Below are 127,500 nucleotides of genomic sequence, written 5' to 3'. Positions count from 1 at the left end.
ATTATGAAATTAAAATTAATTAGTATTAGTAAATTAATATATTTCAAAATGTAATTTATTCCTGTGATGACAAAGCTGAATTTTTAGTAGCCATTATTCCAGTCTTTAATGTCAGAAATCATTCTAATATGCTAATATGGTGATCAAGAATCATTTCATACTATTATCCATGTTGAAAACACTTAAGTTTAATATTTTTGTAGAAAAGGTGATACATTATTATTATATTTTTTTTCTGGATTTTTTTATGAATAAGAACAGCGTTTATTCAAAACAGAAATCTTATTTACATTATAAATGTCTTTACAGTCACTTTTGACTTGCTGAGTATTAAGCAGTAATTTCATAAATAAATAAATTCCTTCAAACTTTTGAATAGAAATGTATTCATAAACTGGACTAAACTACAAAAGAAAAATCCAACAATCTATGCTATACTCTTTTAAATAACACCATACTGCCTCAAATGTAAGACTGAGATAGTTCTGGCACTATGACTGCAACTGAACTGCCACTGAAGATTAGTACTTGACTTGCTGCCTTTAGCTACTTGTTTATAGTTGTCTCTTGCACAATACATTCATTGTCTTGCATGTCATATTAGAGTCTTGCTGGAGTGTCTTGTGAGTGTAGCAATCTCTCAACTATCTTTTAAATGTGTAAAGACCTAGATTAGGCTGTTTTGATTCAAACTGAACTCACATTTATAAACATCTACAGTAGAAGTGTGATAATTCCAGTCTTTGGGTCATGTGTAGTATGTTATACCTTCTAATCAACCTGATTTTACATGCATTGTGCTCATGTCAGAAGGATTTAACACAGGTCTACCCAACAGAGACCTCTGTTTCGACATGCCTACAATGAAAGACAAGCAATTCATGCTACATCTTTGAAGTAAGTCTCGTGGGTTCACTTTTGTGATAATCTATCACATAATTTGTGACAATCTACTATTACATAATGACTAAAGTATATCAAATTTCAATGCACACAAAAAAGGAAAATGCATCCAAAAAATGTATTCAAAATAACAAGATAAGACAAGACAACACTCAAATATAAGACTCTGCTTGCAGCAGCTTGCAAGATCAGCCAGTCCTTCAAGAAATGTGTGATCATCTATCACCTACTGTACACATTCAACCAGAAGGGGTGGGGATTAAGGGTGCTTTTTGTCTAAAATGTAGCAGATCAAAAAAAAAAAATCATAAATTCTACCAAACACCATCCATATTAAACAAAAAGCAATAATATAGACAAAAATAAAAACGATCATTATTTACTTACTCAGTTACATTCATGTTGTACCAAATCTGTATGCTCTCAAATCAAATACTGGATGACATTTGGTCACAAAACACTTAAAAATAAAAAAGGGAAAAAAAAAAAAAAATCATGACATTGTTGTCAAACCTGCAGGCACCTGTCTGGTAACAATCAATCAATCAATCAATCAATCAATCAATCTATCTATCTATCTATCTATCTATCTATCTATCTATCTATCTATCTATCTATCTATCTATCTATCTATCTATCTATCTATCTATCATCACTGAGAAGTGGTTAGGTTTAGGGTAAAGGTATATTTATAAATATTTGAATTAATATAAATATAAGGATTTGTAAATATTTTCAATCAAATAATTAAATTGAATTTCAAACTGCTTATATAAAAAATCATAACATTATGCTGATTATATGTTGATAATATGCTCAATCTGTGCTCAAAAAAAAAATATATATATATATTATTATTGTCAATGTTGAAAATGCCTGTGTTGCTTAAAAGTTTATGGAGCATTCTTTTTTTCTTCTTTTCTTTCTTTCATTCTTTCTTTCTTAAAATTCTTATTTTATTCAGTAAGAATGCAGTATTTTTTTTGTGAGCACATTTACAATGTTTCAAAAGATTTCTATTTCAAATAGATGCTGTTTTTTTTTTTTTACTTTTTATTGATCAAAGAATCCTGGAGAAAAAAACAAAAACAAACAAACACTGTTTCCACAAAAATATTAATCAGCAAAAACTCTTTCCAACGCTGATAATAATAAGAAACATTATTAATAGTTTATAATAACAGAGCACCAAATCATTTTGCATAAACAAAATAAATAAACATTTTAGATTTTAATATATTTCCCAATATTACTGTTTTTTGTTGTTGTTGTTGTTGTTTTCCTCCGGTTATTGAGCATTAGACCTCTTTCAAGAGTATTTAAAAAACAAAATTATTCCAAACTTTTGATCAGCAGTATATGTTTATATAAAAGAAACTGCGACCGGTAACAAACAATTTCTAAGCTACTTTCTATTTTTATATTCTGTACCTTTAAACTAACAAAAAAGGTCATGGTCTTCTCCTTCTTTAATTATGAATTATGCATACATCAATGTGATATCCAGAAAAAGGCTGCCACAAACCATGTTTTGTTTTGTTTGAGATAAAGGCGGTGTCATTTTTAGCCTGACGCCCCCTCAGGAGAGCACTGTAGATCTGAGACAGACACTCTATTACGCTGCCCTGAAATCGAACTCAGGAGCAGCAGCGAGGTGATATAAGAAAGCCGGGTCACAGCTCTCCCGCTTCCCCTTTCCCCAACATCACCTCCACGGGATCTTCCCTTCTATCCCGCATAGGGAGAGGGATGGGAACGGGCTCTGGGCTTCCTACCTGTTCTTCCTCAGCTGGGAAGAGGGGGGGAGCTTTAAATTCTTCCCTCCCAAGTTCAGAGTCAATTTGTTATCAAATCAAGCGTCGGCCGCCTGGTTCATTGCTATTCAGCACTCTTGCTGATTTATATGCAGAATGTAAAACAGATGCCTCATGCGATACATATTTATGGTGAGCCCTGCTCTCACAAGATTTATTATAGCTTCTTTCATCTGGGTGTGCATGAGCAGCACCATGATGACTTGTATTTCCTCTCAGCTCTCAATGCCAAACTCATTAAAAAGAGGTGTGACTATTAATATACATTGTAATACTGACACCTCCTAATTTATAACCCCTCTGTCGGGGTGGAGAGTATTTTTTCTCCCTTCCCTGCTTGTCTGGGGGGGGATCCTTTTTGAGGTTGAGAGCGTGTGTATATATGTATATGGAGGAGAGACGTAGAGTTTGCATTCCACAGATATATGTATCAGTGTGTCTATACATATCTGCGTGCATGTGTGTGTGTGTTTTCGGGCGGTGTTTCAGGGCATGAGTCTCTCTGAAGGGGGCCCACTGTTCTCCTCTATTGATTTATAGGGTTCTGTTCTTGTGTAGGCTCAGGGTTTTATAGGCCTCAGGCCCAAGCATCTGAATCCCTTCTCAAATGTTCTCAAATCAGTCGGAACAGCACATGAGCTGATCTCCAGATAACGCCACTGTGCAGAATAAAAGAGTGGATGACGTATTGGTCTAAAGCAGTGGTTCTTTTTCAGGCGCCAATATTTTTCGAAGGACAAATCAAATAGTTTTAAGCAGAGTAAAATGCATCATTATTTTACACTCAACAGTATATTTTGAAATACCCTTTCTTACCCAAAAATGTTTTGCTCGTGATCTAATTAGTATCCATATGTACCACTTAAACATACATTTTTGTACGACTGGATATATATTGTACAGTAAATATACAACATGAAACATATTGATAGCATTTCAGCACAGATATTTATATTTTTTTTAGATTTATATTTTTTTTATGTATGCACAAATATTTATATTGATAAATATACCGCTAACCTAAACTTAACCACTTCTCAGAAATAGAATATACATAATAGGAAGATAAATAGCAAATAAATAACTAAATAAATAATTACTTCTTTTGTTAAACACTTAACACACATATATAAACAATGCATATAACAAATACACAATGTATAACTGCAACACTGAAATTAAATTATTTGAGTGAGACAAATAAAACACTTTCACAAATCAACGGTAAAACAATAATTACTTTACAATAATTAAAACAATACTTATTGTTAAGTCGATTAATCAAGAAATTCCACGTTTGTCCTTTTTGTCAATTACAATTATTTTAAGTCAGCTGAATTAAGATAATTAGAAGAAATAAAATAAAATAAAATAAAATAAAATAAAATAAAATAAAATAAAATAAAATAAAATAAAATAAAATAAAGGTTTTGAAAAAGTGTTAGGGACAAAGTTGACTACAAACCACAAAATTAATTAATAAAATTGGCCAATAGTGCAGCATATAATGGAATAGACCTTATTTCACTCTGTAGCCTGAAAGCAATAAAGAACATCACATAAAAGATGATGTTTTTAGACTTCTCCGTGACCGTAGAAGGTTTATATAGTTGTGTCCTGATATAATGGGCTGTGTGTGCTTTGTGGCACCTTCCCCTGCTCAGTCCACTAATTGAGCTTGGGCAATGCGTTTTTGAATCCTGATGTAGGCTAATGATATTTTAACCAGCAGCTCTCCTATTGAGGAGACAGGGTATTCCCTCCACTAAGACTAATGAGAAAAGGTGGGCTGTTCTACTCTGCTGGCAAGCTATTCATGCACTGGGGGAGATGGACACAAAAAAAGAAAGGGTGTTAAAAAAAAGTTTCAGTCCCAAAGGCCTGTGATGGGTGTTTTAGGCCCTGCCATTGTGGCCTAAACCCTTCAAATGAGTGAATATTGGGGTGCTTAACTCAGCCCATCATGGGGGCCTTTATGTGCGGTGGGTGACAGCTAACTGTGAGAGAAACCTCCTAAGTCCATTTCTTTTCTGTTTCTTTCTTTCCTCTTTTCTCATTGGAGTAAAGCCGCCAATAGGGCGATTGGTGAAATCCCCTTCAAAATGAGCTGGTTCCCACCCAGTACGATTAGCTCCTTATAGCGCACTTTCATATCAAGGCATACACGCACGGTATGGATTCACAGACACTTAAAAAAAACTTTTTGTTTGTGTGTGTTTTCCAACTGATTATAATTTTACATTTGCAATGTATAAAAATGTAATCAAATTTTTGAGATATACTGCAATTCATAATTTGAATATAATCAAAATATAAACAAGAGACAGTTCAGAGACTTTATATTGTGGCAGACAAGTATGGAAGCCTGTTTCTGACATGGAATAAAAAAAAATAAAATAAAAAAATAAGGTGGTAATTGTGACTTTTACCTCACAATTCAGACTTTTTATTTTGCTCAATTCCAATATAAAAAAAGTCGGAAGTGTGAGACAAACACAGAATCGTAAAATATAAACTCTTTGATTTTTTTTTTTTTTTATATCTTCCGATTCAGAATTTATATCTCACAATTCTGAAATTTTTTCTCAATCTCTCTTTCTCAATCTCACAACTTTCTTTTTCTTTTTCTTTCTTTCTTTCTAAAAATAGTAGTTTATATCTTAATGTTATAGTTTATATCTAGCTTTTATACAAGTTTATTTCTCAAAATTATTGTCTCCCAAAATCGGCACTTCATATCTCACAATTTTTTTTTTTTTCTCTCTCAGAATTATGAGAAGAAAAAAAAATTGTAATTACCTTTTTTATCCCAAGGCTGAAACTAGCATCCATATGAATAATGGGTTAAGTACACAAGATAACATGTAAATATTTAGTAATAATAATAATAATAATTTTAAGTTATTTCTAAACACGCACTTGCAAAATGGACAATATAACAAGAAATATGGACAATAGCACAACATTTGCATTGTAGTGGAAGTGAGTATTTTAACTCTTCATTCACAAATTGAAATTAAAGCTTGTGAAGCTTCAATCCCACACACAGAACTGGTGATCCAGGAAACAGAGCTTGAAATATGCAAAGTCAAAATATAAAGTGTCATGTAGAGGCCTGTCCTGTCTCCCACATTTCCCCAAGAGAGTCATACCCACATGACGCCGACAGCACTCAACTAGATTTTCATGATTTTTTTTTAAACCCCATTTGGATGTAATCATTTATAATTACATTTCCGTACCACTTTTTTTTTTTTTTTTGACTTCGTCTCAAAGTACATAAAAAAAAAAAAAAAAATGACTGGTGATCTTTGAAAAGTATCCTTTTACTTGCTTTGTGAGCAGCCAAAGCAAAGCAAACAAATGCTTTTTCCTCTGAGAGCCCTTGAGCTGCTTTCTTGCAGCGCATGAAGTTTCCTGCAATTGATAAGAAAGACCTGATTTTGCATTTCCATTTTTTTTTTTTTTTTTTTTTTTTTTGGACATGACCCTCTTCACCCGCAGGGAAAATAATGCTGACAAATTGAGGTTTAATTTAGAGTCATATGTTTGTGTAAGTTAAGACTTGTAAGCTCAAACTATTTGACTTCATTAAAGTTTAGGCAAAGCAAATAAAGGCAAGTAATAAAATAAATATGAATGCTGTACTACAGCCAGTCATAGTTGGATAGATCATAGACATAGTTCATCAAAACAATTTAAAAACTCCTATTATTTACTCACCCTCATGTCATTTCAAACCTAGCAGCAAATCTATCTATCTATCTATCTATCTATCTATCTATCGATCTATCTATCTATCTATCTATCTATCTATCTATCTATCTATCTATCTATCTATCTATCTATCTATCTATCTATCTGTCTGTCTGTCTGTCTGTCTGTCTGTCTAACTTTTTGGACATGGATATATTCAATGACTTTACATAACCTGACTGAATCAAACTGAATAACAACTGACATGTCTTTTCAAAGCTATCATAAACTTGGAATATATTTGTTGTTGCTTTTACCTCTTTTTTGAAGCTTGAAATCTTCAGTCCCTATTTATTGGAGCTGCAATGAAAACAGCTACCAGTACATTATTCAAAGTTTCCCTCTTTGTTCTCCACCGAGGAAAGAAAGTCAAACAGGTTTGGAACGACACGAGAGGGAGTAAATGAGAACGAGAGACTGGATTTTTATTCGTAGGTGAACTCTCCCTTTAACCTCGAAATAGCAGGAGAAAGAGATGGCACTGTGGAAGAGAGAGACGTACACGAGAAGGAGCGAGAGAAACAAGTGGAGGAATGCTTTTAAGTTTTGTACACATTCTCTGTCAAGCCCTGTTCGCTCTCTCAGCCCACACTTTAGACTCTTTTATGTTACACGATCACTTGAATTTGAGCTCAGGAGGAGGCAATAGGTCCCTGGGTGAGAAAGCCCCAAACAAGCTATAGACCAGATGTATGATGTTATATGGTCAAACTGGCAAATACAAAAGGAGCAAAAACAAAAGGCATGAATTAAGGGAGAGGATTTCAAAAGTGTGTTTTCAAAACAGCCCAGCTGAGAGCTCAGATGCATCTCCTCCCTCCTCTCTCTCTCTCTCTCTCTTTCTGCGTCTCTGCTCACGCTCCCTTATATTCTCTCACTACCCCCCGAGACTAAATGCTTAAAAGGGGGAGGGAAAAAAGAACAGAATAGAGACCATTTTTGCTAATTAGTCGAGGACTTAGCAGGCGTAGGATATGCCGGCGTAGTTTTTCATGTGCTGTCCACGGGCCGTCGCCTGGCTTGTGAAGTCGAGCCTGTGTGGTTAAGAGCCGAAGAAAAGGGAAGGCCTTTTACACACAAACGCCTCAGTGGAGCTCCTGAACGGGGGTACTGCCATGGAGCAGAAAATGGAGACTAAGCATTAGGATTTCAGGCTTCAGAAAAAGCCTAAATAAGAAGTGTAAATGGCTCCCACCCCCCACCTCAAGCCCAAGACAAACTCTCACCGGCAATGACGAGGAATGGGTCTAAGTCCAAGATAAACTGGGCCCTTTTATCCAGCAGTCACAGTCAAATGATCACAGACATACCTCTACTCAGGGCTTTATGGTGTGGGAATAGTGCGCCAACAGAGCCAACCGGCCTTACCGTGCCTAAGATGTGCGGGATTGTTAGAAAAAAGAAAAGAAAAATTTTAACCGCAATCACCATTTTATTGTTTTATCAATTTTACTGTTTTAGTTACTGATTTATTGTGTGTGTGTGTGTGTGTATATAAAATATATATATAAAAAATATATAAAATATATATATATATATATATATATATATATATATATATTGTTTTTGAGTGTGTTGTGTGTGTATGCATATATAACTATATATATATATATATTCTCACTATTAATAAACCATAAACTACGACTTTGCCTCAATAAACTTCTTATTTGCTGCTCATTATTAGTAAGTAATGTAGTTGTTAAGTTTAGGTATCGGGTAGGATTATTGATGTAAAATATGGTCATGCAGAATATGTTCTTTATAAGTACTAATAAACAGCTAATATGTTATTAACGAGACAGTACTAGTAACGCTTTAATAAAGTGACCAATTCTCACTATTAACTGGTTGTGTAATATACATATAATTATGAAACTAATTAATTTAATAATTAAAATAGTACTCTTTTAGTGTCACAAGAACAACAACTGTGCAAAATCAGTTAAAGATTAAAGTAAAGAAATGTACTAAAAAAAAACTGTTAAAATGTAAAAACATAATATTACACATTTCTCTGTTTTTACTTCTATAAACTGCTTAGTAAACAAGTTTAGTGTTTTTCTACATTCCTTTTGATAGTTTATTTTAAACTGATTAATAGAAGGTGCATTTTAAATGTGTAAAACAAACTCCAAAAACACAACCCCATGCTTTAAGCCTGAAATGAAACTAAAGAACAAATGTTTTCTGACAATAAATTATCCATCCTACACTTTCCTTTGAACAATCTGTTTATCAGCAAAACAGTTTGTCATTAACAAACATCAGAGATCACACTTTCTGGTTTGATTTCTCTGGTCAAAAGTTCAACTGTGTCTTTGAAAAATAAAAGTAACCATTTATTGCGCCCCTCTAAATCTGTCAACTTTCAACATTACTTTGTTTGTAATAGAATTTGCCTTTTACCCTCTGATGAAAGACCTCTTTTATTTGTTTAACATTTTGGATACATTACATCTGAGCCTAAAATAAAAGGAAACTCCAAAAGATTTGATGAATTTCAGGCCCCGAGTTTGATATCTTGCTCAAACATTATCCATCTGCGGTCATTAAAAACGTGAAGTCATTTTGCAACGCTTTCCCTTCAGAATGTTTTGTATTCTAGAATCATTTAGACTATAATTAAGTCTGCATTCATTTAAACACATATTTGTAAAGATCTGACCTGCTGAATGAGACCATTACAGAAAGAGCTCATAATAAACTCTTTTTCATCTATTTATATTTGTAATCCATTTTACCCTGTTACCAGAAAAAAAGACAGTCCGAAAAAAAAAAAAAGTCCTCAGACTCCCACTCATTCTGAATTCATAAAAAGGGGGAAAGCAAAGTTCAGGGCATTAAATTGATTTATATTTTGGAAACCGTCAGGTCAATTACAAGGCTGTCCTTAAAATATGTGTTAATAATCTCAGTGTGTAATATATGCAGAGAGATGGAAGACAGCATTCCAGTCTAAAACCTCTTAATACTCCTACAGTATTTCATGTCATCTATCAGAGAGACTTAGAAAGGATGTTGAATAGCAGATCTTTAGAGGCCATAGTCTACATAGAGACAGCAGAGCATGAAGCCTTAACAAGCAATCAGTCAAATGTGACACTAGCGAGAGCTTTTCCTGGCAGGAGAAGAGAAAAGAGTGGGAGAGAGGGAAGACAGAGGGGGTGAACGGCCGCAGCGTTGCCTTTAGTTTGGGAAAGTGAGGACAGGAAGTGAGGGGTGAGGAAGAGAGATCATGAAAGCCAAGGTTCAGTGATCACCAGCAAAAAAGGTCACAATGTCTGAAACTACTAACAACAACAACAAGGCTATCTTCATTTTTAGCTCTTGAAAACGGCGTTATCTTGTACCTGGTGTAGTCAACAAAAAAGAAATATATTTAAACTTAAGTAACTTAATACAACTAAATAACTTCATAACTAAATAAAAATAAGTAAAGACTATGACCATTTCTACAAAAGTAAGTCCTTATTTGTATTTTTGTCTAATCATTTGCAAGTCACTATGAACAAAGGTAAAGTTATTTGGAATGTGCATATTGATAATTATGAAAATTATGATATAATTATCATGATTTATTATTATGGAGACTGCTAAATAAAATAATATATATACAATTTAATAATAAAATAAAATAAAATAAAATAAAATTTGTATTTTTCCCCCTAATATTTGTGTAAGTCTATTTGGAGAAAAAAGACTACAAAACAAAACAAAACAAAACAAAACAAAACAAAATAAAATAAAATAAAATAAAATAAAATAATTTGTAAGTCCTTATTTGTGTATCATTTTGGATAAAGGAGCGTGATAAAATAAAATAAAATAAAATAAAATAAAATAAAATAAATAGATAAAAAAAATAATTGTGATTCCTGAGTATCAATAAGAAAAAAAAAAAAAAAAATAAAGTAAAACAATTTAATAAAATAAAATAAAAAAAAAAAATAAAAAAAAAAAAAAAAAAAAAAAAAAAAAATAAAAAAAAATAAAATAAAATAAAATAAAATAAAATAAAATAAAATAAAAAAATAAAAATTTGTAAGTCCTTATTTGTGTATCATTTTGCAAAAAAGAATGCACTAAAACAAAACAAAACAAAATAAAAAGCAAAGCAAAGCAAAGCAAAGCAAAACAAAACAAAAAACAAAACAAAATAAAATAAAATAAAATAAAATAAAATAAAATAAAATAATAAATACTGTTGCTGTATGTTACAGTTATCATTAGAAATGCCATATAAGACACCCTTAAATAAATACATACTAAATATCTTCAGACTTCACAAGAGTTTGGTTTTCTTTCTTTTGTAGTCACTGTATATCAGAGAAGTATGACATCCTTTCTATTAAACCAAGGGCACCAGAAAGATTCCTCACGCTCACTACGGCCCCATAAATGTCCAGGATCAAAATGGAAGCAATGCCATATGTCAGTTATATGGCGCTATAACAGGTTTTAAGAAGTGAAGTAATAGAGCCATTCACCTGATCCTGACAAATGGCAAAGGCGAAAAATCTCACATTTTATTTAGTAATGAAGCCTCTACTATTTTGTTGCGTACGTTTCCCCCACCTAATTTATATACCTGGCCACAGAATGCAAAGAAACGTTTGGGAACAGAAAGGTGTGATGTGTTGTAAGTGAGGGAGGGAGAGAGACAGACGGAGAAAGACAGCGTGAGACGCAGACGGAGACACGCAGTCTTGCCACGTTTCCTTGTTTTTCGTGTTTCCCATGAGATGAGACAAGACAGGAAGCCAGTGAAGAAGTGCCAGGAAATATAGTGGTGCTAAGTCAGCCTCTGATTAAAATTCACACCACTAATGGGCTACAGGATAAAAGATACACGCACTGTGGATCAATTCATGTGCAATTTCTGTTTGCGTTCGAAACATTGCTGACGGCCCCAACGTTCTAAGAACCCGCTTCAAAGTCAGCGGTCTATTACATGCGTTTGCAACGTGTAGCTCTGTCACGTCCCTGAGAACATTCCTCTCACAGACTCATTTGCTAACAGAAGTCCCGCTGCTGTCATCAGGCAGACCCGAGTAGATGAGCGAGTGAAGCGCAGTGCTGTTGAAACAGGTAATCATGCTGCAGATGATGGTTGGAGAGCATAGTTCAGCAGGGCGTCTCTGAGGCAGACTGAGCGACAGAGTGAAAGCGCTGAGTAATCCTGCTGCATTAAAAGCAGACAGGCACCAATATCACACCACATAGAACATGTACAAAAGAGAGAGAAAATTCTAAACCGGCCACTTATGTCATCTCTCTGCAGCTGCCACTCACTACCACACCGAGCAGCCAATCAAATGACAGCTGGCGTGATTGACAGCGAGTAATAGGGACTTAATCCCGATGATGATATTAACAAAGACTACTGTTGTTGTGGTTTGCTCTTGGTTTATTTTCTTTTAAAAGGAGAGCTGATGTTGATACTTCTTGATCATTTCTATTTTTTTTTTTTAATTCGTTCTTCTTATTATTATAATTATTATTGGGTAAATAAAATCATTAAATAATACAAAGTACTGGAATTATGCAGTGACCAAAAATGTTGAACAAATCAATGTTGCGTTGTATTTTAATCCACGCTGTGTCTAGATTACAACTCTGCACTCTCAGCCAATTTCATAAGTTGTGTGTGTGTGTGTGTGTGTGTGTGTGTGTGTGTGTTTAAACAAATGTTTAAAGAGTTTTCATGCATGATGGACACTTTTTGGCTTCCTTTCCTTCACTATCTGGTAAAAACTGCACCACTTAAAATAAATAAATAATTAAAATAATAATAATAATAATAATAATAATAATAATAATAAAAACACTATAATTTTAAATGTGCAATGCATTTATTATTATTGTTGTTGGTGTTGTTAAAATTAACCCTATATGAAAATTAAATATTATTACTACTAAAAAAACATAATAACATACCACAATAATAACATTTTATATATAACCTATACTTATTTTTACTTTAATATAATTCAAATTTTATTAAATTCTTAAAAATCATAAAAATGTTGTTCATATATATATATATATATATATATATATATATATATATATATATACAAAAAATATATATAAAACAAAAAATACAAAAGATTACAAAAAAAAAAAAAAATTACTAAACAAAAATACTAATTTAATAATTAATTTAAAAATACTGAAAATAATGCAATACTATGTGAGGTTGAGCAAGCGTTAAGTGAAAAAGGCTCCACAAAGGGAACAATGAGGGAGACACCAGGAAACCTCAGAGCAGACGGTGTGTGTTCAACATCTAACATCTATTTTCTTTGCTCTCAGATTGTAGCGTACCTCTGAGAACTCTTGATACATGTCACTAAGGAGCATTTTGATACACATCCAGCATAGCAGTATTTATTATTCAAACTATACACAAAATCTGTGCTTCATGGCTCGCAGCCGCTTTCACAGCAGGAAACAATGAGTCTGTGTGCTGTAAAGGTGGACACTGGAACTGCAGTATAACTGCTCCCCCTGGTGTGCACTAATAGTAGCAGTCGGACGAGGGCACAGTTCACAGAGGGGAGTCTGTGAACCCAGCTGGCTCTAAGATGGCTGGGTGAAAGCTGGGAGACACTAATTCTGCTCAATGAATCCAATTAGAGTGTCTCACCCATTTGGAGGAATATGTGTCTGCTCTTCCATTATCCCACGGTTTCACACTGGACGTGCCAAAACGATTTGTTATTGTTCATGCACTGTTATTTTTGTAATATTCTATTCTATTTTTTTAATTAATTAATTTATTTATTTTTTATGACAATGGTGCAAATTATTTGTTGTTTTGACAGGAATATAATCTCTTAAAATCCACACATTTGCATGTGCATCATATTTATTTTAAAAATGTATTAATTTTACAAGCATTAACAATTGCTACCTTTCCGAAATGTGAATATATTCAAGGATTTTTAATTATAGTTTATTATTCTAATTTAAAATCAAATAAATAAATAATGCATTTTTCCCCCCGCTTATCGAATCTTACATGAAACCTATCAGTTACTTCCACTGCATACATGAACAGCAAAGGCGGTGAATCACATAAGACTGCCATTATGAGTCATTAGCGAGCCTTATGCTTTAAACCCCATTCAGGGACTGCAGGGAGGAGACTTAAATATGTCGAGCTGCTCGGTCCCCAAAGGGTTAAATGCACATGTGCGCTCTCCCTCTCTCTCTGTCTCTTTCAAACGCACATACTCACACACGCATGTACACACACCCTGCCATCCTGAAAGCACACCATTCTGGCTGTGCATACAGATGCACTCATCATAATTCATTTAAGCCCATAATTCTCAGCAGGCTAATGCCCCACAAAAGACCCTCAACATCCTTAAAGAGTTAAATCATCACTTTAGGGAAGGAACAGAGGAATGGAGAGGGAGAGAGGTTGTGTGTGTGTGTGTGCGCTGTAATTTTTCAAGGATGACTGGAAGTGCTTGGACCAGTCCCTTCAGTCAAGTATGTTGCCATGCAAGGGATTAGAGTGTGTGAAGCTCCAGGTCTTGACCTGCAAGCCTGGAAGCCAGGCTGTAACCTGACCCCATACCAGGTGTATGCCTTCGGGTCAAGAGGTTGGGAAAGCACGCAACTAAAGACAGCTCCTCCATAAAACCCCATACTGCTCCAATTAAATGTATTCCAACCATTTCAAAACACCAGGCGTGAGCTCTGTAAACTTAAGCTCTATAGTGTAACTGTGCATTAAATGCTTCTATTGCACAAGTGCTCCTAAAACCCCCAAAGGTCATGGATATATGACCGTAAAGGCAAACAGAGAATAAATGAAATGCCAACGTTACACGTTCTCGAAGAAAAGAAGCAAGACTTTGCTTTTACTTTCAAAATAATTTACTGCGCCTTTAAAAAGCTCTGTCATCTGCAGCCAGAGACCCATAACTGTCGCGAGAGTCGATCATTTACCCAGAGATCTCTTAAGTGTTAGGTGCTAATGGGAGGGAGCCGCGCAAAACAGAATGCGATGACTTACAGTACATCTCACACTACATCTTATTTAGAAGTGGAGGTTCAGGGGGGAGGGAAGCCAGTATCATATCATAACACATTAAGCCAACTGCAGCAATTTAATTAAGCGTCCTGTTCTACATGAACAGCAGTGTATGGTGACTGGAGATCTCAAAACACTGAAATACTGCAGGTCACAAATATAAGGCAGCTATTGCACGCTTAAGACAGCAAGAACAATCATGATTAGCTTGAAAAAAAAAGAAAGAAAGAAAAAAAAAGCAACTTGCAGAGATATACCATTATTGGACATGTCTTATAGATATAAATGAATGAATAAATAAATAGATATATTTGGATAATAGTGGATGTGTGTATGATTTATTTATTTACCATTTAAATTATTTGTAATATTTTGATCAAATTTGCTCAATTGATTATTTTAAAGAAATATTACATTATAAAAATGCAAAATATCCTCTAGGTAAGTGGTTCTCAACAAGGGGGCTGAGGCCCACTAGAGGGCAAACCTTTAGAGGGAAACAGGTCTTAAAATAGATTAATTATTTACAAGTTGTTACCTAACTTACACATAATTACATTAAATTAACTAAATAAATTAAATTAACTAACTAAATAAAAATAAAAAAATCAAATAAAACAATAAATGAAGCAATAAAAAATAAAATAAAATAAAATAAAATAAAATAAAATAAAATAAAATTACACATGTATAACATGGGGTGGGGGGTGGGGGGTGGGTGGAATAAATAAAAACATCACCATTGCAGGTCAATAATAGCCATCAGTGAATTAAAAAAAAATAAAAAATAAAATAACTGAATCATTATTAGTAGTAATCAATTTCAGTATTATAAATGCAGCAGGTTAATACAAAATCAGCATGAACGTTTTGTTCTGTTTTGAGATGGCAAAGCCCTCAAAGGAGCCAACATGACTTCAACCGCAAGGACAAAACTACAGTCACACACTTTGCTCTTCGCTCCATGATACGGACACCTTTTGCAGATGCCTTATGACAGCATACAGAGAGCGCCGGTGTCATAATGTAACATACCGCAAGCTAATCTACCCGGCCCTCTCCAGCTACGGAGGGTTAATTGCAGAGGCTTGCCCCCCGTTCACTGTGTTTGGATAGGTGCTTCTCGTTGCAAACAGACAACCCTTTGTGTCGCTTCACTTTAATCTGTGACTTCATTAGGGAAGGAAATGGGAGTAAATACAAAAAGCCATTGTCTTTCTTTAGGGAGGGAGACCACAATGCTAGCTTGAGATGTTGTGTAACTATCTTGTCTGTAATATTCATTACACACCTGGGTCTTGGCCTATTGGTCTCAATTATGCCACGGAGAGCGAGGGAAGAGGAATGCATGCCAGTAAAATACACACTGTCCCAACTTGAGTTGTGCTCTCTAATTTCTCAAGGAATGTCTACTAATATTCCTTTCTGTTTTCAAAGATGTACGTGTCAAAGCTCAGCATAGTCTCAACAATAACCTCATACATGCAGGCTGGGAAGGCCAGTTTTAGAAAAAAACGGGCATGGATTATAAACAAATAGGATACTTTTGTTTCTTGCGTCGGAAAAGCTGTGGCAACACAGTCATAAGAGTTATGCTAACTCAATGTCTTATTGCCAAACTGCCTGTATGGAACAAACTTGTTCTTGTTAATCAAAAATCATGGCATGTTTCAAATACTTATTGAGTGAAAAAGCAAACAGTGAAGTGCACATGGGGACCATTTTGGCCAAACAATTATTATTAACACACTGAAAATGACTTTTGGCAGAGTGCAAAAGTGCCTGAAAGTATGACCAATGATGTTTACTAAGATGATAAATCAGAAATAGCAACAAAATTCAAAATTCAGCCATGTATATTGATTAAAAAGGTTTAACGTGACATCAGGGTTTTGTAAAAGTACAATTGCTGCTATTCAAATCAGTATCTCCTTAATTATGCATAATTCACAGTTATTAGTAAAGTAAATGCATGTAAGTGCAAATTTGAGATATATATATATACATATATATATATATATATATATATATATATATATATATATACACACACACACACTCACTCACACACAGCATATATTTTGAAAATATTTACATGTATTTACAAATATATGTTTATGTTCATATTTATATTATATATACATATATTTAATATACAAACATAACATATTTTTCTTAAATATATGCATTTGTGTGTATTTATATATACATAATACATATACACAGTACACACACATATATTACGTAAACAAAAACTTTTATTCTGGGTGCGATTAATTGTGACTAATTGCTTGACAGCACTAATGAATGTATATATATATGATGTGCACTTGGAGGCAATTTTGGCCAAACACTCCATTTACATAAGCATTTTGGCAGAATGCAAAAGCGTCTAAAAATACTATGGTGATGTGATGTTTACTAAGATAATCCATTAGAAATAGCTGCACAATGATCATTAAACAGCCTAATGCTGCCATGTTTATGGATAAAAAAGGTTAAAAGAGACATCAGGCTGTTGTTGCTATTCAAATTCTTCTTCTCCTTCTTGCTCCATCAATGTCCCTCTCAGTCACCTCCTATTTCCTCTCGTTCGCTCTCCCCTCGCATTCTCTCCTTCTTAGTGAAATGAATTCCGTAGCGCACTTGCCAAATGACCCGTGACCATGGGCGGACAAGGTTACCACTGCTGACTTTTACTGCCTCTCTGGTCTCCTCTCTGCACAAGCCCTCTGCCTGCCTGAAATACAAAGGCAGATACCAATAATAATGAAAAACAGCAAGATGGGGAAAGATGAAGAAAAAAAGAAAGAAATGCACAGGACAAACCTGCTGCTCTGCTACCCCCAAGGCCAGACCTGACAAAAACATCAGTATGATGACAGTAAAATATGTGAGGAGAATTATAAAAAAAAAAAAAAAAAAAAAGAAGAGGGAATCGTGGGAGGAGTTAAAACATGACAATACAACATAAAGAAGCAAGGCCATAAATAACGATTTTAGAACAGATCAAAACAAGCTTTTCATTTTTACAATTAACACCTCCATATCTTGAATAATCGGTTAAAACCTTGGAAATAAAAGTTGTAGAGTGAAAAATAGTCTATATTGTAATAGTATAGCCTTGGTTCTAAACAGCACGCTTGTGTTTGCAGTGAGGATTTATGCTGGATTCTGTGCTCAGGCTTGTTCGTTGTTCTCCGGCAAATAACTCAAAGTACTGCCGTCGATCAGAAAGATGATTTTTTATATTTAATATGACGTTATATAGTCCTAACCTAGGCTGTGGCATCCATACATCAAATAGCTAATGAGAGGAGTGGCTCACAGATGTCTTCTTTCCGAAAGACATATAATAAGGTTAGCAGCTCAGTAACAGAGGTGGCATTATCACCCTCATTCCTAACGGTAAGATATGTCTTTAACAGACCCCAAAAACATTTTTAACATCATTTACTCACTCTGATGATTCCAAATCTATTACTTTTGTGGAATGTGTTTTTTTTGGTCCATACAAAGTAAGATAATGATACAGTATATATTTTTACATTATTGATAAAGCAATTTTACGTATAAACAATGTCTATATACTTCTAACATTATATATATATATATATATATATATATATATATATATATATATATATATATATAAAAATACAAAAAAAATACATACATAAACACACACACACACAAACACAGTTTCAATTTGTTATGGGGACTTCCCATAGACAATGAATTTTTATACTATACAAACTGTATTTTCTATCCCCAAACCCCAAACATACCTTTTCAAAAAAACATCACTTAGTATGATTTATAGGCTCTTTTCCTCATGGGGACCAAAAACAAAACAAAACAAAACAAAAATCCCTACAAGGTCAAAAATTACTGGTATTACTATCCTTGTGGGTACATTTAGTCCCCATAATATAAGGAATACCGGAGACACACACACACACACACACACACACACACACACACACACACACACACACTTCTGCATTGTACAATTAGGTCACCAAACAATGAAAATTCAGTCAAGGTAAGTAACTAAAGAAATCATGAAGAACTTGTAGATCAGAGCAGGTCTAGTAGGCCACTCTGTTGAATTTAACACTGGCGAAAGTGAATTGTTCGGCAGATAGGGTACACTGCCACTATCATCTACCTTCGAAGAAAGAAAGAAAGAAGAAAAAAAAACTGTGAAAAGTGCAAGAGATGGTATGTGTGTGTGAAACAGGCTCTGCAGTCTGCTCTCTTAGCCTTGCGCTTTATGTAAACACGGAGGAGTGGAGTACTGGAGCTGAGCCTCTTTCATGTCTGTGCCTGCGGCGCTGCTCTCTCTGCCGAGTGCTTACATTAAAACAGTGATAAGACTTTAGAGGCCCTCATTAGGCCATAAGAGGTGTGTGCGGATAATACGCTCCACAGTAAGGTAATTATTATACCTGCGTCCAGCCTTTGGTTAGCACGCCTCAGGCTATCCACTTTGACCGTGCCAGAAAAGGAAACGTGAACTCCAAATACTCCTGCACCGCTTTCTCCTTAAACTTTTCTCACAAGTGTCACCAGAACACTTGACCAGTATAGACATCTGTGAGTGACAGCGCTGGAAGAGGACACGACTGTTAAATGTTTGTTCGTGCCGTTCCTGCCCGGCTGAGTTCTAAAGCGATCGGCTTGTTTCTCCTCGCATTATTCTCTATCTCTCTCAACTCGATTTCGCAGCGCTGATCTGATGGCTGAGTAGCCAACAATCACAGCTGTCAGATATCTCTGTCAAATCAGCTTTCGCTGCGGACTCAAACAGCAGTCCTCTGTGGTTTGGCTGGAAACTAACACACAGCCTTAAAATTGAATGTACAGTGCATTACTAAAAATATGGAGACGGCACATTTGCTCGCTGTCCCAACTGTTTTTGTTAGGTTTCACTCAAGAAGATGGAAGTCCATTTAGAAGTAATGGCTTGTGACAGTATGGACAGAGTATGACATTATATGCCTGACGCCAGCTTCAATCATTCCATGCATGCAAGTTCCACAAAAATCACTTTTGTAGTCTCCGATGGATAATCAGGTTTCAGACTGGAGAAGGGTGCTTATACCCATGAGATCATCATCAAGTTACTTCAAGTTTGTCTGCTTTGACAAAGGCATTTGTGAAGTCATTTCAGATTAGCTATAGTGCCTGATGCAGGACATGGTCTTTCGTATTTGCTAGCCAAAAGAGCCGGTCCGATTCCAATATTTCTTTCTGAGCTTCTTATGAGGCTTAACTTTTAAACTTCCTGTCGGATCCAGTATGCAGCATCCTTATATGCTGATTTTAAAGCTTGTGTTTAACTTTTTTAGTGTTTTAGTGACCTTTTAGGATAAATTGGAACCCCAACTTCATAATGACTGATGCTTTTGTGTCTGAACGGAAGCAAATTTCCAAATCCATGTTCCAACATTTAGCAAAAAGTCTTCCTAGAAGAGTAGAAACTGTTAGAGCAGGAGGAATTTATGTTGAATATTTTGGTTCTATGAAGAACCCTTAACATCCATTGATCAATTGATCAAAAGGTTCTTTACACTATGTCCTAACTACATGTGACGCATGATAAAATGTAACTTTTTCCATGTTAATCAGAGTTTTTGCCCTAACGACGACACACAACAATTTCTATTTTTGCGACATCGTGGCTGGAACAGCAACATACAAACTATGAAAATGATAATCTCAGATACTGATTGTGTTTTATTTAATGTTAGAATTGTTGAATGTGATTTTGAATATCATATTGTGTGACATTTATAGCCATACTGAAAGCAACAATAGATAGTTTACCTGAGCAAACGTACGGTAAAACTGTGAACTCACTGTGAACCAACAAATGTTTTCCATGACAAAGATGGTTTCAGTCACTCAGTGTGTACTTTTAATAATGTGAAAAAGGACAAATAATTATGAATTAGATTATAAACTTGTCCATTTCAATGGAAGTGCATATCTAAGTGATTCTGTCGAGTCAAGTTGTTGTGTCGCTTTTTAGTAGTTGTAGTTTTTGTATGATGCTGACTATAGCTACATAGAATTTCTCATCCACCAATAACTAGCAAACAACCAATGACTTTGAGTGTCCATCTAGATAATCATCTATGCAGCTTTTCTTTTTTTTTGGTGTATGCCAAGGAATCGGCTGCAAATCACATTTCACAAAACGCAAGATCTCTTTTAATTTCAACTTGATGGAAATGTCCAGCAGTCTATGCTACGACTGAGACCGTTTCATGAGCTACTAGTTATGGTTATTTTTTGTCAGCATTAGATCAGAGTGTAATCTAGCAGCCATGAGCACCATGAGACCATGAGCATAATACAAAGATATCACTCCAGAGCCCCATCGGTCCTCCTCTTGTGTCAGCACTTGAGATCTCAATCTGCAACTTAAAGGGTCCTTCTCTCGCTTTCTTTGTGTCTAGCCAGAGAGGTTACATCAAGAGGGAGAAGGAGGGAGAGGGGGGAAAAGGATTGTTGTATTCGAGAGGGAGATGGAGAGAGAGAACAAGGCAGATAGGTGGAGAAAGGAGAGAAAGATGGGGGGTTGGTGTATATGTGTGCATGCACATATGTGTGTCACTGTGTGTGTGTTCTCTTACAGACCCCCTGGGGAGAAGATCTTGTCATAGAGATCACAACAGACTGTCATGCACACAGCCAGAAGCTGGAGAACAACCCTAGCAAGAAAAACTCAAGACGAACGTAGGCCGGTTCTGCTCTGTGGCAGCCATAATTTGGGTTACAGAATAAAGGCGGCACTGAACAGCAACAACAGAGGATTAAGCGTAAGCCCTTTACGGCTGGAACACGACCGCTCGGTCTGTCCGCCACAGCTGCCTACAGTCTGTGAGAGGCAGAAAAGCCATTGCACCACATTCATCAGACTAAAATCCGGCGCTGATTCGTATGCCGACATACGATCACGGAAAGCTTTAGTACGTGAGAGTAATCTGCCGTAGGACACATTTTGACGCAGGATATCTGATGTCCTTGTCTCTCCATATGTTTGATGTGAGCGGGGAGGGGTTGTTTTCTATCAGTACAAGCTAAACAGGACGCCGGGATGTTGACAGGAAAAAATAATGATGGTCACTCCTTTGATCTCCCACATATGTTCAAACTCTCTCGCAGTCTGGCTCTCATGTCCCCCCACGCAGACAAAGGGAGAGAGTCGGCCATCGAAAGCGACTGTGTCGACGTATAGGACGCTTTCTTCTTTCGCTAGATGACGGAAACGACCAGACGCCGTGAGAAAACGTTCCCTGAAGGCAAAGCCAGAGGGGTCCTCGAAGGAGCGAAGCCACCTAGTCTATTAGTCTATTCAACGGTTCGTTCCCCCTTTTACTTTGTACCTGTCTGCTTATCTAGGGATGACAGCAAATTGCCATGGGTTTACATCACTCAATATGCAGAGCTGTCATCAAGGCTTCCATCACTGCTACTTAGCATATCATCTAACAAAAGACCCTCCACACAGTGGGGATAGGTTTGTCACTTTTACTGGCCAACCATGTTATTATCATCTAATTTACAAAGACAAGATGATAATTACATGCAATTAGAATTATAAACCTGCCATAGTGTGTGCGGTAAGCCTCAGGTTATACCATAAAGAGGACTCTCATTGGCTCATAATGTGCCCCAAGTTTCGCTAAAGCTTTAAATTACCATATTACATAACACTTTACAACTTTACTATATTATTACCTACAGGTAAAATAAGGGGCTTTACCATAGCTGTAGGTTGAGAGTAGCAGTTAGTTTTAAACGTACAGTAAGTAAATAGTCAGAAAAAGTTACATAGATGAAAGAATTTTAAATTGAAATGTACTGTAAAAATTTAATTAGGATTATCAATTAATACTCAATTTATATAAAAAAAATAATTAAACTTCGTTAATTAATTTTTTTCAAGTAAATTGAAATTCTTTGCAACTTTAGGGTGAAAGGAAAAAAAAAAAACTTAATTTTTAAAAATAAATTTAAACAACAACAACAAAAAACGACATATGTACTTTGAATTATTGCACCTTTGTAACTTTAGGGTAAAATAAAAAACAAAACAAAAAAAAAAACCAAAAAAAAGGGAAAAAACTAAGCAAAAAACTAAACAAAAAACAAAATGTAAAGCAAAAAAACAAAACAAGAAAAAAAAAAAAGCCTAAGGGGAAAACATTCAGAAGAGCCGCAGCTGTCTCATAAAAATACACATGATCTGCTGTATTCAATGTGAATAGAAATATGGCCCACCCAGACCTACAGCAAAGCATAACAGGGGAATGTAGCTCCCAAGCATCGGGACTGAAGGTCAACTGTACCTATTCATTCACTAAAGCATCATATAAGGAATTCTTCACAAACCAGTTCCTGATTTCATGGCAAATTTCCACCCAGGAGTACATCTGTACGGGGGATGTCAAGGCAGCCAGCGGGAGTGGGTTTCTCTGGATTAGGCCTGCTCATAAGTTTATCATTCATCAGTCAGTGGGGGACAGCAGAGGGTGGAGGACCCAAATCCCTAATTCTCTGCAGCCGTACCTTCCTTTGTAGGACCCAGGATTAACGAGGGGCCCTGAAAGAACCTGATGAGTTTAAAGCCGGGGATGAGAGAAGGGTGAAAGGCAGCACAGATCAGGACAGAGATACCATTAGAGACCCCCATAAATCACGTCATCCTTAAGGTAGAGGTACTGCGGTTTAAAGACCAGCTGTACTTTTTAACCTCCACCTTTATTTCCAGCCCCATCCACTTCGGTTATGTACGACCGGAGGCGACGGAGTCATATCCCCCCTCCCTAACGCTTCCTGACAAACTCTGAGTGGTGTGGACATGGGGATTGTCTCCTAATGAGATCAAGCTTCTCTGAGAAAGGTGGTTCTTATAGCTTCAGACTTTATTGAAAAAGATCTCAAGCTCATGTTGCTCTGGGCAAGATTTCTTAAAAGTGGAAGACAGGCAGAATGACAAAAACAACTACAGAAATGTAAGAAATGTCAGATGAATTTACTGACTTGGCGGCTCCAGTGTTGTCTAACCCCTCTGAAAAGGATAGCCTTGCGGCTGCCATGCCTCGCAGACCGCTAATGATTGTGCTAGCTAAAATTTACAAGTGGAACCAGATTTTTAAGAGAAACATTGATGAGGCACAACACCTTGCATGGCTCATGAATCAGTCTCTTAGCTTTTTTCATTGCCTGAAAGATTTACTGGCACATTAGAAAACTATAGGGGAGTGACAGAATTAAGGAAGCAGGAATGTAAACGGACTCAGTTGGGAAATGTCAGTAAATTTACTTTATAGCCTGCATCTAAAACGCAGGAATGATTTACTTCTCTTTTGCCATGCTAGTTGAGTTTCCTCACCGGGTGGCCAGATGCAAACTCTTCCGCTAGTTGCCCACAATAAAGACCCATCGAGCCCCTAAGTGATAGCCATAAGCTGAAGATAAGGGAAAGAGGGGAAATGACATTGATTTACTGGCCAAGTTTAATACTGTATTACTCCTGATCGACGGATATCAAAAGATTATGCCAGGTAAGGGATGATTCAGCAAATAGCCTTTAATCAAATTCTTTCACTCTCAGAAATAAGCTCTTGAAGACATTAGTCTGATCCAGTAAAGAGTGAGAACCTGGGTATCTTCCAGCAAACAGCTTTCTCTAAATTCGAGTGGCAGGACGTTGTTCTTTAAAAGGCACAGGGGAACGGTCTCTTTAAAATGAAAGGCTAGCAGCAGTAGAAGGGATGTACAAAGTTTTTATCCCTAACAACAACAAAATGAAAATACATTTCCGCACTTTGAACAAACCACCAAACTATCTGGCAAAGTTTCCTGAAGTTTGGTTTCTGCAGTGGACCCAAGCGTCCTGAATTCATCAATTCTGCAGATGCAAACGATGCAGATGTTGTATTGCTAACCTCAAAGCCTAAGATCTGGGTTTGATATGCTCACAGGACACAGAGAAAGCAGCTTTAAAGCCTTAACGCATATACAGTAGGCGTTTGTATTAGATACAATGGTAACAATTTACAATAAGATGCAATACACTGACTTACTTTAGTTAATGCGTTAGTATCATGAACTAGCAATGATATAAAAAAAATTAATTTATTATAGATTAAATGTAATTTATAATTATACAACTGTGAGACATTAATTCACAACTTAAAATGTTAAGTTTACCTTGATTAATAAATTACATTTTAAATATAAACTAATTTTAAATATTAAAGTTAATAAATATTGTATTTATTCTGTAATATTTATCAGTAAAGCTATTAAAGTGTTATTCAATAATAGTTCATGATACCCAATGCATTAACTAATATAACAATTTATTACAAAGTGACACAGTTATACTTTACATGCAACTAACCCTAAACCTATAGTAATCAAATTGTAATAATTTATTTTACTAAGTACTACTAGTGTAATTACAATGTAACTACATACCTTAAAATAAAGTGTAATAATATTCACAAATTAAATCTTATTTTAAAGTGGGAAACATGTTATTTTAAGGTTTCCTTGTTACATGTTACATACACTTACTATTATAATAACAATTAATTATGCATAATTTCATACAAGTAACCCTAAACCAAACCCTAATCCTAACCCTAACCATATAGTAAGTACATGTAGTTAATTAATATTACTCAGTACTTAAAGGTATAATTACACTGTAACAAGGACACCTTAAAATAAAGTGTTAGACTTTATATGGTGAAACTTTATTTTACAGTGTCCTTGTTACAGGTTACATGTACTTACTATTATAATAAGAGTAAATTATGCATAATTGCATGCAACTAATCCTAAACCAATCCCTCATCCTAACCCTAACCCTATAGTAAGTACATGTAGTTGAGCTCAGTAAGCTCAGTACTTAAATGTATAATTACACTGTAACATAACACCTTAAAATAAAGTGTAACCCTTTGTATTAATGGCATAATTTAATATTCCATTACCTTTGTACATTATGAACAGCTTCGCAAAGATTTTGACTCAAACACAATTGGTAACATTTAAAAGAAACATTTAATCAAATCAAATAAATTCAAATATATTCAGATTAGACCAGAATCGCTCTCTACAACCCCAACCCCACCAAACAAAGCATTGTTTGAAAGTGAAGTTGTAGAGGAAATATTTGTTATATCTCAGTCGTAATGATAATTTGTGGTTGTCACTTTGCATTCCACAGCCAAAGCACACCTTTTTCCCTTCACAAATCAAATTCGCTGATAAGAAGCAGTCACGTCTACTTGTCTAATGATCAACTCCTTCCATATTCTGAAGGCTTGAGAAGCAGTCAATGAATTCTCAGTTTGAAATGAACTCTGTAAGGTCATGACACAGGATGAAGGGGAAATGGTGATGACAAACAAAGGTCCCAGCACTCCATCGCCTGGCCTGCTGCCGGGGAGGCCACACTCCATCTCCTGACTCCTCTGGGAGATAACCGGGATTCTCCAGGCCTTCCCAAACCTGGCAACTTCCCGTAGACACCTCTCTTCTCTTCTCCTTCCCTGATGTTATCAGGGGCCAGGACCCACTGTGGCTCTTTGTGGCTCACAGCCCCAGTTTCCGTCCGCACACGTGTGTGTCACATTATCTGTCAAGAGGCCAGACGCCATTTCCTGCATATTGGAAGAGGAGGGTAGGGGACAGGAAAGGGAAAGGACACACAGACTGACATCCAGGGAGGGACGAACATAGAGATTGTGTTTAGTTAATGTTTCTCGGCCCAGGATTTCTTATCAAAAATTGGCTCCATTGGACGGGTAACCCCTCGCTTGAGTCTTCTGAACAATGCAATCAGGTTTAATGGCCTGTTTGTAAGCATACCATTTATACACGTTGCACAGATTAAAGTTGGCATGAACACAGCTAGTGTTTTAAAATACCACTACATTTTTGAATATTATTATGAAAGCCAGTTGTAATTTCAGACAAAAAATAAAATAAAAATAAAAATAAAAATGAACGGTGAGCTTAATATATGGTGAGAAATAAGCCACAATTATGAGCAAGAAAACTGCAGATGTAATGGATGTAAAATCATGTTGCATGTTAAAATTTATAATTGTGAGTAAAAAGTTGCAAACACATCAAATATCATAAATGATGTAGTTGTGAGATACAGTATAAATCATATTATAACATTATATATATATATATATATATATATATACACACACACACATACATACATATATATATATATATATATATATATATATATATATATATATATATATATATATATATATATATATATAATACTGTATGTATATATAGCAAATATGGAGAAAAAACACAATTGTGATATTAGGGGATATAATGTTGCAATTATGATAATAGAAAGTCATAATTGTGAGATATAGTATAAGTGATATTATACACAAATATATAAAACCACAAATACGGGTAAAGTCATAATACGTGAGAAAAAAACACAAATATGGAACAAAAGTTGCAATTATATTAATAGGGATTAAGAACAATTTTATAATGTCAAAATTATCTAATTCAGTATGTCACATTGTAAGATATTAAGTCATATTGTCAGAAAAAGTCACAAATCCAAAAAGCAATTACAACAAATGAAGTCACTTTATGAGATTCAGAGATACAGCATAATGTTGCAAACTTGAGGAATGTTATAATTGTCAGAATTGTCAGAAACAGGATTCCACATATTATTTTAAAAAATGCTGTAAATATACATAAAAACAGCTATACTTCAATTATTAAACCAATGCATTTTTTTTTTTTTCATCTATTTGTGTGCTATCATAATTTGTAGTCTGTGACATACTCGTCATAACATCTTTGTCTATTTATTCATTTTCCATGAGTTGGCTAACACGAGTTCAAGGACCGCATGTCATCACATGTTAGTGTGGAAAAGTAATACAAAAACTGTCAAAGAGTTCCCGAAAAACATTTCCCTAAATAGAGCCACATGTGCCGTGAGGCCATGGAAAACAAACGCAAACATAGTGTTCACAGTTTTACAGAAATATTCAACACTCTGTCCATTAGGTGCAACTTAATGAGCCTTCTGAGCCACGACAGTTAGCTATACTTTGACCCCAATAAAAGAGCTATTTCACAGGAGGGAGAGAATGCATTTGCCCCCACCACTTGGCTACCATCTGAGTCTCAGCTAGGCCATGATCTGACTCCATCCGCATCCTTGGCTGGACTCAGGGGTCTGATTTCAATGGCTGCCTAAGCAGAGTTTGACTTTGAAGGCTTTGATCCCGGGGCAATGCTATGGCATTTGACTTCTGGTAAAGAAAAAAAAAGCAGCATGTCAGACCTCCAGGGTCACTGGGATCACTTAGCGCTGCTGAAAATAACCAGTGGAGAGCCGCGATTTGGGGAATCTAAAAGAGGCCTGACATTAGCAGGTGCCCCGAGGTGGACTGGAGAGTGCTACAGAGCAGGTCATTGACCTTGGACCATGGAGAACTTTTTTTTTCCAGAAAAACCTGGAGGCCTGACTTCATTTTGCAGCCAACGCTTCCACTGCTGTTTTGAAGCACCCTGTCGACCACTGCCAGCCCCTCCAAAAAATAAAATTTTAAGTAAGAAATCTCTTATTTAAAGAAAAAAATTCCATCAATTTCCAGCTGAAGTATTTTACAGTCATCGCGCTATTGAATCTGGCAACTGGCAAGAGAGACACCAGAATGGAGGCAAACCATTGACATCAGAATGGAAACATATCACTGACCATGCAATCACAACCAATCAAGCCTCATTTAGCTACCTTCAAAAAAGCTGTCCAAAATTACTTCTTTATTACTCCTATATAGTGCACTAAGTAGCATTCACTACAAAGGGATGAATGAACAAGTGAATGATTTTGCACACAGCCAATCAGACATTTATTTAGGCTTTTATTTACATTTTATTGAGAAATAAATGAATATAAAAATGCTTATTTTTAAATGGTTTTGCTAGTTATATTAGCCATTATTTGTATGTAGCCCAAAATACATTTTGAGAACTTGATAACACTTAAAACCTTTGTAAAATGCATTATATAGAAATGTATGATGTACAGTAAACTGTAATGCTTTATATCTTTTCATAAATAAGAGTTAAAACACCTTGTTTCATCTGATATTGGTTATTTTTTGTGTACTTTAAAAATGAATAGACACGTATTTAAAATATATTATAACTGTGGTTACAATTATTCATGATTTCACAGAATGCACTACAAGGCTTCAAGTAAAGTGTTACCAACATCCTTGTACACAAAATATGTGAAAATATAATTTGAAAAACTAATTTGGGTACCATGTAAAATGCCTTTCATACCAGGTAAATATATAACAACAAAACAAACTGACCAAAAGAAAAAGACATGGGATACAAAGCTACTCTAACTGTATAAGTGACACACCTAGCTACAGTAATGTGTGGTTGACTCAGTACCACTAATATACTATTAATTGCTGAGATCTAAACAGGGATGTAACTCTAACCTCTAGGTGACAAGCTCAAATGATATGTTAACATCAGCCACCAGCTATGCTACCTAAGGTTACCATTTAACCGAGAAGCAGAAAGTGACACTGTCTTCCCTTTCAGAGCCTCCAGACAGTTTTCAGAGATTGAGCTGTCACTTTTCATGTGTGTCTTTTTTATTTCTTTTTTTTTTTTAACCACAGATTGATTTAAGCATGAACCCATCTGATACACTGCCAAAAACCACAGTACAAACCTCAGCCTGGAGTGTAGGCAATTTTATACAATGGGGGTTGGTTAAACTTAAGCATTTTCCCCACTACAATCTCTTATTGGAGTAATCTAAACTCATAATTAGAAGTTCTGTCCTCCTCTGCACAGTGCAGATCTGATGCTGAAATCTTCACAAAAGCATAACATTTAAAAAGAGTACATATTATGGAAATAATATACTTTAAAATAACATACTAAGTGAAAACTGGATGTAATGTTTTAGGACACTTAACTACATGACATTTTCACCTAAATAAACATGTATTATAGTTTAAATTTATATTAAATGCAATCGGTTGAAATTTGAAATCATTACTTCTATTGTCTTTGAAATATGATTACAGTGTACAAAGTTAGCATAATGTCTAAAGGGGACCATCGAAATATAGTGCTACCCAATTACAATTTGTAAAAAACTGTAATTTTAGAAAAATAACCACTTTGTTTAGTATATGAAAGTGAATGGGAACTGACATTGTGGAACTCCAAAATGACCAAAAATGTTCCATAAAAGTGGTCCATAAGCTGTACAGTAGTCATGAAAGGAGTAGTGGTTCATAAATGACTCAGTTTTTTTGAGTAGCATCTCATGAATGGTTCATTCTTTGGAGTCAAATCTTTGAAATTAATCAATTGATCCAGTTCACAAAACCAGTTTTAATTGTTCGTTTACAAATCAGACTGATCTGGTTTTACTGACTCATTGGCTACGTTCACACTGCAGGGCTTAATGCTCAATTCCGATTTTTTGAAAAAATTAGATTTTTTTGCAAGGCCGTTCACATTTCCAATTAAATGCGACCTTTTGTGATCTCCTGTGTGAACGTGAAAAGACCCAGAAGTGACCCGCATGCGCAGAAGAGTACTCAACGGTCAACGACGTCACTCGTTGTTTGCGGAAGTAGCTAACGTTAAACATGGATGTCAACAACAGTGTAGTCAACAGCGGAGCTCTTTTTGCAATATTAAAGTTATTTTCCAAACGGAGCCAGGATCGTCTGTAACCACGCTCTGCCATTTCGCTGGAAATGTTTTCGTAAACCGCCCGGTTCCGATAAGAGCCCTCGAGTTTGGCCTGAATAGAGCTGTCACCCCAAATATTAATTAAATCTGTGACATCGCTTCCCTTCCATTGACTGGTCTCAGCAGCATCGTCCGCCATGGTTGTTGTTTATCTTCTCGTTCCTGCCTACTTCAACGCAGAATTATGACGTTTGTAGCGTATCAATGACGTACGGGTCGGATACATGTGGCCTGGCCCTTCAGACGGAGGTCGCATTTCAAAAGATCGGATTCGTATCGGATTCAGGACCACATACCCAAGTGGCCAGGGTCACATTTGAAAAGATCGGATCTGTGTCGTTCAGACTGTCATGAAAAGATCAGATACAGGTCGCATAGGGGCATAAAAATCGGAATTGGGTCATTTCAGCCTGCAGTGTGAACGTAGCCATTGACATGGTCGCAACAGTTAACAAATTACCAATAAATAATGCATGGCTTTAGAAGACTTGAATTATAGTTTGTGTGTCACCTGGACCACAAGTTTTAAAGTCTGACAGCCTCTGTCCTCATTCACCTTCATCATATATGAAGATTGGCCAGGACATTCTTCCAAAATTTACATTCTGTGTTCCACAGAAGAAAACACCACAGGTCTCAAACGGCATGGGTAAAGAAGGACAGAATTATGATTTTTGGGCGAGTTACCCCTTTAAGCACTACATTTGGAAGACAGATGATATATTTTGATATGTAATTGGACGGAACCAACATTTCCAGCAACACACATGTGGTGTGCACTAACCTCATGAACTTCGGCCCATTAGTCTGTGTCAGCAGGCCCTACACCTTTGGAGGAACCAGGGCACCGTTTGCCATTTTTCACCTGCTTAAGAAGTGAATGACAAGTAAAGGTCTTGGCTCAAAAAAACAGAGCCGCTGGTGGTCCTCTTCAAAACACCCGGAGTCACTGCGATCAATTCACATTACTGAAAATAACCCCTGCATCCATGTCTCTCATAAACTTCTCCCTCAGACAACAACTCCAACCCCCACCACCCAACCATATTCCAGCTCCCCCCAGAGCTCTGTGACACCAGCAGGTGCTCTTTGTCATTGGACCTGCGGCACATGCTCGCAGACTCCACAATAGCAGCCGAAGGGCCCCATCGCTCGTCCTTCAGTGCCCCCTCTTTTGTTTCACACTGTAGCTTCGGCTCAATGCCATTTTTGTTCTCACATGTCAAAAGTTCACTATGAAATATGGCTCTCTGGAATATTAATTTTAAGTCCCATAAGAGGAACACACATTCAACTGTGTTTTTATTCTTTCTAATGACTCTTTGATAAACCTCAGCTAAGAGGAAATCCCATTATGTAATATGAGAAAGCCATCCCAAGCTTTACATCTGTCATGTACATAACATGAGAAAAAAAAAAAAAAAAAAAAAAAAAACACTTTCAGATTTATGCCTTACAGGTCATGGAGATAAATCTACTCGGGCCTCATTTCTAATGGTGCTGTGAATGGCAGACATCAGTGCAGTTTGTGTGAGAACATGTTGCACTTTAATGCCATCTGTAACCCAAACCAATACTTCTTATCACAGATGCAAAGCTTGCAAAAGAGAGAAACACATGCCAGGGAGCTTTGAGATGTCATACATGCAGATTAAAATAGGGAAACATTACAGCACTGCCCGCAATGTTCACAGGTATGCTCTGCTATTTCCTGTTTGTATTGTTTTTCTTTTCCTCTAAAATTTGAAATAGCAGTGTCCATTTTACATATAATGCATAAATGCATTTAATCTAGGGTGTCCAAACGTCCTCTTTTTTTTCTGGACTTGTCCTGACGGGGACTTTCAGTACATTTTATTTACTGTATTTGTATTTGCATACTTTTGTTATTTTTCTCACACCACGATTGGTCCATTACGTGCAATGTCTGCATTCTAGTGGTAAAAATACTTTTCAGTCATTGCCCTTTCTAAGTATGAAAACAATAGGAAAACAAAGTCAAACCCTGGACATTTAAGGCAATTTAGAAATTTCGGCCGGGATTTGCTCCTTTCCAATTTATTCCAAATCCGTAAGACCTTCGTTCATCTTGAGAACACAAATTTAGATATTTTTGATGAAATCCGAGAGCTTTCTGACCCTGCATAGATAGCAATGTAAAGACATCATTAAAATAATCCATGTGACATCAGTGGTTCTATCTGAATTTTATGAAGCTAAGAGAATACCATTTGTGCACAAAGAAAACAAAAATAAATTTATTCAACAATTTCTTTTTTTTTCTGTGGCAGTCTTCAACGTGCGTTTACAACAGTACCATGATGCATACACCAAACTGCGCAGAATTTTAAATGTTTGGGTTAACTACCCCTTTAAGCTAGAGCCCTGCACAGACCTCAAATCTAGGCCCTAGTCCAGCCCTGGTCCGAGACGCTCATGCCCTAGCCCAGCCCTTGTCCGACAGCTTATCAGAATTCTCAGCCCAAGTCTGACCCTAAAATAAAAAATAAAAAATTATATATATTATATATATATATATATATATATATATATATATATATATATATATATATATTATATATATATATATATATATATATATATATTCTTAAAATACCTAAAATTAAATATACAGTTACAAAACAGCTCAAGTATATGACAAAATGCTAGTTTAAATGTTTAACCTATATAAATGTGCGCTGTTAGATGCATATTCAATAATTTTTTACGTTGTCATTTTTGCTCATAAAGGTAAGAGAAATCCATCATTTGGCACTGCAAAGGGTCTACTTTTATTTGTGTGCACTCACAATATCTACAAAACATTGTGCTTTTATAAAATAAAGAAAACAAACAGGATGCTTTTTTTGCAGTTGCGGTCTTGAGCAAGAGCACTTCACAATGATGAACCAAAACTCAGTGAATACTTGCCTCACAGACTTGATAAATGATTCTATAAAAAGCTTTGAATTTTTTCTTTAAAACAAAATAATTCAAATCGAAAACAAAAATTATTTCATTATAAAATCCGTAAAGATGCATTTCTCTTCAGGGCTCTAATACAAACTTCAATTAGAATTTAAAAGCATTCTCAATTAAATTTTGATGCTGTTTCTATATACTAAAAGAAATGTCACAAAATTATTTCATATTAAGTAGTGCTGTTATTTATTTATTTATTGTATAAATGTAATTATATGTGTCAATTGATCTAACTAAACTATCATATAAATATCATATAAATATTTTTTTCTCAATTTTTTTTTTTTTTTGGAAAAAGCCTTCAAATTAAGAAAATTCAAAGACAATGTGGCTGAAGAAAGCATTAAATACAGAATTTAGATGTCATGCTAAAGCCCTAACATATTACATACAGTATTCTGTTTTAACCATAATGTTTTTTTTTTTTTTTTCTAAATGTTTTTTTGATGAATGTTGATGAATGTTGTCATCAATGAATGTTTTTTCTTTTTTTTTTTCCTCATGTGTTTTTTTTTCCCCTCTTCTGCTGCTTCTAGTTTACCCTCTAATTTAATTTGCTTTGTTGGTTTGCTGTTCTCCTTGGAGAGCGCTTGTTCCAACACACACGCAAAACTAGGTGTTCTTGTAGCACAAGGGCATGAACATGGACTCCCATTCACCTTGCGTTTCAGTGCTATTTCTCTCACCCATAGTGGCCCCTAAAAATCAATAGAAGTTCAGGAACTAACTGTGTCTGGGGCACAGATGTACACAACTGTGTGTACAAGTTCAGCTGAGGACAAGCAGCCACAGAGGATTCGTCCGCAGCCATATTATTTCCTACGTGACAACTGTACAGAGAGCGAATGAGTGATTTGCTCACTCGGGGAGTAGGAAATGAGAAATTTTATGGCATCTGGAAACCAACACCATTCTTTCCTCCCTCTCCATCCATGTCACTTCCATTTATTTACACCTCTTACAGACGGGCTTCGCAACCACACTACAAAGTATATGTAGCCACGAAATAGAGTCTGACCCTTTGGTATTTGCATGCTCCTTTCTAAACACCACCACGGCCGACATCAGCATTCATGAATAATTGCGCAGAATGTACACTCTTGGTTAGCGGTGGGCGGACACGGGAACAGAGCATGTAGCCACCGCTTTTGATGTGGAATTGTAACCGCATAGAGCAAGAGCTCGCAGACTAACAAGCACTCGCAGCCCAGTGTGTATGTCACAGGGGGAGGGAGTCGCAGCACAGGGCACATTCATCAAAGAGAAGCTGAGCTGATGGAACCTAAGTGCAGTGTCATCACAAGGAAAAGGCTTGATAATCACTCATGTTGGAGTGGGATCTGCACAGGCCTGGGGAAATCAATAGTAGTTCACTGGACAGCAGCCTAGACAAAACAATCCAGAGGGTGTGTCTCATTCCACTCCTGACGTCAATCAGTATATTGTGAACACTATAATTCGGCCACTGGTAAGAGCCTTGACCTACTAAATACTGGGACACTGATGGTTCAATTACCTACATTGTGATCGTGAGGTTAAATGTTAAAATGTAGCTGATATCTACCAACAAAATTTGTTTATCATGCATCTTTGCTGAAGCGGTTAAAAAATTACAAGCTCTGATGACTAAAAGACAACATTTCCAGGAAGTGAATATAGTGAGCATGCAGCCAATGCTCATTGATTTTTATGGTGCATTCATTCTCATTTCGATTTTGTCAATGAAACAGCCCTATCTTCTTCCCTGGGTAGTAAGTACACTTACTACTAAACTAGGTAGTACTAGGGAATGGACTGAGATGCACCCATAGGCCTCACAGTCCATCAGTCCATATGAACCCTGCCCCCTGAACTAATTTCAAGATGAAATAAAAGCATTACACACACTCAATGAAAGGGTGTTGTTAATCCCAACATAATCCAGGAGTTTGTTTGTTAAGGTTAATTTGAAATTGACATGCAGCTGTGGGAAATCCCTTTTTAAATGTTATGTAAACACCAAGCAAACACTTCCAATAATGGGAAACCTACATGGTCTTATAAAAAAAAAAAAAAAAAAAATAACACATCTAACACATTTAATCATCAATTTAGCAAAAAACTCTCTTTTTTAAGATGCATGATATGGATTTTTTTTTTTTCCCTCTTGGCCACATCCAGCTGAACTCCAGAATGTTTTCTGGTTCTGCCTCTTCAAACATTGATAAAAGAACCATCAATCTTTTTTTCAGAAAAAAAAAAAAAAAAAAAAAAAAAAAAAAAATTGTTTTGGTCATTCAGAATTCTTGTCTTGAAAGAGACCCGTGACTCAAGTGGACTGTACGATTACAAATCTCTCTGAGCAGTCCATGCTTAACTACAGCAATGAGAAAAGGTGGAGAGGGTCTCTCCATTCTAAGTTGTGGTTGACCTCATTCGGTTTTGGCTCTCACTTGAAGAAAATAACTTTCATCTTTTCTCGCTATGGCTCTGTGCTTTTAGAGGCAAACAAAACCAACCTGGCAACCAACTGCAGCCTCTCAAGTTGTCCGTCTTAAGAACACTCAACCGAGTCTAAAGAATTGTATTCTGTTTAATGCTGCTATTAAATGTATGTCTTTGCTATTATGTCTTAATATACAAAGTTCCCAAATTACTCTGTCTCTACAGTACATTCACTACATAGGTTTATGGATAACAGTTTTTAAAGTGCTTTAAATGTACACTTAATTCATATCAATAACATAATATATAACAACAAGGATTAATGTTTAATTACAAGCATCTTACAAATTAATTGCATGTTGTTCATCATTAAGTACTGTCTGAGTAAATGTTTCACTGTATCAACATTAAAATGTGTCCATATGTTTAGTATAGTGTGCTGTTAATGATTCTGCATTTTATTTTTCCACATTACATGAATTCAACAGCTGATTCTTCTCTAAAACGGAACCGTTTCTCCAAGAACCGATCATCTTTGCGTGCCATAACAGGGAAATCATTCAAAGTAGGACTGTCATGAGATGACACTTTGCACTTCTAATGGGAAACTGCTGTTGTGTGTCCCGTGTTGGCTGAAGACATGACAAAATGCTGAATGGAGAGGAAAAACGAGGAGGGGGGGAAACGGATCAATACTGCTCGGGAAATAAGGTAGAAAAGGTTATTTACTTGACATTGATCCGTTGCCTCGGCAGCAGAGCCGGTCCAGCGTCTCTTTTGTTAACCTTTAAGCCTGAGTGTACTCACAAACGATAGGGGAGTCCACTAACAGGTGTAAATTATGGATCGAAGGAGGTCGCCATACCTCTGTCACTGCCTGGTGCCTGTGTACTTACAGCCCTGAAGAAATTTAAACATCAATAGGGATAATAAGGACAAATTTATCACACTCAGGTCCTGAAGTCCCACTGCCAGGTCTGCCCGGCGTCTTGAGCAAATGTTTCTCAATCTTAGCCTCAATTGATGCAGACATTCTTTTTCCCCTCAAGGATGATCAATTGTGACACAGCGCATTTCCTTTCACTCATTGTGCATGGCTCTTTGTAAAGGGGAAAATACAGACTGCTAATTTGCTTTTTTTCTTTTTACAACGTGAATGCCTTAATCATTCTAAAATAAAGATGCAATTCATGGGATTAACACGTGTACATAATTAGCACAAAGGAAAAATGAAAGGATTTGATTTATTTCCATAAATGACATCATATATTGTTTTTTGTGTATGGTAAAGGTAAGATTGTGAGATTGTAATATTAGACACATGATTTGAAGGTAAATGTGTATTATAGTCAAATATAGAGAAAACAATACTGCTTCACATATACTAAACTTGTAATAAATATATGTGATATACACACACACACACACACACACATATACAGTATATAGACACACATATATATTTAATTAAAATATAAATATTTTCAAAGAATATACACTAGAGTTCAAAAGTTTTGGGTCAGTAAATTTTTATTCTTTCTTTTTTGAAAGAAATTAAAACTTTTATTCAGCAATAATGAACAATGAACAATAATGTTTTTTTTTATTTATAATTATCTTATGTTCATCAAGGCTGCATTTATTTGATCACAAATACAGAAAAAAAAAAACTGTAATCTTTTTCAAAATGTTATTACAATATAAAATAATGTTTTCTATTTTAATATCCTTTAAAATATAAATTATTTCTGTGATGCAAAGCTGAATTTCCATAAGCCATTACTCCAGTATAAAGTGTCACATAATCCTTAAGGAATCTAATACGCTGATTTATTATTAGAATTATCAATGTTGGCAATGGTTGTGCTGCCAAATATTTTTTTGGAAACTGCAATACTTTTTTCAGGATTCTTTGATGAATAAAAGTTACAAAGAACAGCACTTATTAAAAACATAAATCTTGTCTAACAATATAAATATTTGGTATCACTTCTTATCAATTTAACACATTATTGCTGAATAAAAGTTTTAATTTCTTTCAAAAAAAGAAAGAATAAAAATTTACTGACCCCAAACTTTTGAACTGTAGTGTATATTCTTCGAAAAGATTTATATTTTAAATAAATGCTCTTCTTTTTAATTTTTTTATTCATCAAAGAATCCTGAAAAAAAAGTTTCCAAAAAAATATTAAAGGGGTCATTAGATGCTGCTAAAAAGAACATTATTTTATGTATTTGGTGTAATGAAATGTGTTTATGCAGTTTAAGGTAAAAAAAAACACATTATTTTCCACATACTGTACATTAATGTTTCTCCTCTATGCCCCGCCTTCTGAAATGCGTCGATTTTTACAAAGCTCATCTCTCTGAAAAGTGAGGTGTGCTCTGATTGGCCAGCTATCCAGCGCGTTGTGATTTGGCGAATGCCTCAAGCGTGTGATGGAAATGTTACGCCTCTTAACATATTGTGAGGCCTTGTCTGGCCGGAGCGACGAGACATAAACATAAATCCCATTATAAACGTGATATAAACATAATTTCTAGTCTTGTCTTTTTTTTGGAATGCAAAAACAAAGTAGTTTCGCTTTCTCAATGAAACAGCATCATACACCGCACCCTTGAGTGAGCAGAGGCCGGAGGCCTAGAGTGAGCCGCGGTCTAGAGTGAGCCACAGCCGGCTTGAGTGAACAGAGGCAGCCGGATTGAGGCAGATTCTACGAAGAAGCATGCCTTGTGCTCACGGCAATCACATGTGACGACCCCGGGCTGGACTCCGTTTCGTCCATGGTGAAAGCCCATTCTGCGATTCACAGTGCAAAGTTGATGTATTTCCTCAGCGACCAGCACGGATCAGCTCCAGGCATGACGAAGCAGATATCGTCCTCTTTTGGAAGGCCAAACAAAGTAGTTTTGCTTTCACAGTAAAACACACAGTGTCTATATGACATGGCAGTGGCGGCAACAACAATACTACAACGAGAATAAAAGGTACGCCTTCTTTCTTTGCGTTAACGTCTGGGCGGCGTTATGCAAATCTTCCCACATACTGACGTAGATGTGTGGGGGCGTGTTAGAATGAGCCATTTCCGGAGGGCGTGGATGAGTCTCAACTTTTATAAAGAATATCTCTTTGGATTTGAGACTGTAGTCTTTGCAACTTTAAAGATCTTCTTTATTCACCAAGAGCTTGTAACACTCCAAAGAGAAAGGAAAATTTTAAATCGCATCATATGTCCCCTTTAAGCAACACAATAGTTTCCAGCACTGATAATAAATCAGCATATTAGATTGATTTCTGAAGGATCATGTGACACTGAAGAATGATGAAAATTCAGCTTTGCATCACAGGAATAAATTAGATTTTAATGCATATTAAAATAGAAAAATGTTTTTTTACATCATAATAATATTTCACAATATTACATTTTTTTCCTGTATTTTTCATCAAATAAATGCAGCCTAGATGAGCATAAGAAACTCCTGTATAAAAAAAAAAAAAAAAAAATGTTCTGATCTTAAACTTTTGACTGGTAGTATATATGTATATTAGGGCTGTCAATCGATTAAAATTTATAATCAGATTAATCACACACTTTTTCTATAATTACCTGCGATAAATCACACACTTCATGAAATTAAGCATAGACCATTTATCTTGTTTCAAATGTACATTTGTTATCATTTGCTATATACAGCAAAGTAAAACAAAAGTTTAAAGGATGATTCTCAAAAATCTGTATTTTCTGCAAGCTTTTTACAAGATAAATTTAGATGTCTTTCCAAAAAAGGAAACCTACAAACTCTAAAAGGACACCAATGAGCCCATATAAGCACATATGAAGAAAGAAAAAAAAAATCTGAATACTATAGTATGTGTACAGTGCAACAGCAAAGAGCTTTTTTACATTTTGGAGAAGCCAAGTAGCCATACTGAACAGGACCACATGGAGATGCCAAAAAAAAAAAAAAAAAAAAAAACCTAAACCAACCACCTGCTGACTGCATATATCTACTACTGTAGATCCATTAATTATTGTGAACCTGTGTGGAAACAACATGAATGTACAGAAATGTCTGTACTGTGCATAAATACAATGTGTGATCAGTGCATCAAGAGCACTCATACACGCATTATTATAACTGACTCACGCGTGCTTACTGTAAAACTCCTGTACACCACCACAATCGTCTTTACCTTGATCGCAGTCTTCATCCATCAAAACTCTACTAGCGAGACTGGTTATCTAGTCGAGAAACCATACAGTAGTTAGCCTCTCATCTGGCCATACAGCAGTGGGTTGTTAACAATCAGTTCAGTCTGTACTTCACATAGTGCAATGTGTTAGGGCTTGAGCTCTTCAGAGACAATCACAGAATATGACAGAGCTCTGCAATCTCTGATGTAATCAGCCTGGTTTCCTTTGTATTATCGCTGTTTTGGACGGATTGTTTGAATGCATTTGGTTCCTGGGTCACTGGACTGAAAACTTTCTCGGAGTTTAGCGGCTTAAAATTATTTAATCGCAAGCAGAGAAGAAATTTGGGTTAAAGGGTTAGAATATAATTAGTGCTTCAGTAATTTTGCGTTAACTGCATTAAATTATTTTAATGCGTTAAGGATTGTAAAATTAATCGCATGCGTTAACGATGACAGCCCTAATACACACACACACACACACACACACACACACACACACACACACACACACACAATACATATTTATACAAATGATATATATATATATATATATTAGTGCTGTCAAAAGATTAATTGTGATTAATCACATCCAAAATATGTGTATGTGTCCTGTGTATATTTATTATGTATTATGTATTATGTATATTTATACAAATGACTTTATTGAGTCATTCTGTAATTTACCAGCTAAAATGTTTAATTTTAGAAACTAATCTATCTCTAATCATTTTTACTGTGAATTCCTGGTTTATTGAACCATTAACAGTGGCTTTCATATCTAAATACTAATTTCCATTTCCAAAGCAAGCCTCAGGCTAAAACACAGCTGAATCAGTCAGAGCTAAATCGAAGTTTGATCCATCTCAGACCACATAACATGCTAATGTTAGCCATTGAGAACATCATACTAATCCAAGCAAAGGGCATTGGATTACCTTTATAAAAACACCAAGACATGCCGACAACGGATATTCCTGGCAAGCCCTCCAAGCCAAGGGTGCTGTAACTCTAACCTGGCTGTTACTAACTATTGGCTGAACGTCTTGCTTGGATCCTTCCCAGCCTTCATCTTCCAACATCCATCATGTTCTTTTTTTGTGAGGGAAGATGGCACAGACCTGATGCATTGGGTGATAGACTATTTGTCCTTCCATATGCTGGATCTTGTAAGCCGCTGTATGCTATCCTGCCAAATTTTGTCCCGTGCCAGCGAAGGACACATGTTTTTACAACACAAAGTTTGGCAACCGGTCAAACGGCAGACCTGCGATTTAGGACTTTCCAAGGTTCAGCATGGCTGCACGGGTCATTTGGAGAGATTTTAAAAACGTTCACGAAGCACACCTGGAAGTGCACATAAAATGTTCTTTGAAGAAAAAAAAAATAAACAATGAAGTTTTAATATTTAACTGTCTGCAATGGGTCTGCAAAGTACATTTGGGTGTGTTTCTCGGTCGACAAAATTCACTTTACAATCTCCTGCGAAAAACGGACACGTCCACAAACACAAAGTTGCAGGAAAAAATATTAGAATGCTAACATGCTTTTGCTTTCAAGAGTAAATGCAGAGATTACCTTGCTATTGAGATCAACCCCAGCCACCCCATTTTGCAATAAAAAAGGGGGTAAAATCTAATATTAAGAGTCAAGGCCTCAGAGGCAGGGAAAGCACTTTGAGTATTCAGTCGGTGTATCCGGGTGATTCATTTTCACAGAGGAAGCAAGCCCATGGGGTGAGGTGACCCCAAGAAGCCAAGAAATTTGTTTTTCCTTTCCTTCCTGCTCCCTTCTGGACTGCCTATATCTCACTTCCTGGAAGTACCTGTCCCTCTCACTCACTCTCAAGGACCCAGCCAATCTCCCTTTGTAAATAGAACTATGTTTTATAATTCTCTCTCTCTCCGAGATGACCGTATCAATAATGCAGGGGAACTGCATCTGTCCGGAGTGATGAGATTATTTTTCTGATTTGGCCTGACAGTTATGGTGATAGTTTGCCAAACAATCTACTCTGGCGACAATGACCACAGATTACAGCTGTTTTTAAAACAGCGTGGCTGAGGAGAGCTCCATGATTGATTACACATGAAGAGACAGAGGCGGGCAATTTGGCCCCAGCATCTCACTTGCTTTTAACTCCACTGATACTGAAATAATCTTTTTCGTTTATCCGTTTGGGGAAATGCACAATACGGAGGACTGCGGGTCTAAAATAGTCTGACGGCAACAAGTGTGCTACTATTGAAGAAAAATAGCCTTGTGTTGTTTTTGATAACCCATGTAAAAGACATTATAATGAACTTTATAAACCTTGGAGATTTCAAAGCCCGCTAAGCCTGAAATGCGTTCTTTAAATATTTAGTTATAACAGTGTTCACACTTCAAAATTTCCCTTTCACCTGCATGTCATTAGCTAGTATGCTTTATATATATATATTTTTTCAATAGGAGATGACATGAATGAAAGTGCATATTGAAGTTGGAGGCTGATATATAGTAATAGGGTGAATAGTAGGGTGTTTATTTAATGTTTGTGCATTTTGGCCCAGTTGACATTAATAAATATATCCTCTTCCAATAGTGTACATACAGTGCATGCAACACAGAAAATTTGTCAGTTTAGTAAAAAAATAAAAAATAAAACAAAAATAATTATCAAAATTTTAGTATAAAAAAAAAATTTTATATTTAACAGCATTTTGTGATGGAAATTACATTCTAAATATAAGTAATAATAAGTATTAAAAAGCGTTTCTGATGATTTTACACCTAGTATTAAATAACTGTTATTTTTAAAATGGATTTTGATATTTTAAGATAAAAATCTTTAATAAAAATATATTGGGACATAAAACACTAATAATCAGATCATGGAGATCTGGGGTTAATACAAGTAAATATCAGTTAAGATTAAGAAAAAGCTCATATGTAACAAGCGATCATGTCAAGTCATACATAATACCAATTTTTCGTGAATCTAAACAAAGACCAACAATTTTTGATGTCTCACTAGCTGTCAATCCCTCTAAACCTCTTTGTCAGAATTAAAAAGTATGCATTCAGAACTTTTAATGTAATAAATGTCAAAAAGACAATATGAAATAATTACTGGAAGGACAATCTGTGACATTTCTTAAACAACAACAAAAATCCTTATCCTTGAGTCATCACAGTTACTGACATTTATATAAAGTACATTCCATAATAGTCATTTATGACTTAGTAATTCCTCTGAATCGGCTCAAAGCCCTTGAGGTTAGAGACTATCAAAGACCAACATCCATTAAAAAAAGGCAATAACCCACCTTTAACTGTGCTAACAAGTCCACCAAGCCCAAGGCCTGTGGTCTAGAACAGGCACTGTACAGGTCACAAAGCAGGTTAAGAAGCTATAATAAGCCACTTCAATAATGTGACTCAGGCCCAGTGAATAAAACATGACTGTAATCCACTTTTTGGCCTAAGAGGTCTCAAAAAGGCAAGCATGGCACTTGTCAGACATCATGACCTAATTACTTCCATAAATAAATGATCATACTTTTCAATTTAAAGTTGCATGCTGTGCTGGGAACTGAAACTGAATTAAAACGAACATCATCGGGAGGTTTGGGATAGCTATAGTGCTTAACATCTGCAAAAAATTTAAAACGGCAACAGAAAAGAACCTGGATATATAGATTTCCTTGGATCGCGTCAAGACTATTAGCATTCCAGGATCTTCTCCCCATCCCTGAATATTTGTTCTCCAAAACACTAGCAGGCTGAGAGCAGAGAGGCTCATGTTTTATTAATGACACATTAGGAGTAACACCAATCGGCTAATATAAATTTGCATATTTATTAAAAATAAGACATTTGTGATTAATGGGATTTTGCAATGCTACATGGAAATGAGGTGAAAACTGTTGGTGAGTAAATCCCTGATCTTGGCTTTAAAATGTGGCACTCCTTAAGGTTCTTAAGCATCTACATTCATAATACTAACTCAACTGGCCCTTCAGAACAATATAAAAATGGCACAATAAACCGATATGCACGGATAACACAATCACTATGTGGCGTCTCCTGCAAGCTCTGTAAATAAAGACACTCTCACCTGCTCATTATGCAGCCACCCATGCTTCAAATACTGCAGGAGTATCACCAGATTTAGTCTGCGGTGTATTACACTGCAGATCCCAAGTGGGCTGAGAGAAAGACAGAAGTTGGAGTGGGTTTAGAGGGCCCGTCTGCCATCGATTCAAATCTGTCCTATAAAAGAGTAAAAACAGAGAGGGGGGGAGAGAAAAAACAGAATAAGAAATTGTCTTGACGACAAGGACATTGTCAGATAAGTGGAGAAGGGCAGTCAGAGAGCTATTTAGAGCGCCGGTAAATGGCCTTTTTACCATTCCGGCTCCCCCTCTCTGCTCCCTCCTCCTCTGTTTGGGGATGGCATTAGAGACTGGAGACTGACATACATTTTTTATAGCTTCATAAAGTCGTCCAATGACCAGGTCACCCTTCTCATAACTAGGGAGCAGAACGCTTGAAAAAAGCCATTCATCACTGTGAAAGGGCCTGCTTGTCCAAGCGCCTTCAAACATGCACAGAGTCTGGCGAGAGACGCTCAGCGCAAATGCTAACGTACTTCTGCCGCTAATGCCAGATGACCTTCTCACATCTATTAGCAGGCTGGCTGACGCAGAGGGCAGACACGTGCCCCACTTGTCTCCTGCTAAAATCTCAACCGCAAAGATTACAAATACCATACGTGATTCCACATATCAGCATAAGCGTCGTGAGGAAAAGGTAGCAGGAACGCCTGATGTGGTTTCAAACAATACACAAATAAATGTGGTATGGGGATGTGTCCGTCTGACAATTTATTCAGATTTTAAGGGAAGTGCATGACATGCCTTTTAAGTATGTCCCCTTTGATTTGGCAAGCCAGAAGGACCTCCAGTACAGAATTGGAACGCCCCTCGCAGAGAAACCATCACACCACCGCAGCCCATTAGTGGGCAATTAGTGACAGCTGGTGGGTTGTCAGGCTGGTAATGGGCTCAAAAGGAATACCCGAGGAATACAGGAAACAATAGAGGGAACATGGCGAGAAAGCGAAACGGGAGCATTTAAGAAACGGATTATGTTCGAAACGTGCACGACGTACATTGTGCCGTCTTTTATTTTCGTCTACCACACTAGGGGATCCATAGCAGACGAATGTTTTAATTTAGTCGCTGAGGCAGAAAGTGTTTCCAATAATCATGCTGTCACAACACCCAGACGTGAGTGTCCAATCCTGCCAGACTCCCAAAATGTGTAATTATCAGCTCAAAATGATCATGTATAAGATGCCTTATGCTACGGTATTCATTCCAACCCGAGTTGTGTGGGAGTGAATGCGGCGGGTTTAAAGAGAGATCTACTTTCTAAGGTAAAACAAAACAAGCACGCGACGTCCGGGAAACAACAACGCCTGGACGTTTTGAGTCCATTTTCAAATGCGATACTCCCTTGGTCCATGAAAGGAAATAGGCTGCAGTTCTACGGCATTGTGTCCATCAGATCGCTCAGGCTTTTTCGCCTGTTTTTCATTTCAAATGCTGTGGCTGAACTTTGAAGGGCCCAAGAGGCAGGCCGAGGGCGAGAGATATAAGTCCTTTAATAATTTATTTAAGAGGCCAGAAAAAAGCAGCCAAGGGGAACAAATAGTGTTTCTCCCAGAACCAGGACCTCTCTGACCCCGGCGTGACGTACCTGCAGCGGCCCCGGCCCCATCACATTAGCGAAATTCTTATTTGATGGCATTTTAATATTCTGCCTTGATGACTTTTTAGCAACATTTACTTTCGGCGGTCTCTGGCGCTTCCCCCGGAGGAAATGAAACATGTCAAAACCCATTACGAAAAAATCAAAATTTAAATACCTCGGCCGTGTTAGTAGTAATACACACAATCCCTGCCGCTCAGAGGCAGGGGCGCACAAACACTCATCTGCTTGCCGGCTCGTAATGAGTCTGTTTGATGGGGAAGCGATTTGTGGGTCACCAAGCATACGTTACAGATCCAATTTAACCCTTGATTGCTTGTACTCTGGAGGGCTGGGGGGAATGTGTTATTGAAATTTAATACCAGATCATTTCTGTTTTTTTCTTCCCGGTCCCCCCAGCCCTCTCCTCCCGTGTTGGCACAAAGGTGTACTAATACGCCTCCCAGTGTAGCGTGGTATCGGTGGAGGAGACTGAGATGCAATGAGGGAGAAGTAAAAGTGCGGCCGATGGAGAGAAACAAAGACAATTTTATGCATGAACGCTAGGCCAGCCTCCTCCCGGGGTCTTGCTAAACACCAATCCAATTAGCCCCCGAAGACGCCACAATGGTTTCCGACTCAATTGAGTTTTGGCTTTTCCATCATGTGATTTATGACTTTTACAATGCAGTTATTTCTGTAGAGCTGCGATCTGCTTGTGCGACAGATATGCCGCGTAGCAATTTCACAGATACACGGACGGCTGTGGGAACAGACAGATAGAATGCTGTAATGTGGCAGCATGCAAATGTCTGCTGGTTAGTCTTTAAGGGAAAAGAGAGAGCAGGCTGGGCTTTTTACCCTGCGTGACATCTGACAGGATGTGAGGGTGACAGCAGACAACAATGAGAGGAAGCAGTAGTGTTATTAAGTGAGCCTATGTCAAGGGCAAAGAAAGTTAACCACCACTTGACAACGTAACTAGAAAGTTTTTTGTTTTTTTTTGTTTTTTCAAGCACCTCCATCTGCCTGACAGGTGAACGAGTACAACTGCAACTTTTAAAGTGATGAAAGAACAATAATGACGGTTAAAGGTGAAATGTGTCATTTAACACTAATATCACCAAACTGAACTGCAAAAATAATGACCTACCAAACATCCCCTGATCTGAAACGTTATTTACAGAAATTTAAAAACATTGACTATTAATTCATTCATTTTAGTTTCTGTCATTTCTATGGATGTTTTATTATTATTTATTTAATAGACAGATATATAGACAGAGAATATTCATTTTTTTATATTGTACATTATAACATTGTTATACCTTTACCATTTAAAACTACTTACTTTAGTTTTTTTAGTATTTTGTTTTTAATTTATTTAGTAAAGAACATGTATTTTAACACTGAATGTATTACACGCTTCAGTTTTAATAAAAAAAAAAATAATAATAAAAAAAATACATGTAATGAATGACAACTCTACAACCTAACTGCAGCCCTAACTGAACAATAAAAGTTGCAGAAATGATAACAATAACAAACTATGACAATAATAAGACGAAGAAGAAAACAAACTATTGTTTTTGAATGTAAACAATGAGAAAAGGCATGCACACAACATGATTAATCTTCTTTCCTGTGTCCTCCCTCTCTCTCTATTTCCTTTTTTCCTGGAAGTTCTAAGCACATCTGTTCTTTTGAAAGCCTCTTTCAGTAAAACATCAAACACTAAGAACCGAGTTTTGTAGTGAGGGACTACAGAAAGTCGAGTCAGGAATATCTCTCTTGTTTCAGCATCCTTTCAGTCCTCTTTGATGATGAATCAAATAAAATGGAAAGTGTTCCTTTTTCCTACACCCAAGCCTTCTTTCCTCTGACAAACCTTTTTGTCTCAATTACTTGTTCGCTATTGTCTGTTTTTCCTCATAAAATTCCATGGGTACTGTCAGACCTTCCCGAACATCTCTGATATATAAAAAAAAAAAAAAAAAAAAACATAATAATAAAAAAAAAACTCTTTTCTCAAGCCAAAAAAGAAAATAAGTTTATACTGGGAGTACTGAGCAACAAAAGGGTCTATAAAATGATTAATCATAAAATAAAATTAAATCTTATTTAAATAATATATCTAATATATTAATATTAATATTATTATTATGACCAATAATAATAAGTATTATTATTATTATTATTATTATTATTATTATTAATCATCATTGTTGTTATTTTTACTATTGTTGTTACTTAATTTTTACATAATTTTACATTACTTTATAACAACTTCATAACATATCTTTTGAAAATGTAAATTGATTGGACAAACTTATGTTGAAATTAAGAATGAATAAAATAATTATTATTTAACAAACAAAATACTATTAATATTATTAATATGGTCAGTATTACTATTATCATTGTTATTGTTTTTATTATTGTTGTTGGTACTAATTTTACATAATTAGTAACGTAATAACTCATAACTTATAACTCATGAAAATTAAAAAAAAAAAAAAGAACAAACTTGTGTAGAAATTAACATTACTGTAATATACGCCGTAAAAGTATTGTTTTAAAAATTGAATTCAATAACTAATGTTAAGGAACTGAACCTCACTGTAAAGTGTTACAGGAAATACTTGGAAAGTCTTTCCCTATTCATCATATTTTATTAGGTTTGCTTGTACTGTACTACACATCTCTAACAACTTGTCAACCTTAGCGTTAATAGCGCAAATAAAAACATTATTACAATGTTTTTCACTCTGCTATTTGTTCCTTGTGGCTCAGAAGTGGCTCTGAGAGGGAGCGAGTGGTACACATGGTAGGGCGAGCTAAACAGTGGGGCCTCTAATTGAGAGCTCAAGTGAGGAGTCGGTGAGCTGGCTCACTTCATCCGAGTGTTTGTCATTAGACCTCTCCACTGAGAGAAAGTGCGCCCGTGCCGCGCTGTGGCGGCCCGCTCGTGTGTAACCAAGATTTATGCTAATGGGGCTCTGCATATGCTTATTCCACATATCTATATTAAAGTTAATAGACTGTTACATTGCTTCTTAACCCCGGCCTACATACATGATTACCTTTTCCGATTTCTTTGCAAAACGCCATATAAACACGGGGCAGGGATTTTTGTCAACGTGTCAGTGGGTTTGTTTCCGGTAGCAGCCCAAGGCTCCTATAATTGTGGTTGGGGACTCTGTCATAAATGGCCGCCTAAAGAGCAGGGCAAGCCATCTCTTTAATGCTGTAATGTTCCCTGGCTGCTGAACAGTCCAGTGGATTTATCACCTTGCTACTAGGAGTCTGCACAGCTTATGCACCAGTACGGCCTGCCTGGGAACATGAATGCTTCAAATAGAAACAAATCCTCATGTTATGGCAATTAGACATTGTTCATCCATTCAAAGCAAAAAAAAAAAAAAAAAGTAAATAAATAATAAATAAAAATGCACTATAAAACAATGCCATTCCGAATTTATTCAAAATTATATTTATTTAAAATGGCCATCAATATAGAAAATTGATTTTGCCAGCCAAATAAATAGTGCATCCAGTGCAAAATTTTAAAGTTAGGAGTCTAATACTCATCCAGACCAGGCCATCCCATAAACACAAACAAATTCTGAAAGTATTAAAAACCTACCATATAAAATAAAATAATAAATAATAAATCATAAATAAACACAATCAATTAACTGATTTTTCTTAAATTATTGAATTTATAACAAATGCAAAATAAATAAACAAGCAAACAAAATTGTTTTTCCTAACTTTTAAATTGATCTCAGCTTCATTCCTCTGACCTACAATATAAAGGGAAGGGGTGTGAGGGGCACTGAGACCTACCCACCTAAAACTGACAAATGATGCTCAATTATTCATTTTTATTTTATCAATGTATATAATTATTTAAATGATCCACCTGAATCCTCTCTGTAAAAAAAGATAAAAGTGCACTCAACAACTTATAATACTCTTCTCCATCATTTGATGAATTATCGCTGCCACGATCACTAGAACATGTACACAGCTGTAATAGTGCAACACTAATTGCGCCAGACAAATAATTGCTGACTTTTGTGAATAATAATCCTTATCTATAACAGTCCTTATTTACATAAAAAGAAAGCTTGTTTGCAATGACTTTCTTTCTTCTGTGGAACACAATATTGTCTTGAAAAAGTGAAAAGCCTGTTTGGGCTCTCATTCTGACGGCACCCATTCACTGCAAAGGATCCATATGTGAGCAAATCTCTTCAGGTGAAGAAACAAACTCATCTACATGTTGGATGGCCTGAGGTTGAGTAGATCTTAAACAAATTTCCCTTTTTGGATGAACTATTCCTTGAGCCAACGTTAACTAATAGGAACCTTGTACATATACAGTAATGTGAACTTTCAACATTTAATTGTCTGATAAGGTGAGAACTATCCAGCAAGGTAACAAGGGGAACACTAGGTCTCTTGTGAAGGACAGCAGGGCACAACACCGGGCAGAGTTTCCTCAACTGTTGAACAAAGCCTCTAGAACAAGTGGTGGCAGTTCCAGGAGCCAATCTCCTTCAGCCTCTCTTCTTCCCCCATTACAATCCACTTCGCCAGGCTCTTGACTTACAAATTGCTGCTTTAGACTTGGTTTCATTGTAACAGCTTTCTTGGGAGAGAGAGAGAAAAAAACAAGCACAGAAAGGACACTTATTTCTCGGCGCACTACAGTATCGCAGGGCCTCGGCTAACAGTCAGCGTATTGTTCGGTCCTGTCCCTCAGAGAGACTGGCCACAGTGCTGTCAATAAGCTCCCTCTCTGTTCACTTTCCTCCCCATCTTTTCTACTCATCTACTTGGCTGGCTTTCAAATAAGAGCCATGAAAAAGTAAAATGCTTAGGACATAAGCCCCTCAATAGCTCTGCTTAATTCCTTCTTTAATATGTCAGACAAAAATATCAGGGTTCTTTAGTATGCCAATGAGAGTGCTAAGAGAGAAGTGTTCCCAATGGAGCGAGAACAGGGAGAAGGGTGACTTGATTCGGGTATAAAGCGCTTCTGTGTGCTGTAGGGCTTCTGAGAGCAGCGGAGGGGGGGCTGGACCATAAAGAGAATAGTTGTGTGTGTTAGTGTGTAAGTGTGTGTTCTCTGGGAGCTTTATACTGCCGTCTTCAGCAGACATAGACACCTTCAAAAAAAGACCCAAAAACCTCACAAAAAGTCAAGGTTGAGTCAAAAAGTCAAGGTTGACATCTGAAAACATAACAACTTGAAAAGAAAAAATTGAAAATTGGGCTTTATGAATTCTGATTTAATTGAAAATGGTACAAGGAGTAGTGCTACTACATTCAATAGCTGAAAAACTTGATGAGTGCTAATATATTGACTTAATCGTTATGTGTATGGGTGTGTTATATACTTCATTTAAGCATGTTATTTCCATAATTGTTCTGTAAATTACATTTTCCACTACATTGGCTTCAGATGGATAATTAATTTCTGACTTTAGCCTTTTTTTAATTTCCATTCTCATGCAGAGATTGCTGAATACCACACTGTTCTGCTGTCTATCACAATATCAGTCCACCTCAGCTAAAGACGCTGGAGAGTTTGCCCTGACCTCTTCGATCCAAGTCTAATAAACCATTTGCATTACTTTGAGATGACGCTCAAAATGTCAGGTATCAGCCGTGTAGTGCACCTAACCGCAAAGTTCCATGGGATTTGTGGTCATCAACTTGAGTATTAGTTTCGGGCTCAAACAGTCGGTTTGCAGTCGTATATTGCTTGCAAAACAGGAAGACACATCTTTGTGATCTTCCATCAGTGAGTGCATGCATTTTTTTGTTTTTTTTTCACAGTCAGTCATGAAAAAAATAAATAAATAAATAAAAAAATAAGAATAGAATAAGTGTTTTTCACGATTAAATGACTACTGGATTCACAAACAACTGTATAGAAAACAATTAAAAAAATGGCTTTGAAATCACATACACAGCAACACCCCGTGTGGCATCAGGTAAACTGTGCCCATGCATTTACAGTAAAGTTTTAAGGGATACGGCAATTAAATCCGAAGCATCAAGATTTGAAATCAATACACAGAACAATATTCATTATTCGAACCCTTGAACCCTCCCTATTTTCTATTCTAATAAAAAGTCTTGGCTGTGGAACATCTGTAGTTGGATTGGCTAGCTGGATGCAAATAAAGTCATGCCTTTTTATTTTTTCCCCTGTTTGCTATTTCACATTCCTGTCACTGAAGCGTTGTGGGCAAAGACACAGAAGGTAACTGAAACAATGTGGTTTAAGTCAAGGTGATTATTAGGGGTCCAAGCACATTGGTTTGTGTAGATAATGCAGTTACACAATGAACGTGTCTCTTTTCAAGTAAATTATGAGTCCTTATGTGAGTACTATTATATGCACAACATGAAAATAGATAACTAATATAGTGTCCCTTCTACACTTTTTCAGTAATGTGTGATAACTTGAGAAATATGTTGTCAATACAATTAAACTAAAAAAAAGTAATGGTATTTAGGAGCTGATAGCTTTTGCATAATTACAATAATGGGCTTTATCAAAGTTTATGAAAAAAGAATGAATGTTTATGCATTTTTTATTAATGCACATAAATGAAACATTTTCAAGTCTTTGAACAGATCTTGAAGTATTTGCTATCCTGTGGCGCCATCGAGTGGACAACATTAGCATTGTGGCCTTCGTTTTTGAACAACATGATGAAAGGGGCCAATATTTTTTGAAATGATTATAAATATTTAATGATTAGTTTACTGATAATATACCCACATTAAAATCTAATTTACTGATTCTGTATCTTATTTCATGCTTAATCATGAGTTTAATTTTCAATTTACATTTTTAAGCAGTGTTGAATGATTACTATGTGAGTTGCTAAAAAAATGTTTTTTTTTTTTTTTTTTTTGTTTTGTTTGTTTTATTTATTTATTTATTTTTTTAGGATTTACATTTAAAAAAATTAGCCTACTTCAAACATTTTAAGCAGCTTGAACAAAACCTGTTAATATTTATTACAGACCACGGTAACTGTCTATAATCGAAAAAAACAATTTTTTTTTATGAAAATAAAAGTGTGTACACCAGTTAAATTGGACGATAAAGAAATTGCTAACAATAGTTTAATAGTGCATGTTTTAAGTTTATAGGTGTTTGGATGCAGAAATGGACAAATCAAATGTAAAATAACGTCATCGATTTAGTTAAATATAGATAAATTCTTGTTAGAGCAAAATAATAATAATAATAATAATAATAATAATAATAATAATAATAATAAATACATGAATACATAAACACATATACAAAAAAAAAAAAAAAAGCAGCCAAGACGAATGTTTTTCTGTTTTTTATAGATTAAAATTGAAGACAGAAAGCAGCTGGTAAATGCAGTCACTTTAATATTCAAATCCAGTATCATGATCCACTTCAGATTTATTTCTCAACAGTTTACATTCACGTGGCTGTTTTCGTTTTATGTTTTCGCCAAGCTATTATGTATTTTGAAATAATCTTGTACGCGATTTGTTCGTTCTTGCGACGAAAAGCCAGAATCAGCGTCCTCTGGATCTCGAGAGATCGATGTTATTCTGCCCTTAGACCATCTCGCGCTGTCAAATAGTATTTCTTTTCACAATTAAACAGCTCAAAAACACCTGAATTCAGCTCTTGTTGTGTTCTAATGGGTGGATTGTGTGCATTTGCGGTAATATTTTGTTTTAAAAAGCTCTTAAAACTATAAAAATGCTTTTATTGTGAGCTCGTGAGACTGCACGCGCTGATGCAGCGATGATTTCTCTCTGGTCTTTCTCACTGTTCTCTGGCCATACATCGATTATTAATGAGATCTGAACCGGTAATAATAACATATGTTGGTTCAGCTTGTCAGTGTGAATGAAACTTGTATTTATTTGTCCGTTCTCGCCGAAAAAAAAAACATCACCGTGTTCTGGAGCGCAGAGCAATCGATGTGATGTTCAGCCCTTAGACAAAGAAAATCTCACAAGCACTCATAAACACTCATTTTCATCTCTAAAATATGTTCTTCTAATTGTTTTGTGTTAATTCGCCGCTGTGTTTTAATGTAAAAGGCTGTAGTTTCTGTATGTAGACTTTTTTTCCCTTCAAGTGTTCAGAAGTCTCGCGCTGTCAGACAGGCTGCAGCAAATATTTCATTTTAACACCACAAACATCTGAATTTAGCCCTTGGTGTGTTCTAATTGGCGGATTGTGTGCAATCGCCGTAATATTTTATTTTTAAAAGGTCTTAAACAAGAATAAACTCGTTTGTTGTGAGCTCGTTGAGACAGCACGCGCTGTTCGGAGCGGCTATTTATCTCTCGTCTATCTCTCTGTTCTCTGTCGCCAGACATCAATTATTAATAAGCCCTGACCCGCTAATAATAAGATATGTTGGTTTAGCTTGTCAGTGTGAATTACATTTATTTATTTATTAGTATTTTTAACCGATTTAAAAGTGAAACTAAGCGAGACTCCTCCCTCTCAGTCCCGGGAATTGCTCCTGTAGAGGCGCAATTTCTCTCAGACAATGAAAGTCTCAGCACACATACACTCCTCACACAGAGCCAAAAATCCATATTCAAATCAAAATAGCCGACTTCCTGTTGGTCGTAGCTAATGACTGTAAATTAGAAAGTTGTCCGTCTTAATAAGAACAATATATGTACCGAGTTTGGTGCCTGTAGCTAAAACTAAGCCCCCCACTTTTGACAAAAGGTGGCGCTATAGAGTGCCTCCTCCACGCCCTTTTATGACCTTTTGCCAGTGTCTAGCTATCATTAATACTGATATGTGTTCTGAGTTTCATGAAATTCTAAGCATGTTATCTGCCTCAAAATCAGAATATATTATACAGAAAAATATTCCAGTTTGATATGTTGCCATGGCAACACTATATTACATATCAATATCCCCTCAACAGTTTTACATGGGCCGTGTTTTGTCATTATTCTGATGAAGTTTGAAGCAAATTGAGTAAAAATAAGATGCTGAATTCAAAGCATTTTGAAAATGACACACTTCCTGCTGCCAGTTGGTGGCGCTATAATTTTGACTCCTAATAGTCACATATATGCGATCGGCATCATACAACGAACAAATTGATGAAGTTTAATTAAAATCAGGAAATGTATGTGGATGTTATTAGACACTTCCTGTTTCTCATTTATCGCCATACTTTCAACGCCTCGCCACGAGCAAACCGTTCGAGATATCAAAAATCCCCTGGCAATTTTGCATCCCAAATGTCTTGAGATCATGTTGACCAAGTTTGGTGGCAATCGGGTAAAAAACCTATGACAAGTATATCAAATTCCAGAGCATGCGCTTTTTACATAGCTCTAAATAGCTGACTTCCTGTTGGGCGGAGCCTATGACATGCAATACGAAAGTTGTTCGGCACAATGAGATCTATATGTGTACTGACTTTCATATGAATACGTGCAAGTATGTTTGAACTATACATCAACATTTCTGACTGTGTTCCAGGGGGCGCCGTAGAGCCCCTGTGCCACGCCCCCGGGTCTCAGCCTCTGCAGCCTCCTAATGGCCACAGATTCTAAGGTGTGTGCAAATTTTCAAGAGTTTTTGAGTGAGCATGTTAAGGGCCCCAAAAGCCCCCACAACTTTGACGAAAAAAATAAGAATACTAAACCCTAAATAGCCAACTTCCTGTTGGGCGGAGCCTATGACATGCAGTACGAAAGTTGTTTGGCTTGATGAGATCTATATGTGTACCGAGTTTCATACGTCTACGTGCAAGTATGTATGATATATGGCCCTCCATATTCCAGGGGGCGCTGTAGAGCCCCTGTGCCACGCCCGTGTATCAGTCTCTGCCCGGCCCTAATGGCCGCAGGTTCCAATGTGTGTGCCAATTTTCAAGAGTTTTCGTGTATGTTAAGGGCCCCAAAAGCCCCCGAGACGTTGGAAAAAAAATAAATAAATAATAATAATAATAATAAAAAATAAGGAAAACAATAGCTGCAAGCAGCTGATGGCGGGGCGGGCTCAAGCCATCAGCGCAAACGCCACCCCCGGTGGCATCAGGTAAACTGTGCCCAGCGGCCACATGCATTTACAGTAATCCTCTGGCACTCAGGTTTTAAGGGATACGGCAATTAACGGGTTAATCCGAAGCATCAAGACTTTGAAATCACATACACAGAACAATATTCATTAAGAAAGTGAAATTAAATGATTAATAAACTATTTATTCGAACCCTTGCTATTTTCTATTCTAATAAGAGTCTTGGCTGTGGAACACCTATAATAGAGTTGGCTAGCTGGATGCAAATAAAGTCATGCCTTTTATTTGTTCCCCTGTTTGCTATTTCACATTCCTGTCACTGAAGCGTTGTGGCCAAAGACACAGAAGGTAACTGAAACAATGTGGTTTAAGTCCAGGTGATCATAAGGGGTCCAAGCACAATGGTTTGTGTAGATGATGCAGTTAAACAATGGACGTGTCTCTTTTCAAGTAAATTATTATACGCACAACATGAAAATAGATAACAAATATAGTGTCCCTTCTTCACTTTTTCAGTAATGCGTGATAACTTGAGAAATATGTTGTCAATACTATTAAAATAAGATAAAAACGTAATGGTATTTCGGAGATGATAGTTTTTGCATAATTACTATATTGGGCTTTATTAAAATATATGAAAAAAAGAATGAATGTATATGCATTTTTGATTTATTTACATAAATGAAACATTTTCAAGTCTTTGAACAGATCTTGAAGTATTTGCTGTCCTGTGGCGCCATCGAGTGGACAACATTAGCATTGTGCCCTTCATTTTTGAACAACATTATGAAAGGGGCCAATATTTTTTGATTGATTATAAATATTTAATGATTAGTTTACTGATAATATACCCACATTAAAATCGAATTTACTGATTCTGTATCTTATTTCATGCTTAATCATGAGTTTAATTTTCAACTTACATTTTTAAGCAGTGCTGAATGATTACTATGTGAGTTGCTAAATTTGTTTTGTTTTTATGTTTGCAATTATAATACATAAACTATATATATGATGAAAAATACAACAGTTATTGTTTTCATAATATTTACTATTGACAATCGTTATTCTGTATTGTAAAGAAGAAGGTTTTTATGACAACAAAAATGGTCATTACTAAAAATTAAACACTAATTTAATTCATAGTTTTATTTTTCTATAGGTTAAGCACCTTTTCGTAAATATGGCTGTTTCCCAGTTTTATTTTTTATTTTTTTTTTTTTTTTTTTTTTTTTTTTTTTTTTTTTTTAGGATTTACATTTAAAAAAAATTAGCCTACTTCAAACATTTTAAGCAGCTTGAACAAAACCTGTTAATATTTATTATAGACCACTGTAACTGTCTATTATCTAAAAAAAAAAAAAAATATTATTATGAAAATAAAAATATGTACACCAGTTAAACTGGACGATAAAGAAATTGCTAACAATAGTTTAATAGAGCATGTTTTAGGTTTATAGGTGTTTAGATGCAGAAATTTAATTTAATTAAATATAGATTAATTCTTGTTAGAGCAAAAAAAAATAAATAAATAATAATAATAATAATAAATACATGAATACATACAAAAAAAGCAGCCAAGACGAATGATTTTCTGTTTTTATAGATTAAAATTAAAGACAGAAAACAGCTGGTAAATGCAGTCACTTTAATATTCAAATCCAGTATCATGATACACTTCAGATTTATTTCTCAACTGTTTATGTTCACGTGACTGTTTTCGTTTATATTCGCCAAGCTATTATGTATTTTGAAATAACCTTGTTCTTGATGTTGTTCGTTCTTGCCAGAATCAGCGTCCTCTGGAGCTCGAGAGATCGATGTTATTCTGCCCTTAGACAGTCTCGCGCTGTCAAATAGTCTTTCAATTTTCACAATCAAACAGCTCACAAATACCTGAATTTAGCTCTTGTTGTGTTCTAATGGGTGGATTGTGTGCATTCGCGGTAATATTTTATTTTAAAAAAGCTCTTAAAACTATATAAAAATGCTTTTATTGTGAGCTCGTGAGACTGCACGCGCTGATGCAGCGGTGATTTCTCTCTGGTCTTTCTCACTGTTCTGGCCAGACATCAATTATTAATGAGATCTGAGCCGGTAATAATAACATATGTTGGTTCAGCTTGTCAGTGTGAATTAAATGTGAATTTATTTGTCCGTTCTCGCCAAAAAACCATCACCGTGTTCTGGAGCGCAGAGCAATCGATGTGATGTTCAGCCCTTAGACAAAGAAAATCTCACAAGCACTCATAAACACTCATTTTCATCTCTATAATATGTTCTTCTAATTGTTTTTTGTTGATTCGCCGCTGTGTTTTTAATGTAAAAGGCTGTAGTTTCTGTATGTACACTTTTTTTTTTTTGTCTTCAAGTGTTCAGACGTCTCGCGATGTCAGACAGGCTGCAGCAAATATTTCATTTTAACATGTTAACAGCTCACAAACATCTGAATTTAGCTCTTGGTGTGTTCTAATTGGCGGATTGTGTGCAATCGCCGTAAAATTTTTTTTTAAAAGGTCTTAAACAAGAATAAACTCGTTTGTTGTGAGCTCGTTCAGACTGCACGCGCTGTTCGGAGCGGTGACATATCTCTCGTCTATCTCTCTGTTCTCTGTCGCCAGACATCAATTATTAATAAGCCCTGACCCGCTAATAATAAGATATGTTGGTTTAGCATGTCAGTGTGAATTAAATTGATTTATTTAGTTGTATTTTTAACCGATTTAAAAGTGAAACTAAGCGAGACTCCTCCCTCTCAGTCCCGGGAATTGCTCCTGTAGAGGCGCATTTTCTCTCAGACAATGAAAGTCTCAGCACACATACATTCCTCACACAGAGCCAAAAATCCATATTCAAATCAAAATAGCCGACTTCCTGTTGGTCGTAGCTAATGACTGTAAATTAGAAAGTTGTCCGTCTTAATAAGAACAATATATGTACCGAGTTTGGTGTCTGTAGCTAAAACTAAGCCCCCCACTTTTGACAAAAGGTGGCGCTATAGAGTGCCTCCTCCACGCCCTTTTATGACCTTTTGCCAGTGTCTAGCTATCATTAATACTGATATGTGTTCTGAGTTTCATGAAATTCTAAGCATGTTATCTGCCTCAAAATCAGAATATATTATACAGAAAAATATTCCAGTTTGATATGTTGCCATGGCAACACTATATTAGATATCAATATCCCCTCAACAGTTTTACATGGGCCGTGTTTTGTCATTATTCTGATGAAGTTTGAAGCAAATTGAGTAAAAATAAGATGCTGAATTCAAAGCATTTTGAAAATGACACACTTCCTGCTGCCAGTTGGTGGCGCTATAATTTTGACTCCTAATAGTCACATATATGCGATCGGCATCATACAACGAACAAATTGATGAAGCTTAATTAAAATCAGGAAATGTATGTGGATGTTATTAGACACTTCCTGTTTCTCATTTCTCGCCATAAATTCAACGCCTCGCCACAAGCAAACAATTCGAGATATCAAAAATCCCCTGGCAATTTTTCATCCCCAATGTCTTGAGATCATGTTGACCAAGTTTGGTGGCAATCGGGTAAAAAACCTATGACAAGTATATCAAATTCCAGAGCATGCACTTTTTACATAGCTCTAAATAGCTGACTTCCTGTTGGGCGGAGCCTATGACATGCAATACGAAAGTTGTTCGGCACAATGAGATCTATATGTGTACTGAGTTTCATATGAATACGTGCAAGTATGTTTGAACTATACATCAACATTTCTGACTGTGTTACAGGGGGCGCCGTAGAGCCCCTGTGCCACACCCGGGTCTCAGCCTCTGCATCCTCCTAAAGGCCACAGATTCTAAGGTTTGTGCAAATTTTCAAGAGTTTTTGAGCATGTTAAGGGCCCCAAAAGCCCCCACAACTTTGACGAAAAATAAGAATACTAAACCCTAAATAGCCAACTTCCTGTTGGGCGGAGCCTATGACATGCAGTACGAAAGTTGTTCGGCTTGATGAGATCTATATGTGTACCGAGTTTCATACGTCTACGTGCAAGTATGTATGATATATGGCCCTCCATATTCCAGGGGGCGCTGTAGAGCCCCAGTGCCACGCCCGTGTATCAGTCTCTGCCCGGCCCTAATGGCCGCAGGTTCCAATGTGTGTGCCAATTTTCAAGAGTTTTCGAGTATGTTAAGGGCCCCAAAAGCCCCCGAGACGTTGGAAAAATATACGTAAAAAATTTAACGGTGTGAAGATTTCAGAAGTAACATTTTAAAAAAAAATATCATTAGTAAAATATTTGACAACGACAGAGACACACACAGAGAAATTCACTTGTCATAAGCCAGTCCTCTAACAGCCTCCTGACAATGCAAGACTAGAAATCAAGGTGTTTTAAATGACAAGTAAGGACTCACCAGACGGCGACATATGCCCAGAACCATCCTATGACTGGCTCCTCAGCGGCGCTCCATCCAGATGAAGCGCAACTGCTGCATTATCATTTCACAAGGCAAAAACAGACGGCGACATATGCCCAGAACCATCCTTTAGTTTTGGACTCAAAAATATTCATCAAAAAGGGCCTTGCTTCCCATGAGCTTGCTGCCATATGCCAGCAGAAAATGTCACCAGTGAAAGACATATTAATTCACCAGTTTCAGAACTCCATTTGATATTCATGCCTCCCAAGTATTCTGACCCAGATTCACTCCTGTGGTGTTAGATCCTGTTCGGCACAGAATAAAAGACAGCTGTTATCATGCCCTGCCTTATTTGTGTGTGTGCGAGTGCTGCACACCAGCATGTGTGGGTCTTTAATGGATGCATTGGGGTGCATTTTCATATCACAAATAATGAAATGAAATTAAAACAAATAATAACCTTCCTCTTAGCTTGACAAATCTACATTTACAGTACTATGCAAGCAGCCAGGAAAGCACATGCACTCATTTCGGCCTAGACATGATTAGTCCAATCTGGACTCAGAACTGAGCAGTATTTCACAGGGTCTGTACAAGCAGTTTTAAATGAACCGAAACACAGTATAACATAATCCAAAAGATAAAATCTTTATCACCTTTTAGCAGATAACTGTATAATGTTAGCTATTAATAACAAGCAATGATAAATTTGCCATTTAAAGATTGTAATAATGGTAGATGATTTTTTTTTTTTTTACAATCTAGTCGACTTCACAAAGATAAATGACAGTTCATTATTGTTAACTGTAAGCATAACTATACAACTTTCAATTTCGAAACTTAAAATTGCGAGTTTACACAGTTCTCAGTTGTTATTGTTTTTATTTTTAAAGGTAATTGCGACTTCTTAATTTCAAAATTCTGAATTTTCCGCACAATATATACATTTTATGAAAAAGGTCTGAACTGTGAGAAAAAAAGTCAGAATTATGTCACGAATTACCTTTATTTTTCAATGAAGGAAATACGCTTACATACATATTAGCTAAGATAAACTAAAATCAGAGAATGCTAAATGTAATTACACTACAAGCTACGTGGAAAAAAAAAGTTGGCTACATGTTAGCCTTTTTTACATAAATATTACATATTAAAAAATAATCATCAGCAATGTCTGGTATAATATTTAAGAATTAGAAAAATAAAAATCTATAAAACAATCTCACATTTACTTAGCTATCTGATGGGGGCATTTCAAAGATTTATTGAAAAAAAAAAAAAAAAAAAAAAGTGTATACTGCCTACAGTATAACCGTATGATACCATCTAACTGACCAATTCATACAAGAGAGCTGACTCAAAAGAGCAATTCATTTGCCAATACAGCATCGCTAGTTCTGATTCCTAAACAGACGTTAGGGAAAATGTACATGCAACACAATTGCTCAAATATCAGGAGAAATAAAACAGATTCGAGAAAAATAGAAAACATAGTGCTACACCTCAATACAGAGGAATATAGTAGAACTAACAGCTTGAAAAGCTGAAAAGCTCCCATTTAAAAACTAGTGAAGCTAACAGTTTACAACTGGGAAATACCGTTAAACTAATAGCTTCGCCATTTGCTACTCCCCAAAATTGCCATGCTGTTTTTCTAAAGTGCTTTTTTTCTTGAGCATTTGTTTTTGTTTTTAGTGTCAGCGTACTGTAATGGCAGGCATTGAGAAAACAGCACTAAAATCCCTTCCACAGGATTAGCCGGAGTTCCTAGGAGGGACACATACTGGATGGGAGAGTACACGCAGGTTATTCATCCCATTTCAAACAGCACTGGCAGGAGCTGAGTAAATAATGCTGTTTGTTACAAAGTGCTGCTAACAGGCAGAACTGAAAACCTCTCGAATCAAAGGAAGCAGATAACGTCCTTCAGACAGCCGGGGTTTCGAGGGTTAGATTCAGTTCAGTGACTTCATCGCATGAAGAAGTATCTCTATTCATCGGCTCGCTTCATTTTTCCCTTAGCTACGCGTAACATAAAAATGTTCTGAATCAATCTCTGCATGACTCTGCTCCCCCCTGATGCCCACACACACAAAAAAAGGGTCTTGTTTTGGGTGTCAGTAGGCTCATTGAGATTTCAGAGGGCCACCAGCTTCGCAAGGCCAAAGGGTCCTCCACAATCGACTTCATTAATCTAGCATTTCCGCAACCCAGTCATGAGTTGGCGTTATATGAACCTGCCTTTCAAAACCGAGGCGCAGTGAAAGCGGCTTGACCTAACACCCGACTGAACTCTGCCTGAGCCAAATCCCAAAGTTCACCCACACAACAAAAAAGCCCTCTCTTTCTTTCCCCATGTAAAAACACAGATCACCCCGTGAACCTGAGAGAGAGATGAGAGTGAGAGAACGAGAGACAGCGAGCTCCGGAAGACTGTTGTCGGAGTGTCATACGAAACCTGCCACTGTGTTCGCTACCTTTCTCACCTCACCTGCTGGGTCGCATGCTTTGTGCTTGGCTTTCGCTAGCTTTCATACATAGGGCTTTCCGACTGGGAGAAGTCCAACTGATCTCCAATAGAGGGATTAGAGTGTGCTGCCAAGCCATTACGTCATGTTTCGCCTGGTAAAAAGAGAGATCACAGTGACCTGCCAGAATGTGTCAAAGCATTTTTCACCGCACTCCAGGGGAAAACTAAATGCATTTGCACAAACGGCAGGTATTACAAGTCTCAGATGCATATTTGTTTATCATACCTTTCATAAATAGGCAACGGCTGTGGACTTCAATAGTTCATTTCATCAACAAGGGCAACAGCAGGACAAGGGTCGAAACACTTCAACAGAAGATTTAAGAGAACATGCAAACAGGCTAGAAATACTTGCCAGCTCTCGTCTGACTGATTTCAGTTAGTTAAAAGAGTTATGATGTAAGGGACACTCAGGGTCATGCCCAGGCAGCAATAGAGCACATTTTTCTTGCTAAATAATTCAACTGAAATGGAAGTGCTACAACCAGTTGCTCTGCTACTTATGCATTATTCAAGCAATTCTCAACTGCAACGTCCAAATATGTGACAAAACATTTTTTTTATTTTATTTATTTATTTTTTTATTTTATTCTTACCAAGGCTGCATATATTAATTTATTCATTTTAGCAAAAATACAGTTAAAAGGTGTATTATTGTGAAAACACAGTTGGGTAGGTTACTTAAAATTGTGAAATATTATTGATTACAAAATAAAGAAATTTGTATTGTTATCCATAACTATTGCTAATTTTAACTAATATATTAACTTAGAGCTTGACCGAAGTAGTTTCTCCTAACAGAGCTGGGTAGATTACTTTCATTGATTACTTTCAGAGCTGGGTAGATTACTTTCATTCCATTCATTGTTATTAACAACATAAAGTGCATTAAATATTACATCAAGATTTCCCAAACCATGGTTTACAGTATGAAGGTACTGCAGGGAATTTATGAGATTAATGAAAAGCTAATAATTAATTAAATCATAAAAATGCAAAATTAAAATAAATCAATTTGTGCATTTTAATGTGTTTGAAAGATAAAAGTCTTCCAAAGACAGAAAAACAAGGATAAATAAACTAACTCAAATAAAAATGAATATGTGCGTCAGTAGTTGCTGCAATGTTGAAACACTTCTTAAACCTGAAATTATTTTTGTTAACATCAAATGCTGTGTAGCCACTTGATGAGTGACTGGTCTTTGTGTGAATGTCCACAGATCTGGAAGACTATTTTAGAAAGGAACATTTAAAAGATGAAAAGGGGAGAATTATTGCTAGTGTGTGAATAATATGTAATCATGTAAACAATAAAAAAATTAACCGTCTAATTACAAGTATTTTAAAATGTAATTTAATCTAATTACAACTACTTAATTTTTGGAATCTGATTACGTAATCCAGATTACATGTAATTAGTTATTACCCAGCTCTGACTACTGTTCACTGTTTTACTTATTACTATTCATATATAGTTAGTAAGGTAGTTGTTAATTTTAGGTATTGGGTATTAGGGATACAGAATATGGTCACGCAGAATATGTGCTTTATAATTACTTATAAACCACCAATATGCTAATAATTTGCATGCAAATAGTGAGAATTGGTCTCTAAACTAAAGTGTCACCACAATTCTTATTATTATCAATGATGATTATCCTTGTTTTTTATAATCAAAAAAATTTTAATACTTAAATCTCTTTAAAAAACAAAAATACCATAAAAAACAGATAGAAAAAAACAAACATATAAAAAAAACAGAATGATTGATAGACAGACAGACAGAGAGACAGACAGACAGACAGACAGACAGATAGATACATAGATAGATAGATAGATAGATAGATAGATAGATAGATAGATAGATAGATAGATAGATAGATAGATAGATAGATAGATAGATAGATAGATAGATAGATAGCAAGTATGCAGTTAGCCACATTGTCATTTGTGTTCTGTTATTCAGATTCTGATTTTGCTGTATCACTTTGCTGAATTTCACCTCACTAACCCTTCTTTCTCACCGATGCTTTCCTTTCTGCCACAGTGCTACACTTTGAGCCTGTTTAACCCCGTTCCATCTGGTGAAGCATTAGCAAAAGCAATCACATCAGCCCAAACATACTGTAGTGAAGAGATCCCTCAAAAATATTGTGTTTTCCCTTGGTGACTAGTTCAGATAGTGTCACACTTTAATCAACCACGGTTTCACGTCTAGACCAGAGAGAGGAACCGACCATCTCATCTAGAGCTCCGAGGCCAAATATTACTACATCACACAGGACACTTATCTCCTCATACATCCCTCCCCTGCGAGGATTTTACACTCCAGCTAACAGCATGATTTGGAGGTATACCAAGCGCTCGACCTCGGGGTTACTGAACTCTACAACCGAGCAGGATAAGTATTCTCAGTTAGAAGAAAGAGAATGAGCGAGGGAGAGACAGAGAGACAAAGACCCTCTCTCTCCATCACACACACAAGCACGCAAACCCTAATCTCTGTCATCTAAAGAGGATGATCTTATTTCAAGACCTATCTGAGAAACTATAGTATTTTAATGCAACTTGTGTGGTCTCGAGGTCTTAAATATCTCCTCGCCACAAATTTGTAACAGAGGATGTGGACGATCAAGTGTCTTCTGATATGAGGGCTGACATCCAAACAAACTGAAGACTATGCCTTTTAAGGTTGTATGTTTAAATGACATCCCCTAACCTAGTAAACCAAACAATGTTCATTTCGGGAAGACTACATTGCATTAATCTGGGATTCCCCATTTTCCAATTCCAATTATCGCTTGTGTCTGAACTGGACCAAAGGCCATTATAATCTCACAAATGAGCAGAACACACTTGCTCTTAGTCAGCAAATTGCATTGTTTTCACCCCTCTTCCTGCATGATTTTTCGAAAGAGGTGTGAAAAGATCATTTAGTGCCTCAGAGGGGAGGCTTCCTCCAATATCCCCGTAACAACGTGCTCCGCCTGGCCGATTGTTCTTTGCGTGATCATATAAAAAGATTCGGGAAGTGTCACTGCTTTTTATATTGTTGTTGTTGTTGTGTTTTTCCTTTGCTGAACAATGGGCTTCCAGGACAGAGTCCCCTAACGGGCTGCCAGATCCCCGCTTACCGGGTCTCCAACTCCCATCCCGCCTCTGCTATCTTTCTCTCCCCATCTGGCCCAGGCCCACTTCCCCGACCGGGATCCATTGTGTGATCCCAAGCAGCACGCGCAGGGCCGAAGCTAGCCCAAACATATTCACTTCACTCTCTGGAGGACTGCCAATGGACTCACCTAGAGGTGAAGTATGTGACATTATGGATTAATTATAAAGACGTTTTGGAAAGCCAAACTAGTTGGTTCGGGTAAAAAAAAAAAAAAAAAAAAAAAAAAAAAAAAAAATTATGCTGACTCCAAAGAAGGGGCACAAAGGTTTATTACTCTCACAGACATATAATCTCAATGCATTGGGTGTTTTTTGGGCTTATGGTTTTGTAATTAACTTAAAAGTTTGCTAGAGTTGTGTTGTTCATTTCAAAATTAAATAAGTGAATGTTTATTTTTAAAAATAAACGTTCTTTATTGGCATATAGGGTTCCTTGAAGAACCTTTAAAGGGATAGTTCACCCAAAAATGAAAATTATATTATTAATTACTCATTAATTGCATGTTTCGTGATACTCTCCAAAACGGTGTCCAAGGGTGACGTGGAGGAGAAGAATTGTTGAATAAAGTTATTTTAGTTTTCTTTGCACACAAAAAGTATTCTCATAGCTTCATAAAATTACAGTTGAACCACTGATGTCACATGGACTATTTTAACGATGTCCTTACTACCTTTCTGTGCCTTGATCGTGGTAGGACCCTTGCTGTTAATGGAGGTCCAGAAAGCTCTCGGATATCATAAAAAAATATCTTAATTTGTATTCCGAAGATGAACGAAGGTCTTATGGGTTTGGAATGGAATCAGGATGAGTAATTAATCATTTTTGTGTGTACTATCCCCTTTAACATCCATGGAAGGAACTTTCCATACCACAAAAGGTTCTTTATAGTGGAAAAGGGTTTTTAAAGTGTTCTCCATACTAACAAAATAAAGGGTTCTTTATTGATTATGATGGTCTCATGAAGATCCTTTAACATTACTGGAACCTTTTATATGCACAAAAGGTTATGTATAGTGGAAAAATGTAATTAAAATGTTCTTCACACTAACAAACAATGGATCTTTTAAGAACTGATCACTGAAAGGTTGTTTGGAGAACCCAAAAAGGTTCTTCAAATGAATCATTGTGAAAATCCTCCTTTGGAACCTTTAATTTCAAGTGTGTACTGCATACAAATGTCCTTGTCGTACACAAAAGCCATTCTTGAACCTGTTGCATTTTGTTACAAGTGTACATGTTTGCGTGTGTGACCTCTCGCACCTCTTTTTATGCGTCCCTGGCATTGTCTCTTTGGTGAACTGCCGTGTGTGCATTTGTCACCCCCGCAGGAAGGAGGCCTGGAGTGTGTGTGCTGCGGACGCACCCCCTCTGGCCGAGGGAAGTGTTCCTGTTAGGCGGCCTCTTTGTGGCACGCTAATCGAGCTTTCCTGTCAGCCGGCAGAGTTGTCCCTATGCACATTGCACTACGTGAGACGGGTGGACTCCACCACTCCTCCGGGAAGTTCTGGGATCAGCAGATAACAGTACTGCTCCCACCTCTGACATGCCGCCACTGGGCGGCCCCGTTCTCTCTCTCTCTCTGTTCCCCTCCGATCTATGTGTTCTGAGTCTCTCTCTACCTTTTTGTGACCTTCACAAGCTCTTTCTCTATCTTTCTGTGTGCTTCTTTATTCTCGGGTTCTTGCAATCTCAATTGTCTTTCTACTGTAGGCCGTGTCAAAGCAACGCCCCCCTCCAGTACTCTATGCAGGGGTCATTGTAACCTCACAGTTTAGCCTCTCTGTCATTTTGCCCACACATACTGTTGAAGCATTGATTTTTGGATGGCATGCTCCATAAGCTTTTAATGAGCTTTGCTTGCTGGGCTTTGTGAAGGGACGCACATTGTCACACATTATCACCACATGCAGGAAAGCACAAGAGGTACTGTAAGTGCAATGCAATCCAAACCAAAGCACTAAGCTAAACTAAAATAATAATAGTAATAGTTATTATTATTATTATTATATTCTGATAAGTAACATGCTTCTAAACACTATTTTATTAGGTATCATATGGAAGATGAATAAAAAATGCCATCAAAACTTTTCAGTCAGTTATGCGCCAGATTCACATACACTTGCTGAATTAAAAAATGTCAATATAAATTTGTAATAAAAAAATAAAATTACATCTCAGTGCTGAGACCTCAAATTTAAATTACTTTTCTTATAATTTCCTATAAATAAATAAATAAATCCCTTATTATTTGTTGCATATACAGTCAGGGTATGATTAATTGTGTAAATTTATCATCACACTATTTTTAAAAAATTCATTTTAATAAATTAAATAAAATACGCAATTATAATAATAATAAAAAATGGCAGTCAAATGGCAGAAAATGAAGGAACGATTCTCCATTTTTCCACTTCTTTTTCAGCCCACATGCCTTGCTCACCGCGAGGGCTGGATTATAGGGTGTTATGTCCGTGACAGATCTACACACCTTCCACACAGAGTCTTTTAGTTTGACATCTCCATGTCTTCTGTGGAGTGCGAGACCAATGATTAGAAGAGACTACACTTACTCCCCCTGGAGCTACTGAATCACCTCCACAGCCTGTCCTGTATGGCTCTATTCCAATCTAATCGGATTGCCGTACTGTCCGTGAAAAGTGGCCTCCGAGGACCCCCATTCTCATACTCAAAGTCTTTTATAAAGCATCTCAACGGACGCTCCTTTTTATCCCTTTAAATATTAAGGTTATTTGAGCGTTCAAAGATTTGTCAGGAGGGATTCTTCAAGGACTTCATGCAATCATGCAGGCTTTATATGAGGATGAATATGAACAAAATACAATCCTATAAATTGCTCCCACAGACATTTGTCTCCTGTTTAAGTGTCTCTGTTCATACGGTGGCTGAGGAGGAAAAAAACATTTTATCTTCAAGTCTATTCATTGAGTTGCAGAGTGAAGTAAGAGCAGCATTGTTTGCACTTCTTTTCCAATGATGTGAGGTCCACAGAAGATGGCTTTGCTTCCTGTTATAAAAGACTTGCTGATTGGATAGTCTAGAGTATCCTGCATTGTTCCAATGAGAATTTTTGAGTGCATTCTGTATATTTCAGCTCAGCGTAAACAGCCAAAGATGCTGTTGATGGAGGCCACTATGAAAAGATTCGGCTTTTTCTCTAGCTCGTTTTTTCATCTCCGTTCAAAGCAGGTCATCTTCCCGTCTCTGAGGATCATTATATTTCTCTCCCTCTCACCACCCACCTTTATAAATGTCAGACAGGAATACATTTTATTTGAACCGATATCACTCTTTGAAAAGGTACCGCAAAAGTTTTTCACCGTTGAGTCCGCTTCCACTAATATGATTTGTCGGGCAAATTGTGTCATTAATCTGTTTCTTTTTGACAGCGTGAGTGAGGGGTGGTGGAAATAAGGACCCCAAGAGCAGAAAGGCCCTCTTTCTGTCGTCGGAGAGAGGTCGGTTTGGCAGCACTCTTCCTTTAAGGTAAACATTTATTACTTCAGGGCTGCCCGGCGAGCTGGAGGCAGTCACTTCACAGGGCTGTAAATGTCATCTTCCCTTTGACATGTGGCTGACAAATGAGTCCAAGCTCCAGTGGCCTGGGAGATCTATCAGCCTTCTTCTTCTCCTTGGCTGGAAGCTTAAAGTTATCAGAGCTGCAGAAAGAGCTCCACAGGCCCAAGATCAGCTGCTGACCGGAGGGTGTTACATTACCTCATGGTGAATGCGTCTCGACGTGCAGACAGGTGAGAGAGGTTGGTCATCTGCCTGTGGCACGTTTTCTTGAGTGCAGTGTGAGAAATGTTCACATAAGCAAATAAATTTGAGGGGCGAAAATGCATACACACACAAACATACACATTAAATAAACACACATATAAACTAGCATTCAAAAGTTTGGGGTTGATAACATTTTTATAATGTTTTGGAGAAGTCTCACCAAGGCTATATATTTGATTTTTAAAAATATTAAAAACAGGAATATTGTAAAATATTATTATAATTTAATTAACATTAGATTTTCTATTTCAATGGTATTTCTATTAATAGTATTTATAATATATATATATATATATATATATATATATATATATATATATATATATATATATATATATATATATATATATATAGATATTAACTTTTCTAATTTAATATATTTTAAAATGTAATTTACTTGTCACATATTCCTTCAGAAATCATTCTAATATGCTCAAGAAAACAATGTTGAAAATAGTTGTGCTGCTATTTTTGTGTAAAGTAATAATTTTTTTTTTTCAGTTTTCTTTGATGAATAGAGAGTTGAAAATAACAGCAGTTTATTTATTTATTTTTTTGTATTTTAAAAATTAGTTTTATATGTATATTTATTTATTGTTTGTTTGCTTTATTTTAAGGTCCAATTCTCGCTATTAACAAACCATTAACTATGACTTTTGCCTCAATAAACTTCTCATTTGTCAATTATTAGTTGTTAAGTTTAGGTATTGCGTAGGATTAGGGATGTAGAATATGGTAATGCAGAATATGTGCTTTATAAGTACTAATAAACAGTCAATATGTTAATAATAGGCATGCTAATAAGCAACTAGTCACAGTAATAGTAAGAATTGGTCCCTATACTAAAGTGTTACCAAATCTTTTGTAAAATTACAAACGCAATCACTGTCAGTTTTGTTCAGATCCCAACATTTTGACAAGTAGTGTATACAAAATAAATACAAATCTTAAATTCTGCGCTACTTCTGAATCCATGACACTTTTAGTGCTACTCTCATTAAAGCATAAGGGCAATGTACCAAATAATAAGAAATTAATGCAAACTTTTCAATTCAGCTTCTTACTCAAATTGTTCTGTTGTTAATATAGTTTGCAATCTAAAAAAAATATATATGTTCAATTAAAAAAATGCAAATTAGAATGCGTGCCTCAGACTTTTGGACCCAACTTTATATTTATTTGATTTGACATCTTCTACCTGAAGAGAGAAACTGGGCCGTCTTTGTGTCACCATGCAGTTCTACACTTTGTGATTGAGGTTGGCTGTGTAATGTTAAGTGATCTTGAGGCCCGGTTGACGTCTATTGTGCATTTTTAATCTCTGTTTTTGTTTTTTGTTTTTTCAAGCATTGACAGCTGTCCTATCGCACACTGTCAACTTATCATTCAGCGATTTTGTTTGCTTTTGACTTTGTTTATATCAATGTCAGGTTGAGGTGAAATCCTTGACCATCCAATCAGGTGATTGATAGCCCTTGAAAGAATTAGCAGGTGTGTAATTGTCCCGGTCATCACTTCCTTTGTTGTCAACGTTACTGTTTTTGGAAGAGGTCTTTAGACTCGCTCGAGGTTGAGTCTGGGAAATTTGCGGTGGTATAATGGGGTGGCACCTCGCAGCTTGCTGTGGGTTCTGACCCGGACCAGAACACAAGCCGTCAGCTCGAGCGGAGGCACTCCAGCAACTGTCTTTCAGCGCCATTAATCAGACTCACAGAGGACCGCCTTCCCGCCAGATGGGGAAGCTCTCCAAAACCCAAGAAAAATAAGCAGACTAATTAATTCTTATTGGCACAGGGCAATTAGATGGAGGGTTGGCAAGAGAGGAAAAAAAAAATATGATGTCACCTTTAGTTGGGCACCAAACTTGCAATAAATTAGTGTGTCAGAGTTTGGGTTGCTTAGGGGACGTTTTTCACATTCTGTATGGGGATATGATGGGACGAGAGAGAGGAGAAAACACTACAGATAGAGGTTAATGAATGATAAAGAGGCTGTTGCACTAAGGGATCAAGACTTTGACATTCTGAGTCCAGCAATTAAAAACACAAGCAACACAGACTGTCTGTGCTTCACACACAGCTTTCCTATCTAGAATCAAAGAGTACTGCTTTTTAACTCTCCAACCATATTTTTGACCAATAACATTACTCAATAAATTACCGATATTAAACTTCTATTGGATTTTGTCTAAATAAATAATGAAATAAAAATAGAACAGTAAAAACTAAAAGCAATATAGCTTTAAATGCTACAAGTAAACTTCACAACATGTACAATAAAAAAAAAAAAAAAAAAAAAAAATGTTGAAATTAGCTTAAGACTATATTTAAGCGCTGTTATATTATTAGTGCTTTAATGAATTTCTCCTTTGCTGCCATCTAAAGCACACTTAAACTAACTATAAAAATATAGGAAATGAGCATGCACAATTAAGCATCCCCATCATTGAATATATTCAATGATGATGCCGAAAAATAAAATCTACAATAACCAATATGGTACTAATATCACTGTTGACTCTCCTGCTACAGATTAATGCCATATAAATGTAAAATTAGTCTTGCACATATTAAAAGCCCTAACAATTTCAACAAACATAAATGTCACACCAGCATCGCAAACATAGGTATAGACTAACCACTATTTTCAATATGATGAAATAATTGAATTTGACTAAGACCATAATCTAAGACCATAGTCTTACAAGAAGTTTTACCCTTTACCCCAAAACTGGCTTACAGCGATCAAAGATACATTGGTAACAATATCAACATTGGACTTTGAAATTATCTAGACTGCTGCTACTATGTTTACCTGCAAAAACCAAAATATCTGGTGCAAACAAGAATAAACCCTTTACTTAAAATATTAGTTTACCAGAGTGAATGGGTGCCGTCAGACTGAGAGTGCAAACAACTGATAAAAACATCACAATAATCCACAAATAATCGATACAACTCCAGGCCATCAATTAATGTCTTGTGAAGTGAAAAGCTGGACATTTGTAAGAAAAAAACAAACAAAAATAAAACAACATCATTAAGGTGTTTTAACTTTAAACTGTCACTTCTGGAAACAATGCCAGTCCATTATCCATAATAACACTTCCTCCAGTGAAAAAGTCCATCTGTTCTGAATTGTTTCCTCTTGTAAACAGTCATTGATCTATGCATATGTCTCTTCTGATTTAGACAAAATGACTTTTTTATGTTTTTTTTTATGTTTTTTATGTTTTTTAAAAAAACATCTACATCTTGGATGGCCTGAGGGTGAGTAAATTTTCAGCAAACTTCCAATTTTGGGTGAACTATTCCTTTAAAAAATAAAAACTGAAGTGCTTCCACAAAACACCTCTAATATTAGCCCATTAGAAGTTTTGCAATCTATTAGTCCAAACACCTCAAAACATTGCTTATTAGAAGGTAATGTAATTCCATATATTTAGATTAATTACTAAAGCAACCAGGGGAAAACAGAGAGAACTTGTGCGCTTTTCATATAGCACTACATTAACAACCTCTTCGTTTAGTGCTCTGGTTAGGCAATGTGAACTGGCTTATCTGATGAGGTAGATTTCAATCATTAAGATGTACCATTAGCAGAACTCTATGCTTTATTACAGTAATGTTATGCTCGTATTTGCATTCATCCCTTAGGACTTGCTTTGTGCACTTGGTTTTGTCCTAAACAGAGAAATTTTGCTTTTGGACAGAGTCATTAAAGGAAGAAATTACATTTGCATCCTGTGTAATCAATAAGAAAACTCGAGGGACTGTACAGCTCATTCCTTTCAGCATTGTGGAGATTCATACTAATTAGCAGCATGTAGGCTACTCCTAATATTTCCATATTGTTAGCAATGCACTTTTTATTTCTATTTATTCATTCAATTATTTATTTATTTAAAATTCATTAGTTCATAAACAAATTATGGTGCTGACATGATCATTTTAGAACCTATTGTGGTTTTAAACACGCATGAGCCTCAGAAAGCAATTAAAAAGGTTTTACATTGCAAATTTGGTCAGTTTCTGTGTCAAAATAAGTTTAATGACAATAAACTGTATTTTATACAGTGTATTTGAGCTGTACACACAACCTATCCTTCATCCACGGGCAAAGTGGAGTGTGATCTTCTACTTTCTGGGAATAGAACACAAAATTCAGTGGGATAACCGAGCCCTCATCAGTCATGAGCCCAGGTCAGCAGACAATAAGAGAAACCCATTTCTCTCAGTGGATGCCTGCCTCCCTTAAACTTCACTGTGTCACAAAGTCATATTTAATTCAAGCTTAAAGCTTTCCTTCATGATGAATCACTGAGGGGCTGAAGGGATGATATCTTTCTTCCTCACCTTTTTTCTCACCAAGACAAAGACCTTCAAACAGATTAGGTCAGAGCAAAAAAGGTTACTCCCATCATGCAACAGTTTGTGCGAGACCCTGCACCTGAGGATTGTTTTAAAGGGTATTTTAGTTTACTAGGACGAACACTGAACGCTAGCAACTAGAGGTCACTTCATGCATATTGTGCACCTAAGGAGCTGACTGAAGCCAATGAAGAACTCTGAATGTAAAAATGTGTGTATATGTGTGTATACTGTATGTGTGTATATCTATCTATCTATCTATCTATCTATCTATATATATGACCCACCAGTACTTGATGCATATGAGTGGTTCTCAACCAAGGGGCCTATAGTAAAGTTAAATAAAACATAATAATAATAATAATAATAATAATAATAATAATAATAATAATAATAATAAATATATAATAACTTCATACATAAAAAATGATATTAATAATAATTATATAATCAAGGTGTAAATCTAAATCTATCGAGACTTATTTCTGCATTAAACAAATAAATAAATAATATCAAATAAAAATTTGTTATTGTGACTTTTTTTATAATACATATACAAAATTACATAAAATCAAGATGTAAACCTAATTCTATGGAGGTTTATTCCTGCCATGATAAATAAATAAATAAATAAATATGATTGGACTTTTTTCCTCTTCACAACTGAGAAGAATTTATATTCCTCTCACAATTTTGACTTATTTAGCTTAGCTATAAACTCACAATAGTGAGGGAAAAAGTCAGAATTGTGAGATTTTTTTTTATTATTCTTTATTATTATTATTATTATTATTATTATTATTATTATAAAAAATAATAATACTAATTAACTTAATTATTTTTTAAGGAAGAACATACAATTCTTAAATTCTATAAATCACAAAATTATTTGTGTTAAATTTAATTATCATGTCAACTCTGCCAGTTTCTTCATAAAATGCATCTTAAAATATATATCCCATTGTTATGAAAGCCAAACATACGTAGGCCACCATCTCCAGACACTGTCCTTCATGAAAACACAAACATTCTCTTTAGTCCCAGCTGTGGATATGAGGGAATCTATTATTCCTCTAATCCCGCCGGAAAAGAGAAAAGGGCTCCCGCATCATTATTTTGCTTCCAAATGTAACTGACTTTACCACACAACCCTAATTTGCTTGCCGTAATTATAGGTCATGCTCTCCCTTTGTAATTTATAAAACCTTTTGTTCTTATCAATAATGAATGGGGCTTGGGCGATTCACGCCACTATAATATTTTGATATTATGAAAATGCTAATGCATCAGGGACCCCGAGCCTTATCGGCCAGGTCTGATGCTCTATTAAGCAGCCGGCAGAAGAAGTCGGACGCAAATTGCTTATGTTAATGCCCCTGTTGTACCCAGACAGGATGAGGAGTCTGCAATTAATTTCTTCCAGGCGGCGGATGGACAGGCAAATTTATTTCCCGTCCTCAGACCGGTGGCTCTCCCCCCCACCTCCCTCCCCTTCCCTTCTTTTTCCCTGGAACTTGACGGAGAGGAGGAAAAAGAGAGGGAGCCAAAGAGAGAGAATAGCGGATCCATGACCTAATTGAACGGCGCTGAAATGCGAGAACGAGGCAGCAGCGGGAGAAGAGCAGCGGCATCTTCATTCATTCCGTTGACAGTGTTTTCGCAACTTAAACCTGTTTTATTAATTATGTTTGACATTTCCCTAATTAGTTTCATTTAAATCACATCAGCTCCTAGCAGATGATTGTGCCGTACATCAATTCACCACGGCCTTTGTGAATTAGTGAGAGAGAGAGAGAGCTAAGGCCTTGTATAATTACACAGAATAGGTAAGTGCTGAGGAGTAAAGCCATACATTAGAACAACTGGATTTCTGCACAAATGAGCTACACCTTTACTGGATCGTTTTCATCTATTGTTATGTTATTCTATTATGCAGAGCAGAACTGTACTTGTGTAGTCACTGGCACACTTCATTGGCACTTTATCTCAATGAAAGGGTGGCTTCGCATGCAAAACACCTGTTTAACTTCCTATTTTCTCATGAATATGAAACTATAACTCTTTACTAGCATATCTGGGATATCACACTCTTTATTCCTAAGAATACATTTGATATATTTGTTTTATGTACAGACTACTTAACTTAAATTAGCATATAGTGTGTGCGGAACTAAACTGCACAACTAGTTGTTGATACAGTAATGTCACTTTCATTTGGATGACATCTTGTATGAAGTACAGTACACTGCTATAAACAAAAGAAAAAAAAGTACCTTATATCATTCCAGGCATCAACAATGAGGATATTGTTTTGGGTAATTATTTTTATTTATTTATTTATTTATTTTTAACAAAACTGCCATTATTATTATTATTATTATTATTATTATTATTATTATTATTATTATTATTATTATTATTACTGCTTATCTGTTTACTTTTTAATATTTATTTATTTGTTTGTTTGTTTGTTTGTAATAAATTAATTGTTACTATCAAACAAAAGTAAACAAATATCACTGAAACAGATGTGCCTTACCGCATTCCAAGAAGTTGTGAGTTTGGGGTATATATATATATATATATATATACACACACACACACACACACACACACATATATACGTGTGTTGTGTGTGTGTGTGTGTGTGTGTGTGTGTGTGTGTGTGTGTGTGTGTGTGTGTGTGTGTGACATTCTTAATTCAACAAAAGTTGGCTTGAAAAAGCCAACTTACTTCATTAACTGTTTATTTGTTTGTCTGTTTGTTTACGGTTTACAATTTTTTATTTTATTTATAAGTTATTGTCATTTTTATTTTTAAATGAAAACTTTAGATATTATATACATACTACACACATTAATAATATAATAATAATAATAATAATATAATAATAATACTTTTAAAATGTTTTTTCACAAAATTGTTGGATCTTGCATTTTAATCAATCAATCTAATTAATTATTAATTAATAATATAATAAAAAATAATATGTTTTCTTCTCTCTACAATATTCTCCCAAAGCCTTTGTGCCTCCCAAAACGTATAGTGTGTATGTTGATTTGTGTTAGTAGATGTTCACAATCTCTTCCTTATTAATGTTTGTATTGCACACAGTTACATATTTTATTGTCAGTTATGAGATTTAAGACAGGTGCGAAGAGACAACTCAGGTAACACTTTATTTTACGGTGTCCTTGTTTACACGTTACATGTACTTTTATTATAATAACAATAAATGAATGCATAATTAAATGCAAGTAACCCTAGAGCTAAACCCTAATATAACCATATAGTAATTACATGTAGTTAATTAATATAACGCAGTACTTAAATGTATAATTAAACTGTAACAAGGACAGTTTAAAAATAAAGGTAACCACAATTTCACAGACTGCATGTGTTTGATACCACAAAATCTGAAAATGAGCATGTGACAATCCTGGTGAACCAAAAAAAGATGCAAACATTCCTATCTAGTGAACAAAAGCACCTGCGATCCCCCGTGGGTCAATCATATATTTGCTCTTATTCCATAGCAATGTTTTACTCTTGAAAAATTTACATTTTACTAATTTAGTAGGAAACCCCTTTGAGAGAGTTAACCATCCAGTATTGTCGCCGGTGTGTTTTGCCTAAGATTACCTTTGGGTTACTTTATTAACCTATCTTGCTTGCCCACAATTGGGTCTTTGAGGTGCAATCCAGCATCAACAGATGGAGCACAAATGGGGCACAGTGCTACACAAATAACCTTCCTCAGAAAAATACACTTTCTCTTCAGAGAGCGCAGGCATTTCACAGAGAGAGCGCCAGTAAACCAGTTGACCTAATGACGACTGCTGCGTTGCCAGTCTGGTGTACGGCCCTACCTATATGCAATGGTGCAATCTTTCCCTACTAGAGGGAAAAAGCATAGCACAATTTTTATCCTGTCCTCAACATCAAAGGCTGCTATCTTCATATGGGACCCGGGGAGACAACATAACTGTGCCCTTAATGTTCATCTTGTTTAAGCCCCTTAGTGAAGCCCTTGGTGTAGCAGGCTTCTCTAAAGCCCCCATTTTTCTCTTCCTGTCCTCTTCCTCCCTCACCTCGCCACTCACTGCTGTCTTTCAGAAACAGCGCTCTCTGTAACTGAGACCTGAGGGCAGAAGCACTTGGAGTCGTTAAAGTGGGACCCTGTTCCAAACCTAGTGAGCTGCCTCACTGCCTACAGTATATAGCCAGCATCTTAACCATCATTGAAGTTCAGAAGTGATTGATTTGGAATGCTCTGCATGGATAGCAACTCATCAAACATCACACAAACCGAGGAATTCTCAATTGATGTTTAATGTATTAAAGTTAGCATACTGCTAAACTAAAAACATGTGGTTAATAAGTAAAAATAAATAAATAAGTAAATTATATACAGCACATAATAAAAATCTAATTTAATATATGGTTTTAAATAACTATAATAAATATAATAAATAAAAAAAAATAAAAAAAAAAAAACTAAATGAAATTTTATATAAAAAAAAAAAAATAATATAATTATTTCATTTCATATTTTATTTAGTTTATCCTGTATTAAAAATAAATAAAACAAAAACTTTAAACTAAAATAAAAAAAAAAAAACAAAAACTGAAATGAAAAAAAAAAAAAAAAATTATACAGACATTTAATATAAACAAAACTAATAAATATGACAAAAAAACACACAATTAAATTAATACATTAATAAAATTTTAACTAAAATTAAAATTAAAAAATAAGCCCATTACTAATAATAAGCCCATTAAAAAAAATAACTTCATTACTCCTTTATTTTTAAAAGAATTTTAAATAGTAATAAAAAAATATTATTGTACCTTTTGTAATTATAATCTCAACTATATTAAAACAACATTGGCAAATTTACGGCAAAAAATATAATCACAATTATTTCGGGCAATATTGTGATCAGTGGATCTTAAACATAATTGAACTGAAAAAAAAGGATGAGAGAAGTGTTAGTTAGAAATTAATAACTTGTGTCAAGTGTCAAGATGGCATATATTTTATAATATAATATATAATTGTGTGTGTGTGTGTGTGTGTGTGTGTGTGTGTGTGTGTGTGTGTGTGTGTGTACGTATACACACAAACACGTTTATACTATATTATACATATTTGCCAGCTTGACACACAAGTATATTTATTTCTTACTAACACTTCTCTCATCCTATCTGTGATGGATGGATGGATTTATTTATTTATTAATTTATTCTCTCCACTGAGCTTATCACAGTGCCTTCTGGGATTGCCCACTCTGAAGAAGCTGACAAGGCTTTGGAATGGAGTAAATGTGCACAAAATACAGTGCCTGTTGAAGAAGAACAGAGTCTCACTTTTATCATCGGAAAGGTGAGATCAGTGCCCTTCCTACTCCAGCTTCCCCTTATTAGACTCAGTCCAGGGAGAGAAGCCGCAGCCAGACTGATTATGGGGTATTACCTGCTTCGCTTTGATTAGGGCAGCGCACAGAAATGGCTGAACGGATAATATGTCTCAATCCAGGGTCAATACAGTGCATTGATGAATTGCTGATGTGACCCAAAGACTTCAAGCCCAGTTAATCACTGCTCAAAGGCCACTCTATTAATGCCAGTCAATAGTATGCTGAAGAAAGTCAAAAGAGAAGTCACCTGTTATACCATAAACAAACCGAGAGCCGCTAAACTTTCCATTCCTGACCAATGATGTGAGAGACAGCTGCCAGAAGAACTAAAACAAAACAACCATGCACACTACTTTCTTCTTATGTATTAAATGGATGTTGATGGAACATTAATAAAAGCCCTTGTTTTGTGTGCAATTTATAAAACATGTAAAAAATAATAAAATACTCATCATAATAATCAAAAAAAATCACCACATTAATAAACTATCTCCCCCCCCTCCGCCACCATCTCTTGCTGCGTTTTCATGATTTTAGGACTCCACACAATTGCAAGCTCAATCAGAATCAAAGCAATTCTTTCATTTTTAAATACATAATGGAAATGTACGAGGGGTTCCTCATAAAAATTTATATCTCAATTTTTAATTCTAATTTATAGCCCTCCCTCCAGGCACATATTATTCAAACATTAATAAAGGTCCTATACATCAAAAAGCTTCAGGTTTCACGTTTGCTTGCATTCACAGTCATGCATATTACATATGGTGAGAGGCCTCAGCAGCAGCCTGTCTTACAGCAATTATACATCCAATAACAGACGGATTGATTGATTGATGGATTATGTCTAAGGTTCGGTATTCAATCCACTTAAATTTTAATGACCTTTTCAACACCCCTGCTTAATGCCTTATATGTTTAGATAATACTCTTTATGCTAATTCTGTAATTCCATAAATTTTAGATTTTTCCCCATCCATCTCTTTCTTTGTCAGAGATGTCCAAAATATCTGCATCGTGAGATGTGATTACAACATCAGTTGAATTATTCATTCAGTTCAGAAGGTATTTGTGATTGAAAATTCTTGGAGAGTCACTGCGAAGTAAAAAGTTGATGTATAATGATAAAGTCAAGATGTGAGTTTGTAAATGCTGAAAGGTCACCACATCTGATAAATAAAATAATGACCCATTATCTAAAATGAAGGTAAGTGAGCTTTAGTGATAACTATGCAAATATTTAGTGACTATATAATGCTTATTTCTCATGGCATCTGAAGGAGCAGTTAAAATGAGTAAATAAATACATGAATATGCTTTTTTTTTCTTTTTTTTTTTAGACTTATGACTCAGTCACACGCCATCTTAATGAGTTTTTAATTAGTCTTTTTTTACTTGTTTTTCAGTAAAACAAAAAAAATGACTTCTTAATGAGTTTTTAATTAGTCTTTTTTTTTACTTGTTTTTCAGTAAAATGTCAAAAAAAAAACTAGATAAATTAACTTGAGAAGCAACACTGCATAAAACGCTAAGACTTGTGTGAAATATACAATATGTTAAATGTATAATATATATGGTAAAGTATATAAAATATTAAACAAGTGTTGCATGCATATTTGTTCCCCCATTAATTTAACTGCAAAATTAGACAAAAATAAAGAATATTAATTTTATTCTCCTTTCCATTGTATTAGTGTATTATGAAACATGAGAGTCAGTGAAGGAAAATGAACATAGTGCCCTCAAAAAATGAACAAAATCATACTTTTTTCAGTTTTCGGACACAAGCTCAGAACATTAGATGGAGCGAGTTTACAAATGGACAGCAGTATGATCATCAGTAAATGTCGTTTACCTGTCATTTCACCCACACTCTGCACAAAACCACATAAACAGATTGTTTCCTACAGGGGTCTAAACAAACACTAGAGTGGTGATGTTTGTTTTTACCATTCTCATTCCCTAATGTCTGGTAACCAGGGACGGTAAGTCATAAGACATCAGCTTGACTCTATTAATTACCACCTGATCCTTCCTTCCTGGATAATTAGGTACCCATTAGTTCTAATCAAGTAGTTACTTAATTATTGCAGTAATTAGTCTAATGGTCTAGCAAATTGAAGCTTTATCACTTTTGGATACTTAATGTTCTTGGCAGAGTGCATCACAAGTGTCAAGGCTCAAGCTTCAGCAATCAAGCGGTGGAGAAAGAAAGTTATTAGTGTAGGGTAAATGCTCTGTGAGATTTATATGGCGAAATGTGCTCGTGTTTGAAAAGGAGAAAGTTGGAGGATGGGTTCACCCATGAAGCAAGGAGGATGATACACAGGGCTGTGAATATCCATGCTAACCAGCCCGAAACAACCCACAGGCAGGGAGGTCGGTAATTTGTGGTTTAACACAACTGTCTCACTTTGTTTCCCTGTTATTATTTGCCAACCACACATGAAACTCTGTATGGCTCACAGTATCAGGCACCCTGGACAAAAGCAAAATACTTATATGTATTCAAATAGATTTTTGTTAAATACACAGACTTTTTTTAGCCAAACATTCTGTTCGATTTCTCATAGGAGAAACAACAACAAAATCTTAATACAAAGAAACCCAAACCTAATATCCTATGGAACAGAACACCATACAGCTCAGCCATTAAAATAACAATTCAATCGAACCCGCTCCCACGCTCAATCACAACTACTAATTCGGGTATTTTATAAGACACGGTTGGAAGGTATTGATCCTCTCTATTGGAGTATTCAGCTCATAAACATAGCAAGCTCTGAGAGCAAGGGCAGCTCCATCAATTCAAAAACATGACAAATACATTGGGATGTATTTGTCATTTATTACACTGGAAAAGCTCAAGGCAAACTGGTTCGTCTGAAATGACTTACTCTGTCTGAGGTTTTGCATACATTTAAAAATTTTAATTACAAAAGATTTCAGATCAATAAATGTAAAAAAAAGTTGTTGCTTATTAATAGTTAATAAGGTAGTTGTTAAGTTTAGGAAAGGGATATGATTAAGGGATCTAAAATATGGTCATGCAGAATTAGGCGCTACTATGTGCTTTACACATACTAATTAACAGCCAATATACTAGTAATATGCATGCTAATATAGTTAATAATGACAATTGGTCCTTAAAGTATTACCATTAGTAGTAGTAGTTGTAGTAGTAGTAGTAGTAGTAGTAGTAGTAGTAGTAGTTGTTGTAGTAGTAGTAGAATGATCATTGCTTTCATTATTTTTTTAAAGGGGTCATATGACACTATTTCATGTATTGCTTTCTCTGTGGAGTGTTACAAACTGTTTGTGAATAGATAAGATCTGTAAAGTCGCAAAGATTAAAGTCTCAAACCCAAAGAGATATTCTTTATAAAAGTTAAGTGCCTTCCTTAAACACATCATTCAAATATGCTCCCACAAGTCTACATCACTGTGTTGGAAGATTTGCATAACACTGCCCAAATGTTCATGCAAAGAAAGAAGGTGTAACTTTTATTTTCACTGTAGTACTGTTGCCGTCGCTGCCATGTCGTGGAGACGTTGTGTGTTTCCAAATATGGTAAGGGGCGTAGCATTTCCATCACACGCTTGAGGTATATTCAGCCAATCACAACAAACTAGATAGCTGGCCAATCATAGCACACTGCGCTTTTCAGAACAATGAGCTTCGTAAAAATTGATGAGTTTCAGAAAAGCTGGTCAGAGAGGAACAACAATAATGTACGGTATGTGGAATGTTTTTGAACCTTAAACTGCGTAAACACTAAAATATACCAAACACACAAAATAATGTTATTTTTAGCATCGTCATATGACCCCTTTAACCCCTTTATTACCCATCACATTCATGTTCATTTACAATAACTGCTATTTAAAAATAAATAAATAGCCCTAAACTAAATATCCAATGTCCTCAGACACATATACAATGAAAAGATGGACACCTTTTCATGTGTAGTTTTGGAGAAGGATAAAATTGTAAATAGTGTTGCAATATGTCTGTACCAAAATATATAAAAAGCTGAGTATTCATAAAGCATTTTGTAAGTGGATGTCTTCATGTATCAGTCTGACTGTGATGAGACTAAGAGTAAGATCTGCTGTACAAGGTGATCTCAGTGTCTCATGTACGGGCAAGGCTCTGTTGAGCTCTAGTGCGAGAGGGAATGGGTCGTCTCCAAAGCACTGCAAATTGAGCCAGCCTTGTCTGTCATCACCTCCCAATTAGCTCCCGTTTACTGAGTCTGTTGGAGACAGAGCATGTTGGCAGGTGAGGAGAGGTGTCTGAGAGGTGCCAGTGCCAGCCTCCCAACCCGACTAGGATTGACTTATGACCCTGGCAACTGTATGACCCGTTCACCCCCACTCCACATATAAACCCCTCCCCCGTCCCCCCCATCCACCCTTCACCCAAACTTGTCAAGCCATAGCTAGTAAGAAAAAGAGATAGCCGGGGTAACCTTGAAACCCTGCAAAACGTCACTGCAGTGCTTTCATAGCTCAATGGAAAAGAACAAGGGGGCTAATCTTGTAATCTCAATCATTTGTGATGGCGGTTATTTCTTGGAAGGAACGGCGCTTGGAGGGGATCCGTGCATTCCCTGTGTTCATTTGTCAACACTGTGGATGCAGATTATTTATGTGTCATTTCATGTCACTACGTAACCGTGTTCAGAGCTCGGCCAAGGGAGGCTCTCCTGCTGTCTGCTTTCAAGGTAATACAGGAATTTCGACATCCATTCATTTCAAAGATAAAGATCTCTGGCTTTAGTGACCTTTGAAACTTTTAATACGCTGCTAATAACACGTTTTCACAAGGTTCTAATGCGCTATTAAACAGTAATGCGGACAACGGCGGCTGGAACCTGATTAAGGCTTAGATAAGCAAACAGACCGGTCCAGTTGTCGAATGAGGTCAAGAGAGAGGGAATACAATGCGGGAGCTGGAATACATAAATATTGTTCTCTGTATTTTCCATGACCATTTGCAATAGCACCTCTGAACTCAAAGTTGGCTCTCTCTAACTTGACCTAGATGTCACATTCTGAAGAATCCTCCTCCAGATGCCTTCAGAAGAAAAGGGTTAGAATAGAAAAAGAAAGCCCACTCCTTGCCATATGACAGCGGCGTGCGAAAAACTGACACGCAGAGTTTTCAAATTGGGGCCCGGGGAGCTGAAGCATAAAATAACTTCAATCTCACTGGCTCTCTAAGGAATAGAGCAGAGGTGCGACCAACAACAACACAACAACGGCAAGGCAGAAAGGGGTGAAGGTAGGAGTTATTAGAGGATAAAACACGCCTTTCCATCTCACTCCCTCTCTCTCAGGAACCCCAAGGATGATCAATGGATTTAGTCAGAGGGATATTCAAGCAGAAAATTGCTGCCTTTTTGCTTTTCTTTGAAGTATTTCCAGAACACATACCAAAGCCCCAGTCCACCCAGGGTTGAAAATAACAGCACAAGAGCGGTCTCTAAGAGTAATCCTGAAAAGAGAGAAAAGGCAGGCAGAGGAGGTTGGGGGAAGCTAAATGTTAAAGGAGGTGGGTGAAAGCTAGATTGAAACTTTGCAGGTATAAAATTGAAGGCAGCCAGCTGAACGGCCACAGTGAAAACAGGGGCTTTATTTTTTTTTCAACAAAAAACTCCCCGGCTGGCTTCACAACATCCCCAAAAAAAAAAAAAACAACACAACAAAATAAACAACATTGATCACTTGCAATCTATTGATCACCTCGGAGATCCGAATGAGTGGTAATGGGATAACCAACTACAACATCCCCAGCACAGTCATGAACACTTCATGATGAGCCGTTAACCACACAAAATAGATTAAAAGCCGAAACCAAATTTAGATCCCTACGCTCAACTTCTGTCCTAGCCATTGGCTGTCCCATCTTATTTCTAAAATCTATCCATCCGCGTCTGTATATTTGCCTGCTAGAAGATAAATTTGTTGAGGGATGGATGTTAAGTACAATCCCATACAGCACAATTCAAGTTAATCAAGTCAATAAAATCATAAAATAAATGCAATCAAATGGGTACACAATAGACAGTTAAGTGAAAACATGCACATCTAGCTACATGGGATTTGAAAATAATACTTTTTGATTGCTTTGCATTACAAAAAAATTGCTATTCCAAATACATACACATCTAACCACTCTTAATCCACATGTTTGTACATCCAGAGCATGATAGTCAATTATCAATAGATTCACAACTGGCCACAGTGTCGCTATTCAACACTCAGTATCATGGAAACTGGTTTAATTTGGTCAGATAACAAGGACTACCATGGGAATGAACTTTGTAAAATTATCTAGTTGACTAGATTAATGAGTGTAACTCTATCCTCTCAGCGGCCCACAATGAGTTCATTAATTGTTGAAAGATGATCATTTAAAAGTTTGCACACACCGCTTTATGAGTGGATGGGAAAGCACTCATTTAAAAAATAAATGGCAGTTTAATGCAGTAAGTGTCCACCAATTAAAATACAGCACTCTTACAACAGAGAGCTGACTTAATGAAGATGCCAAAAATCCTGTAGTTGAAGGACACAAAGCCCTTGATGGGCAAAAACCAGTCATCTTTAGCCTTATTATTATTTAAAATTATATTCATTGCATTATATACATTTTATTAATATATTTATTTTTCTTTTATATATTATTTCAATTTATAGTAATAAAAACAGACTTTTTTTTTTTTCAAAAAAGCATGTTTAAATTCACATACATTTTAAAAATGTGTCAAAAGTGCAAACACAAAATCCAATCTCTGTAATGCATTTCCCATTGCCAGCTTACTGCTGATATAAACAATATGCCGCTCAAATGTTTAGTCTGATTAATCGCCATTGTGACCACCAGAAGCTCCATTTTCAGGGGTGAAAGGCGCCCCCATAGCAGCACAGTTGAGTCCTTGTAGTGTTGAAGGTGTTCTAAATTGGGGAAAGCCAAGCAGTGCCAATGTGAGGTTGAAGCTCTGCATTGGCCAGGGAACTCATGTGCCGCCCCTGGGGGCCGGCATGGCACTGCACATCTGACAGCAGAAGCATGTGGCATGCGCCGGCCGTTATGGATAGAGCTGGGCGATGGGGGACTTCGCTCCGCCGCTCCCTGCCGTGCTCACTGACGGCCTCATCCGTTTCTCCAGCCCTGCCCTAATAGATCTGCAATGCCTTCCATTCCAATTAAAAGGCCCGGATGCCCTATTTGTCAAAGGACGGAAGGGACAACGAGAGAGGGGTGCTTAGCATTAGTTTTTGGAGTAATTGCCAGCCAAAACGTTGCAAATGGGAGAGAAAGGTTAGTACTGTAAAACTGGACCATGGGTGATTATTTCAGCCTCTTTTTTCTTCTTTTTTTTGTGGTTTGGCTTGGCTGAGCTTTTTTTTTTATTCTGTGAGCTTGAGCTCATAATGTAATTTCACAGCAGTGCAATCACTGAGGTTTGTAAGTGTTTAATTCTAATTAAAGTGTGAGGAAATAGCTGGAAGACATTTCAGCGCAAAATATCTTGCACTCAGGGTGGAAGAGTTCATGTTCCCCACTTGAACTTCTGAGAGAAAATCTGTACAACAGACATACTGCACAGTATCTGAGGAAAACCGATTCAGTGGGTGACCCTAGTATGAGAGTGCCAATTTAACCATACACACGTAAATGCCATTTATCATATGAGTATTAAGTTGAATCTCAGTTTAACCAAAATAATATAACTGCATAAAGAACGCAGAAAAGATGGATGATCACACTAGTATAACTCATGCACATATACGCATAGGAGAAGAGCAAAGTTTATTACTTTTTTCCTTTTCTTTTTTGTTATGTGTGTTTCTGTTCATGTCGGTGGTGGGGGAATTTCTTTCTATGGTTTAATTCAACAATAACATTTCCGATCAGGGTCTTGGGCATCTCAAGGGCATTCCTGGTGAAATTACTGGGACTCTGCACCATTTATCATAGCCTGACATGTGTCATGTTCCAGACTCCGGTGTGTAGAGGTTACAGCTGAAGACAGCTCCTTCTTTGTTGAGCAGCCGTCAAAGACAACATCGCTTATTTATATATATATAAAAAAAAATGCAAGTGCACCAGCAGAAGAAGAAAAAAAAAAACAGTTTAATCCTCCCAAATAATTATAACTGTACTGTACAGATAAAATACAACCTAAGTAAATTTAACTAAGCAAAATCTAACAACATTCAAGAAGAACAAGCATGTGTTTATAACCCTGTTCAAGTGATGGCAAAACCTTATTGCTGTCACGATTAGAATGCAAGTCTAAATACTAGTGTAGTAAAATCTAAATCATTATGCATGTTTTTAATCTGCAAAAATAGAAAAAGTTGTGTATGTTATACAGGTTTAATTGTTGTGGAGAACCATAGTCTTTTTTGAGTCTCAGTGATTTATTTAAAAGTCATTTTTTAAGTGTTATTTTTACCGCTGTGGTCTATTATATGGCCATTTGTAGTTGAAGTCATGGATTATGACTGTTGGCTTGTTTAGTCACAGTAATGAGCACTAGAGAACGTTTCCTTGAAAGGTGCTATTGTTGCTGATACACTTACAACAACTCTCGGCATTATTCTTGAATAACGGAGCACTAAATAATCCCTACCGGCATATAAAATATAACACCATTGTGTGAAGGCATGGCAGTTCAAGAACAGCCTGCCTTGCAATGCATCGATTGCTGTAGTCTCACACTGGCATCAGAAGGGGCTGGTTTAGGGGCCGAGTCAGGCCATCCTAACGCTTCATTTGGAGTTCTGGCATTGTTCCCGCTCTGCAAGCTTTGCTGATGTTTTTCTTTTGGCGGTTATAAATGATAATAATTAAAGGGAAATATACAATAATTAGTCACACCAGGTTTTTCCATCTGGTAGTACCTGAAAGATGTTATCACTGGTGTCTCGGAGAACAGGACTGATCCGGGTTCAATACAAGTTAAGCTCTAGTTATAAAAGCATTGTGGCATGATGTTGATTATTATTAATTAATTTTCCTTTAGTTGGTTAAAAAAAAGAAAGTTGTGGTTACAGTAATGCACTTAAAATGAATGTAAACCAGGCCATTGCTTTAGAGGGTTTAAATTGATAAAAAGTAAAGTAAAGCCATTGGCAATACAATTTCTAGATAAACAAACCTGGTCCGGCATACTTGGCCCTACTGTAACTTATTTTCCCCATCCTTCCAGTAAATATTTTCTGATGTGATCAACATGCCAACATTAGTTTTCTACAAAGGCTGTCAATAGACTTTAACTTGCATTAAATCTACATCATTCCTGAAATATATATATATATCTATATATATATATATATATATATATATATATATATATATATATTCATTTATTTTTTACGAGACTGCAGGTTAACAGCTTAAGTACAGTTACACAATATAGTATATTTCTTATATAGTCTGTGATATACAATTATAATAAATGTTTTATTTTTATTTTACACTTGACCAAATTATCAGAACAGTATATTATATTTAATTTTCTAAAATATGTTCAGTATGTTTTCAGGCTGTGCTTCAGCACTCAGGTGGTGACACCTCAAAACATACTAGTCACAACAGGTGAGAAAATCATTACTTTTGTCAATGGTGTCCAAGTGATCTTGATTGATCTGAGATGTCTTATGTTGTGACCAGTCACTTTCTTCATAGGATTAATGGGACAATGGTGTTACAGTAGCTCTCTACAACACATTCTGATCATCTGCAATCAGTCATACAGGCATACATTTAATATTAGTTTATGTAATATCAATAATGGAGACAAAAAAGACAGTGACACTACATTTGTTATTAATTCAATATTTTCACTGTTTACTAACTATACTGAATTCCTTGCCAGTTTTTGGTACAGGTGTCAGCAGAACACATGCAACTAAAGAGCACTGCCATCACTAATAGGCTGTTATGTAAGAAAATCAAAATCCATAAGTAACAAGGACATTACAGCTTTCCACTCGTAAAATGGCTCCTTCTCCGAGTACTAAGTGATTTTACACTGGCCCACCTTCAAGAAATGAATGTGATATGTCATTGTTTAGGAAGTGCATCAGTAATTGCTGACATAGTGAAATGTAAAATACTGCCAGGAATTAGTGTGGGGGGGGGGGGAGACATATAAAATTAATTAATTCCACCAGCGCATTATTTATAACTTAATATGATATAGTGGTACATTTTAGAATAGCACTGTATATGCACATTTTGGAGATACTAAAAGACAAATGACTAATCATGCATAAAAAAGGGCCTTTTGGTGATGGAGGCATGTAAAATAAATTACAGATGTAGCTTCTTATAAATGACCAAACGTGGTTTTAAACATTGTTTGGAGCATTGCCATGGTGACCAAAGCTTGTCTAATATCTTTCTCTGTACGAACAGCTCATTACACGACACAACAACCCTTTTTCAAAGTGCTGAGTGCCAGATTAATATATATTAGGAATTGGTGAGGCAGCCCTCATTGTGCTAAGAAGAATGGAGGAAACTTCTCCCGGGCATTTACATGTGCATTCAAATTGGCTGTCATTACAGAGAGTAACAGCTTAACAAATGCTATACATCAGATTCTCGCTTTCTGACACAGACACAACTTGTAATCATGCATTTTGCCAAGCAGCCTTTCTTCAGCAAAATGAATTAATAAAATAAAATAAAGAAATAAAACCTATGATACAAAAAAAAAAAAATGTTAGCCTAAGTGGATCCAGGTGGCTTTGATTTTGCATGAAAAAAAAAAAAAAGTTTAAAATGAACATGCCATCAATGGTATTAATTCCCTAATCGTATACATAGCAGCGGCGCAGAGAAGTTAAAGTGTATGTGCACGTTGGAGGGCTGTGTGTCCAGCAATGCCTGTTCATGATTGAAAGATTGCTTGGGCTCAGGCTTAGGGGGGATTTAAGCTTCTTGAGATCCGTTCTTAAATTGCTGGCAGTTTCTCTTTGTATATCTCTTTTTCCTTTTCTCTTCTCTATCTGAAGCTTATATGTACTTTAATCTCAAGTACAAGAAGTGGCTTTGGTAAGAAAACAGACGCTTCACAAAAGAATGACTCAAAGAGAAACTAAAAAAGAACAGTGTCAGCTTTGGCAAACACATGACTGTAAATCAACATATACCACAACAATAGTTGTTTTGATTTTAATAGTTTTGTTTAATTTCTGTTTAATTCCCAATAGTTTTGTTCTCATTTTTGGTATGACAGTTGCATATATATGGCCTCTAATATAAGCCCTAAATTATATATGTTATCGTATACAGTATATATATATATATATATATATATACATAGTACCGATATATATATACATATATAGATATATATACATATATATATATATACATATAGATATATACATATACATATATACATATATATATATATATATATATAATATATATATATATATATATATATATATATATATATCTATATATATATATATCTATATATATATATATATTATATATATATATATATATATATATATATATATATATATATATATATATATATAGTATACTACATCATATACATACATATACATATATAAAACACCCGTTTTTCATGAAAAAAAAAACAATCCTTAGTTTCATTATTGTTGCTATTAAATATACTTCTTTATTTCTACAATATAAATACTTTCATGGGTTTATGCAAGCGTGTCAAAAACTGCATCATCTAATGTCTTGTAATGCACCATTCTTAAAATCTCTTCACACAACTTCTCCACAGATCATGGGTTTCCTTCTCTAAATAGCGGTTGTGTTATATTAGCAGTGCCATGTGTCTTCAGTGCCCTCTGCAGCCAGAAAAGGTGAGTGCATGGCTGCACTAAAAAGAGCTGTAATCCTTGATGTTGCTAAATAAAACACTAACTTGCTTTGTCTTAATGCCAAAAACTGGATGAAGATTCAAAAATTTAAATCAAAGAATTGTGATGTATTTAAGGTCAAGCCTCTGTAATGTAAGGGTAAATATCTGAGACTATATTTAAAAAGTACTGCTCTGTGAATATTGGTGTGGTCATCTTATGTTTTAGTAGAACTAATGAGACAACGATGGGTTCTCACCTCTCTCCACCCCCCTCCTCCCCCTCTTTTCCGCCGGACCATCTAACATCATAATATCAGCTGTAAACCCACTGAGCTGAGCCTTCTGACAGGTGATTCCATATATCTCACAAGCTTGTTCGTAACTCCTCTGAGCAAACCCAATCAGAGCCTCAAGCCTGTGTTTTTTTAATGTTTTTGACTGTTTCTTTCTTTAGTGAGTGATCTGATCTACTGTAACAGCCTTGACCTTCACCTATGATTATCTATATAAGTTACTATGTAATGCCATTGAAAGACTTGATAATGACAGTGTAAACAACTGTGCTGCACTGAAATGAGGTCACAGATAACTTAACCCTACCATCTGACACCACAGCTTCACAAATTTACTGATTCTGCAGACTCTCAAAATTATATTTGGAGTGAGGCATTATATTTAGGGTACACAATTTTAAACAAAGGAGGGGAAAAAATAATGACAAATAAAATTAAATTAAATGAAATTAAAAAAAATAAAAAAATAGAATAACACAGCCAAGGACAGAGCCTGCTGACTAGCACATAATGAACATGAAGAGGTCTGTTTGTTGTGAAAGACTCTAATATGGTGGAAAAAACTTTGTGAAATGTGGGCTTGAGGAAAGGTCAAAGAGGTCATTTGCACCGGATTCCCACCTCTCCTCTGGCACATCACTCAAAACAGATTGGGATGCCAATCATGCACACAGCTGGCGTCATTGTCCTACTGCAGGGAAACATATCTCTCTTCCACACACACACGCACGCACACACTTCTCTGCTCAAGTTGCCATAGTAACTAATATCTAAGTCTGCTTTTACTCCTGTCCTGTCATTATATGAGCTATCACTTGTTGAGTTTGCCGATTGTTTGACTTTGGCAAACACTAAGCTATAGTGTTGTTATCACATTTATTCAGCTCATTTATACTGACAGAGAATCACATGGTGAATGCTGAAAATGTAGCAATTGCTATGTAATGTAAGACTATGATGTTAGATAAAGATAAAAGAACTATAGATAGTAGAATGACAGATAAAACGATAGAACAATAGATAGATAGATAGATAGATAGATAGATAGATAGATAGATAGATAGATAGATAGATAGATAGAACAACAACATAGATAGATAGAGCTATCTGGCACTTCAAGGGGTAGTAAAGGGAAACATACAGTACAAAGTAGCATCAGATCAGATGAAGCAGATGTTGTCACTTTTAATGACATCATAGATTAGTCCAGTTCTTTCTTTCACTGGGTTTCAGAGGCTAAGCCAAAAGCAAGAGGCTCAACTACAGAGTCCTGGCTTACGGCTCCCCATAGAGCCTCCACTCTTCAAAAACTCCTGCATGAAAAGTCTTTCAATGCAACGGCCTTCACTATATCCTTTGCCTTTTGCTCTGGTGCTTTTCCCATGCGCCAGACACCATTCTCCCAACGGAAGACTCCAGCATTCTCTCTTCCCAGAAGCCTGCATACCAGTGCTAATGACATTACTGAGCGATCAGCCCAGAGTGGAGGTTGCTGATGTGTCATTAATAGGAATTTCCCCATCTATTATACCTGCTCCATTAGGCACAATTTTGCATACATCTACTCCTCCTATTCAAACCTGCCAGATAACGCTGATACTGATGTCATCCTTTGTTACGTGCCACTATTCACCCAATGTCCGTTTCCTGGGATCTATTCTTGAAGCATCGGTCTATTCACTTCCTTTAGACATGGTAATGCACAAACTGAACATTTTGTGTGGAAAAAAAAATTAATTTGTTAAAAAAAATCTTGATTCTCTAACACAATAATGCACGGCAAAACCAGATGAATATACTGCAGCTTCTTCTTTAGTTCAATACAAAGACAATTTTCCATGTGGAAATAAACCTAGCTCACTTCCGTTGGTATCTGACAGGCGCTGCCAGTGTCCCTGTTCCCCTGCAGGGCCCACAGCTACCCAAGCAAAACAAGCCCCACTAATCTGAGAGAGCCTTGACCTCTGTTCATGATCTTTGTCACAGACAACTCCAGGACGTGGTTATTACAGACATTGATTGTAATTGGTTCTTCTGGTATGTGCGCTGATTATTCTTTTGCCAGGCAGCTGAGTCCCTGGAGCCGTGTCAAGTCATTTGAGGCCTTGGTACATTGTACACATTCCACCTACACGCCGCCTACCGCTCATCGCCATCTTGCCTCAATCCAGCTTATCTGGGTTCAGCAAGTCAGGCACAGGCGCGGTGCATGTGTCTTAAACTATGCACGTAATTCAGCGAGGACGGCCCACCCTCAGAGCTGCATTTCCTGTGACAGTTCCCACCGTTTTCAGTCTAATATCCTGTCCCTGACCATCGGAACACAGCAGAAGGGGAGTGCTGGAGAGGTGTGAGATCACTTAGCCGAAGTAAGTGTGGTTACAGTTAAAATAAAAGACAACAACGTGACAAGGACAATATTGGGGTAAATAAAAAAATACAGAATTATAAATAACTATTAAAATAATAATAAATAAATAAATTCTGAAAATGATTTTGAAGGATCGTGTGACACTGAAACCTTTTGCCATGAATGAATAAACCTATTAATAAATATTCAAATAGAAAATATTTCTTTGGAATTTTATTAGTATTTCACAATGTTATTGCATTTACTTTTAATATATTTAATATTACCATATACTTTACTGTTATTTTGATAAAAACTGTTATCTTGAAATAAATGCAGCCTTGGTGAGCTTAAGAAACTTAAAAAATATTACAATAAAAATTATTCTAAACTTTATTCCAAACACACACACAATATGTACTGTATATATAATTTACATTTTACACAAGCTATTTCATTTTATTTATTTATGTTATATAGCACTGGAGAACAATAAATAAATAAATACATAAACAAAAAAATAAATATTTGTAATGCTATTTTAAAGCCAATAAGGTCCCAAACAATAATCCAAAAAATAAATAAATAAATAAATAAATAAATCATACAGTTTCAGAATGATTTTGAGGTTAACTATCCCTGTAAGAATTTACTTTCCTGAACAAGAACAGTTTTTAGTCCTGGAAGCGGGGCTTAAGTTATAGATAAAGAAGATCTAATGTGGGAGACACTAACGGAGGAGCCTGCTGACAGGTACTGATGGAGATTTATTTGACTCTATTGAGAGAACATGTAAAGAGGGTGTATAGGTATTAGAAGTAAAGTGTAGGGTTTAGGGCTCGTTACATTTGACTATGTCCGTCCTCGTGGCCGGAGGCTGATCTAATCATGCCCTCCATCCTACCCCCTCGACTTACCCTTCAAACAACCCCTGCCCTATCCTGTTCAGCTGTCCCAAGGGTTAATACCTTGTCCTGGAGCTAAAACAACAGGATCACAGCCATGGTGCTAATACTCAATAGACACTGACCTACTTTGCAGGATTTGTGTTGGGGGAAAATCCCTGATCCACTGCCCTAAAGCCAGCGATGAAAGTGATCTAATGGTCCTAACTGCTCTGTTTAATCTGAAATCATGCTCATGTTATTAATTTTCCATTATGGCAATGCAGCTCTGCCGATGAGATTAAAAGAGTTGTGCTCTCTTTCTCTCTTATTTTCTCCATTCCGATGACCTCCGCGTGCAAACGTGCATGCTTGAACCATCTGGCTATGCAAGAGCTCACATCCCCTATTTGTTTGTTTGAGCATGTGCTTAGTATTTGCTTCCACTGATCTTTCATGACTTTTCCTCATGATTATGACTTTGACACCATTCCCCTACAGTTCAACCTACGTTTAATTCAACATATGTTATGTAATATTCACCTGGATTGCAAAATACGGTTGTTATATAATATTCTCCTTTCTTTTACAAAAAATAAAAAATAAAATTATCAAAACTATCTGCATTATTGTTTTCCTTTGACAGACTGAATAAAATATTAGCACCACAGATGCACTACTCTGCATGTTATACTCAAATATATAATTTTCTCATAACAGCAAGAACAACTAATAGCAAATATGTGAAATGCAGTGGATTTAAATTCAGTTCAAACAGTCCAATCTCCATTTTCCAGTTCATTTCATTACCACCAGGGGGCACTTGTTTCCCCAAACTAAAGTTTAAAGATACAAAAGACATTCATCTTCACCTGAACTTAGCAATGTGACTCATTTGTGCAATAAACATGTCACACTAAACTGTCCATATGATACATTAAAATAACTACAATGTTTAAAACAATTACAGTCTGACAATACAATACAACAGATATTAAAAATGATCAATGTGCACTTATGACTCAAAATTAATCAAGATATTTTTTATATTTCATTGTTTAGATGTGAAAACAACAAACTATTAACACCTGACAGCAATCACTTTCATATTTGTAATTTAAGCTTAAAAGATAAATATCACAACTCATTTAAAAGTAGAAATAAACAGATGACAACACTCAAGACATCAAAATTTGATTTGGGAACAAGAAAAGAAGAAACCTGACTTCGAGCAGTATGCTGTTTCTTCATCAACAGATGCCACAATCCGCGCTGCCAGCATGAACATCCACGCCAGCCTCTCTCTCTCTCTATCCCTGTTAGTACATGTTTTCCTATCAATCCATCAGAGTAATTTTGTATATGAAAGGCGAGAATTCAAATGGCTGAATAAGCAAAAAAAAAGAAAAAAAAAAAGAAAAAAATCCTTATGAACAAGACTCTTTGAGTGCGTATCTAATAATGCCAAGCTGACATGCAATACATCATATTACCCATTAGCAGTTACCGGGTAAAAGAGGAAACAAGCTGCAGGTTTGTTGACAGATCAAAAGACCCATTTGCATCGCCTCGTGGTCTTTTCCATTCAATTTTACCATCACAGTAACAAATACTTCATAATGCTGTGCACGTGAAAAAAATAAAATAAAAACACTATATAAGCTCAGTTTTCCACCTGTGGCTTATTGGTTGATGTAGCTGCATCATGTAGTAGAAAACAGATTATAAATACCTTATGGCATACAGCTAAAATGACAATAAAAATATAAACCGACAGCAAAAGTTAAAGTTCACCCAAAACGGAAAAATTTTTCATCATATACTCACTTTCAGGACAATCTGATTTTTTCTTCTGTAGGAAATATAACTAATAATAGAAATAGAAACAGACTTCTGAGTGAAAATTGTTTCTACACCAAACACTTTCTCAGTATTTTATTTAAAATGGGAGAGGTAAATAATGACAGAACTTTAATTTTTGCTATGCACTACTGAATATGAGCACCAAATGAAGTGCTATGGCCCACAGATGACCTGTTGCGTCAAACTGAATCAGGGTAGTAATGAGCGAGGGTCCTAGTCATACCCAAATGAGTCATGACTTAGCAGAACCATAAGACAGAAAGAAAGAGGGCATCTGTCTCTAAGAGTTCAAAGACAGCCGGAGCAAAGCTGAAGATTCAAAACACTGCACAGTGTTTCAGACTATATCGCAATGCAATCCTTGCCTATATACACGCGAACCTCACCAGCATTCAAACATCATCTAATTGTTTTATTAGATCAGTTCATTCCATACCTCCTCTTAAAGCTGTGGGAATTCTCCAAATACCCCATACACACAGAATAGAACATTCTTTGCATAGAACATGACCAGGTTCAAAAGTTCAAGCCAGTCGCATCGGTGACTGTCAGAAAGAGCTCTGTGATCAGGCAGCTGTACACACACTGTTAAAGATTCATAAAACCACAAATGCGCAAAATGTACGCACGAGGATGACAAGTTTATGCAAATTCAAAGTGCAAACATTGTGGCGTGGAAGACTGTTCCGGTGCAAATATGGCTTTTAGAGACGAGCAGCCCTGCCGTTCAGGTTAAGGTGGTCCTAAAAAGACCCCTCTAGCGCAAGTTACTCCAAGGATCTATATTTAAACCTTGTACTTTTAGGTTCAAAGAGCAATGCCCTTAGAAACTTGGCACCATGAATTATTTGCGAGGGAAAAGGCATGATGCATCTTTTAACATGTGCAGTCACTTCAGAGTGCAAAGCCTACAAATGTCATGTCCTCTTAAGATCAAAAGTAATTGGTCAGGCTGCACAACAAGACACAGGGGTAACAAGGCAGTTTACTAGTGTAACAGACTCAAATGACAGTGTGAGCGCAGCAATGAGCTAATAGACCTACTACAAGAGAGGAGACGGGCAGAACTGCCAGCTTTTTCATGACTGATTTCTTTATTCTTTATGTACATGTTATATATTTCATGATGTTTTTATTCAGGTCTAACATCAGTGAAATTGCTATAAAAATGTGTTGTTTAGAGAAAATGAAGTCAAAATTGTATGTCAAAGCAAAACAATCCAGATTATATGCCAGTAAGTTACCATTGCATAAAACCAAGTAAATTATGTATCTAAATACTATCCACAAATTATGAAAAATTAGCAGTTTACCCAAAAATGGTAGCTCTGTGTGCCAGATGATTTTGTGTAAGCTGTGTAAGTAATAGTGTTAGCAAAACGATAGATAGAGAAGACATATTTTTGTGATCCTACATCATTATTTTTTTTTTTCCTTATTTCAGTTGATGTCAGACATGTTCATATAATTAGACATATTTGTTTAACCTCTTTCCCAACTCTCCTTGCCAAAATAGTAGAGGCACAGCTTATACCACTGTGTTTGAAAAGAAACGGCAATGCACACACAATGATCTGAAGAGAGACAGAGAAAGAGACGGAGAGGGAGAGAAAGGAGGGAAACAGAAATACAGATGGTTCTTGAGGTGTTGGCAGTTGTGTAAGTCAGTGTTCTGGGTCAGGTCAGAGAGGATCTGGAGACCACAGAGCAGGAGATGTGGATTGGGTCAGTGAGCGAGTCTGTCTGGTAAGAGGAAAGAAAAGGAGGGGTTTGGGAGGGGGGTTTGTCTGTGATGTCTTTCTGTACCCTGGAAGGAAGTTAGCTCCAGAGGAGCAGGTGTTGCCCTCTCAGTGTCCATAGCCAGCAGCGCTTCAGCACTGCCCCGAGAACCCAACTGTCATCTCTGATGAGTCGGTGTCTCCACGCTCCACACGCTCTCACTTGGTGAGGCAGTTATCATTTTCACGTCCTACGCCACGTTGTTTAAATAGCAAATGCATGTGCGCCCATTTCTCCACTCATGGGTGTGCTGGTCTAAAAACGATATGTGTTCAGGTGCATTGTTGGCGTGTTGCTATTTTGAGGAAACTGAAATAGACTGTGCCATTGACCATCTTAAACCTGGTCTAAAGTCTATGGCACAATATTTTTTTTTCCGTTATTTAAAGAGCGCAGTAGTATTATGCACCTACAGGCAGGTCCACAACGCACGGCTTGAAATTCAGTTTGGTGCCACAAGTAGAAAACATCCACATCAACTTTGAATGTTATAAGTTAAGCTAAGGAATATTTCAGTTTTACATTTTATTAAGATATTATTTGCCGGCCCAAGTAGGCCTTTAAAATTGCATGGAAATCATTCTGCAGGCACAATGTGGGCCTAATAATGGTTTAAAGTAGGAAATTCAAAAAGGAAATCCAAAAGTAAATATTCCCATTTAGATTTTCCATTTACATTTGAAAACCAAGAGCTTTGTGATCCTCCTAGACAGCAATCCAACTGCCATGTTTAAGGTCCAAAAAGGTATTAAGGACATTGTTAAAATAGTCCATGTGACTTCAGTGGTTCAACCGTAATGTTATGAAGTTACGAGAATACTTTTTTGTGGTAGTCTCGTGAATGGTGGCGCAGACTGACCAGGAAGAGAAGAAATCGTAGAGTAAAGCTGTTATTTTGTTTTCTTTGCCCACAAAAAGTATTCTCACAGCATTATAAAATTACGGTTGAACCACTGATGTCACATTGACTATTTTAATGATGGCCTTATTACCTTTCTGGACTTTAAACATGTCAGTTGCGTTTCTATCTATGTAGGGTCAGAAAGCACTCGGATTTCAACAAAAATATCTTATTTTGTGTTCCGCAGATGAACAAAGGTCTCACGGGTTTGGAACAACATGAGGGTGAGTAATTAATGACAATTTTTTTAAGTAGCCAGAACCCTTTAAGTAGCCATGTTTGGAATACATAACCTGTCAACAGCATTAAAGAAAGAAAGAAAAGAAAACAAACAGAAAGAAAAACAAAATAATCCTCCAATAATTAAGACAAGAAAGTTGCAGAAAGATGGGGTTATTTTGAAATGGGGTTATTTTGTTTAACATCCTATTCGGACCACATCCATTATAGCGATAAAAGGAGCAGTGTCTTCTGACGTAAAACGCAGAGCAGAGGGAGCAAAAATAGAATATCTGGGGTCAGGCATCTCCAGTCACAGACACATTAAGCAATGTGGGGCAAGCTGTGCTGAGAAACGTTCTGCCTTCTCAAAGATTAGTGTAAAAAAAGAACAATATTTTGCTTATTCCGGGTAAACAAAAGCTAGGGCACATGACGATGGTGTTGTCATGCAAGGCAACATGCAAAGAACACCCAGAAACTTCTATGTTCACCAATTAGAGACTTGTATGTCAGTAAGAAAGGGGTAACATGCATTGGTTTCCGTTTTTTAATTGTGTGTGTAAAGGACATTAAATGATAAGCACACAAAAAATGTAATTGTAAGAACTCTGTATGTGTGTGTGTGTGTGTGAGAGAGAGAGAGAGGCAGGAGCAGGGCAGCTGTCAGGCTCTCGTCAGCGCAGAAGTGGGTTACAGGAGCTTACATGACCCAGACATGTGAGTCACCCCCAGGGTCAGGGGCCAGCCAGGCATGGCAAGCCTGCACCAACCCCATTCCGCCAATCCACTGAAAGGAGAGGGGCCTAAAGGCCAGTATAACACAACTTAGGATACACACACAAATGGCGAGAACTACTCCTAATTACACTGTACTGTATAAAGGCCCGTTTACACTTAGGGGCTGTCAAAATATCAGATTTTCACTACAAGATTTTCGTGGCCAGAACAATTGACAATTATAATACTATATAGAAACTTGGAAAATAAATAACGCTATCAATCAAATGCATCTTTGTTTAATTTTGAGGTGAATTACCCTAAAATTCCGTGCATCACACTTATAATATACATGGAATCAACATGGACTCTGTTATGCACATTCATGAAAAAAATTACAATAAATTATACACACACACACACACACACACACACACACAGGTGCTTCTCAATAAAATTAGAATGTCGTGAAAAAGTTCATTTATTTCAGTAATTCAACTCAAATTGTGTAACTCATGTAAAGTATTAAATAAATTCAATGCACACAGACTAAAGTGGTTTAAGTCTTAGGTTCTTTTAATTATGATGATTTTGGCTCACATTTAACAAAAACCCACCAATTTTCTCAACAAATTAGAATACTTCATAAGACCAATAAAAAAAAAATAAAAAAAATAACTTTTTATTGAATTGTTGGCCTTCTGGAATGTATGTTTACTGTACATGTACTAAATACTTGGTAGGGGCTCCTTTTGCTTTAATTACTGCCTCAATTCGGCGTGGCATGGAGGTGATCAGTTTATGGCACTACTGAGGTGGTATGGAAGCCTAGGTTTCTTTGACAGTGGCCTTCAGCTCACCTGCATTTTTTGGTCTCTTGTTTCTCATCTTCCTCTTGACAATACACATAGATTCTCTGTGGGGTTCAGGTCTGGTGAGTTTGCTGGCCAGTCAAGCACATCAACACCATGGTCATTTAACCAACTTTTGGTGCTTTTGACAGTGTGGGCAGGTGCCAAATCCTGCTGGAAAATGAAATCAACATCTTCAAAAAGCTGGTGACCACAAGGAAGCATGAAGTGCTCCAAAATTTCTTGGTAAACGGGTGCAGTGGCTTTGGTTTTCAAAAAACACAATGGACCAACACCAGCAGATGACATTGCACCCCAAATGATCACAGACTGTGGAAACTTAACATTGGACATCAAGCAACTTGAGCTATGAGCTTCTCCACCCTTCCTCCAGACTCTAGGACCTTGGTTTCCAAATGAAATACAGAACTTGCTCTCATCTGAAAAGAGGACAGTCCAGTTCTTCTTCTCCTCAGCCCAGGTCTCTGATGTTGTCTGTGGTTCAGGAGTGGCTTAACAAGAGGAATATGACAACTGTAGCCAAATGCCTTGACACGTCTGTGTGTGGTGGCTCTTGATGCCGCAGCTTCAGTCCTTTCCTTTTGGAGTTCACTCAAATTCTTGAATCGATTTTGCTTGACAATCCTCATAATGCTGCAGTTCTCTTGGCTGGTCGTGCATCTTTTTCTTCCACACTTTTTCCTTCCACTCAACTTTCTGTTAACATGCTTGGATACAGCACTCTGTGAACAGCCAGCTTCTTTGGCAATGAATGTTTGTGGCTTACCCTCCTTGTGAAGTGTGTCAATTATTGTCTTCTGGACAACTGTCAGATCGGCAGTCTTCCCCATGATTGTGTAGCCTAGTGAACCAAACCGAGAGACCATTTTGCAGGTCTTTTGAGTTGATTAGCTGATTGGCATGTCACCATATTCTAATTTGTAGACATAGACAAAATCATCACAATTAAAAGAACCAAAGACTTAAACTACTTCAGTCTGTGTGCATTGAATTTATGTAATACACGAGTTTCACAATTTGAGTTGAATTACTGAAATAAATGAACTTTTCCACGACATTCTAATTTATTGAGAAGAACCTGTATATTATATTATATATATATATATATATATATATATATAAAATCCTTATTCAAAATTAAATAACTTGTTCCAACCCTGCAACAAGACAATCCCCAAATGGTTTCAACCACCCCTCTCCAACAACCCATCTACTATATGCCCTGTATCATGTAAGCAGCTGCAAAACAAACCCAGAGATTGTGGTGAGGTGCATTCTAATCTGTTTCTGGCCCAAAACCCTGTTTCTCAGCACCAAACTACAGTAAGTACTATAGCAGGCCCAGTGACTTGAACTTTTGCACTTTGAAAAATGAAGAATATTGCGAATCAAAGCAAGTCAAGTCAATGTTTAAAGCATTTCACTCCCCAAAGCTTTAATATACTTTTAACTTTTTTTCGCTCTTTTTTTTCTTTTATATGCTGGATTCTCTTACTATAATAATAATAACAATAATAATATTAATAATAATCATTATCATCATCATCAACATATAAAATACAAATAATTATTATGAGTTCCAAACTATTTGGCTCCACAATTCAAAACCAAGTCTCACTTTATTTTATATATATGTTTGTTTGTTTGTTTGTTTGTTTGTTTGTTTGTTTGTTTGTTTGTTTTACTTGAAACAGATGTTGTCTTTTCCCTTTATTTTGTTGTCAGAGTGCACCAGAAAGCTTAATTTACATGTCAAATTGACCAAAAAAAAGATTCTGTGCAGGGGTGGGGTGGGGGTGGGTGTTCTCTGCCCCCAGAACCCCCTACAAGGTTTATATTCCAAACTATGTCATCTTTTTGACCTCTTGTGAGTTTGCAGCTATGAAAAAGGGATAGTAAAGACTGTTAAGAAAATTCTATTTTATTAAATGTGCTCTTTTTAACCTTTTATTCATCAAAGGAAACTAATATTAGAAAGCGCAATAATATTTCACAAAATTACTGTTTTTTTGTTTTTTGTTTTGTTTTGTTTTGTTTTTTCTTTGTTTTTGATCAAATAGATACAGCCTTGATGAGAATAAGAGACTCCATTAAAAAATAATATAATAACATAATAATATAATATATATAAATATATATATATATATATATATATATATATATATATATATATATATATATATATATATATATATATATATCTATTCATATTCAATTAAATATTCCGATTATGGAATTAAAATGGTGTCTGAACTGCATTTAATTTTAACTTTAAACTAGACTTTGTTTTCTATCTAAAATGTGCAAGCTGTTATTTATTTTTAGCAAAATGGTTAAATATATTTCCGGATTAGTTAAAATTAATTGCAGTTCACTTACAAATTTGGTCATGGGAGGTCATGAGACATCTGACAACTGTGCTCTCCTGAAACGAGAACTTTCCTGTTGATTGCACAGCTCTCTATTCTGATCCATAATGGCTCAGACCAAATGCCCCATAGCACTGAGAATAACTTTGTTAATTACTGTGCTCGCTGTTCAATTAACTATGCAATAGAGATCACTGCCAGAGCCGCTGCTGATAACAACTATCAGTCATTTGGAATTTATAGAAATTCATTAAAAATGCCGACACCTGAGCAGATTTCCAAATGAACCCCCTGGGATAAACTCATTTCCTCTCTTCTTCTGTCCCCCCTCCCCCTCCTTTATAGACAGCAGCTACATTCTAATGCTCCCACACACACTCATTTAATTCACAGAGTCGGCTGCACTTGAAAATTCAAAAGCAAATAAATGTTGTTTTATTCATCATGTACACAAAGAGGTTCACTAGTCTATCATTGCACCTCACATTTGATTTCATAAAATCAAAAGTATCCCATAATGGTTTATTGAACACAGTCTCTGACCATTCAGATTCAGCCAGTAGAGAGACTTGCTATCCTCTAATTTTATCAATTTTGATGGCTTCATTGAGGCAATAACAGGAATTCCTGTGTATTCTGTGTGGCTTTTTTATGTTTCCATGGATACAGAGGACAGACCGTTAAAAGGCAATTATTGAGGAAGAGTGGAATTCACCCCTTTGTCAAGATTTCATAACAGCTGTAATAACACTGGCCGCCACGCTAATGTGAAACTCCTGAATGAATCTGCCTCACACCTATCCGCTCTGCCTCTCTGACGACAATATAATCTCTCAGTTGCCAAATCAAGGTCTATAATAAATTTTCGGTGTTAAAATGGGCTTCCTGTAAAAAAAAAACAACAAAAAAAAACATATAGGGTATGCTTTTTGGCTGTCTCAGCTTGTGTGTTTGATGTTATGTACAAACAGAGCACATCCAATTGCTCAGAAAAGAGAACAGCTTGAGGTATATCCTATCTGATCCCATCAAATCAAATGTGTATCCAAACTGAAATAAATGAGATAAGTAATCTCTCATCTCCCTCCGGAAAGTAATCCCACCCTCATATCTACCACCTACCTATCCAAAATTCCCTCTGACTGTCCATTTTTTGGAAAGAAAAATTGACATTTCTGTTACATTAACCTTTGTTACAAACATTATTGTTATTAAATTATAACATATATATGTTTACATGAAAATTAACAAGGTACCTAATAGGATGAAAGAAAAGAACAAGGGTGTCAACTTGAAAATGTCAATATTTTGATTAAGGTATATTACAAAAGACTAACAGGATAGAATGATATTAAAGGGATACTCCACCCCAAAATGAAAATGTTGTCAATAATCACTTACCACCATATTGTTCCAAACCCGGAAAAGCTTTGTTCGTCTTCGGAACACAATTTAAGATATTTTGGATGAAAACCGGGAGGCCTGTGACTGTCCCATAGACTGCCAAGTAAATAACAGTGTCAAGGTTCATAAAAATGTATGAAAGTCGTCGTCAGAATACTCCCATCTGCCATCAGACATGCAATCTGGGTTATATAAAGCGACGGTAACACTTTTTGTAAGTGAAGAAAACAAAAATAATGACTTTATTCAACAATTCCTTTGTCGACAGTCTCCTCTGTGTCTCTCCATGTCACCGAAAGAAAACAGTGCATTCTTGTGGCGTGGATGATACGGAAGAGCATACGCAGCATACGGTGACATGGAGAGACACAGAGGAGACTGTTGACAAAGGAATTGTTGAATAAAGTCGTTATTTTTCGACTTTACAAGTTTTCTTCGCTTACAAAAAGTGTTCATAAAAACTTTCATACCTTTTATGGACCTTGACACTGTTATTTACTTGGCAGTCTATGGGACAGTCACAGGGCTCTGTGTTTCATCCAAAATATCTTAAATTGTGTTCCGAAGACGAACGAGGCTTTTATGGGTTTGGAACGACATGGGGGTAAGTGATTGATGACAAAATTTTCATTCTGGACACAGGAACAATTAAACTGATCAAACAATCAAACTGGTTTTACAAATACTGTAACTAAAAAATTTCGATCTTAAAGTAATTTTTATAAACATGCCTTAGAAAATACATTAACGTGTGCATCTTGAGACAAAACAAGGGCACTGACATATTTCAAGATCAATCATTGCAAGTTTCAGTTGAAACGGCTCAGACTTGCATTTTAGTCGGGGACTAGGCTTTAGCCTTGTCTGTGAAACTGGGGGTATATGTACTGTATATGACTATAGGTGCTTTATTTATTGCATTATAGGCTTTCCCCTCCTCCAGCTCTTTTGAAGACCACACCTGAACACCATGAACCCTACCTCAGAGTGACAGTCACATTAAAATGCCATTAAAGTGTGAAATAGGAACAAGGCGTGAAGGCAGGTTTAACCCCAAGCTACCTCTGAGCACCCTTGGATTATACAGATAAGAACATCAGCTTTTCTGTTGTTGCTTTTCTTTCTCTTCTACTTTATACCGGTTCCCTTTGTTCGGTTTGCACAAGGCCAATAGAAAAAAAATGTGTGTATTTGGGGTGGATTGCGTGGGGGCTGATGAAAGAATGACAAGGTTAGGGTGTGAGTGCATTAAGCAGGCATGCCTACCTCTATTCTGCAATCAGTCTATTTTCTATGTGTCTTTTAGCAAGCTCACCTCTCACTCCGCACAAGCATGTCTAAGCAATGGGGGATGACACTGCCGTGCACCTGAGCACGCTGTAAAAAAACAAACAAAAAAAAAACACTATGTGCATATGTGCCGCCGTCTACAAAAGAGCTTGAACAAAGACGGTAATATCTGGGATTGTTCTGTGATCACAGCAACAATAAAAGAGACCAGTCACGCAAGTGCCAACAAAATTCCCTGTGTTTAGTCTGCCATATCTTGTGAATATTTTCTAAAAAAAAAACATACTGTATATATATATTGATTTGATTGCATTTCAGCAATAAAAAGCACTGTTGGTTTTGCTAAGGGTCTCAAGCTGTGCTCTTTCAGGAGGGAACGATGCAGTGAATTGGACTGAGACCCTGGCTTGTGTCAAGTCAATGAGACTGAACACATTAAAACTGATGAGAGTGTACTTAGACAGGTTAGAGCTCACCAAGCGTTTGCTGCCTGGATGCACTAAATCAATCAATACATCTGCACGAATCTACAAAAACAAATTTGACGGCATGTCGTCTTTACTTTGGTAAGTATAAAGTAAAAATAATAATATACACACACACACACACACACACACACACACACATACAATACATTTAAATAGGATCAATATAACTGTATTTTTATATATAAAATCATAATCTTATATTGTATATATACACACACATATATAAACATTTGTATATATTTGTGCAATAAATGATTATTGCTTTTATATTTACAGTAACTTTGAGTAGATTGTGGACTGAAAGCATGGATAACACAACACATGTAGGACAAATAACTTAATTTTAGTTTCACTTTTTAATTTGCTTTGAGATAGATAGGATTAAGAAGTTCCCCATACTCCCCCTCAAAAACATTCATCAAAAAAGACAGAATAAAAGATAATAAAAAAACATAAAAACACCCCTCCCCACCACAACAACCAAACAACTTTGAAAGTGTGTCTATGGGGGGATAAAAGAATTCTTTCCTAATTAATTCCTCTGCCCCACGTAACCCTCAGACTATTCGTAATCCAGAAGGGAACATCTTTATTGATCTTGGGAACGCTTGAGTAGACTCCCAATGCTTATCTCAGCATAAAAAGCATCTCTTGTGACGAGCCACAATTTAATTAGATGACAATCACTGTTAACAATGCACTGCCGACATCACAAAATTTGCACATTGGCGCTGGCAGTGATAAATTTCAGCTGCTCGGACAGGGACAATTCACATCCTTGAATTAACTCTTTCCATATGAGCAGGAATTTCAAAGGAGCACTGCAGATATTGTTAACTAGGAAAAGAACATTCATGTTCCATACACAATCTGTCAAACTGGAGCTGCAATTAAAGTTTACCCAGCTGTAGATAACAGACTAAACTCTCAATATTTTATTAATGCAGGCTGTAAATGATGATGGTGGATGGTGAGGTTTGTCTGTTTTATCAAAAAAGTAAGAAAGGTCCAATTTTTTCATACTGCTTGCAATTTGATTTCCTATCCACAAGAGGGCAGTGCATGTGATTTTCTACTGCATTGGAGGAAAAAAAAAGACTTTAAAACAAAGCATATACAAAGAAAGATTACAACTTAATTCATATATTATCATAATTATACACAATATCTAAATATTTATATTCAGATATGTACAAACTGAATTTCAGCCTGCACTGCTATTCTTGCTCTGAATCTAACCATTTTTCCCTTTCTTTTCCCGTTCTGATCTTTATTTACTTGAAAGTGTTGTGAAAAAGACTACATATATATATATATGTATATATATATATATATATATATATATATATATATATATATTATATATATATATATATATATATATATATATATATAATATATATATAAAATAAAAATAAAATAAAATGTTGAAAATAACTATTTTACACATCCTGATCATACTTCAAAATATTTTAGATCAAGAACTTGATCATTTCAACATCATTTTAAATAGTTATAGTCCCTTTTATAATTGTTTAGTACCCTGAACCCAAAATATATGATACTGTCAAACACAGAAAAAAAAAGTATTAATAATAATCTGTCAAGTCAAGTTTAAGAATGCCTACTAAAAATAATTCGTAATGAGAATAGTTACATCAAGAAATGATGTGCTAGATGACGGTCACATTAGTTGTCATAAACACCTCCCAACACTTTATATTTATAAACTCATTAAAATGTGTGCACACAATCTTTCATCTGTAGCGACGGGACATTTTGGCAAAAGCTTTCTCTGGTCAAGTGACTCACAGTCTGACCACACATTACAAATTCTCAGCTCCCAATGGCTGGCACTAAACACGCCACTGTCAAAAAAAAAAAAAATAAAGAAAGAAAATTGTTGAGCCACTGTAGAGTATTTTTTGGAAAGCGGGGCATAGGTGAAGGCCAGGGGCTAATGGCAATGAGGGATTTGTCAGTCATCCTAACATTTAATAATCCCTGGCTCTCCATTTTCTGCTGTTTGTTTATATTAACCTCTGGTTGAACCCACTTTAGAGGCAGCCTCTGTGCCAGAAAGTTCACTGAACATTCAGCATGGAAGCGGAGAACATGTCATCTCGAATCTATTAGCCCACAGGGGAGATTGCAGCAGTCCACGCACCACACACACACACACACAACTCGCGTACACTCTAGGTAAGCTGCAAACCCTCACATTTTCTGTACTGATGGCGCCTGTAACTGAGATTATTGCATGCTATGACCTGATACTGACCTCCCTTTTTCGCTCATGCTGAATAATCCTATTAAACAATGCAGTACATCTAACAGTTACTGCTTTCTACCGCATTCCGTGCAGTCCTCTTGGGCCATCACTATGAATGGGTTTAACGGTCCTGCTTTCATTGCATTTGTTGACTCAGTAAATGAATATGATCTTATATGGCTATAGGTAAGCAATATCTTTCGAGATGCACCTGGAAAGAAACGCTTGGATTATGAAACTGGAAAAAACCTCTGGATCCCTTTCATTATTCTAAGATGATGTATTTCTAACTTTTTTGAGAATATATGGCTGTATGTATTATTACTGTAGTGAGAACATAATGCAGCAGAAAGCGTCTTGCAGATTTGTATACTGACCATTGGGTGGTGATAAAGAGAACAGGTAAGCAGCATCCTTCGAGATGCACCTGGAAAGAAACGCTTGGATTATGAAGCTGGAAAAAAAACCTCTGGATTCCTTTCATTATTCTAAGATTTATTTATAACATTTTTAAGAGTATATGGCTGTATGTTTTAATGCTGTAGTGAGAACATGATGCAGCAGACAGTGTCTTGTAGGTTTGCATACTCACCATCGGGTGGTGATAAAGAGAAGACACTTCTAAAATATCTTCTTACATCCTCAAGGTGGGATGTTTGCCGATCCAAGGTGTGTATGAGAGTTGAGGTGGTCTTAAAACAGATTACAGAACAAACACCTTATCCTGTCAGTACAAAAATGAGTGTTATTTGCTACCTGGATCGCGACTGTAAAGTCGTGTAAACCATTTAATCCCAACAAATTATTATATATTTGTGCACGCGTATGCATGGGTGTTTATCAGTAACACTGTATATCAATCAGTAACATACATACCATGGTACTTAATTGTAAGTGAAGCCAGTGCCCAAAAAGATTTGCACCTTTACTTAGACTTTCACAGAAAGTGGTGGACATGAGTACAGTACAAAACATTGTGGGTTTTTTATTATTACTATTATTATGTAAAGACCGGCACAGTGCAGCTAAATGAATATACATTTGTGTTGTGAACAAATGGGGAAAAAATAACAAACCTTTCATTAGTTCTATCGAAAGTTCTTTGGAAGTTTCTCGGGATTAGAAACGCGTCTGAAGAGCAACAGGTTTCCAGAACTAGCGGAAAAGGTTAGGCTGCGTGAACTCCAAAGCAAGCAAGCTGATTGGCTGTGAGTCAGAAACTATCCAATCAACCAAAGCATAGGCGGTGCTGCTGGCCCAATCGCATCTCATATGCATGTATTCAATAAATAAATATTCAATAAATAAAATATTCAATATTTTTATCTAAATGTATTTTATTATCTAAATGTAATATGTAACCATTTATAATATTGTATTTATCAAATAATTTAAAAAAAAATTGGAGAGGGGTTACTTCTATTTAACTCCAATATGTATTTCTTTATTTTTTTTATATTATGTTTCTGTTGTCTGTTTTTATATTATCTGTTTATGTTACTGTACAGTTAAACGAATTGCAGTAACAATCCAGATGAGAGGGGATAATGCCTGAAAGACAATCAGCCAATTGCCATACAGTATATACATAAACACTGGCTGTGGCCTGCAAACAACTCACATTGCATGGAGGGTGTGCTGCTGCCTGCAGCAAAGTGAGAAGTAATTATATAATGTTTATTTATTTATGTGGCATATGTTAAACATTGTTAGATATTCTTCATAAAGTTATGTTGACTTTCTCAAACATAGTAACTTAATGTCATATGTTTTAAACCAAAGTATCGCCTAAACAGTAGGTGAGTCAGAAATGTTAGGCATGAGATTAGATAAGCCTTCTGTTTAATGTGTGTGTGTGAATGCAACGAGGCAAACAATTTGAAATGTACTTATATTTACTTTCCAGAAACTAATATGACACATACTGAAGTAAAATCACTGAATGTGATTCTTGACAACAAGCAGAGAGTTGGTTACTGATGAAGTAGGATGAGCGTGATTTCACCAAGTACAACGTGTTCCTGGATCAACATCCTTGTTGATCCTGGAACAACATTCCAAACAACCAGTCAGAATTGAAGGATAACTTTTCAGGAAATATCTGTTTTAGGCTTACGGTCGGGGTTAGGTGCTTTAACACCCTTGTTAATCAGCTATCATTTCACACTGATTTTAGGAATAAATTATGGGTAGGGTTAGGTTTTGGGGTAGTGATTGGGTTAAGTCTATATTTTTGGACAGTAATGTTGATCCAGGAACATGTCTTACTTGGCAAAATCATGGCGTGAAGTAGTGAGTAGTGAAGTAGTGTCTGGACATGTTTCTCTCAAACTCTCGGAAGCCACCACAGTCAAAACCGTAAACGTATTACTGAAGGGATATGCTCAGGTGAGTTGGATGCATAAACGATCCCGCTGTTCCAAAGAGAAGAAATGCCTCTCTTTATCCAAGACCCTTGTTCCAACAACAGGAATGTCTGCAATATAAGCTGAACTTGTTTTACTCATTAATATTTGTGATGATCGGAGTGTGGTTGAATTGCCTTCAAACTCATTAATTAGTGTAGTACAATTTGCTTTATTAATATTTGATCAGGTCCCCAAAACATCATCCTTGATAGTGGCACATACGAGATCCCTTTTGATCTGTAACTACCTCAAAGGTAAGTGCAAATGTTTGATTTTTAGCATGTTAAGTAGGGCCATCCCAAGCACAGGACAGGGCCCAGTTCAAGTTAGAGGATGCAGGGTGCCCTTGGTCAGTTCAGATTTTCTTTTCTTTCTGAGGGCTTTCTACACAGCGCTGCCCTAGTGTCTATATATATATATATGTATATATATATATATAACATACATAAAATACTGAAACAGTGTGTGTGTGTGTGTGTGTGTGTGTGTGTGACATAGATAAATTACTGAAACAGTGCAACATTATGAATTTAGATTGTGTTAAGGCCTAACATACGTAAAGGCTGTAAATATTATGTTGTATTAATTGCAGTTCTCACTCTCAAAATAAAATCTTGTGTTCTCTTATTCAGAGCACTGACTTTTTTTTTCTAGTCCTTTGTTTTCTTCTTTCTCTGGAAAACATGGCTGTGTTTACTACATGGTGCAGGCATGGTTTTAAAAAGGCCATTCCATGAGAGTCAATGTGTTTGTAGAGAACTTTGCATCATCAGTCATATTGATGTCAATGTGCCAACATTAATCATGAGTATGTCAGAAATGCCTTCTGTTTTCCCACACATACTCATTTTGCTTCTGAAGGGCTACCTTCTTGAACCTTACATCTTAATATGCTTATTTAACCATATGATAAGTTAAAAACAGTATATGAAATGAGTAGTATGTCTGAATTCCTGATATTCAAAAAATAGTAGGTGAAACATTTTTTGGAAGTAAAGTAACACTGCTGATGCTGTAAATCACATGATAAAGCCAACACTGTGGATGTAGAATGTTCAGACTTCATTTATATTATACACATATAGACTATACTCTATAAAACATTTTTTGAACAGTTTTAAATTATTTCCTCATAAAATCCAGTGTGTGACCTGTAATCATAGGATGTGATGGTAAATAGTGGGACTAGTGATCATGAACTCTCAACAGGTTGCATAGAGGAGGTCATTCCATACCTTGACAGGAAGTTGCGTTGTAAATGCTATTTTCATTTGTGCTTGAATTTGTATGTCACAACACTGACACTAAATAGAAACACTTGGAACATTAATATTGCCCTCAACTGGCCGAATATACAGATGTTCTGAACTGGAGTCAGAGCTGGAGATAGACAATGGTAAAACATAACTAATCATATAATTGAGCATAGTTAGAAGGGCAAAATAATTAAGCTTATTACATTACGTTGAACATCAAGTAGTAGTCAAAATCTGAAGCAAAGAAGCACTGCATTAGAGAACTTCCTCCTGACCTTTGACTCTCAGATTTACTGTTACAGTCTCCAGTGTCACAAACCTGTAAGAAGATGGTTGGCTGCTGGATCTTTACTTCTGGTCCCATCTCACTGACTGTCAGCATAGACCCACAAGGTTATTGCAATGGTAAGGGAAAATAATGATGTTTTTATTAACTTTTTGTGTGTATCAGGATGACAGTATTTGAATATTTTAAATATTCTTATATATTCTGAGATTTTTGTTAACCTAAAATACCCTTCAGAAGTAATAGGAACATTTATTTATTACAGATTTATTAAATCTTGGTAAACTTATGATTGCTCAAAGTTTATATCGAGGTAGATGTAGCTGCTTAGCAATTGTCTTCTAATCTGCTGCAGTAAAAGTACATAATTTGCTTTTCATCTAACACACTATTTTTTATCTCTTCTCCAGGAGAATCAATTCCAATTTATGCTCTGCCTATCTCGTATAGTTGTGCAAAAAGCAGTGGTATACCAGATACAGACCTATACATCCAAGGGTAAAACAAAAAGCATCAAACTGGTGGTTTGCTCGTGCTAGAGGAAATGTAGTGCTGTCTGACACTTCCAGCAGGTGGAATGGAAACACATTGAAGATCCCTCCAGTTTCTCCCTCCATTCTGAATTCAGGCATCCTGAGAGTGGAAAACTTACTTGCAGTGAGTAAAAATGTTATGATGATTATTTGATGGATTTCTTTATTATTATTATTATTATTATTATTATTATTATTATTATCATTAATGCTACAAGGCTTTATTTTATGATAAACATAGTATAGTTATGGAAAAGGTTGATTAACTGACATCAAATGCCCATTTTTTTGTGTAACATCTACTAGCTAACAAGCTACATGTATAAAACTCCCTTATATGAATGGCTGTATCTTTGTTGTTTCTTTGCTCAAGGTTATTGTTCTAGAAGTGCAGATTCCAGTGGTGATTGGTACCAAAGGTCTTGACATGAACAGCCATTCCATTGTGAATATGAGCTTGCTATACCCCACATTTACTTTTCCAGACATAGCTGAATGTATGGTGCAAATTTAATGATGCAGTGAAATCAGCTTTTATGTCAAATCATTAATAAAGTGTATGATTGTGGCACACAGTGTTTGTTAAATGTGTGTATATACTTATTTTCATCTTTAATTTTCATGGTAATATTTCCTATCATCCCCTCCAAGCTATGCAGAGGTTATGTCAGAGAAACAGTTTGAGGAGCACAAAACTTCAACCTGCCAATCACAACCAGACTGGCTGCTAGATGGCTCAGCATTCGCTTGTGTTCAGCAGTTCCGCCTCCAGCCGCCTCCTCCATATTCAGAGGTTGGTCCTTTCTTCATCCTTCCTTTCTTTCTGTTACGCCTTTAATAGTATGTACAGTATCATCATATTATGATGTCTTTTTAACGTTGCAGATTTGCCCAAGTGAACAGTAATCTTTTATCCAAGTTTATTTTGTGGAGAAGACCAAAGAACCACCTTGTGCCTTAATTATTTAATTATTTTTTTCCACGTTGTTTATGGATTACAGGTGAATTGTTTGTTTTGATCATGAGTTCATGTCAAAGTTCTGTAGTCAAACTCAGCCAGACTATTGTCAAGTTTTGTCCACTTTGCAATGTATTCTGGTATTCTGCTGTTTTTCTGTACTTTTCTGTCTGTTATTGTGATATTAACTATTTGAATCAATCTATAAACTGCACATAAAAAACACTAATTCTAAAAAAAAACCTCTAAAAATACTCTAATTAGTCTCATCATGTCTAGATGGTAAATTATCACTAAAAACAACAACTGGAAAGCAACAAGCCAGATGGAGTAACTGGATTTGTACTGTTTTTCACAACATTAGAACTTAATAAAAACACTAATTTTTGGTACAACTCATAATCTTTTGACTTTTATGAAAATGTCTTAGTACTTTTAGTGTGAGTATAATGTAATAAGCAGGAACTCCCAGCCATAAAAAAAAAAAAAAAAAAAAAAAAAAAAAAAAAATTCTAAAGCAGCACAGCTGCATTAGTTGCACAAATGTTCATCAATAACTCTTCACAGTCTCACTTGTCACAGAGGCCTTTCATTTATATGGGAAAGATTAGAGTGAAATAACTAGATTGCTTAATCAGTGTCAGAGATACACACTTTATATGATACTGATGTTAAAATTAACACCAACAATGAGTTTCAGAAAAGTGCACAACTGTAAAGAAATATACACTACACTTTTCACAGTCACAAACTATTTGGTTTTATTGAATGACTATTAATTACACTTTTGCACTTTCTAAATTTCTGTTAGCTATTATATGTGTATTTTTTTTTTTTTTTTTTTTTTTTTTAATATTCTAGATATATACACAATTATCTACATTTCTTTCTTTCAACAAATTATGTTTTTTTTTTCTTTTCTGGTACAATCAATGACTATTTTGATAGAGACAAAATGTTGATGTTATTGCTGCATTCTGTTGTGTATTTTTTTTTTCAAACAAAGAATGGTCTATAAATTGACCAAAATTCACCAGATATCCAAGTTAACAAATTTTGCAACAGAAATGTTACCATCATACAGTATGTGAACAAAGCTAATAATTTTTGCTCACAATCTGTGCTGCACATCGCATCAGTTTACAAAATGTCATACTATTTACACGTGGTAGCAAATGAAAACATCAGCATCAACCAATCAAAAAAAAAAAAAAAAAAATGTACTTATAACTGAAAAATTAATTTTCAGTAAAAATTAAACATACTTCCAAATACAGTACTGCACCCAAATGAGCATAAATACGATGAAGACCTACCTTACAATAGTGCACTCACAATGTATTTAACTTGCTGTGTCTCAGTAGTCCCATAAAGTGTATTATTGGACTGGTGGAGCCGCCCTGAACCCAAAGAGATATCTCGGGCGAGATTTTATCCAAGTGTGAATGTGCAATATTTATAAGAAGTGTGAATTATTTAGCATGTGGCCGTCACACAGCCAGCTGTTACCCTCTGAAATGCATCACTGAAAAAAAAAAAAAAAAAAAAAAAATGAAGACTAGGCTGAAATGAAAGATGTTAACCTATATGTTAATAGAATGTAAACCTCTGTGCTAGAGTAACATTCAGGCCTCTCTCACTCTAAATTGAGAGTTCAACATAAAACATGACTGTTACTCTTTCTTTAATGATTTTAGAATATGGATTTTGCCTTTTTGTTTGGTTGAATGGGGATTTAAAGGAAAAGTTCACCCAAATATGAAATTTTGCCAAAAATTTACTCATCAGGCCATCCATGACATAACTTTTCACTTCAGATGTTAATTGATTGAACAGAAATGTGTGGATTACTTGTAAAGTGTTGTAATGCTTTTATCAGGTGTTTGGACTCATTCTGACGGCACCCATTCACTGCAGAGGATCCATTGGTGAGCAAATGTAATGATAAAAGTCTTCAAATCTGTTCCGAACACAAATGAGCTTTTCAATAGAGGCTAAACCCATAATACTTTCAACATTAAGATGGCAAACAAAATCCAAGACACTTTTTGTTAGAAAAAAGTTTTACATAAAGATTTTGTGTAAATCGATGTTTTAAAACAATATGCACTTTTGTAAAAAAAAAAAAAAAAAAAAAACTAAAATAATTTATGAATGTGGCAGAAGTAAGTTATTAGAGCATTCATTTCATGCCTTGTCCATCTGTTACAGACCAATTGATATGAAAGTCACAAAACACTGCAACATTTTCACTCCTATGGACAGAGGCAGGGTTTGAAATGGACTGTTTTGAGCTGTTCGATATCTATGTCTTCATCCAGAGGGGTTTATTTTAGTTCTAATAATTGCAATACAAGACTACAAGACTTTAATATTGGAAGACGGCTGAATCAATATAATATCTTGTGGCAAAGATCTTTTTTTTTTTTGGAAATATGAACCCCAACCATAATGACGCTTTTAATAAGTCAAGTCTGCCATCTACTGTTGCTCTTCATTTGATAATATGGAAACACTGGAAAAAAATTTTTTATCATCTAAAATTCGACCATTCATAACCATCAAACAATTTCCATTAAACTAAACATGTTGAAATTATATTACATGTTTGGCAAGAAGAATCATCCATACAAGTTCTTTTGTCATCAAAACAGGCCATATTAATAAATGGATTTATTGTAGACTGCACCTTTTATTTCTCCACTCTGTAAAGGAAACCTTCTTAACTGGTGACTCAACACGCTCTAATGAATAACCTCCTGTGCAGACCTTTGCAATATGTTCCCACTTTATGTTCTTTATCATGCAATTTCCTGTTCCTTATATCTTTATATTAATTTCACACCCTACAACAAGACCAGTAGTCCATGGATTTAAAACAGACCTCTTTATCCACTCATTAAGATTAATCTAGCTCTAGCTGCTGTTGCCACCAGGGCAGTATAGTTAAGCAGTTCCACACATTCTGTCGAGGGAAGTAAACCGATATCCCATTCATTGAGAAGAAGTGAATACCCTGCGCATCAGTACTTCTCTGAACTTAAAACAGCATCTGAAATACAGCGCATGTGCAAGATGTTAAAAGAGGAGCAAGATGCTTTTATTCAGGATTTTCTTAATTTCTTTCATATTTTCATTCAGTACTTTCATTCAACATGTACTGTATGTGCAGGAATAAGGTTCAGCATATTTTATTAAAATTTAAATAAAGCGGGGTCAGTTTTATTTTGATAAACATATGGTGTAACATTAGGTTTACATAAAAAGAGTTATTACTGTTATAAAAATACATATTTATAAACAAAATGTATTACCAGCATGCACTGCTTCAAGTCAGACACTGATCAGTCTATACAGTGACACATGAAGTCAAACACACCTATTGACTTCCGTCACATTTAGACGTTATAATAGATAGTGTGATCTCTTCACTAAATCAAAGGAGTGCAGACTTTACAGTAAAGTGGAGAATATTCTGGAGAAAAATCTGACGGGGGGATCAGGACCCTGACACAAAGCTTAGGGGTCTTGAATCACCCTGAAGGGAATTATTTTGCAGTGTGGATGTACATTATCCGCGTGTCACATGACTAATTCAAACATAAGTAATAACTGAAAACAAAATATTGATCTGAGCTGAAATTTTATTGGCTCACTAAATTATCAAGCTTAAGCAAAGAAAACAGCTGCTAGCAAGCAGCTTTTAGCCTAGATAAATGAACAAGTTCACACTAGACAAACTTATTACAAATTTCACCACATAAATTATTATGGGGACAAGAGATATTGATTAAAATCAGGAGGAGTTGGCGTTCTGACGTAGAACTTTAATTTCTCTAATTTCATCGTCTATATATTCTGGTTCAAATACTGTAAGTAAGGCTGGGCAAACAAATTGCAAGTTATCCTCTCTGTCAAAATCTTCAGACATGTTTACGAAGACTGTTCTATGTACAGCATGCGACTTCCTCTGCTTGTAAACAAGGTGCAGCTCATCCAGGTTCTATGTCAGAAGACCAGTTCCTGCTTCAGCAGCACCACATGTATGCATCGCTGTACGCTCATGAACATGTGTCGAAGACTGACACAGAAGAGAGTAAATTTTTGAATAAAGCAATTTTTGTTTTCTTTGCACAAAAAAAAGTTTTTTTTGTAGCTTTATAAAAATAATGTTGAACCACTGATGTCACAAGGACTAATTTAATGATGTCCTTACTACCTTTTTTGGGCCTTGAAAGTGGTAGTTGTGTTACTGTTTATGCAGGGTTAGAAAGCGCTCAGATTTCATCAAAAATATCTTAATTTGTGTTCCAAAAATGGGTTTGAAATGACATGAGGTTGGGTCATTAATGACAGAATTTTCATTTTTGGGTGAACTAACCCTTTAAGAAGCCCACTGAACACGTTTATAAAACAATTAAAACGTTTGTCTGCCTAACCTACTGAAGAGCATGCCGACAGTTTTTAAAGATGCACTTTGCATGTAAATGAAAGGCATGTTGTTGGAGTGCTTCAGTACACTCAGGCTTAAATCTCCTTTTATTTACATTTGTATAATTTGTTTTGTCCACTCTCAAGTGTGATAAGAAAAGCCTGCTGGCACCATACACTGGCTTAGCAAAAAGCATCCCAGCTGAGTGGACTAAAGACTCAGCAAACATTGTTTCAGCATTACAATGCCGATAACTGCTGGAAGCCCTGGGTCTGTGACAGATAAGAAAATGAGCTGACTGTCAACCAGCAAACACCAGGTCTCCAAAACACCTCCACCTTTATTTTGTTTGTTCCACCACTTTCACCAAAGCTGTGTTTGTTTTCATGGGCTTAGAGGAAGCAAGTGGGGTGCTGGAATCAAGGACGCAGGGTTGAAGAATTGTGTTTCCAGCAGTCGGAAAGCGGTTGATGCCACATGCTGTGATGCCTGAATTTCCCCTGTTCTTATATGAGGGGTTAAGTGAAGTCACTGAAGGTTTATCTGCCTTCATATTGCTCCCTGCCACCATCAATAAAACGCAACAATGTGTCTTGAAAAGTCAGCTTATAAAAGTTTCAGGAAACTCTGAGAGCTTAAGTGATCTTCCCCCGGCTCTGCAGCAGCCCTGCAGCATCCAGGATGTCTGCTTATATTAATTTCATGGAGTTTAAGAGGTCAGCAAACTCATTTGGAGATTCTTATTCATTTATGAACCCAGCAACCCCCTGTTCTGCAGCGCTCTAAGCTACAGGGCCTCAGATGCTTAAATTTACATGGAATATTATATAGTTAGGTGTGTGAAAAAGTATAGTGCTCATGCTCAAGCAGGCAGATTAAGGCTAAGCAATGCTCTCGGAGATGACAGTCACCCACATTTTAATGAAAAGGCAGGTGGGTGAACCTATGTTTCATCTGCTCTGTTTTCCAAAGCTTTTGGATCATTGCTTCATCTGAAATTCAGAAGATTTCTAATGAGACAATGAGTCTAAGAGAAAGCAGCCTAAGAGTAGACCTGAGGCGAACAGCCAGTAAAATGGAGTAAATGAGCTCCAAAGCTGCCCAGGGGATTGCAAATGCATAATTATTTTAGTTTAATAATTTTATTTTCTTAATAATAATATAATAATAATAATAATAATAATAATAATAATAATAATAATAATAATAATAATAATAATAATAATATAATATTTAATAATATAATGTAATATTTCTTTTTTTCATATTTTTTCACTTTTTGTATATTTTGTATATATTTTCTTAATAATAATAATAATAATAATAATAATAATAATAATATAATATTTAATAATATAATGTAATATTTCTTTTTTTCATATTTTTTCACTTTTTGTATATTTTTTTGTATGTCTTTTTATATATACAGTACATTTTCAGGTTAAAAAAACAAAGCACTATTTTTTAAAATTGACTCAAAAATAAAATAAAATAAAACAAGTGGACAAAACTCATCAAACAACTTCTCAGAAAACATCTATTCCTGTTCATGTGACATCCAACTCATCCCTGTTAACAAGATTCTCCTCCAATTTATTATTTTTCCTATCTCCTGGAGTGCTTTAGCATTGATATTATGAGGAATAAATATTTTCCAGTTAATGCAAGAGCAATGCAGTGATTGCTTTGGGCAAAAAAAATCATAAAAAAGGATTTCACTTGGTCCCAGAGCTAGTAATATGACACACAAATAACAAGGAGATTTAGTCCGTGAAAATAAGGTCTGGAAAAAACGAAACGATACAGTGCACATTAAAAATCTTCTCTAATCATCCTCATATTAAAATCTATTCTAATGATATTAGAATGGAATATACAATACATGTAATGCTATTGTATCTTGCTAAAATGGCAAGAGAATAAAGTCGTACTCTAAACAACATTTTAGTTTTTTTTTTTTTTTTTAGTTTTTTTTTTTGTATTTTATATTGATGTATTAAATTATAGTAGATAAATACATTAGATCTTTAATACAATAATGCATCTTCCAACAGTATTGCAAATAAATAACAAGTCTTCAGAACATACTCATTTCAATCACTTTATTTATATCCCTAATACTGCACAGTCATGAAAGGGTAATGTTGTATATATTTTATATATGTGTATGTGCTTGAAGAGCATGTAAACATTTCTCAGAAGGCACAGGGAATCTCATTGTCTTGCATGTTTTCTAGTGGGAGTTCAGTTCCATCCATCTAAGACTTTATTTAGTTCTGTAGTCCTGTCTAGGTTCTCTCTGAACTGAAATCAGTCTGCCGGCTTCCCTGGGGATGACAGTAATGTCACATACCAGTTTGGCTCTCATTTTTCACAAACAGGCCTCTACCTATTAAGGATGACTACTTACCATGGAAAAGGTGTGTCCTTCACATCTGCAACCTTCTCATATTTTCCTGCATAGACATATATGATTGGTCACAAACACATACAAACGCCCGTGAGGAATACCGCAAAAGCAAATACCAAACACACAGTGCACATGTACATAAATGCATAGCTTGTACATGATAGATCTAGCGTCACTTAGACTGAACTATTGTTGTATTTATTTTCATAGTTTAAAACTAAGCTTTTTTTCTATGACTATGGGATAAAATTACCTGATTTTGGGATAAAAAGTAAACTGTAAACTACAGTACATCATTTCTAGTGGCTGAAAACATCAGATTAGACAAAATATTGTACTAAATGAGCATGTAAGGGGTTCGACATCCCTTTCATATAAACCCAGTGCTATGGAGTTGTTTGGAGATTGTGACTTTCCTACACACACGAGTGCATCCATGCTACTTTATTAATAATTCACCTCCATCCAACTTATCCTGTCCACTTTTGTCATGCATCCTCTAAATCCATCTGAATATTCTCACAAGACTCTCTGTGACAGTCATGAAATCTATACATGTGTTACTGTATCTTACAAAATTACCATTTAGCTATTATTAAGACATTACTGAGGAATTTATCATTTGTGAGTTTTATTGAGGAAGTACATAGAAAATTAATGTTCAAAACTTCTTGCCTCACTCAGATTCATTCTAATAAACCTACAAAAATAATTTAGATTTTGAGCAGTTAGCTTCTATAATTTGTCTTTGTGTGTTTATGTCATGTCCGTAAGTAAAGAAACGAAGGTCCAGTGTTGTTAGAAATCAGATAACAACATTAATTTCAAATATGTATATAATTGCTTGCATATAGTGAATTAAACAAATCAGACAATGTAATTTCTTCCACTTTATAAACATAATTAAATAATTTTAATGATAAATAATTAATTGGAATCCATACTGTGTTCAATACTGTGACATTTTAAGCTTTTAATTACATTTAAATATATATTTTTTTTATAAATGTGATTCTGTAGGAATTGTAATCAGGCGCTACGATTAAAAGTTATTTAAGCCAAAGGGATATTATTATTATTATTATTATTATTATTAATAATTATAATAAAAAATATTATTATTATTATTATTGTTGTTGTTGTTGTTGTTGTTTTAGAAAAACCCTTGATGGACTAATGATTTGAAGAGCTCACTTATTTTGTCATTACCTCACCTATCAATTTGCACAATTTTTACTCTTCAGTACGTGAAGGTGATAGGAGGTCGGGATGTACTGTAACTCTGGGGAACACCAGTGCCTTTATACTGTAAGTTAAGATGTCAATGTAATTAATCAAGAGATGTGTATTGGTGTTTCTCAAAATGGCTTTTAAGGTGGCATGTCACCCTCATTACCCTGTAAAAGGTACATTTGCATACATAAATGTATGATGTGTTGACTATGATGTGTTAAACTTGATACTATACAAAAGTTTCTTAATTTAAAATGATTATTAAAAAAAAAATAGTCTAATAAAAGGCATGTTTAACAAAGAAACAGCATCAAGCAAAAGCCATAAACATGGTTAGAATTGGAGAAACACTAGAGAAACCCATCTATATTCCACCGTATAAAAAAAAAAAAAGAGTACAAGTGCATGATTAATGATCTTACCTCTCTTTATTTCTCTTGAACCATACAGAAGAACAGCTCCACCTTGACCGCTCTATTAAATCGAAGAGCCAAAGTTATCAATCGAGATGTGGATGGAAGGAGAGTCAGTTTTTTCGCAGTGCCACGGCTGCTCTCGGCCCTAATGGTTCTCAATACACGGCAAAGCCAGCGAGAGAGATGTTGCGTCTACATTTTTGACTGATTATGCATTTTTTTGTTCTCTGTTCTCTCTCTCTCTCCTTAAGCTATTCATAGAAGATAGATTCATCATTCCAATTTGTCAACCCAGCGAAGTTTTCAATTAATTATGTTGCTAGAGAAGAGGCAGTGTGTGTATTAGGGCTCCCTGTCAGGACTCGTCTGAGGCCCCATTTACAGGACTCAAAATAAAGAGGTATCAGAGAGGTGGTTGGGCACAGCAGTAATTAATTTGATGAATGCCTTAGCGGCGCAAATAGTGGCAGCCGCGTGTCTCTTCATCAGCCGGCATTGCGGCAGTCACCCTGCTCAGTGCTAATTTGAGAGGGGCCGTCTCATCCATGTAGCGTACGTCCTCACAAGCCGGTCTATTCTTCACATCCGGGCCACATGTGGGGGCCTTATGTTTCCTGTCAGCTTTGTCCTTGGTGCCAAGCAACTTGCTCCACTTAATGCCCAGTTCTTTGACTTTGTGGCCTGAACTGGGTAATAGAGAGCCGGCGGGATTTATGGGGCCCGGGGGTGCTGCGTCCTTTGCCGGCTCCCGTTGTCGTTCTCCCCAAAGACAGATTAGTAAGACGGGCGGTCTCAGTCTGGCAGGTGGAACCAATGAGGAGGGGGAACCTGTGCGCCCCTATGCCAGAGATGATGGTGAAATGCACCAAGCATCTTTAACACAGCGGTGATGAAGAAATATGGTGCTGTTTGTGGTGAGCAACGACCGAGTCTGCAGCTCTGCACTGGTGTAAGTGAGAGACGAGAGGTGGGTCTGTTCTAAAATGATGGATCATATTATTGTGGTTAGGCAAAAGCTGGGCAGACTGCTGTTGGAGAATGTAAACCATCAATGTCAACAGCCACCAAAACCTCATAGAGAAATAATTGGGCTTGTGCCACATAATTCAGGTTCAGATTTTCACAAGTGGGGGGACCTCATTATAAATCAGGTCAGGCTCTGATGCAACACCATAAATCAAAGACAGACATGGCTCAAACAATTAGATAATTACCACAGCCCCATGTCACCACTGTTTTAGCAAACCACTTTGGAGGTACAGGAGCGGGGCGGTAAAAATGCTCCATAAACCCCAGCATAATTAGTCTGGAGCAAATTGGAGAGAAAGGCAAGGAGAAAGTGAGGTGAGACAAGAGTAACAGAGGGAATTCCTATTGGCTTGCCCGGCATATGATTGAAATAATGTTTCTTAATGCTTCAAAATGACATTTAGAACAATATATTGCAGTGTAGACCATGGTGTCTTTATTGTAAATGATAAATGGCTGATATTCAATTTGTATACTTTTTATGTAATATTACCAAGAAGACTGTAATACCTACAGTATTGTCTAATGCCTCAAAATACCATCCGTATTGCAGATAGTTATTATAAAAAACATTAGCGATGCACCAACTGTATTTCACAAAAGTAAACCTAACCCTAACCCCTAACCCCTAACCCATATCCACAAATTCAACCCGATAACAAAAATATTACAATGAAGTTAAAGCCAATAATCCATTCAGTCTATTTTTACAGGAATTTATATATCTATTTCTATCTGTATTTATCTATCATTTATCTACAGACAGACAGACAGACAGACAGACAGATAGATAGATAGATAGATAGATAGATAGATAGATAGATAGATAGATAGATAGATAGATAGATAGATAGATAGATAGATAGATAGACCCACAGATCTTTCCTAGCTTCATCAGTAGACATATATATTTAGGAACTTACACTCAGGTTTACACAAACGTGGAATGGTTTTGTGGACTTCCACTGACCCCTAGTGTTCCAGAGCCCTCTCCTATCTCCACCGCCTGGGCCGACTCTTCCTCCAGAAAGCCAATTATTTCCTCATCCTGAGATTACCCCTCGTCATGGCTGCCATCTCAGATCCAGAGGCAGGGGTCCAATTGACCCCAATTGAAAGTGTCATTTTTCAGCACTGCCAAACTGCCGAGATGTTCATCCCACCCTAGACAGGGGGGCAGAGAGAGCAGCACTTTCCTGCACCAACTGTACAGCTTTACGGGCAGCTCCCTATCCATACAAACACACACACACACACACACACACACACACACACACACACACACACACACACACACACACACACACACACACACACACACACACACATCCTCATGTTTGCTAAGGTGGGGCAGCATTGAGAAGGGCGGTCCTGTGCTTGTGACAAGCCTGAGTGCAAGGAGCCTCTCAACACCAGTCCAGAAATCGAGGTCACAGCACTGCAGTGAACCAAGCGGAACAGATTGTTGCAGAACCTCTAGGCTTTTGCAGACACGTGTTGATCCCAGCGCAGTGTGCCCTGCTTTTTTAGTTCACCCTTTCCCCTTTCTCTCTTTCACACACACATACACACACTTCATGTCTCCTCAGTCAACTCCCTTGGCTCTGGCTTTATAGAATATGAGGAAAATCTAAACTCTTCAACCGTGGCAGTGCCCCTTAAATATCTGCTCTACAAGCACTCAACACTGCCCTCCCTGGAGGCAGCAAGAAGGATCTGCCGAAGAACACTGCATGCTAGCTCTTAGTCTACATCATCAGTCTTCATGCTAACTTTTAAAACACTCGCTCCATTAATGTCTGTGATGCTCAGAGGTCACTGAAAGCCAGAGATGCCACTCATTCCTATGACAAATGTACATTGTATACAAGACATACTTGTTATACTTTTTTGACATACTTTTTTTGCATGCTCACAAAAGTATTCAGACCCTTAAAAGAGATGGTTCACTCAAAAAATGAAAATTATCCCATGATTTACTCAACCTCAAGCCATCCTAGCTGTATATGATTTTCTTCTTTCAGGCGAATATAAAGGCCCCAACGCCATGTGGAGTACTTTTTATGATGGATGGATGTACATTTTTGGGCTTTAAAATCTTAACCACCATTCACTGCCATTATAATGCTTGAAAGAGCCAAGACAGTTTTAATATAACTAAATGTAAATGTGTAAATATTATATGATTTTGTGTGTGTGTGTGTGTGTGTGTGTGTGTGTGTGTGTGTGTGTGTGTGTGTGTGTGTGTGTGTGTGTGTGTGTGTGTGTGTGTGTGTGTGTGTGTGTGTGTGTGTGTGTTATATAAGCTAATATATTAAATCCTACATAACACAAATAAAACATGTATGATGGCTCGAATGGAGGGATGGGATTGGATCTAACTAAACTAAACTAAACTAAACTAAACTAAACTAAACTAAACTAAACTAAACTAAAATAAAATAAAATGAAATAAGATATATTAACATAAAACTGCTACTTTAAATTGTTATAATTTTTCATTACCACTGTTTGTATTGTATTTTTGATCAAATAAACGCAGCCATGGTAAGCATCAGATAATATTTTTAAAAACAAATAGCAAAAACAGTAAATGTATTAATTTATTAACTTATCAATTATATATTATATATAATGCTGACACAGGAACTGAATGCTTATGCAAACAACATGTATCTTTTTTCTTGTGGTTGTTGTTGTTATGTAGGATATTTTCTGACATGAAACATTGTCACAATACATATAATTTATTTTTTCCAGTGTTTCAGTTCTTGGCATGTGTGACTTTCCTACTAATCAATCCACATTTTCTGGAATAAGCTACATCAGCACAGCTGTCACTTCTGCTCGGGTCAGGGCTTTTTCAAAGCCATAGGTTTCAAAAGTGTTTGTCTCACTAGATCATTGTCAGTAAAACCTCTTTAAATAGATATTATAGCCACGTCTACACAAGTCCCATCTGTCGCAGTCATAGCTCTACAGTAGATCGACAATGTTTAGAGGCACAATTGATCTTTTAATAATGTCGTGACCATCTCATGACCTGTCGCAGAAGCTATATTTGTCATCACAAATGGGGCCTTCCAGGTCTTGTGAAAATGAGGCAAAGGGTCAGGTGATGCAAGATGGACACAAGTTCTCCTCTTTCCTTTCTTATTTACCTTTAAAAAAGTTATTAGACGTGAGATCACTTGTGGCATTCTGTCATTATTGTCATTTTGCATGAGTGCCATGGTGGTGAGTTGTGAACACTGTGACAGCAGATTGACCCAGGCTGCTGTTCACTTGATTGATATCTGTGCAGACAATGATCGTTCTGAGCTTTTTTTTCTTCTCCCCCTTGTGCTGTGCTAGTTGGTCGGAAAGGGAATTGTGGGTAGGGGGAGGGCAGATATGGGAGAAAATGTCACACCAGGAAAGTCAGCGAGGCGTAAAGCCCTGCATGGGCAAACGGGGGTCAGTGGCTTCTTTTTGCCCTCTCTGTGCC

At 36.1% G+C, this 127,500-nt stretch overlaps 1 long non-coding RNA gene and 1 pseudogene across 2 annotated transcripts; one reads left to right on the top strand and one right to left on the bottom strand.

The window, feature by feature from the left end:
- Positions 1 to 16,763: 16,763 nt before the first annotated feature.
- On the bottom strand, positions 16,764 to 110,242 carry LOC109068248. Of its 2 annotated transcripts, XR_006157092.1 has the most exons (6): positions 110,129 to 110,242; positions 109,645 to 109,776; positions 109,430 to 109,479; positions 44,061 to 44,215; positions 17,353 to 17,381; positions 16,764 to 17,263 (listed from the first exon to the last, which is right to left on the bottom strand). It is a non-coding gene; the product is annotated as an uncharacterized LOC109068248 (long non-coding RNA). The 2 variants fall into 2 exon arrangements; XR_006157091.1 differs by lacking the exon at positions 17,353 to 17,381.
- Positions 110,243 to 111,311: 1,069 nt separating this feature from the next.
- On the top strand, positions 111,312 to 114,441 carry LOC122140354 (annotated as a pseudogene).
- The last annotated feature ends 13,059 nt before the right edge of the window (positions 114,442 to 127,500 follow it).

This window comes from Cyprinus carpio, chromosome B18, assembly GCF_018340385.1.
Source record: "Cyprinus carpio isolate SPL01 chromosome B18, ASM1834038v1, whole genome shotgun sequence".
In the NCBI taxonomy this organism is placed as follows: Eukaryota; Metazoa; Chordata; class Actinopteri; order Cypriniformes; family Cyprinidae; genus Cyprinus; species Cyprinus carpio.
This window is presented reverse-complemented; position numbering and strand designations above follow the sequence as displayed.